Raw genomic sequence first — 116,035 nt, 5'->3', positions numbered from 1 at the left:
TGTACCCCTTACATATGCATTGCTAATTTAAAAACCAATTTATGGGTATACCATGTACTTACGGAATATGGTGACTAATAAGCCTAATTTAAGAGGCAGATATTAAATGTTGATCTTGAACATGTCTTCGAGTTTCACAAGAGAATTATACCAGACTAAGTAAAATGTATATTGATATTGCAGCTAAATCAAACGAAGTACTAAAGCTCATCCGTGTATTAATTTTGAGCTTTTTACTGGAAAAAGACCTTTTTACATGTTAACTAATCCAACATTTGGTCTCATACTTTTCATGTTGGGCTGAAGCTTTACTGCAATCACACTGGCAGACTCTGCAAGCATATGGCTGCCACTAGTGATGTTACATTCGCAACAGATCTGAGTCTTTTGAACGGCTCTTTGGTACAAAGGGATCAGTCGTATTTGAGAGCTGTTCATTTTATCACGCCCAAATTTCACTGTGTGCCCTAAGTTTAGTTAGTATGGTGGTTATGGAGCAGGAATTGTAAGTAATGGGTTGCTGGTTCGATCCCTGCAGAGAGAGATTTTTTTCGCCTTCTGATTGTTTAATGGTGGTTACGTTGTAAAGCACAAATACACAAGGACATTAGGTCTGGCAATACAAGTATCATTATTTCGCAGATAAACCTAGTAATCCCCACCCCTTAAAAGAACGATGAACGGCTCTCGGAAAGGAACGGAGCCATGAGATCCGGCTCCCTTCAAAGAGCCGTTATTCCCATCACTAGTTAACACTACTCACTATAAGGCTAGTTCAATGAGATGGGCTTGGCTTGTAACTGGTAGAGAAGGCTCCTGTTCAAAGGATTGCACAAACCCAGCTGTACCTTCAGCAATCAGAAAGAAGGGTGGTATAACCACCAGCAGGTGAATCTCTTAGCTCCAGAGTCAGACCTATTGGGTTGAAAAAACGTAGCATTTCCAGACACTGCAGATGTACTTTCCTAACACTAGCTGCAAAAATACTAGGTTAATTCTTTATCATTGAAAGGCTCTATTCACCGAAACTACAACTATATAAAAGGGCAACTGGTTATTGAAAATAACTAGCCCTGAATGCAGGTTGAATCTTTTCTAAACATGGATCACAGATATGAGTCTTGTAAAAGAGGTATTAAGGGTAGATGGGGACTTAAATGTTACATGATATAAAAGTGCATGGGATTGACACAGTGAAAACTAATGTACGTAATTTCTCTTCAGGTCCAGTAGAATGGCTTTTGCACTAAATTCTCCAGTACTGAATTGTTCAGCTTCCAGGACCTCATTTGCAAAATGCAATATCATGGAGAAATGCCACCAGTACACTTTCTGTTCCAATGGCAGTAATAAAGTGCGAGGTATAATTAATAGAATCCAGTTCCATCACAGGAAGCTACCATCTGCCATCAACAAATAAAAAGGTTTTGTTTTTTTTTTACAATATAAAAACTTTAATTGATGGAATGGTAGGGGAGAACTCCTGATTCCTGACAGCAGAACTAACACACACAAATTGGAGCAAGTGTGGGAATGATAGGGAAATCAAGGTTTACATCTAAGTCCAGTTATTTCTCACAATTAAATATGTAAAAAAGGAATGGCAACTCCATTCATAAGCATATCCAAAACCATGTAAAATATTGATCTTTGTGCATAATTTTACATGAAACAGGTGAGAACTCATGTCCTACCCCTCCTTGACTGCCTCTGATAAATTCTGGATGAAATAAATACTCACTAAACTACAATTGCACTCGTTCTCATCATGAACAATCCATGTAGGCCAAGCTTACACATCTACACAAACTGTAAATCAGACCATACCTTGCCAAGTATTGAAATGTATTTTAAAAAAGTGAAATAAAACAGTGGAAAGTTAACCCTACAGTATGCTGCCAAACCCTTACATTACAACTACAGGACAAATCACATCCTACTTAAAGATTAGTTCATTTTCAATACTTGGTGAAGTGAGCTTTCAAAAATGTTGAGATGGTTTACAATATATATATATATATGTATATATATAGACAATGACCTTAAAATGCCTAGACCTACAGGGAGCATTCACATAGTAATACACTGTCTCTTGTTAATACAATAAAGATATATCTAACATAAATTCTTCTCCCTGCACTGCTAAACAAAACACATGGACTAATGAGGCACAGTAAGAGTGTGGTTCATGTTAATACCTTAGTCATTCGCTGCTGACAGCTCTAGAAGAAAAGAACGAAATAAACAAAATAAAATTCTGATACATCACAAAGGTTTATAAGGTCTTGAACCTTGAGCAGGAGACCACATACTGTGATTGGTCATTTCAGCATCCATCCTTTGCGCGTGTCCATATTAACCTTGAAGATCCCAGCAGGGGGGTCAAAAGGACTGATCCTAGAGTGTGAGAGCTTGACGGTTCAGGAGGTGTCAGCATCCCAGGCCTTCATCCGCCTAATCAGTAGGGACCGCGGTGAGGTGTACCATGAAGAGTCCCAACACACATGGGCTCCCCCTCCACCCCCATGAGATACTATTAGCTTCCTTGGGTTATTCTCCCAGTTTGACAGCAAAAAAGTCCGTATTTCAAAACATTTGAAAATCAAATCACGTAGATACCAAAGAGAAAAGCACCACTACAGCTACCAATGTGAGGGATGAGATTACAAAGAAAGCTTTGCATGTTTCATCTGGTATAGCAGAGGTTTGAGAGTGCAACTGCCACATAACTGCAGGATTGACACACCCCTTGACAGTTTCTGGTTCTGGAAGGTCACCTGTCAGGAGATCTGATGTCTGGACTGGTGCCACTGGATAATGTATGCAACACCACCAGTAAGCAAGCAAGGAATCCATTTAATGAATATATATTTCATCCTTGGACATGCATTTGTAATAAACCCTGTAATATTAAAATACATCCCCACTGGCTTTGCTGTTGTATTGCCTTTTCAGCCCACTATGCCCCCACAAGGACAGTAACGAAGACTAATTAAGCAATCTTTTCCTCATGTATCTTATTCCCATTCTCCTGATGTTACAATGTCTCCTGGAATACAAGGTGGAGGTAATATCAACAGTTCAGCTAATATGGATAGAATTTCAACAAGACTGGTTTAGATTCAGTCAAAAGGAGGGGTGGGGGGCATGTATACACACACACGCATGTACACAAATACATGTATTCCTATGTGCACAAATGTGTACATGTATACACATATGTACATACATACATATATACTTACAGTAACAGCATAGGCAGATGTTATGTAAGTGCTCAATTTCGAGGATAGCTACAGCAAACCCAGTAAGGCGTGCCAGGCTCCAAGACTATTGCAATACTGGTACAGGCAGGATAACACTGTTTATTTACATCTGTCCTTCAGCAAGAAGGTGAGATGAGCCCATGTGGGGTTGTTTGCTTTGTTTTGTTTCTGGTTGTAACAGCAGCTATATACAGAGGTGGCACCCTCATTAATGCGTGAGGCCAGGGGGGGGTCAGAGTTTGTGCAATAGGAAAGGCCCTCCACAGTCAGTCAGACAGAATGTGCACAAAGGACATGGGGAACACCCCTTTCCTCTCTGGCTGCCCTTCAATGTGCCCGATCTGCAACAGAAAAGAAAGTGCTTAGGGAAACGGGCTTGGAAGTCCCCAGGTGCAAATCCTAAGTGCTGTATTGCTGTTGTATTCAGAACCTCTTCAGTGAATATAAGCAACTCTACAAACAGGCAACATCTAAAATTTTATGAATGCTATGTCAGATAATGCACATCAATGATGTTACAGTCAAGAGCCATTCAATGATTACGGTTCCATCTGTACTTGGCAATGCAGTAAAGGTGGTTTTGTACTTTTAAAGTACTTCTTCCTCAAAAATATCTGAAAATAAAATGTACAACGTACTTGCTTTGTTATTACAAGAAAAAAATATTCTGAAGAAAAACCATATAATATAAGATATCACTGAATTGAGGGGGAAAAACCTTTCTTTCAGTGTAGAATTCATGGGTTTGCACAACTCACTGTTGGAAGAAAACAATCACATACTGTGTGTACAATAAAGACCCACAAAGGGTCCTTCAACAACAGAATTCTGTATAAAACAACTGCATTTTCATCATGACTCCATCCCCTTAATCATTTGCTTCCTTTATGGAATAAACAGTCAAGATATCTCCAGGAAACAAAATCCCTCGGAAAATTCCAAGCCATGGAGTGACTGATGGTAGTCACAGAAACAGTTGCCATGGAGACATACTCACCCACCACTCCTGGTCTTCCTCTCCCGTGACAATGATCACCTCTCCCTCTGCGAAAGTGAGCTCGTCGTCATTGTCTGCCTGGCAGTCATAGATGGTTTTCACCCGCCTCGCTTTGCTCTTCCCCTTGGAGAACACACAACAGCCCAGCTCATTCGCTGCAACCACTTCACCCATCATTATATGACATTAGACCAGATGCACCCTGCTGACAAATGGAAAATGCTAATTCTTACCCATCCAATAAGTCCTGTAAAATACCATTGAACCCTAATGGCCGTTAAAAGAAAACTACTTGTCAGACCATTAGTAATTGTGTATGCACTCCCAGGACCTACCAATAAGGGTCAGGCTAACCATTCTCTCAAATAGAGGTCGACCGATATGGGTTTTCCTCTGGCCGATGCCGATCTTTAGAAATCAGGGCAGCCGATGACCGATATATGATGCCGATTTTTTTGGCCGATATGTTTGGCCGATTTTCTTTTTTTTTCCTTCATCTGATAAAATATGACAGTTAAGTAATAAGAAGTGATACAGAAAATTGTTTAAATTAAACATTTATTGAACAACACTTATGGTCTGCCTCTCCAGTCTGCATTTTGCTTTGCAGTGCACTTGTATATTTTAAATAATGTATACGTTAAATATGTTGAAGGTCGGAGACCCCTGGCCTAGAACAATAATGGATTCAATCATTGAAAGCTATTTTAGACGTGGATTCACAAATCATGAAATTCTAGGGCTTTTAGATGACATACATAGTATGAAAATAAGCCTCTGACCCTAGAACGCTACAAGATCCACTGACATGGTAGTCACACTGATATTGTTGTGACAATAGTCAATGTACTGTATGTCATCTCGCTATTTCAGTGTTCGGAGAGACTATAAATGATATTGACAGCTACGTTTTATTCAAACGGAATCTCTGGATAGCTATGTGTCTCGCACCCTTCTCTGCTGTTTACTGTAGGCGGCACCAGAGATCAGACACAGTAAGGGCCTGGCATTCACACTAAACTCTGTTGCACGTAGCCTAACCCCAGACGATGAGATAGTATCTTAAAATAAGGAGATAGTATGTTGAAACATTGAGATAATATGTCAAAATAATGAGATACTATCTCAATATTTCGAGATAATATCTCTAAATAACAACATACTATCTCAAAATGAGATACTATCTGTAAATAACGAGATGATATCTCTAAATAAAGATTTGTGGTCTGATTTTTTTTTTTCTTTTAAGTGGCGGAAACGGGCTTCCATACAGTAGGCTACAATGTAATCACGCTTTCGAAACGGTCCGTTTTTCCCCACCATCATTACTAAGAGCAGAAGCTCTGTGTAACGACTCAGACAAGGACTCAGTCGCAGACCACAGGAGCTTCGGGTTCCAGGCGGGTTTATTGTAAACGGTGAACAAAGTCGTAGTACAAAGACAGACAGGGTTGAGACCAGGAAGGCAGGCTATCAGGCAATCGGGCAAGGCAGCAGGCAGGGACTTGGTCGGGGGTCAGACAAGGTCGGAAACCAGGAATCGCACAGAGAGAGAAGAAAACGGCGGGGACGAAACAGGCGAAAAACACTGTGAGGAATTAGCAAGCAGGACAGAAATAGGGCTGGGCTGATGAGGGGACTGGAAACAGGTGTGCGGGCAGGCAGGTGGAACTGATCAGGTGGGCGGAGACAGGGCGGAGAGCAGGGCAGGGCTGGAACACAAGGAAAAACAACAAACAAAAGCACATGGACAGGGAAAAAAACAAAAACACCACAGCTAGGGAGGCGGAGTACTGACACTCTGTGTCTGAACAAGGCACTGCTGCAGCGTGTGAGAGCTGCTCCGCCTCACACGCAGCCTCCGAGGGAGAGAAATTCTCCGGTACAAAAACAGAATTGATAATGTCGGAGCTCATCTATACAATGCAGGCTACTTTAATAATTTAGCCGCAGGGCTCATTACCAGGTTTTGGTACTCGTGCCTACCTGTAAACTACAGCTGGTTGAAGGCTCGCTATCAATACAGTTCCAAAGTAGCCTAATGTTATTCGCATTCTCTCTCCAAAAGTAACATATCATATTTAACCAATAAAATATATAAGGCTAGATTAAGAACGAAAGATAAGAATTTAAGTCTTACCATTTTCTTAGGAAGTTACCAGGTAGTTCTCTTCAAAAAGTTAGCATGTAGAGGGAAACATCACAGGGGTATGCTGGTAGAATGGCAATCTGATTGCCGGAAGAGGCAGCGTCTCATGTGTTCCACAACAACAACGCTTAGCTGCCCGCAGATGCGCCTGCCTATTCATCGGCTTAATATGCAGCACGATCGGCCGATACCGATTATTTAAAAAATGCCCAAAAATCGGCCCGATTAATCGGCCAGCTGATCAATCAGTCGACCTCTACTCTCAAACATAAAAAAACAGCATAAAACATTTTTACAGCAAAGGATAAGGGAGGGATACAATGCTCTACTGATGAGGGAGATACAGTGATGAGATAATGTCTACTGATGAGGGAGATACAGTGATGAGACAATGTCTACTGATGAGGAAGATACAGTGCCAAACGATGAGGGAGACACAGTGCCAACCAATAAGACACTGTCTACTGATGAGATACACAGCATCTACTGATGAGAAATACAGTGTCTATTGATGAGACAATGCCTACTGATGAGGGGCGTGCAGTGCCTACTGACGAGAGAGGAATACGGTGTCTACTGACACTGCTGCTGAACTTATAGGTTTTCCATCCAAGCACTCAGCATAATTTTGAAACAGCTTCTTTGTCTTCTCTGTGAGTAGTACAAGTTTGGAGAGGGTTAGGAAACTTTGTTCAGACTGCAGCTCCTTCAGGACTTAAAAACCCAAGTGTACATTTTATCTTAGCAGCACAGACTTCCTAGAGACAGGTGATAGGGCACGGGCAACTACTCACCGTATTTATTTTTCTGGGCAGTGGGACGGGCATCTCAGTGACACAAAGTGGGGTGCCATTGGTTTCCTCCCTAGCCTGTTGTGGCACCTGCTCATCCTGCTGGCTCGAGGCCGATGTGTCAGAGGGCTGTGGTTTTGGTGTCACTTCACCGGTGAACAGTTTGGATTCAGCCACTGGTGGCTTTGGGGAGATATCTGAGAGCTGAGGCTTAGGGGGGAGGTCTTTGATTTGAGGTTTTGGGGGGAGGTCCCCAAGGTGGGGTTTGGGAGGAAGGTCAGACAGCTGTGGTTTGGGGGGCAGTTCTCCTGGCTTAGGGGGCAAGTCTGAAATGTGGGGCTTGGGAGGCAGATCTCCCAGCTGCAGCTTTTCTGGCAGTGGGGCTTTCTGTGGAGTCTCAGCAGTCTGGGGGGGCTTCTGCAGCAACTCTGGGAGGTGGCTGGGTTTGTCTATGGAGGGGTGATGGATGGTGTCGATTTTGCGTAGTGCCACTGAAAAAAAGAACATCACCATCACATTTTTGTTTTTTACAGCTATGACACATGAAGGATTTAGCCCAAGATCAGCATACTTCCTTCTTATTTCCTGTGGTCTCAGATGTCGTAGGAAGTGGCAGTCCTACACCAGGTTAACACCAGCCCCCTACTGTTTGGATTCCACATGACTGCTCTCTTAAACTTAGAGCTGGCTAAGACCTACCTTTCTGAGGTAGTTTGGGGAGAACCCTTGGACCAAGTGTAGATTTCGTGGTACTAGAAGTAGTGCTGAAAACACACCAAGTAGGCAAAAATCAAGAATAGAAAAAATGCACAACACATTAAAAATAAATAAATAATCAGATCAATTTCCAGTAGGAGTAGCTGCTCCAAGACCAACTTTCTTTGAGCTATCTGCACTGCACTAAAAACACTTTGCAGGATTAAAGATGTCATGTGACATATGAACTCTGAGGCTGGGACAGGGAGGCCATTTGTACCTTTGCTGCTGTGGAATGCCTTCAAACTTGTTAGCTGCAGGTGATGCCTTATTCATTACAGGCGGTGTGGAGTCGCTTCCTGTAAGCATCAGATGAATATAAGGGATGAATCCTGGCTGCAATAGGCTGCATTAGCTTAGCAGAGTCCATACAGGCTGAGTATATATGCAGGTACTGTATCAGAGTTGGCTCCAAATGGAAAGCTTGCGTAGGATTAGTGAACAAACAATGCTTGTGTGTTTTAGAAAACAGCTTTAGACATAGACAATAACATATCTATGTCTAATAGACAATAACAACACTTATATCTTCAATGTGATTAACATAACTTCATTAAACCAGGGATGGCCAATTCCAGTCCGTGAGGGTTAGAGCTCTGCACAGTTGCCTTTTAGTAAGGATCTGATAGACAACTTGAGTAAAATTGCTTTAATTAAATCATTAAGATTTAGACGAGGATGAGGAATGAAAACCAGAGGACACTCTGAACTTTCACGGATGGAATGATCATGATCCTTGCAACAAAGAGTCCTCGAATTCATTATGCACAACGTATAACATAAAAATAAGCATCTACTTTTTCACTCATTTTCTCATTTTCACTTGATTTCTGTTAGCAACAAATGCACCAAAGATAGGCTATCCTTGTATTAGTAATAGAATGGATCTCTAGTAATCTTGAGATAAGTTCCATGCACACTGAACAGGTAATGGATGGGAGGGAATGTGAAGCTGAGCATTCCGTTATCTGCATCCAGGCCTGCAGTCTTGTCAGCTCTGGGTACTTTCTCTGGGTACGTCTCTGGGTACTTTCTGCCTCCAAAAACCAGTCCAAAGGTGAGTCCAAAAATGAGTTTACTAAGCCCACAGCCTAACAATCACATGGTGGGACTCTGAAGCTGCTCCAAGCTCAGTGCCTGAGGTCCAAGTGGTTCTGCTGGAACGGTCACACGCGTATGCCGTTGCTCAGTATGATAACATGGTGGTTATTTGATCATCAATTGATTATCTAAACTGAATTGAGACACTGGACATAACTGATGCCTACTTTTTAGTGTTTTAAAAAGATGACAAACATTGGGGTTGCTGGGTGTTGGAGAAAAACCAGGAATCAACTATGTATAACTATATTATTTAGTAGTATGTAGTTGGCAAGCACCTTTATCAAAGTTGTACCACATCATTATGCTGGATTTTTAACAGAGTACTTCAGGCTCTCTGACCCTACTTCTCTGTATTACGCATACACAAGCACTAGACTCCAGGGCAGTTTAAATGCTCAGGAGATTTTAATTTCATTTTTTAATTTATCTGATTTTCACTGTCATTACACTCTACAAGCTATAATATAAACTGTGTTTGTACATCAACTCTGTTCTACAGCCATTTTAGGCTAATGATAGAAGACACGACCCAGAGTCAATATGGGACATTTGGTAATCTCCTTGCACTCCCTCAGTTATATATTAACATTATATTGCCATTTTGAGATGCGCATAGAAGAACAAAGCAGGGGGCAAAAACACGAAAAAAAAACCCACCCAGACCAACATTCATCTTTAAAAATATCAGGTGACCATAAAATTTGCCATACAATGGCCAAAAGATCCAAATGCATGTGAGGAAAAAGAAAACATTTAGTTTTAATTACATGAACTGCTTTCTCACACATGTGGAATGCAAGCATATTGTACTGGTCAAATGAAAGATTAAATTAGATTTTCCCTATCTGCTGTTTTACTGTGCAATTTTTATCCACACATTTAGGGATTGGGTCAAAAAATGGATGGATTATTTGACAACTGTTATGGCAACGTCCCCCAGCAATATCAATAGAAAAGAAGAGGGATTAAAAAACAACAATAAAAGGTGGTTTTGTTGGGCAGTATGTCCCACACATTCAGGAGACAACCATTCAGAATGATATGTTTTGGCCATTACAGTCAGGTTTACAGTCCAAAGAAAAAAAATCAGAGCCAATAAAACTCTGGCACTCTGGTGCTTCAAGATGGAAACAGTGCACCACTGTAGTCATGGCAACAGCCTGAACAGCCCACAAGAAGAAGCACAAGCTTTCTCACTGTTTGTTTATTTGTATGCTCTTTAATTTTTTGTGTTTTTTTTTCCTGCCTGACTCACCCCAAGTTATCCCTCCTTTACTCTGTGGGCCATGAGGTAGAGGGCTGGGCGGGTCAGACAGGGTGCGTTTGTGGCCGGGGGGAGGGGGCGGAGGCCTCTTCTTGGACAGGGTAGAGCCCCCGAGTGCTTGGGAGCCCAGAGGGAGGGTGGAGGGACCAGAGGAGGGAGCTAGAAGAGTGACAGATATAACATGCAGTGACTGACAGGCACGAGGCTCCACCCACACGCATGCCTGACAGCATGGAACGGGTGGGGTCTGTGGGCAGGGCTGCGGCACAGGCTTAAAGGGGAAGCAGAATGGGGCAGGGGTCTCTGGACATACTGTGAAGACATCATCAAAAGAACAGCATCGAAAGAAACACAGTATCACACTGGAATGCTGGGATGTGAAAATAAGAAGCACAAGATCGAGAGGTACATCTGATGACAGGGAGTGAAGACTCAATACGTGCTTTTAAATATACTGAGCAGGGCAGGGATGGGTGAATCTGTCCTTTTCTTGATTATGACACACTAAGGGTGTCCTCTCCATCATTATATCAATATACCATTTTATAAACAGTTCCTTTGATTATGTGGGCTCTGAGTTTTGAGAATTACTTAAGGTAAAATATGTGATCAGAACCATCTACAACCAAGGTAATGTTCTACGTATACATGAAATAGGACTATCTCGTTAAAAGGATGAATTGAGAAAGACCAGTTTGTGACTGCTTTGAGTTACTGTATCACTCAAGCTACTGATTACACAGTTTTCAAACTTGCTTCATCAGCAGCATAGTACTGTCCTGGAAAATCACAGAATTATACATGAGGAGAAATGGTCTTGAATGGTTTTTGAATTTCTGTCATTGCAGAAAGACTTGAGCATAGAAAGCATATATGCGCCTACAGAATTACAGCTAACCATCTTTCACTCTCTCTATTCAGGATTTGTTTCTCAGTAGCTGTATTGGTTCAGACTCTTGTTTTCAAAGTTTTCTTATATACACAGAAATGTGTCATAAAAGGCCCTGCTTGGTTGCTTAGCTATGTTTTATAGCAGTGTTTTAATCAGTGATGAACAAGAAAACAAAGGACTATGCTAAAGCTAGTAATAGGATTTTTTTGTCTGTTGAATATTCAAGATATTTGAAGTCATATAAACATGAATATCCTAGAGCTGCAGAGACCCAGCTTATTGTGGAGAATTTGGTATACTTAAATCCCATGAATACTAATTGACTGTGAAGGGTCCTGGGTGAGAGCATTCAAGGCCGAAACGCATTTGTTCGTTTCTGTCTTGCCTCCAAACCTCTTTGCCTTAGCAACCTGAGGAACTAAGACAATACTGTACAACTACTGAAATACGCAGCCACATCCTCACTAATCACAACAATAGCAGAGGGATTTGAACAGCTGTACATGGAACATGAGGAAAATCCTGTTCTATCCCTGTAACCATATTTTTGGGGCAGAACAATAAACAAAAGAACTGAGCACGAAGCAAGACCAGCAGACTCAAAATCACGCCTTCATTAAATCTATCACAGAGGGATGGAATTTACCTACAGCTTTGCATGAAAGTGGTAATCCAAAAGCCTAGGAGCAGCACTGCCTCTGTACATGTTGGACTCAGTGTTTGCTGATGCAGGTAACAGAGAGCTCAGCCAGGTGGGAAAGGGTCGACTGCACAACCACAGTGTACTGGGTGTGGAGGGAGGAGAAGGTGAGAAATATAGAATATGCCAATATTCACGGAGAAATGGTCGGGTGCCCGCCACAGTGGCATAGTGTGACGTCTGAGATCCGGTAAAAGTCAGAATTGGTACTGTGAGAGAAAAAAACAGACAAAAAGCAAGAGGGAGAAAGAGAGAAAGCATGTGAGGCAGAAGGAGAGAGGGAGAGAGCAGAGTCTCTGAATGAGTGCTAGCTTCAGATGTGGACTTCAGCCCTCAGTGAGGAACCAAATGAAGCAAACCAAAAAATGTGGAAGCACATGAGAAGCCATCACAGCAGCACCCTCTGTGATTGACAGAGGAAGGGGGGACTGAGGGCCTCACATTAACACTCGAGCCAGTCCATCAATTCCTGGCTCTGCACTAACTAAGCTCTGTCATTAGACCAGGCCAATTTAAAAGATGGTGTTAATGACCAGGAAGTCATCAGGGTTTCCTTGACATAGCATTTGCTCTATAAGAGGGGCATCTGCTGTAATGCTGCCTTCACTTTTACTCGTCTGCAGCCATCCATTCTGAGGAACACCTTGTGTGTGCAGCTGCTATGAAGCCTTCCTCTTGCCCTCTGGTTAATTCTCACAAAACAGATCATTCAGTTGTGTGTGTACGACTCTCAAATTGCATACACAGATTTCATAATAGCAACAGGCTTTTGTTTTTACACTGACAGAATAAACTACTGCTCTACACCATTTAAGTTCTCCAATATACTTCAAACCAATGTCAGTTGAAAGAATATGGTGAGCTCATTTCAACTATTTCACTACTGTAACCATTACAAAAATGTCATACTCAGCTAACATATTTCCAATATGTTCCTGAAATATTGTGGCAATAACATGCTGCTACAGAATCAGGGCAAAGTTACATTTTAACTAGGTGCAGGACAGGCCAGTTGATTTTGAAATAAAAATTCAGGCCACATCCCCAAGAATGCAGGCACAAGGATTTGAACAAAGGCTTTAACCTCCTCTGGCAGAGAGGGCTAGCGACCATGCCTCCCATCCAGGACTGCTTCCTACCTTTGCCAACGTTCCTGGGGGGTAGAGGTGGGGCATCTATGACAGGCGAGGTGGCTGAGTCAGTGGAGACGCTGTACATCTGGTTGGTGAAGGCGCTGTAGGAGAGGCGCTGTCTGTCGCGGTACCCGATGAACCCAGGCAGTGACAGCTTATCCTGGGAGGAGAGGCTGAAGGAGTGGCAGAAGCTCTGGGGCCGTGGGGAGCGCTCCTTCTTAATGGGACTGGGCTGCGGAGGGGAGGGGCAAAGAGAGAGGGTTTTCTGTCAGAACTTCCCCTTTTTTGGTGGCCTTGTTATGCCTTGTTTATAAGAGGAAAGAATTAGCTGATTAAAACAGCTGACTGGTTGCTGTTAATTGACTGCGTCTCAAACTCCATAAACCCACAACAAAGTACAAAAGAGGTTAAAGATTCTCAATTATATTAAACTTGACAGATTAAAAAAAAAACCTAAACACATAAAAAGTATAATGAAAGGCTGCAAACAGTTGACAGTTACAGACAACATGCATGGACTGTAGAGGCTCTTTGATTGTTCTAGATAAGGGCATGTGGTTTAACTGGGCTTGTGCATGTATCTGTGATGTGTCTGGACTCTGAGTACTTTCTCTCCCCATCAAGTGATCCAAGATCATATTACCCATACCATTTAAGGTATAATGGTATGATGGTACTCCTACCATTATGTGAAACAGTAACTTAAACTAACCCCAGTTCAGGTCTTGGGCGCTTACTATACCTCAGGTAATGTCAGGGCTATACACGGTACACTTCAGCTCTTGACTGGATGCAAGGGGGGTGACGTTTCCTCACCTTGTCATCCAGGTCGTCATCACTCTCATCCATCTCCTCGGGCCGCAGATTCCACTCATACTCCACATGCACGTGAGGGTTCAACCTCCCAGCTGCCGCCTGCACCAACTGGGTGCACACATCAGACACACCGACAGGTTAGTGTCAGGAATTATTACTGGTCTAAGATATACGACAGTCCGCAGTTATGATCTTCCCAGGATCACTTTTGAGTAAGAAAAAATTATTTATTTTAATTATTTTAATTTTTCCACTAAAAATGTGCCTTGCGTTTGTTGGTCTTTTTGGTGTTTCTTTCTCTAGTTTTAGTGTACTGGTTTTCCAAAGAGCATCAGTTAGTGCTTTTTTTTTTTAACTGGGACATCATTTTAAAAACGCAATGGAGCACTCCTTTATTTTCTCTTTTGAAACATTTAACTTACCATGAGCTCTGTATTTAAAAATACATAATACAGCTTAGTTGAAGCATTTATGCAACGCACACAATTAATATGATTTTAACCAGTGAGTGAACAATGATTTTCTTCACCAGCCGACACATATTTTCCCAATGCTGCCATTTTATGTTCAGGCAGACTCCCTTGGAGCTAGTGGGGAGTGAAAGAAAATACCAGAAAAACAGGCAAGCTCTGGTGTTGGGGTTCACTGACAGAAAATCGCATTATTTAGAAACACGGGTGCAGAGGAGCAGTATCTGTTTCATTGTCTCATGGCAGAACAGAAAGCTGGGAATTGCAGAACAGATCACAGCACACAGTGTCTGTCATAAGCACTATGATCAAAACAGCACTACCTAAGCTGTGATGCTGCACAACACCTTGTTATTATTTGAACCCTGCATGAATCTAATCACCAAGCTGTTCAGGTCTCACATGCAGAACGGCCCACCCAGCTGTTCACTACTGCCGGACAAGATGACACAGATTTAGCAACATGAAAGGGTGTCCGTTTACAGATAATGGGTTGACACATTCAATAATACTGAAAATATTTTAGTTGCTGCCACCTGATGGTCACAAATTGTAAAGGCCCCCAGATGGCTGTCAATGTGATCTTAACAGTTTTTTCCAGCACAGATTATGTATTCTTCATGAAACAAATATATCAAGTCTATATCTCCATGGATACCTTTAAGCATTTTAAGTATTTTCCAGTCAAATGACAAAACATTATTTCCTTTACTAGCAACACAATAGACTTACTGGTTCTTCACACTGTGTGTTCCTTAGCCTCTTGGCGACATCCAGTGCAGTCTCTCCATTTAGATTGGCTGAAATTTCACAAAGTAACACAACCAAACCATACTTACAGCCCAGTATGGGTACACCAAACATAAAATCTGCATTTAACTGCTGGCAGAATCTGTCATGGCCTGACAAAATTCCACACAACCAGGATTACATATGTCACTATGAACCCATGGCCATGTCATCATCAGAAAACATGCAATGAACGCATATATGTATTTATTTATATCGTCCTCTTCACTATGGTACTTGTGCGTGACAGAATAGTAACATAACCTTGTTTTATACAGTGGCACTGTTTCTATTGTGCAATGGACAATTTTATACAACTGTTTTTCTCACTTTATTATACTCAATAATGTAATAGTCACTCAGGGTAAGACCACCAGCTAAATGTTAACGCAACAGCACCAACACTTATGTCCTGAGATTCAGGTGAGGCGCAACCAGTGAGACTAGCACCGTTTGCTTCCCCAGAAGCCCCTGATGGTCTGAACAATGGGGGGGGTACTCACTGATGTCTGTCGCAGGCTTGCCCCTCAGGAGCAGTTTGAGACACTCGTACTTCTCATACATGCAGCAGTAGTGCAGTGCCGTGTTCCCCTTCTCTGTCTGCTTGTCCAGATTGCCGCTGCAGAGACACACGCACAGAGGGAGAAAGAGAGAGAGGCGTTCAGGCCGCAGTGCTGGCCCGCAACATGGCATCATGCAGTCAGGTCACCAGACCTGCCAATGGCCGTGGCTTCACTGCTGTCTGCTCCTAGAGCTACACAAAGCCTGTCTGAACTGTTTAAGTTACAGCAAATGGAGAGTTGATGCTTCACAAACCCTATAATGGGTGGAGCAAATGTACAACATGCACCTGCTGATTTCTCATTTGATTTGGGGGGCCTCGTGGTGTAGTGGTCAAAGAATCAGGCTTTGTAATTGATGGACTGTGGGACCGTTATTGTGCCCCTGAGTATGGTACCTGACCGCAGCTGCACTGTTTCATAAATGGCCAGCATACAAAAAAAGTCAGCATTGTCTGTGGCCCTGGATGAAGGCATCTGCTACCAATGAATGGAGAGAGGTTGTGACTGATTCAGAAACCAGGATGATGCTTACACTGACAGCAATACAAGTCCTATATAGAATAACATCTGCTCAGCACATAAGCTCTGTTATGTGAGGTATTCAGTATAGCACAGAAAACCTGAAAAGGGGGAAATGTGCTGGTGACTGGCATGTTCAGTCCAGTTATTATGAGAGGCAGGTCTAGATCCTCTATGTACCTAACTTTAGTAAATTAGGGAACTATGGAATTATGGAACTCATTTTATGCAAATTTAATGTGTGTACAAACAGCACAGATTGTATTGATGCAGGTCTGAGGTATTATCTTTGCATGTTGTTACAGATTGGAACAAAGGTAAATAAAATCTATTCTATTTTCACAGAGCTGGTTGTAGTTTTGCCTTTCAATGAGAAACTGAATACTGAGAAAAAATTCTAAGAGGACTCAAAAAATTACCTAGAAGGCAAACTTACTATGAGAGTGTATTCATAATAATACTGAGAGTAACTTACCGAAGTCTGGCAACTATAAAGACTTGAGTGTGTTTTACATGGTTCCAAAGATAGCCATGTGACATTCATACACACACATTTAAAGATTAATTAAAAAATCATTTGCAAAGGGTGGCCATATTCTTTCTTCTGAATACAGTCAAACAATGTTTTTAATCACCACAGAAAAATAATTACCTGCCTACGAGAGATGTTGTTGTGGACAGTATAGAAGAAGGTTTGCTATTTTGTAGCATCTATACCTGCTATACCTGCTAGCACTCTTTCTGGACCCATTTTTCTTAATACATTTTTGCGAATTGTACATTTACCATAAAACTTGACATCACTGCTACTGCTGACATGGTGGCAGATTAATAACTAGCTAATAATATAATGCTAATATAATGCTACTATAATATTGATTTCAAAATACAAGCGTGACCCAATTTACAGTAATGCTATTCAGAAGAGCATGAATTATGTAAGCATCAATATGTGTAACTAATGTGTTCAATATGATGTTCAATGAGCAATGCTTTATCCAGAGAAAATTGCTCATTTCCAGCTGTTCAATAGTTTGTCAGTATAGTGAGCATGTTTTTGATATATAACTTAGTTTACAGTACATGGTGTTGAATATCTGCCTATTAATCTCACCATTTGATGGAATTTTATACTGGGGGAGATGAGTCGAATCATCTGAATGAAAGTTCCAGTAATGATGTGAGATAATTTATCAGGAAGAACTGCTGTCGCCGTGATGGACGTCAGTGTTTAAGAATGCAAAATTAATTGAACAGAGGAACAATGTTTGCAGCTGACTGAGTCAGTGGGGGGAACGGAAATGTGAGGCTGAGGTTTGGCTAAGGGTAAAAAAGGAATGAGACTAACAAACACTTTGTAAGATGACACTTTGCATATGCATAGTTTGCCCTGCCATTAGTGAGAGAGGAGGATTAGAAATAGTGAGTCACTGGCACAAGAACAGGGTATTTTTTAAAAACATGATGCCCAAAAAGCTCTCCAAAAAATATAACAATGAGTCTGATGATGCATATATTTATGTTTATATGTATATTACAGCAACTGGATGTGAAATTTATTTAAGAATTAAGTCCCATTTCATCACTTGTTGCAGTTCGTTGCTCTTTTCAAATGTCTGTCTGTTTTAGGGGTATGCTATACTAAACTTTATGAATCAATTTTAGCTGGATTCTGTAGCTTAATTAAAACTGCCATTACTCTTAGTATGTCACACATGTAAATAGTATGTTCAATGCATACTTTTTTAAGGTCCATGACTTTAGCATCTCTTGAAACACCACCCTAGAAGGGGGAGTAATTTCTTTAGAAACCTTTTACAAAAAACAAACACAAAAACATACACCTGAATTTACTATATAAGCACCATAATATATGTAAGATAATATATGCCTTGCTGTTTTGGTTACTTGAATCATTCCTTCTGGTATATTACCTCTTGTGCCAGTAATAAAATCTGCAGTCTATAAAGCATCATAAAACCAACTTGGGATGAACCAAGTTAGTTATATACAGCTCAGTTTGTCCTAGCTGTGGGAGTGCATGGCTGAGTTTCTATATTCCACATCCCCTGCACATCTGGCAAAACAGCTGGAGAGTTGTTTGATCTTCTCCCCTAGCTGCCAGGCAAGCAATCTACTTCTGCAACCCCGGTTCCCTGCCATTACAGTAACCCACTCTCCCTCCAGTAAGCAGCAGCTCACAAACAACTGTACCAGCAAGTGCCCTGCTCCAAATACCTATTTTTAGGATTCAGCACATGGTATGATGAAGTGAGTATACCCAAAAGGCTTAGATTTTGTTACAAATCAGTTCAGGCCAAACAGAAGAGACTGTTGTGTTATGAACACCATCATCGTGTGGGCACGGCTTTTCTGGGATAAGTCCATTAATCAACATGGAACTTCCTTTTCCTGTGACCAATTAAGCCCTGTCTGTATTTGGGTCAGCTGTTGAGCAAGCCCTTGAAAAGAAAGGAATAAATTAAGGTTGAAAAACAAACGCTTGACCCAATTCCGCTTGTCTTTTGTGAGATGCAGCCAATGTCTTTTACTGACTGCTTTCTTTCCAGCGTACAATATTGTGTGTGCTTTAGTAAGTTATGTGTGTTTTTTGTCATTTATGTGAATTGCTGCTGTAATAGTGAAAGCTCTGTTAACTTGTGGTAAACCCATGCTACATCTGACTGCCCATCTCAGCTGCACACCTGTTCTGCACAAGGAAGTCGACTAGGTGCAGTGAGGTCGGGTCTGCAGTCCGCACCGCATAGTGGAGTGCTGTCTCTCCTGGCTCCTGTAGGGGGCAATCACACAAGGAGACATGGATAATTCAGTGTCAATGAATGGAAAGTAGTATCTATGTTACATTCTTCATCACAATCCAAAGAGGCTGCACCGAACAGAATTTTCCCTCATGTGCTTCCATACACACAGATTTGATAACATTTTGCTTTGGTAACAAAAGGTTATAATTAAAGAACCATGCAGCCCCTTCACATGGACTACATAAAAATTCACAAGTAAATGCGAACACTTAAAACAAATTACTCTGCAATACTGTACATTGTTTCAAAGTCTTCATATTCCAAGTTGCGTGCATGGTTGTTAAAAGGAGTTTTCCCATGTACAGCAGAGTCATTGGCCATTGATTGGCCATTTTAAAAAGTAACACTTTATTGGAGTTAAAATAAATAACTAAATAATAATAGATAACACTAGATAATAACTGGATAATTGCTAAAATTCAGACAGGGGAGTTAACACACACGTGTTATGTGTGTGTTACAGGTACCAATTAATCACTTTACAGTTTAATAATGAGGTCCAGCCCACGTTCTGATTAAGCACACAATGATGTGTATGAAACTTTGTATTCATAATAAAACATAAAGCTCCACAATAAATTGTATGCAAAACTTGGACCATCCGATTCAAAGCTGAATCGCAGCAAAACACTTGTGTTGTCAACTAATAAATGTATTTATGTCTTTACAAAGTTGCTATGCAGTTCTTCAAAAGAACCCTTCACACAAGTGTCTCAAAACCTTTTCCCAGAACTTGCAGGGACTGATATTTCCCCATTGGCAAGAAGTATAGTGGAGAGTGGCTCTTATGAAATAATATAAATTTACAAATCCAAGTTAAAAGCCTTTATTTGGCAATATAACATATATGTATTTAAATGCAATTTTCCAAGGCCCAATTTAATCTCACTGAATTTGTCCTGTGACAATATGACATATATCGAGACAGAGGTGACCTTTGATGCCCTAGTATGGCACAATGTTTACTTTGGGTCGACCGATTATTGGCCTGGCCGATTATCGGATCCGATACTGAGCATTTTTACGATTATCGGAATCGTTGTTTTTTTAATCCGATTGCCGATAAAATAAATTAATTTAAAAATGGGCTACTTTGGCTCTGATGCAGCTGCCTCTCTCTGTCTCTAGTCACCACTCTGTGGTCTTGAGCAAACACCACAATCTTATGATCTATTTCTGTGATGACAAGCATGCCCAGTTTCCCAGTTACACTGAAAATGTCCGAATAATGCACTTTGTTGCAGTGATATACAGTTAACTACAACGAGATAATAGAGTTTATTAACGTAGCGATAGTTAGTCTTTGATTAACGTTGGTGCCAGTGCAACTGGAACTTATTTTACCTAACATATTGCGAACGTAACATTACTCGCCCATATGAGTTGGTGTTTCTACATGTTACAGGTAGCTGATGGTGATAATAACGTAAGCTAATGTTGAGTCTCGCAGAGCTAACTTGAATGCGATAGCGAACGTCAACAAGTTCATTTGTTGATCCATGATTTAGCCAGCTGACTGGCTGAGCATGCTGAGCAACTCTGCTTTCTGCACCCCAATCTGGTGCTGCTGAATTGGGAATTTATTTATTTTTACTTTACTTTCATGATATGAAATACTAGGATAGAAACAATTCCTTGTTTTTTCAATGGCTAAGACTGTCCAGATTCGTGTACAACATAATCCTAAATGTCAATCCTGAACCATGAGAACCATTTTATTGTGGGGTGACAATCTTGACAATTGCATTGTGCCTCTCTATTCTTATGCCTCTACCCACACTTCATACACCCAAGCCCTTATTTATACACAGCTCTGCCACTGTCAGCTCAGGGCCAGGAAAAGGGCGAGGCCTCACCTGGACTGGCTCGGGCAGCGGCTCCATCAGCTCCACCCCCTCGGCATAGACCTGGATTAGTGCAAGTAGATCCCTAGACTTCACAGCTTCATACAGCTCGCTCATCTTGGCAAATGCCGAAGTGCAGGTCTTGCGGGCAAATTTGTGGTCCACATACTTGGCATTGATGAACTCCTTCCTTGCCGTCCTGTGGGGTGAGGGAGAAGCAGTGCCTCATGGGCAATGGTGTGGTTGCTACGTACAATTTATGTGTATCACCATTACACCTGAGCAAATCTCAATTTAGGTCATAAAAGTCCATCAAAATACACGTGTAATACACTCACACCCACAAAAGAATTCACTTGCAAGCCATTCCTGTTTCGGAGTCCCAGGCGTAGACCAATTAATCAAAACAGCTTCATTACAATAGCTTCCAATACAATAATATCCAAAACGATGGAAGTAACAAAGACAAAATATAAGTTGATTTACAAGTGTATTAAAAATAATGCCTCAGTTTGCTACTCACAGCATATCATCAATCACCAAGAAAGACAGGATTCACGTTTCTGCCAATCCATTACTACTTATTAAATCATTACTTCAAAAAAAAAAGCTTGCCTGACTCCCAAATGACATATTCTTGCTACTATTCTCTGAGCCCTTATGAGCTCACAACCTTTCAAAACTGATTGATACTTGAATTAAACCTGAATTAAACCTGACATAAGTTTGTCATTAACCATTTAATTTGTTAATTTTTTTACAAAACAGTGGCAATCCATTTAAATGATGAAAAGCCATTTATCCCTGTTTGAAGAAGCAGAAACATGGAATTCAGGTAATATGGAAAAGGCATTTCACTTACACAGGAGAAGCAATTTAATGGAACATTTCCTGCCCACCCTGCTTTGCCCTCTCAGTTGAATCCTGTCTGTTCTCTGCTGTTGTCTCATTCCAACCTATTAATGTTTCACTAAAATGTGCTTTCTCTCCTCTTCCTCCACCTCCAAAATGTTTAATTTGTTTTTTGTTTTTGTTTTTTTTTTTTGAGGGGGAGGGGGCATTCCAGGTTTATATGGTAAGCTTAGCAAGATGACTTACACTGGTCCTTAGAATGCTGTATGTTATGTAATGACCCTATCCGTTGCAACAACTCTGCTCTCAGCCTCTTAACTTTTCTACATGCATTTTTTAATTGTTCTGAATAATGGTGTCTGCTCAATGTATAAAATGTAAATGTAAATGTCAACCATAGGATAGTGAGCGGAGAGGTGACATGGCGCAGAAAGGGTGAAAGTGAATTGTAACATCTCATTGAATCACAAAACAATCACATTATTTCACATTTGCTGGTCAAGGGGAAAATATATCGTTTCCCTCCTCTATGTCTATGTCTACTCTACAACAGGAGAAGCACTACCCTATGAGGAAACTCACTCCTCTTATGCCCTTGAGTGTAGATGATATAATACACAACTTACATGTCACTTGACGGAACGGGCTTTGGTGAAGGACAAGGAAGGTTCCCTTCCATAATTTCATTAAAACTACTGTTTCCTACATTCTTGGCCAGCTGCAAGGGACAGACAAACAGAAAAAAAAAACCTACATAAAATAGCAGGTACACAGGTAACTGGGCCAAAACTGTCCAATTAATGCAAACGATTTAAAAAACAGATATTAATTGTTAGTGGCCCCTTCAGTGGTTCATATTGCTTTAAAGAAGCTCAGTGCTGTCTTCTGAAAAATGCCAATTGTTTACTTTACCATCACCACTTAAAATGAATGTTCTATTGGAGCTTGAAAATAATGTTAAAAAATCACATTTCCATATAAATAAAAAATAAATGAAATATTTAATATAAATAAATTCAATATAATGATTTTAAAAAAACAATAAGTATGTGAAAATGAACCCAGGAAAGAAAATAGAAAATGAGTGTCTTAAATATTTAGTAACTATTCAACCAAACACTTTCCCTGAACATTCTTATAATACAGGTGCCTTCAACATTCATACAGCTGAACATCATACTAGTAAAATGTACTATTGGTACATATTTATTTTTGCAAAAATCTACACAGAGCAAACATTCTAAATTAAGAAGCTTCCCATTTTCATGACAAATAACACGTGTACATTTCATGGGTTGAAAATACTTGAAATTGGCTAATACGATTTGGACTCACCAAGAGTTCAGAAGTTCCCAATTTATCTAGCTCCATGGACTGGATTCGTGAAATATGTACTCCCATCTCCCTGTGGATGCCTGAACACTCAATGCATGTCAAAATACCCAGGTTTGTGGACAACCATTTGGGGTCTGCAAAAACAGGAAAACACAATGTGAGTACACACTTTAAAACTCAACACAGCACTCATCATCATTCTGTTACATACCCTGGATACTTAAAACATCTGGATACTTAAACATTTAATGTTTAACTGCAGGTATGATTTTCAGACACGAGGGGGCATAGCAACCTTCTTTCTTTATCACCTGAAACCTTAGAAAGGTTTATTTAAATTTAAACTTGCAAGCGGGGGTTTTAGTAATTTTCTTTCTACTGAGCTGTGACTGAGCTCTTGGAAGTGGTGAAACATTAAGAGATCAAAATGGACAGTCTATGTCACCCACTGAATCTAGGCACTGCCATTAGTGCAGGGAATATTGATTTTACAACTGAAATAATAGAGATAAATATATTAAGTACAGACCTAACACTCAAATAATGTCAAATTAAATTTTAGATTCTGGTTGCTGGTCTTCACACATTGATATTGATTTGCATTTGTTAAATGAGTTGGATATATTTCTTGTCTAACTGGGACAATTAAAGCACACAATTCCCAGGGTCAAATGCATTAATGTTCGACCTGCATGTTTCCCTTAAAATACAATTTATGGCATCTTTCAAGCGTGAAATTTACTCTGCATGAAGGCAATGAGCTGCATCACTAGGGGGCCTCAGTGATTTGAAGACACAACAACTCCTGGCTGAAACTGCTCACAAGCGGCAAACATGGCATCACGCTGTGCCTCTTCCTGGCTGCATTCACCACAGTGCATGAGACACTGCTGAAAACAGAATCATGCATCTGAGCAGGCTGAGCACTTTGTATCGCAGCAGAGTACAGCACACAGTGAGAGCTCCGCCTGTGTGATACCACTTAGAGGTCTTTGCAGAAGTTGAATCTTCAGAGGTCAAGCACTGGAAGCATTACGGATTTAACTGAACGTGCCCTGTGGACACGGCTGGAGCTCGCAGTTATTTTGGTGTCCTACAGCCAACTTGATTGGACAAACGTGAGTCATCAGTTGAGAAGCAGCAAAGCTCATGAATCACAAACAAAACAGCATGTGACCTGTGCACAGATGAGTGGGCAAAGTACACCCTGCAAATCAGCCCAAAACAGCTTAATATAGGCACAGAGGTGAGGACAAGGAGCATTCCTTCTGTCCTGTAGCGTATGAAAACTGAGAATCAAATCTTGGATAAGAATCTCTACTCATGAAAGTATTCAACTTCAGCCATCCCAGCTGATTAAGCCCGGAACATGCTGTAACTACATATATGCAAAGCAAATAAATAAATAAAGTGGTGATGTAATGTTTCTTCTCTTACTGCTCATCCTCTGGGTACTGCTTTTCTGCTGACAGAGGGCTATTCAGTTATTATCTGAGGGGGCTGGGTGAGGTGGAGGCTTTGTGGGAGGTGCGTGTGGTGCTGACTCAATTTTTCAGTTAGGAGGATCAGGTGAAATGCATGCTGGGAAAAGAGTGACTGAATGCGGCAGAGACAGGACCTGGGTGTGTCTGTTTGACTTCACACGGCTGGTTGTCAAAGGAGGAGGGCAGAGATGTAGCTAATACAGATATGTGAACAGACTGTACTCAGGCACTGTGATTAAATTTGTTGGTCACTGACTAGTCAAAGATTTTGAGCCTGACGGCAAAGAAATTCACAGAAATTATGGACTCAATAGATGTTGATTGTAAGACTGTTTCTCTACACAGTATCAGATAAAAACAGGTTATGCCTAAGAATTCTGCTAAAGAAAACAAAAAAAGCTGACACAACAGTACATGACACAGGCAAGCACACACACACAGAAAAACACGTGTTCCCAAAGACATAAAAGCACACACAAAAATACATGCAACCTTACACACACACACACACACACACAGATTAGACTCAGGTGCACAGACAGGACGCATGCAGCGTACCTGGGGCCCCACAGTCGCAGCACATGTCATTGCCGGGCATGCGCAGCACGTCATCAGTGATGGCCTTGGTGAGGTCCTCCAGGCTGTCCTCCCCAGGAGTCTGCTCCCCGCGGAAGGCCATATTCAGGGCCTCTTCCTTACTGTTAGTCAGCACTGAGATCCAGCTACAAATGCAAACAGTCATAAGCATTACACACGTCAGTAATACTAAGAGTGGTTTGGGCACTGTTGACTTGGATGCCTCCAGAAGCCTGCAAAAGGCTTGAAACTGCATCTAGGCCTTTGCTACTGTGCCGATGAATGGTGCTCTTGAAAGAGGAGCATTGTACTAGTAAATAGAGATACTGCGTAAGTTATGCAAAGTGCAAGTCATCTTGGGAAACTGCACATAATGAGCTAACGAATCCTGCAAATGGAACAGTATATGGTGGATGTTTAGGCATGCTAGGTTAGAGCCCTCATGATTTTTCAAAGTTGCTGAATCACAATAGCCAGCACTGGGTCTGCATTCTTCAGAAATGTTCAGAAAGGCTTGGTTCCTTTGGTTATCAAGTGGCTTAATCCTCCCAGTACTGTTGTTGAAATCCTACCACTTTGTTGTTAACTCGAAATGAAGAAAGCGTACTCCCCAGCCAGTACAATTCTTCCAGCAGCAAAAAGGATGCAGTAACCATCGACAATGAGTTTAGTCTCCCAAGACTTGAGAAAAACACAGTGCTGGCTGATTAATATGGCGACATCCCAGCCTGCCACAAAAGCCCACTCCAGCCAGCCACGAGTCATCACATGTTCGATTATGGCAAAAATCATAATCACGATTATTTTGGTCAATATTGAGATCACGATTATTTAACACGATTACTCATTGACTTTGGAAACATCATGCATTTTTTGAACTTGTTTAAAAAAACTTGTCTTTTTAAACCTTTCACACGTAACTTATTTTTTATGATATGTAGCGTGCGTGTTACATTACATGGTTTGTTATGTTTTCATTAGTGTTATTAAGCTCCTCATAGTTTTCAGTTAGCATCTGCTATATTTTTTAATGTTAAATCGCTGTTTCCTCAAAGCTAAAATTAGCTAGAATTTTTCCAAACTAGTGTTCTAATCGCACCGGTTTTAGCATACGCACTAAATGGCTAATCACACCGGTGTGACTGTACGAACTTTAAATATAATTCAACTGAAAAACAAATTTAAAAATAAATGTAAAAAAATTAAATAAATAAAATAATAAATTATATATATATATATATATATATATATATATATATATATATATATATATATATATATAATTTCAATAAATGATGCAGCACAATAATTGTTTTATCTCGATTGTCTTGTTTTCATAATCGTTGGAAGCCAAAATCATAATTGAAAATAAAATTCGATTAATCGGCCAGCCCTAATCACACGGCCATGCAAGTCACTCCGGAAACAACCAGTGCACAATCTCTAGGTGTGTCCCCCCTTGCGGTTTACCAGCTTTGATGGATTAAAATGTCACAGTCATCAGAAAAGAACAGAAATGCATCCAGTGGAGAGCTGACCTTAAATAGATAGTGTTCATTCACGGAGAGACAACTGCTAAAAGCAATTTGAGGTCATGAAAGATCTAAGTTAATGTACCCATTAACGTGTGAGAATAACTCAAATTTCAGTGTCCTTCCTTTGGGCATGTGAAAGAGCAGAAAGTGGTTTCACTGACCTGAATACCTGGCAGAAACCTGCACCGTATGCAGTTGCAGCTCACTCTCAGATCAAATTGAGGTTCAATCTCTTAACAAAAGGGACCACATTCAAACCCACTGTTTCTTCACTTCATACTACTTGCTGATGTAAATATATGCTAAAAATATGTATTCACAACATAATGTATACAATCCCCTCCTCTCTGTTTATATACAGTGTACACATTTATACCTATTTACATATTTCATAAAAGACAAAGAGAGACATAGGTATAAATGTGTGTTTTGAAAACAGGAAAACAGCAGCTTTACCAACTGCAATGACACAGCAAGAAATATGTCTATTTGTTGTCTTGTTTTTGTCATGATAAATACAGGCCAATGTTCCATTGCATACTTCTGTAACTTGGCTTATCTAATAAGATCTGTTTTTTTTGTTGTGATCCCATTTTGCTCGTGCCTTTGTTACACATCAGTTTGCAGCTTTGAAGAAATGATCGATCCCTGGCTCCACAGGCTGGCTGAAGTCTGCACTTACTGTGTTGGAATCCGCCAAAATCACTTGGTCTCACCTGAGACCAAACCGCCACCGAGCAGCAAAGCCCCAATGCCTTTCACATGTGTCGGACCAAGACCAATGTTTGCATGCAGACATTGGATCAGAAAGAGGTCTTCTCTTAAATAATACATCAATAATCTCTAGTTATGAGCTCACCGCCCACCCACCTACCCACATGTATACACATGCACACATACAGACACAGGCACATACACAAACTTACATCACAAACTCCTGCTCATCCTCAGCCTGGAAATGGTATGTTCGATTATCTGCTGAGAGAACAGAAATGGAATGAGCGCAGACACGACAGGGGTAAGCATTATCTCGGCTTGTCCCATTTTCAAAAGCAGTAGGCTGAAAGGCATTCTCTGGCAGCCTAACACCAAGCAGCCTGCAAGAAAGGTCCTTGCTTTCAGGCAGCGTCGACTTTATTTGTGGGCTTGTGGGCTCACAATGCTGCCCTTTTAGCAGTCAGGATAGAGAGGGCACATCGGCAAGGGAAGCGGACGTCTGGCAAACAACGACACCTCTTCTTTAATGTGGAGCACTCACACACACTCTGCCTCAGTGTGGCACAACCCATTGCTGGGTAAGTGGGCACAGAGGGTATACTCACGGGAAATGAGGTCGAAGCACTTTTTGTCCTCTCCGCTTGGCTTCACCTGGCAGGTGAGCAGATTGAGTTTAACTGGCTGCCTGTTGGACTGAAGATGGGGGGGGGGGGAGAGTTCACTTCAGAGTCTTTTAAAATGAACAGCAGCAAGGCAGGTCTCACTGATGGAAATGAAACATGGTTTGTCATTCTACACTGACAATACAATTAGTAATATAGACATATTATCAATAATGTAATATAATATAAATTAAAACAATTTCATTTAGTTTAGTCCCGAGGAGCAGACATATTCTCAGCTGCCGCAATATCAAAGTTCACAATCAGTTTGTAACCACTTAATACACAGTAAGTCATAAAAGTGACATAAGCACAACACATTTGGGAAAGAAGTACTTTGCTGAAGATAAAAATGAGACAGAAATCTCTCTGCCATGTTTCAGCTTGCTCCAAAAATTCTGGATGTGTATATTTGAGAGGATTATTTCATCTTCCCTTTCAAAATGATGCCCCCCTCAGTTAAGCTTAATTGGTCCTTCAATTTATTCAGCTACAACAGCCAATTGACAGGCTAATCAGTCTTAATCAATTTGAATAATCTTCAACACCAGTTGCACCAAAACAGACAAATTCAGCTGCAGAAACAGCTTCATTAATTTTTATACACACTTCCAACAACACATTTCTGTCAGTAAGGATTTCAAACAGATACACTGCAAAAAATAGCCCTTCAAAAATAAGAAATAAAATAATTAATACAAGGTGTTTTTTGCTAGTAATAAGTGAAAAAATCTGCCAATGGAACTAGTGGAAATACACTTGTTAAGATTTCTTGAAATAAGGTGTTATAGTTAAGCATTTTTAAGATAAGGGATCTTAAAATTAGGTGGAAAAAACTAATTTTGATCCATTTTTAACTGGTATTAGGACGTGTTTTTGTGTCATGCAGTTTAAAAACCTTCTGACTTGTCAAAAAGGCTTGCTTAATTTGATATACCACTCAAAGTAAGACGTTTTCAAGACAGTTTCACCAAACAAGATATTCAAGATGCACCGTCTAAAAACAAGTCCTTGTAGCTCAAGGACATTTTGCTTGTTTGATGACTGTGTCTTATATTAAGAGTAAAGAGATATTTTGACTTGAAAAGAGACAAATATGCTTGGTGAGATTTGGATTTTTTGCAGTGTAACTGTGAAAGAGATGTCAAATTCAGGATTCTACCTATCTATCTATATTCAATTAACGCCTCTGGCAAACTGAAGGGCCTGAGCTTAGCCAAGCCCAAGCTGAGCATCCCAGGGAACTATACTCGGAAACACCACACTTGAGCTCCAAATCACAGAGAAGCATGTGATGGCAGCAGAAAAAATGCGTCGTCCCACATGTGGTCACTCAACAATAATAATGGAAAGAGAAACAATGGCAATTAGACCATAGAATAAATGTCCGGTATAGATTCTCCACTTCAGAGCAGTAAGCTTATGATTACAGCCAGAGCCAGCGGAAGAGACATGTGACAGACCACACCCAATACGAACAAGCGACATTATGTTTTCCCCTACGCACACGGCCCTGTAATCTGGCAGGGCATTGGACAAAACGCTGTAGTAACAGACAATTCTACGGTTTGCGCTCAGCTGGCACCATCATCTGCAAGCCAGCCGCTCTATTATGACAGTGCCGTGAAGGGGAGAAATGAGATGTTTATCAGCCGCAAATTAATGATGATCAGCCTCAGGGTCTGCAGCCAAGCTGGCACGGGCCCAGAGGCAGGGTCACTCAGAGTGCGTCTGCCTCTGCAATGAATGGAAGGCAGGGGACACAGACTATGTTCCAGAGCCCGCCTCCAGGAAGTGACCTCTCTACACATGGCTGCCACAGGGCCTTGTGTTGCTGATCCCCTTCTCCACCCCCCCCCAGATTTAACCAGGAAACAACACCCCCTCTGCCAATCTGCCAAATCCGGCCAATCAGACTTACTGTGGCGTGTGATATGGTGAGGATCCCGTTCTTCACCGAACACTTCCTCCGCTGCCACACCTTCCGCAATCTGGCAGGAGGAGAAACAGGACGCAATGCAAATCATTACACCTGCTACACACATTCCACGTGAGGTGTGTAGGAGAATATCTGCCGATATGAAAAGCACACAATAGGACTGTCATACCTGCAAAACACTGAATAAATATCAAGTGAAAGTAATGCAGAGTAATGAAAATTTGTAGAGCAGGGAAGTAAGTAGGGTACCAATATGTTAACACTGAGCTGACAGACAACTTTGTTTCATAATGTTCAGGCATGGACCACTGCTAATGCAGAATTAACAAAGAATTAGAAAGGGAACTAATGGGCTGCAATGTGGCTGTGTCATGCTGCATTTGGACTTTGTGACAGGAAAATTAAATTTCATGAATCATCTCTCAATTTCCATGCATATTTTGCCATGCCATAGACTGTAAACTGCTTTTACAATGAAACCATAGAACCATGGAAGGATCGCAGGACAACGTAAAAACATAATTTTCATTTCAACTAAAATAATAATAATAATATTATTATGGAGTAGCAATCTGAAGAGACATAAAAGAGCAATGATACATTTTTAGCTATATTGTTTGTAATAGGCGTGTTTGTCACTACAACACTGCTTTAATAAGTGTAAACCTCCAAAACATCAATAAAGTATACTATATTAATAAAATATAGTTGTGTCACCTTAGCGTGGCCAAGGAACAATGGAGATTGCAACTGCATCTTTATTTTACAATATGATAGAATCTTGTTCTATCACATCTTGTAATCTCAATAAGGCAACAAGTAAATACCTGATGTGCATACAGTGATATGCATGCACACAGTTAAACGAAGATCACTACATTCCATTTTTAAGCAATCTTATACACCCTGCTTATTAGGCGGGCAATTCCTCAGACATTCATATTGATTCCTTAGAAGGCAGGGATTAACTACGAGTCAGCATGGTGTTGGCCATAACGTATCAGCCCCCACACTCACGTGCTTGCATGCACACACACAGTTACACACAAACACACACACACTCAAAACCAGAAACACTGTCCTCACCCCAGGCCTCTCAGTCCTTAGGGAAATGAAAGCAGGTTCTGGGTACAGAGTCTGGGTGATCAATATTGTGGCAGAATCCGTCACCGGGCCGTTGTCTTTCCAAAAATTCTCCAATAACACCCTGGGTAAGTCTGTCCTGTCCTGTCAGTCATGTGCAGTTTGCATTTCACTTATCACTGTGGTGTTTTCAATAAGGCTTTCATATCACTCCCTCCTCCATCACAGGAGTTCACAGAGAGGGCTAAACTGTCAAAGCCAGTTTTCAAGGATTCAGAATAGAAGTTAACCTGAAATACATTCTGTGAGCTGGGACTTGCAAGCTGAGAACTGAAGAAAAGATCTGTCTGCAGTGCTTCCTGGATCAACTTTGGAGAGAAGGCTGCTGGGAGGAGCATGCGACAGCCTGCCCATCCTCAGTGTTCTGAGCACTTGTACATGTGTGGATATGCAGGTGCAAGTATGTATACATGTAGGTGTATGCTTATATGTGTGCAGGTGCATGTCTATATGTGTACACAGCACCTACCCATCGCTTTTCTTCATCAGGTAGCCTTTTTTCTCACTGCCAAACTCTTTGTTGCCCTGGAGCTGGTGCATGCTGTATCCACCCTGCTTGCTCTGAGAGTCCTGCAGAAACACAGGCAGCACATGTCAATAAAGCAAACTTTCACAACAACCACATACACCACATATATCCCCACAGACAAAACCTGCTATAAATGTGCACTTCTTACACAAACAAGGATTGTAGGCTATGAGCAGCAACAGTCATGACCGATTTCATTTTGTATTGATTGTGGGAGAGTATACAATATTCTGGGATTGTCATTCACACTTTCCACATCTATGCTGGCAAAGAAAACTTTAAATATACAGTTTGGGCTTTTTCATTCTTAAAATGACCTATAGGGGTACACTGGTACAGAAATACAAACAAATGAAGAGTATTAATATGTCTACAACTGTCAACTTAGATGACAGAATTAACTTCAATCAATATAGTTCACAGGAACAAACCACAGATATGCAAGTTATTCCACTGAGAGGCACAGAAGGTCTTTTCTGCCTGCATCCATCAAACTATACAACTCTTCCCCTCTCTGCTGCAACATAGGATTGACTGGCACTTGATGCCCTGTGCTGCCCCCCCCCCCCCACACACACACACACACACACACACACACACACATACACAATCTTTGCACATGGGACAATAACTGTTCAATTGCCATCTGGTCAGGATTTGCACTATACAGTTATCATTGTTTTGCATATTGTACAACAATAACTGTTTTTCTACTGCACTTCATACTGTATAATAGCAATAACCTTACCCTTGTTTATTCTTGTTTCATAATTCATTTTATACTATGTATATAATCATAGCACAAGCATGATAACTTCTCCATCTCACTATTCTCATTTATTTATTATATGACAGCTACAGAAGTACTGCACAACGCATAATTGCATAAACATTCTTTTGTTGTTATTGATGTGTGCCGGACGGTGCAGTTGTGACACTCAAATTTCCTTCAGGATTAATAAAGTATTTCTTATTCTTATTCTTATTCTTATTATGGCAATACTGTTCATTTCCCCTTATTGGTGTTGTCCAGAGCAGCTCAGATTTGATGCATTTAACAATTCTGTGAAGCATACAACTACACAGGCACAGAGTATACAAAAGACGTTAAGAACTTACTCTCCTTGACTTCATTCCAGAAAGGCAGCGAGAGAGAGAAAATAGAGAGTGTAAAAGACACGAAGAAGCAGCAGAGTTATGGCCATTGGTGCTCAGCGCAGGGGCAGAGCTGACGGCTCATTGCAGAGGGGGCGAGGACCTGTAGTGGGCCCTTACAGCTTATTATAGGCTGGAGATGCAAGACAGATCCAAGGGGAAACTTACGGAGACGGAAGGGCGGAATGGAGAGAAACACGGATTACAATGAGGTGTGCTATTTCAGCACACCTCATTGCGTGAGACCATTTTTAAATACCGCGACTCCGTCAGCAGTGACGGTGATGGGAAATAAAACAAGACAGCCGGTCACCTAGTTCCTATACTTTGGGACTTGAACAGAGGGTGTAATTTTTCCCATCACTTACACAAGGATACTGGACAGTGAATAAAGTTTTCTGTAACTCTATTGTGTCTCTGCTCATTCCAAATAAATATTGTGGCGAGAAACTTAGCTATTTTTTGCTGCAATCAATACACACAAACAAACTTACTATTTAAACTTAGTATATTAAAAATATTCAACTAAACAACAAAAATGCATGTTCAGTCAGGCAGATTGGGCCCAAGGTGGGCCCCTTTGTAACTGGAAGAACCGTGGGCCCGGGGCAGCTGCACCCTCTGCCCCCCGCTCGCTCCGCTACAGGCTCAGCGTTATAATCCACACTTTTAACAGGGCCACAAACACACAGCAATGTCACACACAAGCACTGGCAGATCTGGGAGCTGCTTCAATTCATCTCAAACAACCAGTGGCTCAGTAGGGTTGATCACTTAGTCATGAACAGCCATTTAAAGAACATTGATCTGCCCCTCACAATAAACACTGCATCGCTAACACTGACATTATGGCAGTCAGAAAGGATTGCTCATCACATACAGAAATGTGCACCTACACTGAGCAATGATTTTAACCTGAATCGCGCAAATGATTTGAAGCCTCTCCTGAGATTAGTGTAGGCAGATTTTATAGGCAAAGGACAGCAGGATGTGCCAATGTGAAAGTGGGTTTTGAGGGTGCGAGAAGGGTCATGATTTCACTTTCAAAGTCAGTTGACTTAAATTATGTTTACAAACTTTAGGACTTAACTGTAACCAAGGCCAATGAGCAGAGCCCTGGGAACCAGCAAGAGTTCTGGACTGCTGTGAACACCTCATGGGATGTGCTACTGCAGGAATACTTCCAAGCATTTTTCAAAAGCATGTCAAAGAGGTATGAACTCATAATTAAACACAGAGAGGAACACACAGGACAGAAAACTACTGACTGGTGTCATTAAATGCTTTTCAAACTCAAGTAATTACCTCTCAGGTGAGAGATAAACTGCTCCTATGTACTAATGTCAAAACATAAAAGTAAAAGGATTCTTAATATTTACGATATATCACATATTATAAAACTTGCATTGATGGTCATATGTGTAATTGTTGGCATAGATTGTGGAATATATTGCAATTTCACAACAATGTACAGATTATAATAAGCAATGTTTCAACATATTCACCTGTAGCATAAATAGGTAATGTCAAACTGAAGTTATTCACACCCAACCTAAGTGTATAAACACTGGTAAGTATGTAAACACAACAGTAAGAGTCCCATCTGTAGAGTCAGTATTGCCAAAACTGACTGTGGATTAGACAGTGAGTGGCATTCCACTGAGTAGTCAATGTGGCACAACACTGGTTACCAGCAAGACCTATATCACACTGGCTACCAGTATGGTACAGCACTGGCCACTCCCTCAGCGAAACAGGGGCTCACTTCTTTGGATTATGCATACTGACTTGGTTCACTATTCTTCTCATTTTGTAGAGTATGTCTCTACAAAGAAGGCCTTGATGCTCATTGATTAAACTGTGGTACATTGACTTGTTTATGCTTTAAAACAAATCAAATCACAAATGCAGGCAAAGCTAAACTCACTTGAGCTTGGGAAACTAGAGTATGCCCTGGCTTGGTCTTAGACTTCTAAACAAAGCGCTTATTTTTTCATTGCTGGGTATCTCACACAACTGCCACAGTTGATCAGAGTGCATTTTTCACACTTGGAGAACTCTGTTAAGGGCTGAGGTGGTTCCTACTCATGGGGAATGAGTCTTGTGCATACAGTACTTGTGCATTCTAAAATATGTGGGCGTTCAGTGTGGGTGAACTGTGCTACCAACACTAGGGATGTCATTATCCCTCTGGCAGCAAACACAATTAGATAAAGAGAAAAAAATTGCTGAAAAACTGGTCAGGAGGACATTAAAAGGGGCAGGAGATACCACATGTAGTACTGATAGATATTAACAAATGCAGATTCTACATGTGTTTGTTTTCTAAACAAAGCTTATGTATATATACAGTTGTTCAGTGAAAGAGATGGTATTAATCTCAGTCCTGACAGCACAAATATAAAAACAAAAATTCTCTCCTGTGTAAGATTATAGTAATTTCTGACCAGACATGGTTCAGAATCAGAGAACTGTTGAACCTGATGGCCTTATTATCATAGTTACAAAGGAAGCTCCACACCTCTGGCGCCACATTACAGTTGGAGCCAAGAGCACTTGATTAAGGCAGGCAACAGCCATCAATTGTATAATACACCCAGGAGTGGGCAATTGGCAACCACCACAGACAAAGGGGTCTTTAGTATCAAAAGATCCTGATTTGCATTGGGAGCATAGGTTGATGTTGCAACATTGTAAGCCTATTGTCTGTTGCCATTTGTTTCATGGTATAAAAGGCCGATCACGGTAACAGTTCTCTGAGTTAAAGCTTCGCAGGCAGAGATGCTGCCAGATTCCATCTCCACCAAATAAAGCTTTTTCCCCAAGCGTGCTTTTGGTCCGGTTCGTTTACTTTTAAAATTACAAGAAAATCCAACACCTGCTATAGATGAAAGTTCCAGTCTCAGTCAGACCTGATGAGGTTGTAGCTGCAGGTTTACAGTTTCTCACATATCACCTCTTGTATATTAAAATATGGAGGCCCCAGCACTAGTCACTCACGCACCCCGCTCTGTTTGCCTACCTCCTTCTGGTCCAACTGTAGAGAGGACTTGATCAGATCCCGCAGGGCGGTCAGCTGCTTCTTCTCTTCATCCTGTGTCTGCTTTATCTACACGCAAATATACAGAGAGCATTTCATATTTAATCAGAACACCAGTGCCTCGGCTGTCCTGTGAGGAACCCCTCAGGCTTTTGATATCTACCACTCAAAGAGGAGAACATCCTGATGTTTAAGTGAACATGACAGCAACTCATGACTTGAATTTAGAGCATGGGTGAGCGCCTACCTTACCCCTCTTTCCAATCCAACTTACTGAAGTCCGATTTCAATACGTTTATTCATTATCAAGTGCCTGAGTAGAGTTATCATGCTCTGCTGAAATATTTCTTGCAATAAAAAGAGAAGGCATTTTGAGAAAAAGCACAAGTCATTCAGTAAACTGGTACTTACATTGTACAAATCAGCAGCCAGCTTCTCTATATACTGCTTTAGCTTATCTGCAGTTTTCAAGCCATCCTGGAAAAAGCTGAGAGAAAATCACAACAACAAAGCATTATTGTCAGGACCTCCGCCTGAGGTCCTCCTGTTCTGTATTTTTCCCTGTCTGTCTTTGTGGGTGTGTCTTTGTTTTTGTTGTTGTCTTGCATGTGCTTTTGTTTACAGACGCCATCATGTGCTCCATCATCCTGCCTCCTGTCCTGCTGGTCTGCCCTGCTGCCACACCCACCACCTGAAGCTCATTCTACCCACCTGTCTGCTGTTTTGTCATTATTCATCCGTGTATTTAAACCTTCCTGTTTTCCCAGTTATTTGTCAGATTGACAGGTGTATTTGCCCGTTTTGTTCCAGCCTTTGTAAATTTGTATCTGGGTGCCTTTTGGATTTCCCTTTTGCCTGCCGATTTGGATTATTCTCTGCCAGATTGTTGCTGACCATTCTGCCTGTGCTGCTTGTTCCTGTCTGCCTATCTGATCCCCTGCTGACGAACTCTGCCTGTATTAGGATTCTGATTTCGCTTTGTGCTTTTTGTATTGGTTGTGTGTGTTCCGACCCTCTTGGCTTTTTGACCTTGGAGTGTTTTGCGACTTCAGTTTTGGCTCTAACCTGTCAATAAATATAAACAGAATTTTCACTAGTCTGGTCTGCGTCTGGATCCTTCTCATATTCCTGACAACTATTCAATCACTTCTAATTGGGTACTTCTTGTATGATACTGTCATAGTTTTCTGCAATCCTGAGAACTGAGAAAAAATGTCATTATTGAATAATATCTCCCTGCAATAGTATTTCACTATCTGGTCCTCATATGCAAAGAAAAGTACCAAGATTATTAAATTCAGCTAAAGGCCCTATGTACCATATGCTCCTAAAATCATTATTTCCTTACTCTGGCACAATATAATGCAACTTTAAGTGATTTCCTCATTAAAATGCAAATACTTACAAGTGCCTCAATTCATCATGTCTGTAATATACACTAAACACTGTGTGTTAAATCTGAGTCAAGTTGCAAACAGACACATGTTCTGATAGTGTATGTAGGCTTCAAGCGAGAAGCAATCAGAATTAAAACCAGATTGCCTCTAGGGCTTCATGTGCTGTTTATTCATCCATGGGCCCCTGGCTGTTGAATTGCAACTCACAAAGCAGGAAACCTAATATACTATATATAGTAGCCAAAAGTATTTTTAAATTTATTTTTAAAGAAATTCATACATAGGCATCAAATTCACTACATTTATCTAAGAAACGAATTTCAAACATTTAAGTGTAAGTCTTTAGATCAAAATGTCTTTGAATACATGTTTCCCATTATCTTAATCAGGTGTGTCCAAACTTTGGACTGGTACTGTATTGATATTTGGACATGTTCATACCTGAAGAAATCGGGAGAGTTCTTTATTTATTGCTTCCATTGAAACTGCCATTAGGATGTATGAAACATGCTGATGTAGAGACTGTTCTCTACACAGCATATGTGAAAATATTTTAAGTATTTTAAGTGCTTTTGGAAGTATGTCATTCCCCATTAGAGTACAAGAACGCTCTGAGCAGGTCCTATGTGCAGAGACAGTGAAGGTACAGATAGCATAAGAAGGTAAATTAGGAGGAAAAAAAATAATCTGCATGATTTTCAATCTCAAGTGAATGAAGCCTCAAATGATAAAGCAAGCATTCTTACACTACAGAGCAAAGAGCCCATTTATGTGAACCTCTTGAAGCCTGCCTTGATCCCAGAGGGTTATAGTAACAGTAAGAGTGGCTGAGGGAAAGCCAGAGGAAATGATGACCATCCATTTATCATTTATTTAATGATTGCGAAAATGTATCCTGCTGCCCAACATAACAGGCTGGAGCTGCTTCTACTGCTCTTGACAGGGGAAAGAAATACAGCAAAATTGAACTGGCATAATTCTTTCTTCTCATACAACACAAATGCAGAGCCCAAATTGTTGCCTTATTTATCACAAGAATATGTGCCCTAAATCCTTTGCAAAGACAAGAGAGGGCTTCACATGGTTGCAGCTGAATTGTTCATCACAGTTTGCATCAAAAGAAAATGCCCCTCTTCCTCAGCAATTGCTCCTTACATATGCCACACAGATACCAGAGATAAGAGACCAGTTGAAGGTCCCTTTGAAGCAAGCATGTGTATGTGAGCACCACCTATAAGGGATCAGCAATACAAAGCTGAGTCTGAGAGTCCTGCTCAATCTGTGCTAGACTATGATGAACACTGTCACTGTAAAGACAGTGGTTGAAAGGATAAGGGCAGCAGGGAAAACAGCACAGTGTCCTAACTTCCCCAACTGAACTGATGTCAGTGTCTGGACTGATTTCTGTCAAATTACAGACCAACATCTAAATGACAGGTACTTACTTGCATTGTGCGTGGTAATACTTTATTAGGTTCTGAAGAAGATCCACCCCCTTCTTGGTTTTGATCTCATTGACTTTGATTAGGTACTGTGAGAGAAATAATGACAACAAAACCTTTGAGACATACATGTTATGCTGTTGGTGCCACTTTAACCATGCTAATGATACAACTAGAACAAGAAAACAAAACCCTAATTTTACTATATTCCCATCCACCAAAGACACAGACACTCTCACTATCCTAATGCTTGCGTGCATGTTACACTTTAGTCACATGTGGTTTATCAATTGAGGGGGACCATGGAGAGAAGCTACTGTCAGACAAAGTCGTATTTGAGCGAGAAGTTATTTGGCAATAAGACCGAAATTGTCTGGGGAGAGAGGGGAGAGAATTATCATCTTAGAGTGTCTTCACAGAGGAGTCCCGGCAGCGGCGGGAGCGTCAAAATTCGCTCTGGCTGCCCTGCCAACGACACTGTCGAAGAAGTGGACGCTCTGATGTAGATGGCTACATGTTCTTTCAGAATGCTTGGTCTTGCAAACGTTATTTAAAGGGGCTGCAAAGCAAACAAACATGTCAATCGGTAACTTTGTGCCGACTGACCACAAGTCGTCACAACCTTATTAAATCTTTTAAATGTGAAGGTAAGAAATCAATGGATGAAGGAAAGAAATGAACAATTGTAATTACATGTTTGGTAACGAAATTAAATAAAAGCCATTTGTGTTGATGCTAACTGTGAAGTCAAATTTCAACATGCAGTTTATAGGACACGTTTACTAGCCTTGGTCTTTCATTAATATTAACGTTAATTTGTGTGTAGCCTACGTTAAAGTAAATAATGGGAAAACCCGCCACGGCAATTATAAACCTCTGCTCCATTGTGCTTGGGCACTAATGTTTGGTGGGAACAAAAGTTTACATGGTTGTGTTCTCTAGAATTGTCTAGAGCGGAGCACAACCAATTCCGATTGGTTGCCGCTGAACCGCGTCATAGCTCATAAAGTTGCCCGGACTTCAATTTTATTCTGACGCCCACACCGCCCAAGACACGCCGGTCATGCTGCTGCTTGCTGCCAAGAGACGCTGCCTGATATAGAAAATGAATGACTTCTGGTCGCTTTGATGCCCTTGCTGCTCCCGGTGTGAACGTACGGTAAAGGTCTGGAGGGAAGGGCCAATGTCTGCCATGCTATCAAAGGTACAGAATACAGAACATGTGTGGTTGTCCTCTCTTTTCAAGAGCTCCACCTGCTGACTCCTGCTTCCTCTTCCATTCTTCCCTGCTATGTCATTCTCACAGCACTGCTGTATGAATATCCACAGTGCTAGGCTCAATGCCCACCCAGATCCAGAAGCATATTGATTCTCTCATGAGCTTCAGAGACCAAAAAGCCAATGATGCTTTATTTCAGGGATAAAACTGCTCTCCACTTCAAACCTTTCTGTCCAACCCCAAATTTCCAGAGCACTTACTGTTGCTCGACAGTTTAATCCTCACTAAATGCCAAATAAGTGCAAGAATGATCCTTTGATCTGGATTCCCAAAAGCCCCTGGATTTTAAAGGAGAGAGAAAACTGAAGTGCTGCCACACTGGTCAGTTTTGATGTACTGGCCAAACTGTACTCAGTCAAAACAAACCTTAGATTGTTTGACATAAAATGACATAAGGGCTGGAGATATACGCTTTCATGACAGGAGCAGCTGTTAGAATAAACCTTTGAATTTGAAACAAGACAAGAATGCAAGAATTTTTTAAACCTCTTATTTGATTTTGTCATCAGCTACAGGCGGGGCTTATTCGGGAAACAACAACACAGCACTTGAACTTAAATTATTCCATCCAAAAACAGAGCACAAATAATCAGATTTTCTTTTTTGCTATGCAAATCCAGAACAGCTTCTGAAATGTTACTCAAATAGACAATTTTTTGCCAGCATTAATATGTTTGGTATATCCCAGGATTCCTGTCTGTTATGATCCTTGTCTCCACAGAGGTCTTCCTTGTTTAAACAAGTTTAGTGTTTTCCATACATACATATTTTGTTGGTGTCTTCAATGAATACTCCCAGAGCCACCCTTTTGTTACTTCTGAGATCAATAATCCGGCCCCTGACTTAATTTTCAAAAATACCTTGGGTCCTGATACAAAGAGTGGGATGACAGGGAGAGCACAGTCCCCAATCCATTTATATAAAGCAAATTAAAGGAGAGAAGATGCTAATGTGTTGAGAAAACTGCCAAAGCTCTGGTTAGCCTGTGATTTCACCTGACAGTGGACACCTGTCCGCATTTCCATACGGAACACAAAAGTTTTATAGTATCACCGTGAGCTTGGAGGGCTTACTTCAGCAACACCTGAGGCAATATCAACTACTAAGAGTCCTGTACACTGCCACTAATATTGTAAATATCAGAAATCCAAAAACACATATTCAGTCAATTTCTGAGATGCAATACCTAACAGTGTGTGGGGGCTTTGCATCTATGCTGTGCAATTAATTTTTTTTCTTACACATCTCTATGAAGATAAACAATGAGGTAGGTAGGAAATCAAATGTTGGCCTTCGGGATCTCAGAAACTAAATTTATCCATTGTAATCCCAAGTGGGATCCCAGCTGTTGCCATTCTGAGCAAGGCTATGAAATTGCTCTAATTAAAGTTAAAGTAATATGTAAAATGTAAGTAATGTCTCATGATCAAAGAAGCCCTACATAATGTAATGAAGGATAACATCTGTTTCTAATCTCACAGAAATATGAACAGTTAAATCCGTCAATGCCAGTTTTCTCTGAGCCTTCTGACTGAGAGTCTGACACGGTTATTGTTCCATTCTATCAGTACCCCAGGGACTCCTTCAAAATCTGCCTCAAGGAAAGACCCAGATTCTTCTTCCCCTGCTCCATCTTTTCCTTGATCCCCACCACTGAAGTCACTTCACTGAAGTTCACCTTTCTTTTATTTTAATGTTTCTGAAATTTGACAAAGAAGGTCTCCAACTCTTGATAGAGGCTATGAGTTTGCAGATGCTATAGCTTTTTATTTGATGGGCAAAGCTGACTTGGATTAAAGTACAAACTACTGTTACATTTTATGAGGATTCCAATTGGCATGTCATAGTCAATTTTAGTCCAATTTTAGTTGATGGGATACTTGTAATTTTTGCACTTGGGGCGGCAGTGTGGCATAGTGGTTAAGGAGCAGAACTCATAACCAAAAGGTTGTTGGTTCAATTCCCTGCTGGAACACTGCTGCTGTACCATTGGGCAAGGTACTTAAACAACATGCCTATATAAATGGATAACTGTTTAAAAATGGATAATTGTTTAAAAAAAAAAAACTAACCAATTAAAGTCACTCTCGATAAGTGTCCACTACATGCCAATAATGTAATGTACATTCTTGTTATTGATTTTGAGGGCTGCAAATTCAGCCTGTGAAGTCTGGTCCCATCTGCCCACTGACCTCGCACATCTGCAGCTGGAAAAGCCGCCGCTCCTTCTCCATCTCCTCAGCGATCTCGGCTCCAGTGATCTCTGTGCGGATCATCCCATGCTGCTTGGCGTGCTCTCGCTTCTCTTTTTCAATCTTTGTACTGAGAAACAAACATGACAATTTGGGGCTGCAGTGGAGATCTGCGAAGGTCTTCTCAAAAGTACAGTCTAATCAAAACAATAACTGACTGTTGGCATCATTGCCCATTGTGTGATGTAAAACTAACCAAACAACCCTCATACATAATCCTTACACATCTCTGTATTTCAGGGTGATTATTAGAAAGTCATTGTACCATTTAAATAAGTGAAGACACCTACGTTAGTCCATGTGGGATTCATTGGAGTCTGATCTTTGTTTTTCTTGAGCTCTCAGTTACTTACTTGAAGCCCAGTGACCAGAAAGGACACCACTGTTAACTTTATATTATAAGTTTATAATATCAATTGTTTGGTGTCCAGGAAAAATATGTAGTTGTTCACTGGAGATAATGGACAGAACAACAATTTAGAAGCATAAAATAAGTACACATTTCAATCTACCCCGACATAATCCCCTATGTCAATGTATTCAATGTAATCCACGATCATGTAAAAATACTACATGTTCAGCAAAATACGCATATTGACTAAGTGTTTGAACCATTTGACCATTCCCAGAGAAGAAAGACTGATGGCTACACTCATATGAGGATAAAAAGCTTATTAATGCCTCATTAATTTAAATCCATTTCTAAAGGAAAGCGGAATTCTTATTTGCAGTTTAACAACAGGAACAATGATGAATAATGCCACAGATACCAGACCTGCAGCCATCAGTCTTTTCATCTGCCCACAAATAACTTATGGGCAAGACGTTTTACAAAATAATGACAAACAGGGACTAGATCACTGAAGATAAGAACTTTCTCCTTTCCTTAACTCAGTCCCAGCTGCTAAACACTGCATTACATTACATTATTGTCATTTTAAACAAACAGTATTATTCTATCCCTTTTTCTGACAGCTGACACTGCCTAAAGCCCTCCAGATCTGTGCATCAGCAGGTGAAACAGGACTAGAGGTGCAACCCCCAGACTGAAGCAAAAGTTGGTGAATTTTAATCAAAGCACCACCATCTCTGAACTTTCCTAAAGCCTGCTGTAATGGTGTCACTGTCTCATCAGCTGGGACAGCTTTTGGTGTACAAGCGATACAGGGGAGCAGTGGGGGCCCAAAGGAAGTGACTCATGCACACATTCTCAGCCCCTCCGTCCCCCTGACACCTCTGTGAGCTTTACAATGAGGGAATCTCTGCTCCCTTCTCTTATCCATGCCATCAGTCCTCAAGCTCGGTGATCAATACCCTGAGCGCATAACTTGTTGTGGCACGCTGGTAAATGAACATCGGGAACAAGCGGCTAAAGAGTTCTGCCTGGCAGCCCTTTGCCTCTTCCAGTCAGAGCAGAGCCTGAGCGCGAGCTCAGGAGAGGACATTCAAAGCAGGGTACGCAGCTGGCCTTGATTTTCCACTTAGTGCCTGAAGAGCTCATTCCACAGTAAATGAATTGAATGGGCACTGAGCCTGCAGAGGAGATGGCTACACACGGGTCTCAATGATACACTCTGAAACGAGCATAATGGCTTATTTCCTCATTATACAGTATCAGTCTATGTGGTAACACGCTACAGTGAGGAGAAATAATACAAAAAACATAACAGAAATAACTTCACATCAACCAGCAACAAGAGGAATACCCCTTCTGCTACTAGCACCACGAATACAAATAGTACCACTGTCTCAGCCGGTTGGACATTATCCTTATTTTGGTGGCATGAGGAAAGTCCACCTCTTGAACATGATGGTAGGGCCACCACTTTCACTTCACCTATTGTGTGGAGGGACAAGCAGAGAGGCAGTGGGTACCACTTTTAAGTTTTTGCTTTTATTTGGTAAAGAACTGAATCCCCACACCCGCTAGGATAATGTCAGACACTCTACCTCAAGCTCCTGAATTTACCACTGCCAAGAAACCGTGTACAAGATACATACACTGCATTACTGTATGTCTCCAGATCCAGCACATATTATCAATATGCACCCCCCCACCCCCACAAAAACAGACACATATGCAGACACACACACACACACACACACACACACACACACTTACAACTTGGCCTCATAATCCTTCCATGCCTTGTCAAAAGGTTTCTTTATATCCTGAAAAAAAAAACAGAAATGGGCAAAATATTGAGAACCAAAGTCAAGAGTATGTCATATACACATTTAACTTAAGAAAATAACAAGCAAGTAATGCACACAAGACATTTGTGTTTTATAATTTCTTCCTTTCACAGCAATATAATGCACACCAATGATAAATCAGGTATCAGTGTGTTACACTGTGTTGTGTGCACACCAAAGTAAATGAACGTTAGGAACCCGAACACAGACAACAGCAAGTAACACAGCTAAAGACCTCCTGTAAGCCCTGTCCTGAGAATAACACTAATAAAGCCATTTAACTGATGTTTTTTTGATCGTGGAAAAAGATGGAGCAGCATAATTTCATTTTATAGAGATGGAGTATAACATATCCCTAGAGCATCCCTTCCCCTTCTACATCCATGCCCACAATGAAGGCATTGGAGACAGTCACTGTTAATAAGGGAGGCCAGATGAGCGGAAGACAGCGTGTCTTTGGCACTGCTGAGTCAAGAGTTGGGAGCAGACAGGAAGAGGAGCTGACAAGGCATCAGACTCCCATCACAGAACAATGGCATGGAGGTCTGGACATGTGGTGTACAACAACGCACACATTTTCTTTAGAACAATAAAACAAAGAGTGAAAAGCAGCATACAGAAAATAAATGTAAAACACTCCTATTACTGCTACCACAGCTAGAATTCATAATAATTATTATTACTACATAAAAATAGTGCTAACATCATTATTGCCATGTTGCCTTGTTAATACCATTGTCTTTTTTCATTTTTTTTTTCCTTTGTTTTACTGATGCCCTCATCAAACCACCTGGAACTGAGAGATTATGTTCAGTTTTAGTTATTCTGAATCAACACTGCTTTTACAGGCCACTGTGCTTTTCATGCCAAAAAGTAATGCCTGAGTGACTCCAGGCTCACGAGAAGGGTAAAAAGTGGTCAAACTGGCACTGAGATTCATGAGACCGGATCATCCGCAAGCACACTTACATTTACATTTATTCATTTGGCAGACGCTTTTATCCAAAGCGACTTACATAGGTTACAGCTCTTTACAATGTTATCCATTTATACAGCTGGATATTTACGGAGGCAACTGTGGGTTAAGTACCTTGCCCAAGGGTACAGCAGCAGTGTCCCAGCGGGGATTGAACCGGCAACCTTTCGGTTACGAGTCCTGCTCCTTAACCACTACGCTACACTGCCACCCACTTCAGAGGGTGTGTCACTTAGGGTGTTACACACAGAGCGGGAAGCTGTAGAAATTTATGAGCTCAGACAGCACAACAAGGCCTGTTTTGGGAGGCCAAGACCACTAAATGAAAAAAGGGTCCATCTATTCGGAAACAAGTCCATCAAAGCGGAACTGAGGGGTCTGGTGTTTGCTTCTCCCAGATTTACAGTATGTGCTCAACAATGTTGGAGACACTCTTAACAGACTGTTCCCTCCCACCACTGCCAATGAAGTGAGGGGGGGATAAATATCAATTTCAGCAGGCAGACAGGCACCTGTCTGTTTAGGCAGGGAAGGAGCCCCTAAATCTTACCCCTTTGACACCTTTCAGGTCCCCCTTCAGGAGGGAGTCCAGGGTGAAGATCACATTGTGGTTCAGGCTCTGGAGCTGTGGGGACAGAAAAGGGAGACAGCAGGACCAAACTGAGTCATTACTGCTACGCCGACAGCCCAATATTACACAGGACATGGTGACAAGGTCATCAGGTGACACAGGGGACCCCCAGCCAAAAAACAGGACACAACGCTGTACGTTTCACCAAGGCAGTGTGGACGACAGATTGATGGGTTTTCATCTCTGGTTCAGTGGAGTCTCCAGAGAAACAGAGAAGACTGCTTGAAAGAAGAGGCGCACTACTCAAGGCGGGTAACACATTGCCTCACTCCTCACTTCGGTTGGTCAGAGGGTGTAAAATTCTGACCGGTTTAACTGCCCCGCACCACTTCTCTCTCTTTGACACTGGCAGAAATCTGCTCCTTCCCCATAACCTCCCTCTTCCTTCTACCCACCTTTTGTGCGTTTGAAAGATTGTGAAACTTGGGGTACCCCAGCTAGACACAGCTACAATTATGACCTGGCCTTATTGAACCACACATGGCTGTCTGGAATTTGGCGACTACAGTTCACAAAGGTCAGAACAGTTCCAGTATTGCAGGCACAGTGTCTTTATATGGGCCTCCACTACAGGCAATGGCTTACCTAAATAAAGACTGAAAACAGCCACCAGTGAGCCCCTGATAGAAAAATCTTGATTGTAATCTGAATTTATCTGAACCCAGTGGTTGCTTTGATTGAAAACAATATACAGTGTCCTGCAGTGCTGATCTCCTGTGTCTGTTTTGATAGAACCAACCACTGTTTGTGAAACTGGGGTTTCAGTGCGCTGAGGTGTAACTGTTGAGGTGCTCTAATGTCAGTAAATGCAACATCAGTTCCTGCTCTTACAGACTGAGCTTGGCAGAGCTACAGTGAGGTGGAAGGTACAGAGAGGGTGTGTGCTAACATACTATTTTGAATGGCCATGCTTTACATGCCTGCTCCTCAGCTCCTGTCTGTAATTGAATCCAGACTTGCTTCCCGGTTGAATGCTTTGTGTGCCAGGTGCAGTCAGGGCCAAGACAAACCAGGCCAGTGTTACATCACGATCATCAGCCTCTGCCCTGCCAGACAGCTACCTGGGGCACTGTGTGATCAGTAACACTCGATTCCAAATGCCACTCATAAACACTGCAAACTGCTTTAGAGGTGAAGACAGTTAATAAACTTTCATAATTCAAAACCATTATTTTACAACAAACTGAAGTAAATAGCACTTTGTTGCCACTCCCCAGCATGCTCTATGTCAGTCCATGCTGGTTGTAATAAATGAATGGCTTTATATAAGACTTAAGAGCAGGGGCCAGTATATGGCACTCATGAATGGCCATTAAAATAAAATGTTAGTATCTCCTCTTTTCATCTTAAAATAGCAGCACTTCAGAGTGCAGGTCATCTCACCTCCAGTGACGCATAGCCATCAGCCTCCCACACTCTACAGCACATAGGTACACTGCTTTATCAGTGCATTCCCTCATACAGAAATGATCATTTTCTACTCTCTACGCAGTGCTGGCAGATTAGATTACATGACATTATGTAATTAATTCTCTTAGCAGAGACCCTCATCTAGGGTGAACTGCACAGCTTACACCTCACATTTATGCAGGCAATGTCAGGTTAAGTGGCATCCCCAAAAAGAAAACTGCAAGCATCCAAACTGAAATTCAAGTCTGTTTATAACCAACAACCAAGTTGTCAAACAACTACACCACATTCTCATCCTAGAGGGAGAGCAGAAAAGCACTGGCATTTATATTTGTCTTTGGGCAACAGGTTGAGACAAAAATTTTGCAGACCTGACTGGAAAATTTACAGGAAAATGACCAAAAAGCAATGGCAAGAGAGCAGAATGTGAAAATAAAGTGTGTTCTGACTCTCCCACCATTTCCATGGCTCTGCCATATCTTCAGGACTTCCTGTTTACCAGAGTGGTCAACAGTATGTCAGTGCTTTCCTGACCTGCCTGGTACAAAAGCGCTGCCCTCATTCTGATTTCACCGCAGCCATAAATGCATTCACATCTCATCATTTACCCTCTGCACTACTCTTTTCCTCCAGTGGAAGAAGCAAATAAGGCTTACAGTCTTTGATACATTCACCATTGCAAGCAAGGTGAAGTGGCACAAATTTGGCCCCAGCATGATGTGGATGTAGACAGATTCTCTCCCCATGCACTGATCCTGGGTGATAAAACATACACATCATGAGCATTGCAGCCTCTGCCACAAGCTGCTGCTGCTACAACATGCCCTGGCTGGCAAGTCTGATGATAAAAATCACACTTGAAAATAGGCGCCCTTGGGAGCTGAGCCGGTAATCTTTAAAGTGTGAGGTTGAATTTCCTGTGCTGCATTTCAGGAATTCAGGGCAGAGTGGCTGTATATGTATATTTGCTGTATATGGAGCTGGTTATAATTTCACAGGGATTGATCTGTAAACTGCTGTGAAGGCTTTCACAAGGGCATCATGGAGCCAGGGCCCACACTACACAGTATAAATATGTTTGCTGTAGGCTTCATCAGTTGCTTGACAGGCTCAAATCAAGCTCTTATCACAGTCCCGGAGGACAACAATTAAGTTGTTTAAACCACTAATACCGTTAGTATTACGCCCTCCAGGCCCAGGGCATGACAATATATCACTAATTAACTCAGGAAGACACAAGACTCCTATCACCTGGCAGATCCAGATGTTCAATCTGGCCCTAATTGGGTATGTCCTAAAATGGTTTGGCTCCTATCTTGCTGGCAGACAGCTCTGTTTCTGGTGGCAATTATGTCTTCCTAAGCCACTTCTACCTGTGGAGGTCCACTGGGTTCAATCTTGGGACAAGTTTTATTTTCTATTTACATTGTATTACATTTAATCATTTGGCAGACACTTTTATCCAAAGGTACTTACAAGTAAGGTAGAGTACAACACAAGCAAAAACCTTAAGACATTACATGGACTTGTACTTGGGAGCTGGCATGGTAGAGGGAATTAAAACAAAGCGTTACTTCCCTGTAAAAACGTCATGGTTATGGAACTATTTTCAGGAATACATCAGGGTTGCCAAGGTGACATGATGGGGTGACATTAATTAATTTTTTTTTTTACTTTGAGTTTCTCATTTCTTTGTTCCCATTGGAAATCACTTTGAATCTGATATATGAAAACGTCTTTAAAAATAAAGTTATTTTTATTTCCATAAGGATGGGCTGAACTGATATAAGGACAAGAACAGGGCTTGGGAACCAGAACTCACTTGCTTAGATGTGATTGTCTCTGACTGTGAATTAAAAAACAGAAGGAAACGTTATCAAATATGTTTTGTCTTTTACCTGCAGCTGGATTAACAGTTTGATTCAACGACGGGCACTCATTAAATGGCAAGTACCCGACAGACACTGAGGCACCGTGTCTTTACCTTGCAGATGGACCTTGCTTCTGCTCCACAGAGATGAAATGAATGGGTCTGGTTTCATACTTATTATTAGCCATTGAGGTGAGAACGTTCAGATGCAGCCAGGGTTAGTACTTGCTTGGAGATATACTGTGTCTGTTCAATGCAATTATACCATAATGTAATAGGCTTTCTTACTGCTGCGCCTGCAAGCGCGTCTCTGGAAAATCAATCTCCTGTTGGCTTTTGCTGAATGTTTGCTGTACCTCCACACTAAATATAACCTGAGGTAGTGCTGGCATCTCTGTCTTTCTCTGCCTTTTATTGTTTGAGGTGCCGTTCCTGGGATACACTGGCCCGCACTGAACTACTGTATCCTACAAGGGAGGCATTCTCATTCTCCAAAACCAAGCCTTTTCAAACACAATTGTATACCACAGGTAGGTGCCAACATAAAAAAAACACTTATATAGAACTGATGAGGAGCAGAGCACTTGCAGCAATCTGAGTGCAATATATGGCAAGAGACCACCATGTGCTATCTACACATCACCATGCACCATGGCACCCTCAACCTCAAAAAATCACCTCAACAATTATAATAAGTCACTTTACAAAATGTCTATATATTATTTCAGCATTAAAATTCCTCCCTGACCGAAAATTAGAATTTAAAAATTGAGAGAGCATAAGCAAGAGAGGGGAAAAAAGAGAGAGAAAAATACTTTCTATTTACAGTTAGGATTTACTATAAACTTTCACCTAAAAACCTGGTCCAGTAAACCCCATTCCTCAGATCATTGTGACTGAACAAATTAAACCCTCTCTCCCACAAGATTCTTCGGATTTTAAAGAGAGCTGAACTCCAGGACTGAAGTCGAGCAGACATCCTTTAATCCATCAGCTGTTAACAGAGCTTTTACATCTGATGTCTTCTGTAGTGCCTGGAAAGGCAAAAGGGTCAGAGAACAAACTGACATTACAAAAGGTCAGGAAAGAGAAAGTGATTTCCCATTAGCAGGATGGGCCAACAAATGGATGATTTAGAAGCAGCTTAGAGAAGCATGGGGACAGGCTCATGCTGCATCTGTGACTTAGCTACAGTAGTCTTATTCCACTGTCTCTGCCAAGAGCCAAAGCACTTGGGAGAAAAGAAGAACAGACAAAATCACAATTGCACGATTCACAGAGGACCAGACTATTTCCATGAAGGGCACGTGCCAGAATTCAAGCTCCCTTGCTAAATCAACCCAAAAGGAAAAAAAAAAGAAAAAGATGACACAGACATATGAAATCCTTCACACTTCACACTAGAAGCCAGGCTTGTACGGAAGAGCGTTCACGGATCCAGCATAAAAATACTTCATCGACATCACAAGTGAGGAACTCTTGATAATTCTATGCTTGTATGTTTGTCTATGATTAAAGTTTTTTGGAGGGGGTGGAGTCATATCATTTCAGGATAAGAAACAAAGGGCTGGATTTCAACCGACCAAACCTTTTCAAGATGAACATAAACACACATGCACACAGAAATGTTGTTTAAGATAAATGACCATCAATTGAATTTTCCCTTGCAGACCAATGGACTGATATTCACATGAAGTTGTCTGAACAGGCTCAGTTCTCTCACAATGGATTGCTTTTTTTATGTGCAAATAAAAGCGTACTGTTTTTGGTTACACCTGCCAAGAACTCATAAATCTGCCCTGCAAGAGCCATTCACTTGGTAGCACTGGGATGTGTCACAAAATACTTATTGACTTTACTGACTTATTGTATTATTGACCTCTATATACAGGTGTGAATGTATGCATATTCATTTCTTTTTTATGTGAACAGCCTAAGCATCTGCGAGTGAAGCAAAGTGGGTGGTGCACTGACATAGATGGCCCTTCCAGAGAGCCTGACTTTAGGGCCATCAGGGGCTCTCACCAGGTTCTTGAGCAGGGCAGATAGCTCCTTGGTGAGGGTGGAGAACTTGACAAAGGCTGTGCCCAGATCAGGGTTGTCCCGGCTGATGAAGTTACTGCCGAACTTGTCGAGCGCTTGAGCGTAGTTCTCTTCATTCTGCACATGATCTGTGGGCAAGGATGAAAGATGAACATTAATGTGACGAAATATATACAGCAGGAAGAGCCAATGTACACTTTTACTAATTTAGTTCAGCAACTGAATTGCTCTCGGCATCATCGAAGACTTGTGAAATCTGACGCTAACCTGTCACCCTGTCAATCATCTCCAAGTACTGTCAACGCATCCCGAATGGCAACACCAATAACCAAAAAGGTAAAACACTAGTTCTCTAATGATGCCTCATCCTCCCTGAAAACCTGACTTCCGTAATTCCCATTTGACTTGATAGATTTCTCCCTTTGCAGGCAATACAAAGCACTTGGATTGTGGCTCTCCAAGACAAGCTAAGCAATAGGCACCTATGCAGGACATGACCTGTAAAGGACTCTCCACTGACAAACTAGGGGTGACTGAACTTAAGCGATGGCGTTATATCTGCAACTGGACAGCAAAAATCACCAATAATAACAATAACTCAGAGTGAGCTCTTGGGGACCCATTCCATACTCCTTGTCCAGTCCATCTGCTTTTCCACATTGCACATGGAATTAGAATGAGCTGGCCATAGGCTAACACACCCAGATAATACCACAACCCCGCTAAATTAATCTGAATGAAACAGAAGGTAAAGGGTTAATCCCACCTCTCTCACATCAAAGCTTCAAAAGAACCCATCGTATGAAGCAAAGCAGAGAGGGAGCCTCTTCCGTAAAGGTCACAAAGATGCAGTTTCACACAGATGACAGCAATATCAGTGACCACAATGAGGTTAAGAATCAATGCATAATTGAACAATGAAGCTGGCACTACCAAAGGGAGAGGGGACTACAGAGAGAACACCCATGTGTTTATAATTACAATGCCCAATACAACCGCAAGTCGCCTGCCCCGTCTTTTCCATCATATAACTTTGTTGGACGACAAGGCCCAGGCAAAGGAATTCGGATATCATCCTCTGCTGATATCCAGGGCTCATCTGGGTTTTACTCTCCCATTTCTGTTGGGGCTAGTCCCTAGCAGAGTGACATCAGGTCATTTGTCTTAACAAAAGAAAAAACACCCAAACAACCAAATACAGAGTACCAATTCTGACCAGCAGGTGGCTAATTCCTGCAGTGTATCAACACCGGACTGTCTTTGCTGAGGCCAAAGCTTGTGTTCAAAATGTTAAATGAATAACAACACACAAATAATCCCTGGATGAGAAAACAAAATCACTTAAAGTTATAAGTGATAACTCAATGAGATGCCGTATCTGCAGAAGCGAAGACCGCTTAGGACGTCTGTCTATCAGTGCTTCACACTGAATTTGCATGAAAAAGCTTGTTTAGTCCCTAAGGTTGACTTAATCAATTTGTCTCTGTTATTGTATGTGTGAACACTCACCCAAAGCTGTGAGCCACAGCCTTAAAGGCAATCCATAGACAATGCCAAACCTGATACCTGCATAACACAGATCTTCATGCAATTGTAACACAGACCAACACCACACAAGCCAACATTTATCAGAAAGGAATGATATTCAACCATAACACAGTCCAACAAAACAATCCCAGAGCAGACTGATTCCTGTAGCAGCTCGATGCTATTAGGAAGGACTAACATGTATTGACCCTACTTCACAATACCTGTACACAACAATCACGGACAACAACCCAGCTAAAGAACTGTCAGGCATAGCAGCACCGGGCAGGAGGGGAGAGGACACAGGCTGCAAGGAGTCCAAGTTTGGCCGCCCACTCAAGAAAGCCTGTAATCCTAAATGGAAAGTGGAGAGGCCAATGGCAAGAAGCCAGGCCTCCCCCTGCACATCCCCACATGGATCCATATGCCAGCACCACTTTGACCACCACATGTTTAGAGGCAAGGGACAGAGGTCTGCCTCAGCAGAGGGCATCTCCTCCCATTATAATTCCTGTGTGTCCAGAAAGCTTGATGGTGTGGCTAATTTATGTCATCCCCTGTTCACACAGGCAGGAGTGGGGAAGAGCCTCACGCTCTGGAACTAGCCTGCGTGCTCACCTCTGCGCCCTGAGCATTTCTGAACATGTTAGAGAATTACTCCTGCATCAGCCAAGTGCAATAAATTTTTTAAACCTTACTCTTCCTAGGATGTACATGTATAAGTAAATTGTAACACATGCAGTCCTTTTTAGTACAAAGGTAACTGAGCTTTTTATTCTTCAGGAGGGAGGTTCAGTGAGACTGAGACCTCAAAGACCTTAGTCCTGTTAAACAAGTGACTGGTTTCATAATTAGCGGTTAACAAGTGGGTCCCTAAACGTATCTTCTAACCGCTTCCTTTGATCACGTTTTGAAAAAAACAAACACCATACTGAAACAATAACTTCAGGATGAACCCTAGGTGTTGAAAAGTTTTGAAGTCATGCCCGCATCAAGTCATCAGTGCTTACATGGCTGGTTTACTGCTGAGATCAAATCATCTTCCTGAGCATCCCTAATTATTCTCAGAGGGCAAAGTTACTGATGCCAAACCATCACCCACTTTAAGAAGAGCAGTGAACTGTATTGTCTCTTATGAAACACTATACACTGCAATGAAGAACCATGTGCATTCCTCATCAGGGGAGCGCAAATGTACACAGAACAACAACGGCTATCATGACTTGGTACCGGAATGGCTGACTTCAACCAGCTCAGACTCCTTCACTATATTGTATGATTTAATTGCCACTATCTGAAAGACCCGCTTGCCCTGCATGTACAGAGAGAGGACACATGCGGAGGAGCCCGCCCCTGGCTGTGGCCAAACAGTGCCTCTGCGGTCAGATGTCTGGATGTTCTCAGAGCCGTGCGAACAGCCCCGATGGCACTGGGGCAATGCAATGAAGACAAAAAGGCACTCTCCAACATTCATAGTAGTAAGAACCCTTAAAGGACCCGAATATAAACACAGCATGTGTGAGGGACATAGGAACAGCAATGTGGTATAGTACTAAGGAGCAAGGCTTGTACTCAAAAGGTTGGTGGTTTGATTCCCCACTGGGCCAGTGCTGTTTTACCCTTGGGTAAGGTACGTCACTCACAATTGCCTTAGTAAAACTCCAGTTGTATAATTGGTTAAAGTTGTAACCTATTTATGTCACTCTGGATAACAGAGTCTGCTAAATGACAATAATGTAATCTAACTCTTAATATGACTGGTTGACCACATTTCAGTCAGAGAGAGATTTGGGGTATTTAACTCATAAACAAGGGGACTAGTTCCAGTCCTAATTTGGAACACAGTTGTTTTAACCTTGGCCAGGATATTTTATCTGAATACCTCTAGACTAGGGCTATGCGATATGACCAAAATCTCAAATCCCGATATAGGTCATTTCATATCCTGATAACGATACATATCACGATATAGCACATTTTCCATAAATTCAATGAACAAATAGTTTATATAAAATGACCACATGGAAAGGCCTATTTCTTATTACATTTTGAATTATATACTCGACAAATAAAAGGTACTTATTTTTCTCCTTTTATTTAAAACCTTTGTGCAAATCTTGAATTAACCCTTTTGCGCATACAGTCATACCGGTGTGATTAGCTGTTTAGCATGTATGCTAAAACCGGTGTGATTAAAACACTAGATTGGAAAAAATTCTAGCTAATTTTAGCTTTGACGAAACAGTGATTTAATGTTAAAAAATAGCAAACACTAACTGAAAACTATAAGAGCTTAATAATGCTAATGAAAACATAGTGAACCATGTAACGTAACACATAGCATAAAAATAAGTTACGTGCGAAAGGGTTAAGCATGTAACAAAATATACAATATTAATGTATAAAATATAAAGAAGTAAACAAAAAACACTTTTCATCTGTAGTTTTGTTCACTCTCCTCCATGTTTGTTTGTGTTGGCTGTCATTACCCGATCCGGCTGCCTGATCCGTTCTGCACATGCGTACTCGTGCACATTTCCTGCCTGCATCCGTGCCGTGTGGAAGAACGCAAAGCGTCGTCCAAATGACAAAAAATATTGCTGTAAAGCGTGTGATTTGCGACACAATGAAATAAACGGTAGTGCATGATATGAAACGATAGACGTTTTTCAATCGTCACACAATATGCATCGTCATATCGCACAGCCCTACTCTAGACTACAGCCAGCTGTATAAACAAGCTTCTAGAATATGAATATTGCATAGAATGTAAGTCATGCAATATGGCTGCAGAACAGACAATCCCAACTCACCAGGACATGACAAGAGAAGGGGGAGGCCAACAGGCGTGTAGGAGAGCACTCTCTTACCTTGCCCTGAACTGAAGATTGCTTTGACGGACTTCTTCACCTTCTGCAGTGCTGTCCGGTCTTGATCCAAAGCCTGAGGACAAAGCACGACAGAGAGGGTTAAAAGAGGATTAACACATTAGCATGACAGGGAAAGTCAAACAGCAGTTTAGGCTGGTTCTTATATACTGCTGTTGTCAACTACCTGACAGTCCCAAATCATGAGTTCAGTGTTCACAGCTGGTTTCCTTTTTTGACAGCTCAGAATGAATTAACTATGCTTAGTAGGTCCTTGATTTGCAACTTCATGCCTAAGGGTGGACGGTATAAATGGTATAGAAAGTACACCAGTATGAATTTGCCCTATGGTATGGATTTTGACTATACTGTGTCGAGCAGTAGAGCCCTCACAGATCTTAGTGTAACTTCATCGAAAAGACAAAATACTAAGCTTTATCTACATACAAAATTTTTGCTGACCTGACAGTGAATAATCTTTTCTGGCACATTAAAATATTGTTGTGCGCACCCATTCTCTCTCGCTCTCACACACACAAAGCAGTAGCCTAACCTCACAAAATGTAGCCTGCACACAACGATGTGACAAAACCCCTATGTGCCACCCATTAAAAGTCTATCTGCATGTTATTTTCTTTTAATAACAACGTGTTATTCTCTTTCCATTACTCTTGAATTATGCTATGCATTGTGTGTGCTATCAGTTGATTATATTGTATAATGAAGACGGATAGGACGTCCTCACAAGCCAAGTGCTAGGGATGAGGGGAAGTTAGTGTGCACGTGCAGGTGAACACAGCGTTCGGGCTCATCTAATTGCAAACTGTTACGATTCTTAGCTGCTGGAATAAACTTTCCTTGTGGATTATCCTTGGTCGGAAGATGTGGGTGGTTGCAAAGGATTGCTTTCTTCTCATTCGTCAGAGTGGTGAGATTGCAGGTTGCAATCCCTTTTTGAACTGCGGCTTCTTGCTCCTTCTTCTTCACAAACTTTGACTTTGATTGCAATCTTGATTAACTTTATTCGTATTTGAACTATTTCTATTGCTTGCTGGACATTTAGACTCTTGTCAAGTTTATAAATGTATATTTTGTTAATCTAACGTTGGCTTGGGCGTGTAGAGTAAAGTTGAATGTGTGCGTGTCCGCTGAGACGTGATTAATTGATTAGCCTACTTCAGTGTTTCTCAATCCTACTCCTGGAGCCCCCCTGTCCTGCATCTCTTCAGTCTATCCTTGCTCCAAACACACCTGATTGAAATAATTAACATGCTCTTTATTAAATCAGGTGTGCTCACCTAATCAAAAAGTGCCACTGATGAGTTCAGTCAGGTAGGCAGAGCAGGGAAAGATGGAAAACGTGCAGAGCAGGGGGGCCCCAGGAGCAGGATTGAGAATCAGTGGCCTACTTCAATACACTGTGGGGCTTTAATAATTATCTTCTCCAGATGTTATATTATATTTTATGTATATATATATATATATATATATATATATATATATATATATATAACCAACATCCAAGTAGATTGTATGCCTATACAAATAAGCTACCTATCACCTGGTAGCGTGATTCCTAAGTCACGTAACACCCCCCTCCCCTCTCTATCTATCTACACTGATCTCATACATGGCCTCTCTGGAATCCAATTGAAGGAAATCCATCATAGCGATGGAGAACTTTAATCCCTGAGTCAGTTTTTATTTTCATTTTGTGCAGCTTGATTTTTATCATGAAAAAGTGTTTTTCAGAGATGGAAGTTACTTGAGAAAAGGGTTTGCATTTTTTTCCATTAATTATTGCAGTTTTGCACAATAAATGTTCTTAAAATACCTCTTTACTATGTGAAATATGTCCTAGTAATACAGTTAAGAGTACAGTAATAGCTGCCATGCAGTTGCCATACCAGTGCTTTACCCCTTCAGAAGTATTTATATGGAAATTTAAGAAAAACGAATATACCATGATATATACCGTTACTGCCTGTGCTTCAAATTATACCGTGATATAAATGTTAGGCCATACCACCCAGCCCTATTCATGCCCATCTGTTTCTGGCATGAGCAAGATGCCCTTAATCCTAAAGCCAAACATAAATAGCAAGACAAATAAAACCACCTGTTCTGACAGTATTGTTATTATTATGAAACTGTGCACTCAATACCCCTGACTTGCAAAATAAGGCATGAGAAGTAGTTGTGAAACAAAAGCAGACTGGCAAGATGAAGCACTGTATGTGAATTGCTATTGCGGAAACTCCTCCCCCCCACCATCCTCACACTGTAAGAACACCAGGACAGCCTTGAACCTTGAGTTACACACTTAAATCACCAAACCACCCTGCAATACAGGGGCTTTAAGGTATCAGAATTTACTAAATCAATCCCGCCATTTCGGCTACAGTAAGTCTCGTGGAGAGGGAGAGAAAGAGAGAAGAGAAAAGAAATCGAGTTGTCCTCCAGTACAAATATGTAATTACACAGGTATATAATTAATAAAAGGTAAATTGCTAAATTGCTGAAAATTAACCTGCTTCATCATTAGTACTTTCACAGTGAATAAAAGCACTTTGCACATAGCTCTGTTTCCAGATCTTTTTCTCACTGGTTGTCAGTTATTATTATTTAAGCAAAAGCATTTGGTGATTTTTTTTTTTTGCAATAATGCTCCTCCAGCTGCAGGAATATTAATATAAAAAAGTTTTTGGTTTCCTTGCTCTGTATGTTTGGCTATTTGGGTCTACGTTTTGGGAGCTCAGTCATATCAAACAGAACTGCCGATAAGAGGAGAAATTTTCACCTTGTTTTTTCACAGCCCAGGACACTGCTATGCAATCCCTCAAGAGCATGCCAAATGAAACACCATGCTTCTTTAAAAATAATGTCAAATATTATCACGTACATTAAAATCTTCTTCAGTATGAAAGTCACAGGTACCACTGCATCTTGTAGTCTCAACCAGACTTCTCTGCACTTATGACCTAACTAACAAAAGTAGCTTCCTTATTCTGTTTAAGTGTGGTCTCACTCTCTCCTCCTTTAGCAAATACCATGTGTACGTCATGCTTCAGTTTTAAGAGGGCTCACTCTGAAAACCACTGCTGTTTCCATGACAACAAAGGGTCCAATTGAAGTGGACTTCCCTTGCCTCCGGTAGTCAGGGAAACCAGTTATGTGTAGTGGCTGTGGGATGCATGAACAGAGATGTGACAGTTTTTTTTTTTTCCCCACAGGCCTGGGCCCAGACCTCAATGATAAAGTCAGCGGCCGTACTGTGAAGCGAGTGCTAATGGGGAACAGAGACCGGAGGACCTCATGGCCCCTTCAAGCCAGCCAAAGGCTGTGTCTGCCTGTACAGGACAGGTAAAATCTGACTACAGCACACCCAGCCGACTGCATGCCAGAGTCATCAGGACCAGGAAAACAGCCTTGGATGCTCACAAGGGGACACGAGCGTTCCTGTTGTGGACGGCTAAAAAGTTCAAACAGGATGCCAGTAACAAAGGATGGCACCTTTAGCATGACTAGGTGGCACACTCACTCCCCACAAACATAGAGACAACCTGGTTTGGACTGTTTCTCTCCTTTTTTTCTTTTCACTTCATTTTTTGGCTCTGCTTTAAGTTACGAGGCTCTTGAAAAAATTAAAACTTCCAAGAATGCTGAGAGCATATCGGGTTAATAGGGCTGGGTATTGGCACAGATGCCCCGATTCGATTCGATTCTGATTCACAAGCTAATGATTTGATTCAATCCGATTCGATTAGATTCCGATTCGATAAGAATGAGATATGAAATACTATATAGCAGCTTTCCATACTTGGAGAGATGTTTAAAAAGCTCTAAAGGGAACACAAATTTACAAATGCAGAGTCACTGGAAATTGTGAAAATCACTAAAGAAAAGGCCAAAGGCTTGTACAGTCATGTGCCGCTTAACGTGCATTCGGACAACGTCTGTTCGCATATACATCCGTAGTCCCATAAGATTATAATAAAGTTTAAAAATCCCGATCGCAGAACGGGACGTAGTGGACGTAACTGGACATAGTGAAGGCAGTGTTTCCCGCACGCAACACGTGTATCTCATGTCTCATGGAAATAAAGTGATTGTGCTGCCAGGTGTATAATGGTACAGTACATAATAAACGCCTGTGCTAATGTCTTATGTAGCCTATGTACTGTACTTTCTATTGTTGTTTTAATGTGAACTTTGCATACTTACAATTAAAAAGTTTGCCATATAACAGTGTATGTTTCGACTCGTAAGCAGCAGCATCCAATCCCGTGCCTATTCCATATAGGTTTGCTAAGTATATAGTATGGTGTTTGCACAACGTCCAAATCACATAACGTCCTATTTCACAGAACGTATCGTGGACGTTAAGCGACGCATGACTGTATACCAAAGTCTTTTTATTTGAGGAACATATGGGTATAGTTCCTTAAAAACAAAAACAACTACGTTTTTCTTGAATTGCGCTAAATTACATTGCATTCGTTAGCAAGTGTTGCGGTTCAGTTTAGCTAGCTAGCTAGTTAGGTATTAAAGTTAAAGCTAAAAAGCTGTGACTGCAGTACACGTATATATGAATATGTATACCAGGCATCTCCATGATTTCGGACATCCTTCTCCATTCATGTTTTTTATTTAGGCTATATCTCTGTACGTATCAAGAGACAAACGGTATAGAGTATATAGAGTATGGGCAAACCCGACACTGCCACGATAAGCGTCTCTTCCATGTTTGACTGGAACCAAAATGTTGGATCATTTGTTTCAGCAACGTGTGTCATGCTGCCTTCGCCGTGTTGCATCGCTAAGTATTTGCATAAACCAGACCTCAAGTCTAGTCTATTTAAGCCCCACCTAGTTGGCTTTGCAACAGCCACTTGTCTCTTGTCGCTGTAAATCGCCAACTCTCATTGAAAATGAATGGCAGCCGGTCGCTTTGTCTCTCTCCTGTGAACACTGAGAGGTCGTATCATAGTAAAAAAAATTGATGTAACAGGTTTTCCTCTATGCGTTCGCAGGTCGTTAAACGTTCAAAGTTAAACGAGAGAGCGACATCTAATTGGGGGGGCACTAGTAATTGCCTTTAATCTGACAGTTAGGCTATGCCAGAGCCCATCTATTTAATTCTTTGGCTATGTTTAACCATTTCGGAAATGAACCTAGAAAACCGGAAAAAATGCATATTAGCCTAAAAGATTGATCCATAAATTTTACAGATCGATATCGAATCGGACGAATTTTAAAAAAACGATTAATCGGGAAAAAAAAACGATATTTTTGCACACCCCTACGGGTTAATTACAGTCTTGGGGAAGCAAGCTGAGGATCTGCCGAACAGTGATGCCAAGCAGCTCTGCCTGGATTCACATGGTGTTTCAGATGGTGTTCCTTCTGATCCACTCAAAGGTCCCCCACTCTACTGCTGCTGTAATTTTCATGACAGCAAATGCACAGGGGAAATCAGTGGGAGGGATGCCTCCGCTCACTGACTGAGGAGACAACTTTCCACTACAAAATCTGAGGTGTTTTTTAGTCCCACGGCAACAGCCACCCTAGCCTCAGGAGCTCATTCAGCAAACAGCTCTAGATGCTGGTCTAGATGACCACTAATGGTCCTTACTTACCTGCAGTACATGTTTCTACTTCATTAAGGAACTGTACAGCAAGGGGTTGGCATGGGGGCCCTGCAAACAACCCCAATCAGAACGTCACTGCTGGCTGCAGCCAAATGCTGTCAATCACTTTTACTAACGTCACAAAACTGCTCATCATCGACACAGGCACAGTGATGTGCAAGACACATGCAAGCCACTGTTAAGGATGGATCACCTGGAAAAAGGGAACAAGTAGACTTTAGCCTTCCCTGTGAACCTGAAATGCAGGTAACACTAGCTACCCCTGCCTTCAGATTTGCCGTATATGTCCTCATATTTGCAAACAATGACGAAACAACAGGTCAACAGCTGTTCTGCAGGTAGCAGTCCTTAACCAGCAATCTGTAATTAGCCTTTGCAGGGCAGCTGAGATCAGCCAGGCATCGATTTAGCATCACCATGACCTGAGTATTTCTGCCTCATTCCTGGACTATGAGGGTCAACAGGGCAGGTGAGTCTTTCAGGGGCACGGCAGCAGCGAGAGACAAGCGGATAACTCAGCCACTTTTCCCTGTGCTTTCTTCCCCTGCCTCCTTCCACAGTAATGATGTAAACATCCTCATATACGCCCTCGGGCCATTCTTTCAGTGGGTCCTGGCCATACACGAGCTGCTCCCTCCCAACTCGAAACCACAGCGCTGGCACACACCCAGAAGTGTTTTTTTTCAACAGTTAAGATTTTTTTCCCTATGCAGGCTCGGCCGGTGGATCCTGGTGGAGGCGGCAGATCCATTTTCTGTTTAATGAGAGGGGTTTTTGTTGTATTTTTCACAGAGAGATGTAGAGGTGGCTCATGAGGTGTTTACAACTGCTGGATGCTGATGACAGGGAGTCTGGAGAACAGTCAGTTCCTATCTGTGCTCAACATTCACTGTAGTCTTTGGCTGAGAGCTGGAGGAAACACTCCCTCAATGTAATCATACCATCACAAAAACAAGAGACTTTGCATAATTACACAGTTGGTATACATATGGCATTTGCCCTAAAATAATGCAATAGCCACCACTGACTCATGACATATTTCCATGTTAGAATGGACTTGTATTGCAAGAATTATACCAGAACAAGCATGGTTTTATTACTTACGCATGGAACATGCAATTAAAAGAAGGCTGATATCTTTATTACCACAGACAACAAAGCCATTCAGTAAATGGCGTGCAATTCACAGAGCACTGCCTACTTGGAAATCTGTTTGCTTTATTGCAAACGTTCTGTGCAATGTCTTACAAACTAACGAACATTCATTCCCTCCTCTCTATGCATATGTGTCATCAAGACATCTGAAAATAACCACTGCCAAACAGGAACAGATCTCACACATAAATTTTTTACTGATTTCCCAGGAGTCCAGTTCTGATAATTATAATGACAGGTTGGGTTTAAAGACTCAGACAGTGGTCTTCTTGGTTATTAGATACAGTATATTCAGTCCCAGTTCTGCTGCCCACCATACTGCATCCACTCTAATCTGTTCATTACAGAGCAATAGCAGTCACACTGTGCAGAAGTGGCCCTTTCCAACCCAAAGAAGCTTCCCTAACTAGCCCTTAATTAATGTGTATCACTGGCAGTTATCAGCTAGGCCTCACTGCTATAGGAGCACAAAAAAGCAGTGGCTTTTACATTAGCCTGCTGGTTATACTTTTGAAGGTTGAGAACTGAAATATTCTGAGTACTGAAAGCACTGAAGTACTGAGTACTGAAAGTGTCTTGACTGGAGTAGAAACACAGTTGGCATCTCAGTGGAAGATGTTCTCCTCCTCCTCAGGCGAGTTGCCGACAGCGAGTTCCCATGATTCAAAAATTTGAAAATTAGTACAAACTCCAAGCCACTGGAAACCCTGCAACTTCAATATGAGAAAACAGCACTGGGGAACAGAGCTACTTAAACAAGCAAGGAACAGGCCTACAATATTTACCATTGAACACCTTTTATATGTGGGTTTTGGTAGTTAGAACAATGTGCAAATGGTGGGAAAAACACTGTCACACACATACAGTGTTTGTGTTAAAAACCATAAATAAATCATCAAAAACAATAAAATCAATAAAATAAATAAATCAATAAAAAAAAACAAAAAGAAAAAAATACTATTCCACACACTTCAGGGACAATGCATGCAGAGACGACTGCAGCATGACTGTGGTAGATGTGTTAAACATGTGAACAGAGACATAATGATGAGGTACACTTACACTACGCAACAAGGTTTACTAGAGTGGGGATGGACCCTCTCTCTTATCATATTGTATCATGAATGTTGGTGCCAGTTCAACACTTTTTCACATCAACACTGCATGAATACACCCTGAACCTTGACGATGCTAGCATGACTGACTCCTCTTTCATCATATGCTCCCTGAGTAATCATATCCGTAGCTGAACTTGGGGATGGACGCAGCACCTGGAGGTTACTTAAGGTTAACCCTTTCCCTTCCACTGGACCCACTCTTCAGTAGCATTAGCAGTTAAAAATGAGGAGGCCCTGAAGCCACTAATGCCATTTCAGCTTTATGCCAAGATGTTACACCTTGGAAAAAACACACAGTGACTATGTGTTCACCCAGCGGCCCTGTACATGCTGCAACACACAAAGTGCTATAATTACGGCTCGGAGCACAGCCCTGGCAATCCAGTGAGTCACTGCATCACAGAGCACAGCTCTAAGCCACACAATCGCACCCCACCGACTGGCAGCACAGCGCCATCCTAACCACGGGTAAAAGGACTGATCGATGGCACTCGGCGTAAATGAGATTAGATAGAGAATACTATTAACCTCAAAGTGATTACAACAACATTTAGGATTATTTGGGAGGAGGGTAAATGTGGACAGGTTTATATCAGTGGATCAGTAAAGCCTCCAATCTTCTGAGGAGCTCGGGAAGGTCTGTGGCCTGAACTGATCTGATGGCTGTGTACAAAATTTCACCAGTTTTTTTTTTTTGCATCCTTAAAAAAGGAGAACATGTGGACTGGGAAATTTGTTCATACTCAGAGAATAAGAGAACCAGAGAACCAAGAGAACAGAGTACAGAGAACAAGAGAACCATTAATTTTGTTATATGACCTGTGCATCTACTTTTATTTTTATAAAACACAAGCTGTCATGAAAACTACAGCAGCAGTAATTGTACCAAATAATTGTTCCATGATCAGTTGATCAAACTATTTGTTCCCTAATCATAGCCCCTCCACATACACACGCACACACACATGCACACATGCATACACACACGCACACGCACACACAAAACTGCATGAAAGAGCTGGACTGAATTCATGGTTAATGCTTTGAGCAGGATATTTCTCCACATAATTCATCAACGTCTCCCCTTCTTCTCCACACAGACAAGCGACATAACCGCACAAAGAAAATGACTCTGCTGATTTCCAAAGATGACAATCAAGATATTCCCAAAGACAACACTGCCACGTCCGCTTATGGAAATGATAAACCCCAAATAAATAAATTAGGCTGGGTTCCAATGGTTGAAGAGAAATGCTTAGAACTTGGGGCTCATAAAATCCCATAACCTAATTTAGCAACCAAATGTTTCCCTAGGATAGATCTTCTCCAAGGTTAAGTCACTTTGATCTCTTTCTGAGAAAATTATGGGGATACCCCTACACAGATGTAGAATTACTGGACTGGACAGAAACTCTGTTTAATCTGCATAAAATGGAAGTTCATGTACAGAGGCCTTTTATGGCCAATGTTCCAAACATGGCAAACGCTACCACCACAGAGGACGAATTACACTGAGATCCAAACACAAGTTCAAATTGAATCTGTTGTGGTTCCTCAGCTATTGTGTAAATTTGTGTACCCCTCAATGAAAAGAGCCATTCAAGCAACTGTCTATAAATCCATGGTCTCCGAGTGAGAAGTTCCCTGCAGTGAACAGATCCCAGAAATAAAGGTAGAATCCCAACCCCAAACACTCATCCTCTCCCCTCTCACCACTGTCTAACATGCACCATAATTACTATTCCTCTTTAGTATTTATCTATTTTTACACAAGCAGACAAAACATTATTTCCTACAACTGTCTTTGCATTTCAGCACTAGGTGATCTGGTATCCTATTTAACAGCCAGCTTTCATGTCTGAGGAGCAAGTTCCATTTTAACAAAAAAAAAAAAAACAAAAAAAAAACCATTATGCCTTCATAAAAAGAGCTGGAAGTTTACTGGACATGGCTTTTATGAAAGGCCATGATAGGAAAGTGAAGAAAACCCCACAAGGGATGGCGCGACCATCAGTCATCAGTCTGTCTGAACAAGCTGAGTCAATCACAGCAAAACACAACAATAGGTTTAAATCAATGAGTTGCTAAAAGCATGTCTGCTCTACCCACTTGGTGGAGAGCCTCACTGTCCAGTACCAAACCATAGTGAGTCCAATCCACTGACCTCAACCAATTTTATCACAATTGGAAGGTATTTTCAAAAACTCAAAATATTTTCAATGCCTCACACATTAGTGTCCATAAGTGCTTAGAGTCATTTCTAAGAAAGAAAATAGCTGTTGCTATATCAACATTTCATCATGAATTACTGCATGTTCCTGGAGATTCTGATGTTCGAGACATCATTAACAGGAGGTAAAACATTCAGTTTACAGAGCTTCAGAGCCTGAAGATTGGCTGACAGAGGCATTTGTTGCATCATATTATATTTGACACTTCCAGATTTTTCCAGTGAATAGCCCCTAGCTAACAGTATAACATGAGGTGGCCTGTTGTCTTCATGAGTTTGAAAAATGTCCATCCCTTCCAGGTTAGAAAAGACAGTACCAGACTGCAGACCACTTACATTCAAGGGGCATGCTAAAGAGCATTTTTTTTTCAAGTGGCTCAAGGGTGTGACTCAAGTGACAAAAGGGTCAATTGTGCTACCGCCAAATGGTGTCACCCTCATTTCTACTCCACACCAGTTAAAAGGACATAGAGAATCTCAGCCAAATCAAAAAATGGAGGAAGATCTCCACGCTGAAACACAGCTCAGAAATGGCAGAGGCAGTACAGAACTCCTCTGTCCTGCCAAGAACGCCTCCATGACCTGGTTTATTTCATTTCTTCTGACATTTTCTGAGCTTGACAACTGGATTAGGCTGAGGGACATTCACTCTTATGGCAAAAATGGCAGTGATGCAGAAAAGCAATGTTCCTAACAAAAACATAGAAAAATAGAAAAACTGATTTGACATCTGATTGCTTTCCACCTCAGAGATACCCCTTTTCGTAACTTTATGAGGATGATGCTAAAAGCCTCTTCCCCTGCTAGAAGACTGGACTTCTCATCAGTTTTCTCTATCAGAAAATACTGGATCTTTCTCAGTTCCAATGTGCATCTATCAGAAACCTATTCATGCTCTTTCTTGCCAAAACACAAAAGCCATACTGTGGTTTAGTTATCTCAGAGGGCGAGTTTACAAACCAAACCAAATAAAGACTACAGAGGAATGTATTAGTGCTGGTTGTAAAAGGTGGCCTGTAAGGACAGGTTTCTTCATAATTTATCTCCAGCCAGATATAATCTGAAACTCCAGGACTGTGGAAAGCATCTCTGGATGTAGCTGGCAGCCAAGAAGTGAAGACTACCTCCCAAAGTTGATCTGATGGCCAAATGCCTGAAGTATTTGATGCAAGCAAGAGCTTTCAGCTCCTCCTCTTACTTAGTGCAACCTTAGTCCTACATTAATTTATTCATCTGGCAGACACCCTTATACAGAGTGACTTACAGCATGTGCATTCAATGGTGTTAGGCATGTAGTCAAATTCTGAATGCCTTAGACATTTAGTGTCACATGAGTGGAAGAAGCTCAGCTCTGTGTACAAATAAGTCAAATAAGGCAAACTACTAGTGATACCGATTAAGTCATTTTCATTTTCATTTCCCCTATTCCAGTGATTCTCATGAAACCAACCTAAGCTATGTCTGTGAAAATTTTAGGGACATACTCATGAAACCCGAAATAATTAACTTTTATTTGAAAGTACACTATGTCTATTATGCGGCACAGTTCATTGTTTGGTACCAAAACAGTATTTTACATGTTTTTAACTGACTTTTGAGTCACAAATTCATTACCGTAATGCGTCCAGAGGAAAAATTTTAAACTATATAATTTAACAGATTATAATCAGATATAATGGTTTCCAAAAATGTATAAAATGTATAAAAAAATTAGAGGAAAATGGAGTGTCCGAACATGCAGCTTTACCATTGCACTGTGTTCACGGTCCTGTCTTAATCACAGCGTTTTTTTGACCCATAATGCACCACAAATAAGAGGAGACAAAATATGGCTACAAGGTAAGATTGTTTGTCATATTTTGATGCTAATTGTGAAGTTTATCCTTACACATCTGTATTTCCACACAATAGGTGAACATTACCGTAATGTGTAATATTTCATGTTCTTGAAAAGTCCTCAGTTAGACAGTTTACTATAAAGAAGGTATTAAGGAGGCCAGCTGTTGGTGAAAATATTTTTGCTGAGTCATCACAGCTTCTGCCATTTTATGCGAGCTTAGCTAAATGTCATTCATTACCATTCATGCCCAGCTTTCATTACCATGTAATATAGAGGCCTGTTGTGGTAATGAACGGTAATATTACCGTGATGTGAAGGAACAGTTTCTTTTTTGAAAATAGCACAAGTTTATATCACATATTGTTATATAGATATCATTAATGCTAACTTATATTCCTTAATATGAGCTAAGGTACAGAAACATAGAGAGAGGAGTTACAACAACCCAGAACTTCTTCAGGAGTATAGGAGAAAGGAAAGAGAAAGGTAGGCCTAAATAAGGGAAGAGAAGAGCAGACTCTTTTTCATAAGATAAGGATTCCTAACCCTCCACAACACACACACACAGCAGATACATAGTGTAGTTCATGGAATGAGTACAGAGACCCCTTCACCTTTATGATTTTTTAAAAATGTTGAACTTTAAAAACAACATGGCTGCCATATGAATTTGTGGGTGGGGCCTATTTGATAAAAAATGTGTGTGATCATAACCAAACTTGGTATACATGTTCAGTGGGCAACTTCGGGGTATCATGCAAAATTTGGCAGTATTTCGCCACTGGTGATGCTATTACAATGTTATTACAATGTTGTTAAACTCCAACTGAAACTGCAAACTGCAAGTGAAAAAAATTAACGCAACCTCTGCAGGGTGAAAAGTAACCATGACATATTTCTGCATATTTCAAAGTACAATTACAATGTATTTGTACTGAATTTAACATATTTAAAAAAAAAACTAAAACAATGAATGTGGCACGTGCAAAAATTTTGGCACCCTGTCTGTCAGTGCTTGGTAACACCTCCTTTGGCAGCAGTCACAGATTCCAAATGTGCCCTGTAGTCAGCTAAGAGTCTTTCTGTTCTTGCTTTACGAATTTTTTCCCACTCTATCTTGCAGACTTGTTGTAGCTCAGGAAAACTCCTAGGTCATCTTGAATGCACTGCATTGTTCATTATTCATGAATTGCATTGTTCATTATTGTGTAGTTATTGAAGTGTTCAGTACCGAAACATTGTTATTCATTACCAATATGCTTTTTTCATTACCGCAATGAAGCTATTATTTGATGATTTATTGAAATTACATGAATAAATTACCCTTAATGTTTAATCTCTTAATAAAATGTGTCAGACCCTTTATACTGTGTTTGAACTGTTTTTTGTTTGCTTTAAAACAAAATAACAATGAAAATTGATGTGAAAAACTGTTTACATGTTACAGTGATGAAATAAGTGTTTGCATTAAAATATGTGTATATGTTAATAATACAGATTTTGGGTGATACCAACTACCCTTGAGCATATTGAAGTGAAGTGTGTTATGGTAATGTATTTCCTCACAGTGTCTCTAAAAATGTCTGAAAATACCTCAAAAATGTGCACATGGATTATAATTTCAAATTGAATAGTGCAATTAGATCCTATTTGATATAAAGGGAAAAAATATGTGTATGCAATGGTCTTTGATTTTTGCTGTGAGTTGTACCATGTTCATGAGAATCACCCATTCCCTGCATTACTGCATAAGCTACTAACACACGTTACACTGCTGAAGAGAAAGCCAATAAATAACTGGTGCAGAATATGTGTATGAAAGAACATACCACCAAGAGATATCACTCTCTTGTTGCCAGCCACTCAAGGGTTAAATTTATAATCCGGGACAATTAGCAAAAATCCCATCTGAGGAAATGGGCAGCCTTTTATCAGACATGCACACCAGCTAATCTCTTCTACCCAGGTGATCCATGACAATACTAACAATTATGCATTCACGAGTGATAAAGAAAATAAAGAATGGACAACATTGCAGCATGGCTATAACACCCTCCCCTCCTAAAATGGTAATAATAGTAATATAGTAATAATAATAATAGCATATGCAAGACATACATACTCATATCCATTTTGACATAGACATGCCTACATACTGTATCACGCTTTTTATGCTACTTGTAGTGGTATTTGTTGGCTTTGCTAAGCATTTATTGGTGGGCACTGCTTTTGCTTTTGCTTTTGCCCACCAATATTACAAACTTAAACAATGTTTCCTGCAATCATTGCAAGGTTGTTTTTATTCAACATATAATTTCTCAACAACAACCCTTATTTAACACATAGTAAGTGCATTCTTGTTACTCAAGCTTACATACATTTTACAGGCTTTGTTGATATGTAACTTATTTGTCTGTCCTGTTAGTCACATATGCAACAAAATGGTAATGTTATTTTAACCTCCATTACTTTTCAACCTCTATTTCTCAGCCAATTTACACTGAATTGCAAAAATAGGACCGTTTATGGTTGCACCTATCCAACTACCCACATTTTAGTCCAATATCAGTCTTAATTACAAATCCCCATTATCATAACTGTAACTTAAAATCAACTACCAGCGTAAGCTACTAGTTAGATCATGGCTAGCCCTACTCTGCAGTAAGCGCCTATAATTTCTTAGCCTGATTGTTATCGTAAAGGTGTATCTGCAAATTGTAGTAATGTTTTGAGTAACGTTAACAGATTGATAACAATTGTTCGTTTTGAGTTCAAGTACAAAAATCTAACAGTTAATGGATTTCAAACTGCTAAATGTTAACTTGAACACTGACAGCTGTAGTTACACCACATTAGCTAAACACTCATATGTAACTTAGGACACTGCACTGTATATGTGTGGCATGTATTACTAGTGTAACCAGGCCATTCAATATGGGAGCTAGCCTCCGCCACCCTCGGTTAACAGGTGAAGGCCCTCAAAGTGGATAACCTGCACTAGGTTTGAAACACCTCAGTGACAGTGCACAGATGACAGACCGAGACTGAAATTTAAAAAGTTTATTTAAAACATCAAGGGTACAAACTTTGAGAGGAATAGCCTGGACTGGTCCACAATACTGAGATGTCCTGCAGTTTCTGCCAGTGTATTGAAATTTAAGTGGAATTATTTCCACACAAAAAGTGACAACCAGAAAGACAATGTGCATCACACTGGAAGTATGTACAAAAGAAGCTTTGCACTATATTCAGTGCTACGCTATTAGCAGCCACCGCAGCCCACAACAAGCATATCACCCTAAATAGTCAGCAATACAAAAGGCAGACGCCACCACACCATTCAGCCAGACCAGACCTCCCCAAGACAAGCTAAAAAGTAATAAATATAAGGTAAAAACAAGTATGCCACTAACCCAGTCAAGCAGTGCTGTCTGCACAACACAGAATAGAGAAGCCGCCAATGCGGTAGAAAATTAGCGTTTTTATAAACTTTTAGGTAATCGACGGCGAAAACGTTGCTGATCAAAATGAAATTTCAAATCTCAATCTGCAAGATTCAATGCTGTAACGCTGAATACCATACCGTACCATACCATACCATACCATACCATACCATACCATACGAACGCACGATGTATGACCGCAACCCGCTTGCTCTGGAGCTGATTCTACCTCATTCATTTTCTGATCCCTTTTTAAAAGGACGCCCAGTTCAGTTTCCTGTGGTATTAACTAATCTGTAACAGGTGTGAAAATCACGTCAACACTCCACTTAAAACAGGAAGAGGAACAACCTGACAAGATGCAAATCCACGATACAGCCGCATCCGACAGATACATTTTAATACACACATGATTTAAAATATTTAAAAATGACGCTGCCCACTACTACCCTGCTACACTAGCACAGATGTAAACATAATGTTCGGTTAAATTGGGAACCGATCTCTCTTATCCGATTAACTGTCTGTTATGGGGCCAGATTGCTAATTTGCATCTACACAGCGACTCAACTTTCGTAAAAGTTGTTCAGGAAACCCAAACCCGATGCTAAATCTTACAATATACTTAATAGTACTTTCGCCTCAGGTCTGACTGCCACCATAAAATTTCATTCATTATTACTGGCAGTTTGATGCTGATCGACATCTCATTTCACCTCTTATTGAAATCAGTGTTTATTTTGACATTCGGCAGCGCCTTTTTCAAATCGAGGAAGAGAGAATATTTCCACAGCTCATGGGTGAAATGAGATGTTAATCAGCATCACACTGCCAGTGAGAGCGAATGAAATAATTTTAGGGTGGCACTCGGGGTGGCCAATCAGATATCAGGGGTATCCAGTGGCTCCGCCACTGCCTGGTAGCACAATTCCTAAGTCCCGTAACACCCCCCTCCCCTTGCTTTTTTCCCCCTTTGGATCTACACTGAGCTCATACATGGCCTCTCTGGAATCCAACTGATGGAAATGCGTCGTAGTGACGGAGAACTTTGATCCCTGAGCCAGTTTTTATTTTCACTTTGTGTAGCTGATTTTATTGTATTTCATGAAAAAGTGTTTTTCAGAGATGGAAGTTACTTGAGAAAAGGTTTTGTATTTTTTCCATTTATTATTGCAGTTTTGCACAATAAAGCCGTTTTCACATATGAACTCCGGACAAAGTGGGGAGGATCAGGTCTGGAAATTGGCCGGAATTGCCCTTTCACACATGTAGCACACAACAGGAGATTGTCCGTGACAGACGCGTTCTCACCCACAGGAAATACTCCGGTTGGTTTCGGTGAGGGGCGGCGCCTGGGTAGAGCGTGCAGAAGGCAGGACATGACGCAAAAAGTACGCTGCAGAAATCGCAGTGGCTGTATTCGAAATCGCCTACTGCATACTACACAAGTATATACTGTATACTGCATTCTATTTTTCAGTGTAGTATCCAGTATGCGACCATTAATAATTACATTTGTAGTATGTCACATTGTCGCTTGAAATCATTGCGAGTTTAGAAACGTCCAGATTTCCTCGTTGGTATTTTCCAGTTAGACGCTACTTGCATTCTCACGAGTGAAAAGTATTGATGAGATCACCTAAAGTATTCGCGAGTTGAAGTATTTTCAGTTTTTTTCTTTTCAATGTCTTACCTTTCGGTGGTACGGGTACATAATGTGGCACGGAGGAGGAGAAGGCGAACATAGCTATTGTACTTTTGGGTAGCCGATAAAAAAAATCACACATAGCCATCCAAATGGTGCTACAAGTACACATAATTTATTATTAATTATACAGTTATAACAATAAGGTAAGTTTTTGTTGTTCGCTATGTAATGTTAGGTCACCAGTTCACCTATCTCACTATGCCTATCACTATTACTTAGCTACAGCTTAGCTAGCTACTAACCAGATAAACTACTAACCAACGTTATTAATCATCGTAAGAGATAAGTTTGGGCAGTATAGTTATAGCTAACAATCCCTTTAATGATCATTGGACTCAAAATAGCATGTATATGGACATATCCGCAATGTCAACGAAACAGTGGAAAGCAATGTACAGGCACGCGGAAGAGAGTATGAGACAGATGTTTGTATTCTTCCGGTTTCGCGTCAGTCGCATGACAGAAACGTCATCAACACGCCCAGTCACTCGCGGTGGATTCCCCGGAACATTGACTGCTGTATTCACACACGGGCTCACTCCGACATGAGGCGGACTTTGTACTAGGGAGCTGGCAGAACGAAGTCCGTCACATGTCCGGTCCGACTGATTCGGACATTTGCATTCTCACATACAGCTCCTCCGGCTAAGGGCCGGATACGTTCCGGCGTCCAGTGCATGTGTGAAAGGGGCTTAAATGTCCTTAAAATACCTCTGTACTGTGTGAAATATGTCTTAGTAATACAGTTAAGAGTACAGTAATAGCTGCCATGCAGTTTCAATATAAATGCCTTCAGAAGCATTTATATTGAAATTTTAAGAAAAACGAATATACCGTGATATATACCGTTACCGTTCGTGCTTCAAATTATACCATGATATAAATTTTAGGCCATACCGCCCAGCCTTACAAGAAGCCCGACTTATATCTACACCTTGAGATAATAGGAAGTTAAAAATCAGACAGAAGTTTTTTTTTTTTTCCGTGGAATTAAGAATGCTTACAGTGTCAAGCGTCTGTTCCACGACCCTACTTACACCACTGGCAGTCCGCTGTTGCTGTTGACTGACACGTGGAAAGTGACCTGGGTATTTCAGAAAAACAGTTTCCCCTCTTCCTGGATGGGAGCCCAGGGAGCGTGATGGAACCGGAGACCAGTTCCACCATTACGATTCAACAGATAGAAGCGAAGGCCCTCATCAGAGCAAACGGTCGTATCAGTGGAAGAGGGAAGCAGTGAAAAGGTCTCAGCATTTTTAACTCCACCATGAAATTCCACAGGAAAGAGGGAAAGAAGGAAAGTCTGACCTTCAGTGTAACGTCTGAGGACAGAGGCTCTGGTTTGTGGGGCTGTGAATCAGTCACAGGGCCCACCCAACACTATGACTCACATTTCGCACTCATGTCACCAACTGCAGTTATGAGAGGCTTTCGGGAGGAAAAATACCATCTGTTTGCATGTGCAGAAAATGTCAGCTCTTCCAGCTTAACTACATTCAGATTCTTTAAAGAGTGATATTGCTTCTGTATCGAGGCAGAACAGCAGGTCACTGAGCTTCAGCAAAAAGGATATACAAAGATATATATTATTTATGGTCAGAGTAGCATAACCAAAGTGCTGTACCACTGAAGTGTACCAAAGTAAGGCGGATACAAAAAAGGGAACTAAGACTAATTATGTACTAACAGCTGGTAATCACATACTACGCAATGTTTAGCATGGCCATAGGATTAAGGTGTCTGCAACTGATTAATTCGATCTTAGGTTCTTCACGGCAATTCTTGATGTACCCTGGTCTCCCAAGATGCGCATAGGCAACATAGGGCATGTGTACAGAGGCTGTAGCATCAGGGAGGCTTAGCTGTGCTCTTCTCCACAGAGAGAAGCATTACACTTACATACTGCTGACACAGCACCAAGTGGGACATTCATGAAAAGAAACTTGCTTCATCTCTGTACATTAATATGAACAATTACTTAGACTTCTGTAAGCAAGTATCAGGTGTCGAGAAGAAAGAGAAAATGGCTGAAGTGATCTTCCTTCAGTAACCATGGCGGTTCAAAGCAACTGTCGTTACGCATAATATACTATGTGAGTGTTACTTTCCATTTTTGCATAAAAGGCATTTGGTTTTACCTCAGAGACAGTGGTAGCGGTAGACTACTAAACAGCACACATTCCACATACACTAAAAGTACATATTCTGAGTAGTGTGTCAATAACTGTTCCACCTCCTTCTGTGTGAGGAAAGTAAGAATGAGGAAGGTTGAGGAGAAAGAAAGGATTTTTCTTTGTTCTGAGCTGTGAACTCAGAAACACTAACAGTGAAATTCTTCCTGTGATTGAACAGACAATAGGGGAAAAAAGGGATACAGGGATAGGCTGGGTCTGTCAAGGCTGCTGGCACGATTGTTCAGGACCCTCTGAGAAGAGCTATCTCTAAATTCCTGCTACCCCTTCCTGCACATTATCCTGTCCTTACAAACCTGTGACTCCCCCCCAGTGTCCCCTGCCACAGGAAATAGGAAGGAATAGTCAGGCCTGAATCTCAGGGGTGACGGCACACTCTGCAACAACTGTAACTCGTTAACAGCTCAGTCTTAAATTCAACAAAAAATAATGTGACCCGCATGTGTTCAGCATGCTTTTTTCTCATTTGGCTTCTTTCTTTACAACTTGTTTTTCACCCTCGCATCCATCTGCTTCCCAACTTTCCTCCCCATTCAGCTCTCCTCACTCCCACGTCCAGATCACACTGACTACAGTTACCAAGGCAACAAGCACCAAACACTGCACCCTCACGCCCAGCATTTCTCAGCACGGCCTTCATACTGCTGCACACAAGGGTGGGATTTTTCCATGCCGTGGATTCTGGGGAGTTTTCTTAGCCCCATTCCTCTCTGCCAGCAACATGCAAGGCCCCGTTTCTCAGCAAATGTCAGGTCGCAATCTGTGATGTCCCTGCTTCTGTTTCCAGACAGCAATCTGCCATCAGCCCCATTGTAAAACTGTGCATCCTACCTCTGCTAATTCAGCAAAACAGAAAACATTCCAACTGGGGAAAAACCTTTCAGTCCCCAATTTGGCTAGAAAACAAACAAGCAAATGGACTTCTAGAGCTCTTCTTTGGAGGCCATAATTTCTGCAAACCCCCATGTTTGCAATGTGTTTGAAAAGACATGGGTGAGGAGAACGCACATCAGACGGCTTTTGGGAGGTCAGGCAGGGTTTGAGGAAAATGTTTACACAGATCGAACTGTACATCACAACATGTGTAGTGTGTCAGTGAGGGGAACGCTGTTTTCACTAGCGAGCACTAGGTGCTCCCGTTGGCAGGAAATGCAAATGCTACACAGATAACACGCCTCTCCGCCCTTCGGCTGGTGTAAAGTCAAAACTTTATACACACTTTGCAAGTAGGAGGAAAGAGTGAGAACAGAGCCAGGGGCATCTCTTCAAGAAAAGTAGCTGATGTCAGAGTGCCATGCACAGCATGAATAAGCGCTTCAGTGAAAAGGTCACCCACAGCTTTGGGTGAACTCAGTCTTGTGGAAGGCATAGAAAGGGGTCATGTCATGGTCACATGCTAAAGCACAGGAGGTTATGCCAGCAGGGGAAAGACAAAGGTTTCCAAAAATTTTTTGTTATTTCAATTCTCTTTTCCACCACAACTACTCAAAAAGACCGGTTTTTCTAAAACCTCTTCTCATCTTGAGAAAGCGTACTGTCACTCAAGTACGAATTTATCTCTTGTTACAAGACAACAATATTCTATGTTGCACCCCAAGTGACCAAGTGAGTAGTCCAAGTGTTGCACTGAAGCGCTGATCAGATATTAGAAGGAATTGAGGGAGAGGTCTGGGATAGCCACATGCATTTAAAGAGAGACAGTTTGCAGTCCCCTGTCCTGCCATGTGTCAGCTGCTGGCCCTAGCAGTTGCAGTCTGAGGGAGGGGCATGCGCTGAGGGGTGGTTAGTCCTTCCCGATGCCTGCACACCCCGGCCTTGGAAGGAACCATGCCTGCTTCTTCAGCTGAGAGGAGGGATGTCTCTTGAAAGAATGTTATGACAGATGTGTACACACCCAGAGCCTGGCGTTGCCCCCCTGTCTCTGCCTGGTTCTCTCTCTCTCTCTCTCACACACACACACACACACACAAGACGTATGACCAAAGACAAGACCTGTCCAGGGACTTACGGCCATGGTATAATCTAGTTTGCAGTAGTGGGTATACTGTAATGATTCCCCCACCCCCTCCATCCATGCACACACACACCCCAGCGCAACACCCAACAATTCAATTCAATTCAATTTTATTTGTATAGCGCTTTTTACAACACAAGTTGTCACAAAGCAGCTTTACATTGTTCCCAGGCCAGAGACCCCCTGAGAGCAAGCCTAAGGCAACAGTGGCAAGGAAAAACTCCCCAATTAACAGGAAGAAACCTTGAGCAGAACCCAGCTCAGAGGGGGAGCCCATCTGCTTCTGGCGGGCACTGGGCAGATAGAATTACAGAGAATGTTTAAAATTGCACAATGTACTTTAAGACATTTGAGTTTTGATAGACAGTAGTAAATAACAGAGTAATTGTAAAATGTATCCTAGAGAATGTCCGGTTCTTGGCTTGCAGTTGGCTTGATAGGCAGGGCAGCGAAGTAGCAGGACTGGAGATCGGGCTGTGATGGTTGGACTACAGCTCCAGGCAGGAGCCCGGAGCAGGGACAGCAAACAAATAGAGAACAATGATTAGTGGATGGTAAGAATGACAGGAATGTACAGCAGAGAGGCAGGAGAGGAGGGGCAGGGAAAAAGGTGCCAGTGTGCAACAAGGAAAAACCCCAGCAGGCTAACATTATGGCAGCATAACTAGGGGACAGGAGGCAAGGAACCGGCATAGTCATGAGGGCGACCCTAAGGCAGTCAACACCAGGTCACGGCACAGAGTCCATGTCATGACAGCAATGACCACTTAGTCCACCAGAGACTCTATGATCCATGCCAGCACCAGGCCATGTCCCTCAGCTGAAGGATTTACTGTATAGATATGTTTTGAGCCTAGACTTAAAGGTGGAGAGAGAGTCTGCTCCCCGAACCTCGGTAGGTAAGCTGTTCCACAAGAGAGGGGCTCGATAGGAAAAGGCTCTACCACCTATAGTAGTTTTGCCCACTCTTGGAATGATGAGAAGCCCGGCATTTTGGAAACGAAGGGCTCTTTGTGGAAGGTATGGGTGAAGAAGGTCCTTAAAATAGGGAGGGGCAAGCCCATATAAAGCCTTAAATGTGAGTTAGAGTATTTTAAAATCGATCTGGTATTTATAATGGGTAGCCAATGGAGAGAAGCTAGAACTAGGGTAATGTGCTCAAAACGTTTAGTTCTAGTTAAGATTCGAGCAGCTGTATTTTGTACCAGCTGAAGGGGTTTTAGTGAGACATTTGCACATCCTGACAAGAGGGCATTGCAGTAGTCTAATCTGTATGTTACAAACACGTGGATTAATTTTTCAGTATCATTAATTGATACAATTTTCCTGATTTTGGCTATATTTCTCAAATGAAAGAAGGCTGTCCTAGAGGTGTTAGTTATGTGAGTTTCAAAAGAGAGCTCAGGATCAATAATGACACCAAGATCTTTGATAGCTGCACTTGAGGTGAGGGAGACACCATCAAGGTCCAGTGTAAAGTGAGTGAATTTGCTCCTGATTGAATTTTGGCCAATGACCAATATTTCGGTTTTGTCTGAGTTACGGAGGAGAAAATTTCGGGCCATCCAATTTTTTACATCTGTTAGGCAGGCCTTCATGTTTGAGATATTCAGAGGGACATCAGGTTTGACTGATATGTATAACTGAGTGTCATCCGCATAACAGTGGAAGCTAATGTCATGTTTACGGATGATTTCGCCAAGAGGCAACATGTATAATGAGAAGAGCAGAGGCCCAAGCACAGATCCTTGTGGTATACCATATCTTACTCTGGAACGAGCAGAAGATTCATTGTTAATGGAGACAAACTGATAGCGTTCTGATAGATAGGACCTAAATCAGAATAGAGCCTGTCCACTTATGTCAACCAGGTTTTCGAGGCGGTTGAGGAGGATACAGTGAACGATGGCATCAAGGCTGCACTCAGGTCTAGTAGCACAAGAAGAGAGATACAGCCGTTGTCGCAGGAGAGTAGAAGATCATTGATCACTTTCACGAGAGCGGTTTCCATACTATGATGAGGTCTAAACCCAGACTGAAAGACTTCCAAAATGTTGTTAGAGTGTAAAAATGCACAAAGTTGCTTTGATACTGCTTTTTCCAGGATTTTTGAGAGGAATGGAAGATTCGAGATGGGCCTGTAGTTTGACAGGTCATTGGGATCTAGATTGGGCTTTTTCAGAATAGGCTTGATAACTGCTGCTTTGAAGGACTGAAGTACGTGTCCAGACGTAAGGGAGGCATTGATAAGATTTAATAGCGGTGTGCCAATTGCAGGCAGTAGCTGTTTTAGGAAGCTGGTTGGTATGGGGTCTAGTTGGCTGGTAAAGTTTTTAGATGAATTGATAAAAGAAAGAAAGTTGCTAAGTTCAATGGGTATAAAAGAGTCATAGCGTGAGGCAGGCCTGATAGACGTACTTATGTTGTCTGGGATGGGACTGGCCAGGCAGGAGGCAGAAGTCGATGAAAATTTTTGTATTGTGTCTCTTATCTTTAAGATTTTACTATCAAAGAAGTTCATGAAGTCATTGCTATTATAAATAGCTGGCATACTAGGGTTAACTGATGCAGGACTCTTAGTTAATATGGCGATAGTGTTAAACAGATACCTAGGATTGTCCTTATTTTTCTCAATAAGGGTAGAGACATATTTGGATCTGGCAGCTATGAGGGCATGCTTGTAGGTTAGGAGACTTTCCTTCCACGCCAGGAAAAAAACTTGTAATTTGGTGGGGCACCATTCTCATTTGAGTTTTCGCGTTTGAGAGTACACGTATGGTCATTGTACCAGGGTGCTAGCTTTTTGTCTATGATTTTCTTCCTTTTCAGAGGAGCAATGGTGTCCAGAGTTTTACGCAAAGTAGAGTCAATACTGTCTGCAAGTATATTTACTTCAGTTAAGCTAGGGTTTCAACATAGACTAGAAGAGATTTCATTGTACAGGTTGTATGATTTAGGGAGCTCGTCGATAAAGGCATTAGCTGTAAAAGCAGAAAACGTGCACCTAGAAGAAGATTTGGGCTCCAAGTATGTGAAGCATGTTAGTGGTAAATTGAAAGAGATGAGATAGTGGTCTGATAACACAGGATTGTGTGATAGTATATCTTATGTCTATATCTATGTATGATAAACAAAAATGCTGTTCTGAATGGGTCATGTTCATTATCCATATACACATTATAGGGGTCATGTTCATTATCCATATGCACATTAAAGTCGCCTACTATCACAGCCTTTTCTGTATTAACAACCAGGTCAGATAAAAAGTTGGCAAATTCTGATAAGAAAACACTCTAAGGGCTCGGTGGCCTGTAAACTATTACAAGGGTAAATAGCTGAAATGCAGTCCTGTCAGGATGTGCAAAGCTAAGTACTAACAGTTCAAACGAATGAAAGCTATAGCCAGGTTTCAAAGTGGTGCGGAGTCTGGAGCTGTGTACAGCCACCTCTGCCAGTAGGTCGAGGGACCTGGTGATTACTGTAATTGGGAGGAATTGATTCATTAAGAGCGATAAAGTTATTAGGTTTAAGCCAAGTTTCAGTCAGGCATAAGATATCAAATTGGTGATCAGTAATCAATTTGTTTACTCACGTAGCTTTAGGTTGTAACGATCTAATATTTATTAACCATTTGACTACAAGTACTATTGTCAGGTTTGTCAAATTTAATTTTTATCAAATTATCAGCACAAATGCTCCTACTACATGTTTTTAAGAGTTTGGGACCGGGAGTCGGGGAACAGACACTGTCTCTATGGCATTGAGTTTAAGTGGTGGTTCAAGGGAAAAAGCAGACATCTGTGTAGGACAGAAAGTCTGCTGCCTGGCCTTGGCCCTAATAAGTCAAGGTTTAGATGAATTCAGACCATGATCCAGGTTTCTAGAGATGATTTCTGCATCCTTCCCTGAGGGGTGGATGCCATCTCTTTTTAAAAGACCAGGCCTCCCCCAAAACTTGTGTCAATTATCTATAAAACCCACGTTATTAGAGGGCACCACTCAGACAAGCAACAATTAAGTGATATTAATCTGCTATAGATCTCGTCACCGTGCCGCATGGGGATGGGGCCAGAGAAAATGACTGACTCTGACATTTGTTTTGCAATCCTGCACACCGATTTAATAGTTAGCTTTGTTATTTCTGATTGTCTCATGCGGACATTGTTAGCGCCGACATGAATAACAATTTTAGAGTATTTACTTTTTTTTTAAACACATATTTTTATTGGTTTCATACATTATACAATACAGAAGTATAAGAACAAAACAAGTGCATAACCGCTGCACAAACATTGCAGTAACTACACCCTTCCCCCATTTAAACAGCTTGGGAAGACAGTTAAATAATAAATACAATAAATACATTAAAGTAAAAGGTTAAATAGCACATTATAAATTGTTGCATTGAATAATTGATGATACAACCATATCAGCTCAGGGTTCTAATGCTTCATCAATGTTTTCATTTCTTACAAAATCCCAAAACATCTCCCATATTTTGTAAAATTCAGATAGTTTACCCTTCACTAATAAGTAGGTTTTTCAAGGGCCAAGTTACATGATAGTTCTTTCAGCCACTGACTAAGGGAGGGGGGGGGGGGGGCAGTATTCTTCCAACATGTGGCAATCAAGCGTCTAGTCTGCAGTAAGCAGAGGTCAACCATTTTTTTTCCATTTTAGAAACAGAAAAAGGTTAGATGGACAAAGGCCCAAAATGCATAATTTAGGATTCAGTGGTATTGGAGAAGATGTGAGATGTGAGATATACCGTACTATTGAGTTCCAAAACTTTTTAATCTCATCACATTCCCACATACAATGGTATAAAGTACCTAAGTGAGACTTATAGCACTGGTCTGGGATATTAGGATAAAATTTGTTCAACTTTTCAGGAGAAATATAAGTTCTCATTATCCAGTTATATTGTATTAATCGAAGTCGAGTATTAATCGTTCCAAAGTTGGTAATCAGCTCCAAGAGGGAAGGTATTGATTTTTCAAGCTCTGTAAGGAAAAAGATATAGCGCAATGCGATGTTCTAACTCCCCCACCTTAATACCTGTAATAGAAGAGTGAATTCTAGTAGCTATTGCAAGAGGTTCTATAGCAATTACAAAAAGTAAAAGCGAAATTGGCGTACCCTGCCTAGTTCCCCGTGAAAGCCTAATCATCTGACATATTAGATTATTTGTGCAGACCTCTGCTGAGGAATCAGCAAACAAGATTTCAATCCATTTACAAAAGTAATTACCAAACCCAAAATGTTTAAGCACCTCCATTAAATAGGACCACTCAACTCTGCCAAATGCCTTCTTGGCATCAAGGGACAGGATTGCTGTATCTGGAGTTCTTTCATGTATATGGATTAGACTGAATACCCTCCTAATGTTATGGAACCCATAGCGATTCTTAACAAAACCACTCTGATCATCATGGATTACAGTAGGCAAAACAGTCTCCAATCTCATTTTAGCATCAGTGTTCATCAACGAAATCGGTGTATGGGAACTGCATTCAACTGGTGATTTATCTGGCTTCAGAATAAGTGTTATTAGGGCACTCTGCAGTGAAGGGGGGAGAAGACCTTCATTAAATGATTCCACATACATATCCAACAGAGGTCTTATTAGTTTTTCTTTAAAAATTTTATAGATATCTATTGGAAGTCCATCCGGACCAGGTGTTTTACCCCCCTTCATGCTAAGAATAGCATTGGAAATTTCCTGTAATTCCAATTCCTTATCTAATTCATATTTTGCGTGTTCAGAGATATGGGGGATGACTAGGTTATCTAGAAAATTCCTCTGGGTTAATGTGTTCTCTGGGTAATCTGACTGATATAAGGCCTTATAATATGAAACAAAAGTCTGATTAATTTCTAATGGGTCTGTAGTTATTTCCCCTTGTTCATTCCTAATTGAATTGATTGCTCTTTCTTAATTATGTTTTTTTTAATTCTCCAGGCCAGTAATTTACCTGGTTTTTCACCCTGGTCATAGAAATTTTGCTTCAGTCTTATTAAACTCAGCTTTTGAAGTGGAGAGTCCCTCATACTCCGCTTTAAGAGCAAACAGTTCCGGATTTAACAGCACTGAGTTATCTGAGCTATCCTTTTGCTCCAGTTTTCTAATTTTCAAGTCTAATGAGTTCATTTTCTGTTTAAATTTATTAGCTCTATAACTAGTGAACCTAATTATTTGTCCTCTTAAATATGCTTTGATAGCTTCCCATTTAATCGAGGCTGATATTTGAGTAGTATTCATCGAAAAAAATATATATTTGCTCACCCAGGAATGCGATAAAGTCTGGATTCTTTAGCCATTTAGGATGTAAGTGCCATCTATTGGAACCTCTAATTAACTGCCCATCATTGTATAGTAGTGATGCAGGGGAATGATCTGACAAAATGATGCTATCACATAGACACTTAGTTATATTGGGAAGTAAAGACATGGAAATTAAGAAATAATCAATACGGGAGAAGGATTTAAAAGATGCCGAATAACATGAATATTCCTTCTTATTTGGATTTTGTATCCTCCATGGATCACATAAATTTAATTCTTTAATAAACTGTTGTATTTTCTTTCTACTTTTGGAATGCAAATTATCTGTGCCTGAGGAGCAATCAAGTTCTGGATGAGGTGCGCAGGTAGAATCTCCAGCCATCTTTACCTTTCCTGGAAGGGAGGATATTAGTAAAAATAATTTCTCAAAGAATGATGGATTGTCCTCATTTGGACCATATACGTTAATTAGATGAATGTTTTCTTTTAGAAGTGTTCCCTGTATCACCAAGTATCTACCAGCTGTGTCTGATATAATGTTATTCACTTGGAATGGAACAGACTAGAATCCGCGTGTTCGTCTTCATCGGCAGTAAAAGCGTCTACTTTATTCTTGCTTTTTGATTTTTTTCACCGACATAACTATGAATTTTCACTCTGTAGTTGTATAACTGATGTATTGGTTCTTCTTCTGTATAATTTAGAAGATTGTACAGGATTTTGACCGAAGTCTGCCAGGAGCTCACAGAAACACGTGTTGTTAGTTCAGCGCCATAACCTGGAATATTTACTTTTACTTTTAGCTTTAGCCAGCACTTTCAAATTGGCTTCTATGTCAGTCGCTCTGGCTCCAGGAATGCAACTGACTATGGTCGTTGGCATCTCTACATTCATGTTTCTAAGAATGGAATCGTCAATAATCAGGCTTCTCAGCAGGTGCATTACTGAGGGGGGAGAACCTGTTTGAAACACGAACCGAGGGTTGGTGGTGCACCGGGGGCTCACACTTGTGTCTATTTTCCCAAACCGTAACCCACTCGCCTTGCTGCGAAGGCTCTGCCGGGGTTGAGCTAGGGGATAGGCTAACTGACGCAGTACTGAGAAAGACTCAATAAACTTTTCACTAGCTTTAATCTCATATAAGGTGCGGATGCGTGCTTCTAGCTCTGCTACTTTCTCCCTCAACCTAGTGTTTAGCTCACATTTAGCATAAGTAAAGTTAGCAGTACTGGCAGAGAAGGAGTAACTAAACATGTTGCACACTGAGCAGGGCAGACAGTGAGAGGGAGGAGAACTAAGGATAGGAGAAACGGAGCTGCGAGAAGCCATCGTAGATAATTTAGCTGGCTACTTACGTTTGTAGTCTTTACTTTGTGAAGATGTTGGAATCCGCAAATACTCCAGGTTTTAGTCCTGGCTGGGTCCTAGCCAATCAGAGTCTGCCGTTCAGGAAGTGCGAAGCAGGAAACAGGTGACAAGCAGCAGGTAGCGAGCAGGTAGCCTAACAACCCCATAACCACCACCATAATCACCAACACATACCGTACATGCATTCACGCACAATTGAGGCCATTCCAAAGGACTGGGTATGTATTTTCAGAGGATGAAATCTAATTATTTCAAGCAACATTACATGTTTAAGTAGCATAGTGTCCGTGGGCGTGGGGTAAGGGGGAATATCCAGACTACAAAGCCTTCCAGATGCATATGTACTCTGGCATCTTCACTTTGCTTTGCCTCCTTGCATCCATGGTAGAGTGATGGCAGAACTGTGTAGGAACACCAGAGTTTTTTGAGCGCACATAGGCCTACAGAACAGACAGCTAGAGGGCCGTGAGGAGAAATTCACTGAATTTAACAAAAAGTGTATTGGATTAGAATCGAGGCGTGCACCTGTAAAGTCTGCATTTCACCACCTGAGCACTAACATTCACAGTTCAAAGGCTTGTGCATTGAATGCCTCCTAACAATAAAAAATCATAGCTATATCAAAAACTAACAATCATACTTAGTGGCTACTTTAACTTAACTACACCTTGAAATTAAGTAGCCTACTTTTGCATTTACCAGCATACAGTGTATATCTGCGTAGTTATACTTTCACTAAAACAAAGTTCCCTACTTCATCCATCCACCCGTATCAATATCACGTGTAACACTGATGTTAGCCAGGCATGCCAAAGCTTTTCATCTCTGAGCACCGTCATTTGATTATTTATCTTTCTAGCTATGTTTTCTTATGGTGATGTTTAGTAGCCCAAAAGAGGAAGGCTGGGCAAACAAGGGGGAAGAAGAGGGAGATACTGCAACTGTGCTAACTTAGCTACTTGTTGGGTAGCTAGCCAGCTAGATTTTGTGCTAATCAGATAATCTTAATCTGTATGAGATTTTCACTTAGGCCCAACCAGTTGTAATGTTATCAGGCTCCTTCTCTGCAATCTCAGGTGCCAGTCTGCCAGGATCAGAAACTTCAGCTTCTGGCTTTTGATAATGTGTTTTCATAAGTTTCAAGAGAGTGTTACTTGTTTTTGTTTCATTTTGTTTTATTTATTTCATTTAACTTTATTTCAATATCCAAATTTTATTTTAAAATCTCGAAATCACACAGCTGCAGCGGTCGCATGTGTACGCACTCTAGCTTCTGAAATGTGCTTGTTGGTGTTCAGGGTGAGTGAGGTGGGGGGATGGGGGGGGGCTGTCTGATTGGATGTTATGAAAGTTTTATACATATATATATATATATATATCTATATGTATATTCGGTGATGTTTGCAGTTTGCTGTCTCCCAATCCAGTGTTTGTGAAAACAATTAGCTCATATAAAAAGTCTGTCACAAAACTATGCTGATACGTATCCTTGCACATTTTTAAGTGTGGGTATACCTTGCCCAATGTATAGTATAAGTACCTTGCCCAATGTATGATCAAAGCCTGGGTTTCTCCAAGCCACAGCAAAAGCCAGAAACTGGGCAGGACAAGGAGGGCCTGAAAAGGGTCAAGAGCTGGAGTACTAATCTGCCTTCAGGTTCCTATACACTGCTACTGCAAGAGTGAGTCCAGATGACATTCCTATGCAAATTTACAAACTTTACAACTAGAAACCAAAGCCTCTGGAGTTTCATATGAGTTATACCCACTCCCGACAAAGATAAAAACGAAACAAAAAGGGGAATCAAACCTGATTACAAACCAGGCAGTGCGTAATCTCTGAATGCACGTCTATGTTATTGGTTTTTACCATATTTCTTTTTCTGTATTTAATTACAGCTCAGCAAACAGTACCCCTCACACACAAGGCTGGGCCTGATCCACAATCCAGGTAGCAAGGAAGTGATGGATAGGTGAACTTCAAATCACTGTTTGCTTTGGCCTGTCCCTGTTAAGGCCTGGCTCTTTGAAAGAAAGGATAAAGATCCATTATAATTGAAGGGCTTTTCACCCAGAAAAGGACCTCTCACTTTGGCCTGATAAGAAGCCGCTGAGTCTTCAACTGTACAGTACACTTAATTACCTGTTTTCCCAGCTCGACAGCAGAGATACTCCTTCAAACCTCAGAGGGCACCATTCTGAACTCTCCGTTGTTCTCCTGAACCCACAACACTTGACACTTCAGAAAAGGTACACAGTCATCCCACACACACCCATCTTGTTCAATATAATTTAAATAGCCTAAAAGACCAGCATTTAGAGAAACAGAGTTTGACATTTGCGCTTGGGGGGCAAACATTTTTTAACTGACGTCAGTACACAGTCCAACTATTGCGTGGCGTGTTACACATATACATACAGTAACAGAAAACAATAGTGCCAAGTTTGCCATAAAGCCAAACAACACAGCGCATCAAATCAGTTTCTGACCACTTTGTACTATATCACACAGAGGCTTACGTAGGGTATTTGTCTTTCACACATGAGCGCACACAACTGAAGTGCACTAACCATAAATATAACCATATTATACTGTTAGGCTTTTATTTTCCATGTACCCTTTTAAAACATTTAGTGTATACATGAACTAATTTCGTGTTAAATTGAAAACTATGAAATATGCATACTCACTTATTCCAACTTATAGCATCCACACACGCACACAATTAGAAAATGCTCAGCAACAGTGTCGCCTGTTGTTACAGTAGGCTTGTAAAATATATATATTAAATAACCAGTGTCCTACCTAGTGTAGAAGTAAACGCCTTTTTTGCACCCTGCATATATGTCCACTATCTTCTCAGGTGATAGGTTTGCTGTTATGCCAAGTGCTGTTATACTGAATATCAGCATGGCTGTGATTCGGTGGTAGGTAAGAGGCTGCAAGCTGAGTGCCGAAGATAATCACAGCCTTGCTGATATTCAGTATAACAGCATGACCTTGAGTGTGAGATTGCTTTTATACAACAGTTCTACAAACAAGGCTGTTTATCAAGCAATGATAACTTGAGACGACAAATTATGTTTTTTTGTTGTTTATTAGGCTCTGCCGACAAAAATAGTTCCTTCAGGATTACATTTACACGTGTTATCAAGCAACACAGCAAAACAGTTTCTTGACTGCAGGTTAGTAAGCTAGCTAGCTTCCTGCTTTTTATCATACACGAAAAGGCTAGCTAGCTATTTTTTTTCATACAGCAGGCTTGCCAGCTACTTTTTATCATACACATAAAGGCTAGCTATACGGTAGGCAAGCAAGCCACTTTTAATAATAGCCCACTACAGGCTAGCGAGCTACTTTTTAGCATACGTGGACAAGCTAGATATATGGTAGGCTTGCTAGCTAGCTATTGTTTACCAAACCCAACTGCAGGCTAGCTAAGAATATTTTTAAATGCTGCTCACGGCAAATATTGATATATGCAATTCATTTAGATGAATTAATCACAAAGCATGTAATTAATTACATTAATTTTGGACCTATTTTAGACTCAATGTAGTGACATATTCCAGCCACTTTGGGGGAGCCAGCAATGCCCCCTGCCTCCCCGCAAACTCCGCCTATGAACAGCAAGGTCAGGTAACAACTAGAGGAGCAACACGATAAACATGTCCTGAGGAAAAAACAAGCAAGACGAGACACTAATACTGAATTGGGCATTACTCCTGCTTTGCAATATAAATGACATTGTGCAAAAACTGTCTCTGCACCTTGTCTGTGACTGAGCCTTGCACCAACACAACAACTGCTCTATCAGGCACAAAGGAACAGTCCCAGCACTTTCACAACAGCGCTATGGGCTCTGACCTGGACATCTGTCTTTTCTTTATTTTCGATTTTTACCCCTATCCTAGTAACCTATCAGTAGAAGCGCCTGACAAGTCATTAGGAGGCGCTGATATGGCGGCGGCTGAGATAAAGCGGCCAATTTCGGCCTACTCCTCTAGAAGAAGCCAAATGTGCCCTGATGTTGTGGACTCCCTGTCATATTTAACTAATAAGATTGCCCATGCTGTAATTAATGACATTTGGACTACGGGGTACAGCTTACTTCCATTTGTCAATGCAAAAGTCTGATCCTGTTTACATCTACTGCTCAGGCTCAAACACATTCAAACACAAGAGCTTCCTCCTCTTTTTCCACAAATAAATCCCTCCTCTGTAAATAAAAACTGGATGTTTCAGAATCCCAGAGCTCCCCTCTGATAGTGCAGACTTGTTCTTTTATTTCTTCCCACCCATTTTCATTTTTCATCTCTCTGGCAGCGAGTTTTAAGTCTCAGATGAATCGTTCCTCTTTCCTTAGGCAAAGAAGGCTCTTGTGGCATTTTACAACAGACTGAGCCCCCACAGCAGGCTGGAAAACTTTCATTGTTTGAGTTTCTTGTTTACATCAGGGGTATAGCAACAGGCAACTAAAAAAGCTGATATTTCGCATTATAATGATAAGGGGTAGAAAGATGAGAGCTGTTCCATTAACACCAGCTGTGAGTGGAATGACCCATTTATCCAACACAACAGTCTTATCCTTGTAAACCTGGTGACAAAGGTGACAAATTGTGAAGTTTCTTTGGTTTTTTGTAATTACCGTCAAGCACCTGAATCTCCCAGGAAATACAAGAAAGAAGTGCACTGTTGGGTTGATCTTCAGTTATTCCAATACCAATTCCAATACTCCAATTCATAAGACTTTAATGACACTTTTTTCATTTAGGGGCATTCAATGTTCAGTACTGAAAGGATGAGACTATAAAACAAGTGAATGAAATCTGGTACAACCCTGAGTGTTGAGTCATGAGGAGCAACATAAAAATCCCGTAAACTACTACATCTGTCAGGTGGTCCAAATTTTCAATATATGATGCAAACACCAAAGAAATGCATTGCTATTTCTTGAAATGCATTGCTTTTTCTTGAAACCAGCAACCCTAAAGCTGACATGGCCTTATTTTATTACAGCAACATCAACCAATCAGTAATATGAGATACAACTGATACATGAATTTCCCCTGTCACATGAGTGTCACAAGAGTTTGTTTGATATATTGTTAAATAGTCCAAGCAAACTTCAACAGACAGTCCTGGCGCTTGTTTGGCAAGTGGTATTTTTTAATGGAAGCCTAAAAAAAGACAGAATCGGTGAAAAGCATAGGCATTAAATTGTAAACTGTGTTATCAATGAGCCTCAGTGACAATCCCCCATTGCTCTTATCTCACCTCTGACCGGTTGGCATATTTGCTGCCTTGAATTCCCTCTCAGAACAGCTGAGCTACAAAACAGAGGCACCTAGTCATGTGGGCTGGAGGAAGGACTTGATTGTATCAAAGGGCTGGAGTAAAAGACTTGCCTGTATCAAAAGAGAAGAAAAAAAAAATACGAACACTCTAACTGCTCAGCAGAACCAAAGCCACGCTTCAGGACTCTCAAGTCTACTGCCAGATTCACAGCTTGAAACCAAGCTCGGATTCTGTGCCGCACAGCATTCTTGGCATAGCTTTAATGGATAAATCTCAAATTTCAAGTTTTATGAGATGATTAGTTCTGAGTCAGAACAGCAATTGACTGTCTTTCCAAAACAGCGCATACATCCTGTGATGGACTGTTTAACCAATGGAAAATATCCAGTAGCAAGGTGCTGTCTTTTAATGTCTTGACTCATTACTTCCTTCCTCTTTTACAGTCAAGTCCTTGGAACGTCAGTGCAAGCAAACTTTTACTCTTCTTCATGTCACATCACTCTTATAGCACAGAGATTAGCAAGATATCCATCTGTTCCCTTTACCAGCTCACCAGCTCACCTTTACCCCATAAGGAGTTTGCTGAGATGAGGAGACTCAGCAAAAACACACATGCCCCTTTTCCACCAACGCATTTCGAGGGCCGGTTCGGAGCCGGTACCTAATCTTCAACCAGTTCTTCGCGTTTCGACAGCCAAGAACCGGCTCTTGGCCAGGAAGACTGGTTCGAGAGCGGCACCAACTCTTTGCTGGTCTAGAACAAAGAACCGCTATGTCAGGGGCTGGGGGTGGGGATCGTGACCAAAAAGTCCAACTAAAACTTTGTGACCTCCATTTTTAAAAAACCAGAGCTAGTGTAGCGTCTAGTCTGCCTAAAAAGAAGAAAAAGAAAAACCAAAGTTTTATTTTTCAAACGTTTCACCTTGTTGCCAGCCAGCTATGTATTTCTTAGCTGTTTAGTGAGCTACTAATTTATCACATTAATGTTTCGAACGTAACATTGATGGCTAGCTAGCTAGCTGTTGGTCAGCTAACATTAGACAAGCAAGCATAGCTACTAAGTTCTCACATCAATGTTACGTTCGACGTTAGTAAGGTTTGCTGCAGTTGAAGCAACTCCGAACTGGCACTAGCACCAGCCCAGAACTAGCACGTAGTTCACGTTGGTGGAAAAGGGGTATCAGTGGCGTGGTTTGCACTCTGAGCAGAGGCCTCCTCCTCTTCCATCAAACCACAGTTTTGAACACACAGTCTTCAATCTAGCTCTGGGTTATTTCTGACTAAAACCGGCAACAGCAGTGAAAAAGTAAAAATCTCAACCAGTTCTGGTTATTTGAATCAAATGCTGATGTCTATCAGCACAGATCCTGGCAAAAAGAAAAGACAGAGAGATCTGATACTGTTGCCATGGCATCCAAAGTGTGTGTTCAATGCCAAAAGCCGTTTTCTGCACTGGTTTTAAGGTTCTACAGAGTTGTACACCAATGCCTGGTGACCACAGTCTAGCTGGTGTAACACCGCAGCTAGGCCAAGCAGTAGCCCCCTTCCAAACTAATATCAGTTTGCTATCAGCTATCTAGTGCCCAGTAAATGGTTCAGACAACATCTTCTGTCTGCTTTGTGACAACAACTTGAAGGGTGTTAGTATCAGTGGCAACCCTTTGGCCCCTGGTACAGGAGTACCACTTAGGTAAATTCACCATATAAGCTGCCCTGCTGAAGCAGGACTGACCTCTGACTTGTTCCTGCTGGTCCCTAAGCAATCCTCCCACCCTCTTTTAACTTGGCTGCTGTGGCTGCAGAAAAAGCATGCAAGGTAAGCCGCCAAATAGCCTTGTTTTTTTCCTTTGGCTGCGTCTGATTGGCTAACATCAGCATGAAAAACACTTCTAATGAAAGCTCTTTGTTTTCTGCTATCCGTGGTCAGAAAACAAATTCTGTGGTTCTTCTTCAAGGACCGATGTGTTTGGTTCCAAAACTTGTTTTCTCAGACGTTTTTCATCTGCATACTACACTGTCCAAGGCCAAAGCAGAAAAGGATGAATGAAACTAATAACATTTAAACAGAGATGAAGTGAGTGGCTTCAACTCATTTCCTTAAATAAGGGAATGGTTTCAATTCTTATTCACAAAAAGAGTTGTGGTCATACCATGCTATTAATAACAGCAGCACTGTGCCTTAGAGGGAAGCTGGAACACTGGGGACAGCAGAAATCATATCTGATCCAGGGACCAAATGTGGCCTGTACTGACATTTTCTACCATCTTTGAATGATTTCTGAAGGCTCACATTTATTTGCATGAGACCTGGACCAGAAAATGTGTGTATTTTATTAAGTCCATTTCATATGATTCTTACAAAGTAGGATCTGTCATCATACCACACTTTCATTATTTCAAATGTTTGTTTTCAGCCCCATTCAAAGCAATCCCCTGCCAATGGTCCTCCTTCAGTTCTCTTTTATTTTTAAATGGGCTTTTATTTATTTGTCTACCAGACAGTGGCTGTGCTGTTGCCCTTACACAAAAAATACAACTCAGCATGAATTACTATCCCTTGCCAGACTGGAAATACTCTATATGAGATAGCTCCTAGTGGGCCAGCAGTAACCCATCAGTTTGAATAATACAGAAAAGGAATTAGAACTATAAAATTTAGAGAAGTATGTATAAGCACCTAAATAATATGATACAGAAAAATGGAACTTGTAATTATGGTACCCAAATGTTGAGGTGGACTACATTTACTGTGCAGGACTGCATGATGAAGATGTATGCTTATTAGCTGAGGAAGAAGTCTAACTATACAGCCTATACGGTCTAACTATAAAAGGTCTGTGATGGAAATACTGACCTAGGTCTCTAGGTCTCTGTGACCTTTAGTCTTTTGCTCCCTTTCACTATATAGTGCATATATATACATTTTATACCTGATTGTTGGACTTAACTGCCAGCTAGCTAGCAAACATTGTTTCAACTAATTTGAACAGATGAAGCTGGGTGCTAGTTCTTTCATTAAGTTAGCTAGTGATAGCTAGATAGGTAGCGATATTATCTAGCTAGCAGGTTAATGTCAGTTGCAACTAGCTAGTCACTTAGCTAGCTAGCTGGCACAGTTAGACACAACGGTGTTCATACAAATGTTTGAATAAACTTGCAAACATAAAACTATATCCAGAAAATTATTAATTTATTGTATGACTGTGAACAGTGAGTTAGTGAAGGAGTGAGCGATTTTGGACACAGCCTTCATCTTCACAACGCTTCTACTAAGGTTGCTGGTTTTTAAAATGGCACTTGTATCTTTTCACTGCAACTCTGCCTCAAGATTTAGGGAATTATTACTTTAAAAAGTAACAGTTGCAGTAAAATTGTAAAATTGTAATCATCATAAGAGACAAGTTTTGGCAGTATAGCTATAGCTAACTATCTCTTTAACGATCGTTGGACTCAAAATAACATGTATTTGGATGTATCCGCAATATCAACAAAAGAGTGGAAAGCAATATACAGGCAAGCAGAAATGAGTATGAAGCAAATGTCTGTATTCTTCCGGTTTCGCGCCAGTCGCATGATAGAAACGACATCAACACGCTCACTCGCACGCTGTGGATTCTCCGGAACATGACCTGCTCTATTCACACATGGACTCAATCCGACATTAGACAGACTTTGTACTAGGCAGCTGGCAGAGTGAAGTCCGTCTCATGTCAAGTCCGACTGATGCAGACATTTGCGTTCTCACATACAGCTTCTCCGGGTAATGGCTAGATAAGTTCTAGTTTTCAGTGCATGTCTGAAAGGGGCTTGTGCCTCCTCTTCTCCACTGTTTTTTGGATAATTTTAAATTTAATGAGTTTATTAGCTCAGTATGTGCAGCCTGAATAGCAAAAATACTTAGGGGTTTAATAAGCAACTAGCAAGCAACGCTGCTAGAAAGTTGCTGAAGAGAGGGGGCGTGGCTTTTGCAGACTGGAGTAGCTCCGGTGAGCGGGCAGAGTTCTGTTTTGAAGGTAAGGCAGCAGATATTGCCAAAGTTGCAATAAACATCACAATCCTCTGTGCTGAAGTTGCAAAAACGCCACAATCTTATGATCTATTGCTATGATGACAAGCATGCCCAGTTTCCCAGTTACACTGAAAATGCCCGAATAATGCACTTTATTGCAGTGATATACAGTTAACTATAACAGGATGATAGTTTATTTATGTAGTAATAGCGATATCTTTGAGTAACGCTGGTGCCAGTGCAACTGGAACTTATTTTAGCTACCATACTGCGTACGTAACATTACTCGCCCGTATGAGTTGGTGTTTTAACATGTTACAGGTAGCTGATGGTCATAATAATGTAAGCTAATGTTGAGTCTCGCAGAGCTAACTTGAATGCGATAGCGAACGTCAAAAAGTTCATTTGTTGTAATTTAGTCAGCTGACTAGCAAAAAAATTGATAGGCTATAACGTTATTTCTTGCAAGTCACTCACCAGGGCCGGTCATACTCTCACTCACAACCCACGACTACTAGTAACATTACTGAAGTGTGTCCTGAAGTTGTCTCTGGCTCTGTTTCTTGTTGAGAGGTGCAGGATATTGATGTTAGAGACTTCAGACGTAATGGAACTGCATCTAAGGCCTGTGTTAATCCATACATGGACTGCACAGATGGCGTACAGTTGTCAGAGTTGAATAGTCAGCTATTTTATTTATTTATTTATTTACTTACTGTAAATTTAAAGTTGACTTTATAAAAAAATGCTGCTGGGAGCTCCCTGCACTTTTTGTTTTAAGATAATGTTGAAAAGTTACCTTTTAATTAAACATATGCTTAAAGGCATTTCAACAAAGTTTTGTGTTGGGAGTTTGTGTTATTCTAAATTTTGACAATAAGATTTTCATTTTTACTGCAAATGTATATCGGTTCCAAGTATCGGTTATCAGTAGGGGCGCAACGGATCACAAACTCATGGTTCGGTTTGGATCATGGTTTTTGAGTCATGGATTGGATCATTTTTCGGATTAGCAAAAAAAAGGGAAACAAATACAATTTTGTTTTCCATTTATTACTTAAAGAACTTAAAGAACACTTAAAGTAAGGAACTTTTGCCCATAGTCTTAAATGAAACAACATTCAAGATGTCCAATGTTTAAATAAAACCTTAAAATAAAACATTCAATTCTCAATTGTCAAATTAAAGTGCAATATGAGCGCTTGTTCTGTTGTTCTTCGGCTGTGGCCGAAATCACTCCCTATTCACTATATAGTGCATATACGCTATATGGACAAAAGTATTTGGACGCCTGCCGATTACATTGTAATGACATTGTAATCAAATACATATACTTTAATATGGAGTTGGTCCTCCTTTTTCAGCTATAGCAGCTTCCATTCTTCTTGGAAGGCTTTCCACAAAAGTTTGGAGTGTTTCTGTGGGAATTTGTGCCCATTCATTCGGTAGAGCATTTATGAGGTCAGGCACTGATGTTGGACGGGAAGGCCTGTCTCGCAATCTCCGTTCCAGTTCATCCCAAAGGTGTTCGATGGGGTTGAGGTCAGGGCTCTGTGTGGGCCAGTCAAGTTCTTCCACACCGAACTCAAGGTCTTGCAACTTTGGGATTTCACACCACCCCTCTGGTTTAACCCTTTCGCACATAACTTTTATGTTATGTAGCGCGCGTGTTATGTTACATGGTTCATTATGTTTTCAGTAGCGTTATTGAGCTTCTCATAGTTTTCAGTTAGCATTTGCTATATTTTTTAGAGTTAAAGCAATGCTTCCTCAAAGCTAAAATCAGCTAGAATTTCTCCAATCTAGTGTTCTAATCACACTAGTTTTAGCATATGCGCGAAACGGCTAATCGCAACGGTGTGACCGCATGCGCGAAAGGGTTAATAATTTCCAATGCACCAACTGTAACTACAGACATGCGAGTCGCAAATATATTTACCATTGTTTCATTTAGGCAGAATAAGTTAAATGCTATAGTTTAACCGCTCAATAACATTGAGCGGTCTTCCCCTGATAAACATGGCATTAGCTAGCTTTGTGGGTAACCTAATTTAGCAATGGACAGTTATAAGCTGCTGTAAGTGACAAGGGAGAAATGATAGGACCGTTGTTTGTTTACTCGTTAGAACTGCCACACTGTTTCATAAACAAACCTACAATCAAGTTTGTCAACAGCTTAGCCTACACCACTCAACTACCATAACATTAAACGCAATTTTGATGTTTGACTGACAGTACCGGCTTTCACGTTACTGCAGCAAAACCAGGCATGGCTAGCATGAATGTTGTCAGGCATATTTATGCTAAGAGGAGAAGTGATGGGGGATATTTATTATTATTTAAGTAATGTATTTCATGTGACAGTTATCAATTTACCATGAACGCAGATGATCTCCGTCGCGGGCTACTCTGCACGACTCTGCTTGGGTCAGCTGATTGTTGTGATTTGTGGCGTTCCAAACATGTCTGTTTCCAACAGTGGAGTTGTAGTGTGCCCTCTGGTGGACAAACTACACAACGACAACACTCATACCATGGTTGAAGGATCCATTTTCCATCTCTCCGTTTCTTTTTTAATTGTCATTTATCGGCCGTTATAAACACCAATACCGATTTATCTGCAATTAGCTCATATTGGCCGATATATGTGTGTAATTTCACAAAATACCAAAAAAATAACACTTATTCATTAGATTAAATATTTCATGTTTTTCATGACTGAAATGATATCAATTCATCAACCTCACAAATGTCCATCACTCCTCATCCCAAACTCTCACTTATGTTTCAACAGGGTGGAAGGAGCAGATGGAAGAACTTCAAATCAGTGCAATAAATGGTCATGACTGAGCTGCTCTCAAAGCACCTGAGTGCTGAGATGACCTCATTAATTTTTCAAAAGACAGTCACATATCATTGTCACTACACTGCTATTAACTGACTTTCAGTCAGAAAGTTACTTTCAGTCTTGTCAGGTGTAAGGTTGACTCAGTCTTTCTCTGTGTAATGAGAAGAAATGGAGGTATGACAGGCTAATGACTATATGTTTTCATACCTTGTTCTTTAACGTGAGGGCTCACTTGAGCCAACAGCGCTTGGGTGTTCAGACACATGAACAGATGTACAGCCCATTCTCTCACACTCGCACAGAAAATGTGATATCTATAGGGCACGGCGATGACAGGGGGAGTGAGACTCCCGCTGGAGCTTGACTATTGTCAGTGTGACTACAGGGAGCTGGAGGCGGACAGTGAGGGATGGAAAGCAGGCAAAGACAACACCGGCAGTGCGTGTAGGCAGAGACTGTTATTCCTAACAGGCGTGCAGTTTTCTACACTACAGTTTTCTGCTTGCCACATATCACCAACCAGAACCCAGTTCTCCACCTGCAAGCTAGGTCCTAGGAAACCAGAGCTAAACTCTGAGATGCCTGTGACCCTCTATAACCCACAACTTGATCTCATAAAATTTCACCTAACCTGTGAATGTCCTCATGTCTCAAGGAGCAGGAGAGGGGTTTGATCCACACTATGTGGGTATTAGAGTGAAATACCCTCCCCCAGACCGCCTGCTTCTTTCAGTCATGACCCTTTTTGAACTGATCTCAGTACAACAGTACAAAAAGAACACCAAGCTGCCACGCAACGTTTCCTCAATGTTACATAAATGCTGGCAGACAAGTTCCAGCTTGACCGCTGTGAGGTGGGGCTCTATTTGCCAGCACACAACAGTATAAGCCCCTCTGATCGAAGCACAATAAAGTGGCTGGAAAACAGAGAGGCAATGTACTCTGGGCACAGAGCCAAGCCATTCAGAGCCGTTATATCACTCTTCTGGCCCTCTAAGCCAAGCAGACACAGTTCGGCGAATGCCATTCTGATAACAGGGACAGTGGCAGCTGATGCTTAACTGAGAAGCACTTCAGACAAAGTGAAATGGTGGCATCACTGCAATAGTGGACGGAGAGAACGTGACAGGAGAGGACTGCAAGGGCAAGTGGGGGAATCGAGGGTCAGTGGAGAGGGGGTGACATCAGAAAAGCAGGTGGCACACATGTCCCCCTCTTTTTAATGTGCTGAGCATGGTCTCTACAGCACTCCCCCCCCTAGTCATATCACAGGTTCTCTTATGCCAGTGTGTTCACAGCAACAACTGCAAAAAATTAAACCAGATACTCGGGGGAGGACTCATGAAATATACATAATGTGCAGTACAGCACAATGTGTGTGTTCCTTTCAGTAACAGGAGAGACAGCCTCTGTTATGCAAATGATCATAAAAGAAAAAAAATATTTTAAATAGAATGGTTTACTGTGCATAATACACCCAGAGAAAACAGTGTCTTCTTTGGCAGGTTCTTCAACATTGGATTTAAATGCTCTAACCATAGTGAAAACCTAGGTAAATCACTTCTAACCCACAAATGAATTTCATCTGGAGAAGGCAATCACCAGGAAATCTCCTATACAACTAACTACCATTTCACAAGGGAATTTTAAGGGATCTCAAGCTATGAGACAGAGAGATATGACTTTCCTGATGAATCCAGCTCAACTTATACTGTTCAGATCCCATCCAAGGACATCTTTGAATAAAAGATGTCTTTTCTCATGTCTGATCAACACTGATGCACTGTTTCCATCTCTACTGTATGCGTCTTCTGAGGTTTGTGAAGCTGGGCCACCACAATGCTACGAGGTCCAGGTTATGGGCTACTGAACTACTAAGTCATTGCTCAACGACGAGTGGCATTCGGAGGCCAGCGGAATGGATCACTTTCTCAAATGCAATGGGAAAAACGGTCACTCTGCCCCCATCCTCAGTCATCATGACACATTTTCTCTTTGGTGTACACATCCTTGCCAGGACCACCGCTAGCTGAATGCGATGCACCCTGTGGTAAGTGTATCCTTGGTGATGGGATAGTGATGTGCATTCGGGGCTCCCTACCTCTGCAGACTGGCTACAGATTTGCAGAACAGTGTTGGGTGAGCCCGGTAGGGCAGTGCAGGGCATCTCAGTGAGATGGGCTCAAAACTGCAAAGCAGCCTGAGTGGTGCTCACACTATATTTACAAATGAAGCATCAAGTCACTGTACAACCTGTAATACAACAAACAATATTAAGGAGAGGAATACAGAGCCCATTTGTGAAAACAGTGGTTGACGGAGGACAGGGACAGACAAGGAATGATGCACATAAAAACAACTTTTGTCATCGTGTAATGGAAAATATGTGGTACACTTCATGCCTAGGTATTAAGCCTGATTTACACATCTGCGTCGAATCGACGGCGTACCCCCGCAGAGCCCTCTGCGTCACTGCGTACCCCTCCGCCGTCGCCTGACGTGCACCTCCAAAAAAATGTAACTTCGCATCAAGGCGACGCAGACCGCAAGGGCTGTGATTGGTCCGCTCAGTACATCATTTCCGGCATTTAGCTTTTCCGGTTTCTCCCTCCCGCTATACCGCCATTTTAAAGTGCTCGTATCGGAGTTGTTTTCCACGCGATAACCATAGATCAAGTTGAGGAGCGTTTAACCGAAGAAGTACAAAATAAATAAATAAATACATTTGTTGTTCTACATCAATCATCTCCAGCTCCTACAACACTCTTTCCCTTTCGGTCACCATTGTTCACTGTGAGAGGAAAAACGAAGCGGGAAGCTAAACAATCGAGTTTCGCGATTGACCCTTCAGAAACCACACATCCCCTAGCGTTATGGCGGTGAATTGCACAGCGACGCAGAGCAACGCATTCAACCCCAACGCAGAACTTCGAAAGGTTCACAAAGGCATCGAAGCGACGGCGGGGGTACGACGCAGAAGCATAAACCAAGCTTTAGTTACTCCTTGACAAACTCAGGAAAACACCAAAGGAACAGCTTGCTGTGTCAATACCTGCCTCAGCACCACCCCCATTTTGATTATGCCAGAAGTCAGATCTGAGGTGAAGATTTCACTGCAGTCAGGCTCCCATGTAAGCAGAAATATCTGTGCTCCACACAGCATGACAGCTGGTGTCACTAGCCAGTATCCCCCCCACATGAGGCACCACTGTGCCCAATGGCAGCTGGCTGGCTGGGAGCAAGTACTTGTGTGATTAACACCTTGGAGTGCATGGAAACCAGGGGCCTCCTTTATCAATCATGGATAGAATCAGTACTAGATTTGTTCAAGTGGGAGAACTGTTTGCATGCAAAAATAAAGCAGCATTTATCATACCAGTATGCACATACATACAGGGATTTTCCATACTCAACTATAAAACATCACACATAAAACACCTCCAATTAACCATATATGGTGAATGAATGCCTTGGCGATCTGTTTGTTTTTTTTTTTTTCGTTAAAACTGATACGGAATAGTGTCTAAGACATCAGCTATGAGAGCAGTTTCATTGGGCTATTTTAGCAGTGGTATGACAAGCAAGGGCTTTGCGCAAAATTCAGATGCTCTTGTTTCAGCATCATCAGGATCACTGACGCACAGTTGAAAAAAAACGGTTAAATCTAAAATTGGACATAAGACAAAAAAACACTGAAAAGACTGCATCTTCTGAGAAATTGGATGCCCTCTTAACGATGTCAGTGACATACCACCTACTGACCCACTGATGCAGGCTTTAACTGTTAAAGGTAAATAAATAAAAATAAGTAAATAAGTAAAAAGTCTACATTTCACATAGACTTGAGGACCACTGCCTTGTATTAATGTTCATGGTAATCAGCAGCGTATTTTGTGCCAAAATATGTTCATGCTAAATTTAGGAGCAGGTTCTTATACTTTCATTTACATGAATAAACAATGCAAATGAGCAATGCGCATATTCTGCATATTAGTAAATATGTATATATACTAATTATATTTGAAGAGATACATTTCTAGTCAAACAAGCACTGCACTGTATGTACTGTATGTACCATGATGCTTACTGTAAAAATGCTAAACACAGCCTAATAGCAGACAGCCTGATAGCATGTGTCTGAAATCCATGCACATGTTTTCACATGTGTTCACTTCAAAACCTTTATATGCAAATTTATGCACTGATAATTTACACAATTTGCACAAAAATGCAGTTTAGTGTGTTATACATGCTTTATAAATGTGACCCCAATCCTCTACTGCACAGTTTCTGAAAGGACCTGTATTCATATGCTCCCATCCCAACACCTCTACTCCCTCAAACCATGACATTTAGATTACATAATGCACCGCAGAAAGAAAATACTGCATTTATGAGTCAAGGCCTAAAAGGAAAAATGCTTAGGTTTGTGGATGCTGCTTCAATTTTTGATGGATGTGTGTGTGTGTGTGTGTGTGTGTGTGTGTGTGTGTGTGTGTGTGTACATGTGTGTGTGCAAGCATGCAAGTGCATATGAGCCCTTGGGCTCCTGTGTGTAGCACAGTGTTACTGTGCTGTAATTAAAATATAATCCTCCTCACAGGATGCCCCTTCCTCACTAAAGACGTATTATAATGATTGGGTCAGTGATTTTGAAAGGTTTGTTATGCAATATCCGAGGGCATATAAAAAAGAACTCCCAAATAAATCCCAAATAAAAACAAGAGAATATACATAGCATTGGAACTCCACCTATTCCATGTCCCACCTTAAGAACAGGCCAATCACATCAATGATGTCATGAAGGCATGCTCTCACATCGTCAACACCTGCACTTTTACATGCAACCCATTGCCGTAAATCAGCTCTGATTTTACAGAAATACTCCAGCAGGATTCCTCAGATTTAGCCTGATGCATGAAGAAAAGCAGGTGAGCAAGTGACAAGATCTAAAGCTGAATGAAATTTCAAACATGCAAATTCAGAGGTAAAAATTAAACAAAACTGTAGGCAAGTGGTTAATATCTAACACATTGTGGGTTTTTATTATTAGCCCTTAACCCTAACCCTGTGGTCTGGCCCAAAAGTAGGTTAATCCTGTCTTCTTTCTTTATGATTTCTGCTCCAGTAAGACTTCAGATTCCTGTTATGTAAGGAGGCATGCTGGCTCTTCTGAGCAGTCACAAATCTGAACTCTTGAGCAGGTAAGTCTTGTACTAGCTGGCTCTTTCTGTTACCATTCCAAACTTAATTTAAACAGCACTAAACAGCAGGACTGTAGCGCTACAAACCACAGCCTAACAGAAAAGTGAACATGGGGCGGCAGTGTAGCATAGTGGATAAGGAGCAGGACTCGTAACCGAAAGGTTGCTGGTTCGATCCCCCCTGGGACACTGCTGCTGTACCCTTGGGCAAGGTACTTAACCCACAATTGCCTCAGTAAATATCCAGCTGTATAAATGGATAACATTGTAAAGAACTATAACCTATGTAAGTCGCTTTGGATAAAAGCGTCTGCCAAATGAATAAATGTAAACATTTCCCTTTCGTCTCCCAGCAGACGAAACCTTTTCATGCAGAGAGTTATTGCCTCCTGAGCAACACCATGGACAGAGAAATGCAGCACTTTGATGAGGGAACCCAAACTCTTGAGGTATGTGGCAAATAGGTCTCAATGTCCACAGCTGACCTCATCTCCCCTTAGATTTCACCATTAAAAATTCACTCTGTACCCCTGAATAATTCACTGCATCAGTAGACGACGGAAGCAATAGACTGTCAAGGATGATGTGGGGCATGCAGGTCAGACCTCCCCACTTCATAGCTTTTAAAAACGGCAGCACCCAGTCTGCCTTCAGGAGCGAGAGCAAGGCCTTTCGTCTGCTCGTGCACCAGCTGTGTGTGGGCCACAGAGCAGCAACACAGCAAATGTCTGTCTCTTGCCACCAGCACGGTCTCCATGGGAGTTATTTCCATGGTGTCAGAAAGGACATCACATGAGGCCCTCCTTGGATGGCCTCAGTTAAACTCTGGCCAAGACACCAAAGCGTGACAGCAGATGAAAATCGAAGGAGCAAAACCTAGTTGCAGGAGGAACAAGTAGCTAAAGAGGACGTTTTGTGCTAAGGCTACAGCGAAACTGGTGGCAGATGAATCTCTCATAGTACACCCATTATGGCCTTAAGAAGCTATGCAGCTTCTCTTTATGTACATCCAGATAGCGGAGATTTGAGGCGTGTCATTTTCGTATGTAACCACTGCATAGAAATAAACAGGCCATAAAATCTGGAGGTGACAAAATCTATCAAACAGTGTCAGACAACTGTCCATCAACTCACCCCACTGTATCACTGTACATAAGCTGCTTCATTAGTTAAATGATTTAACCTACCAAATGAATGCCATCACTGGAATATTTCATACATCGTACTCAAATAAGTTTGATGATAAGACCATGAGCTCCTCAGCTGGTCTTGTAAAACTCAGTGCTGCAGGTTTTAGAGATACTTTTCAACTAGCTGATTAATGCTAGGCATAACAGATGATTCAGTTTCACACGCAATCAACACCTCCAATGAATATGTCACAGCCCTAGGTTGTAAAAGCAGAATAGCAAGAATTAGTGGAGGCTTCTCCACACCACTGGTTGCAACCACTTTTTGAAGAGACATGTACCCACACATACTGTCCATAACAGTAAACAAGCGTATCCTGAACACTTGTGCTCACAGGTTTCAGACCATCCTTCCACACGTTTATGCACCTACAGACATGATACGGCCATGTTGCTCAGTAACCCTCAGCTTTGACCTTAAAAACAGTAGAGGATATGAAAAAAAAAACACAAAATCAGCCAGATGGGCTTCTTCCTCCTTTATCATGAGTAAACCTGTTTGCAATAATATAGGACCTGCCCCATCACTTTCCAGAGGCCAGTATGCACGTCATTCGATAGACAATAGCAGTCTAGCAGAGTACTAGCAGAGGGGTGACGAAAGTTTCATTACAGATCAAGGGCCCTGGGAAGCAGCAGGGAGCTGCGGCTGTTAAAATTCGCAGGCTTCTTAAATCAAACCCAGTGGCGCAGCTTATTGGAGCACTGAGAGAGTGAGGAATTTACAATCTGCATTAAGGACACAAGCACACTAGACTACCCATAATGACCTATGAGATAAGTGCACTCATCAGGAACCCCTCAATGGGAAACTGTTAAAACTTTGAAAACTTTCAGAGCTCCCTCATGGCTCAGTCACGTAAGGGATTCATTTGAGTCTTACAGCTCAGTCTTGGGTTCCGGTCTGAGCCAGGTCATTTGCTGACAAGGATATGGAGTCCACAGCAGTGAAAATCCAGTTGGCTTTGTTCTGAGGTGGGGCAGCTTATTACTAGCAGCTTATTACTAGGGCTGCCCCCTAATCGTTGACCAAACGTTAGTTAATGAGAAGAGTCTTAGTCGACCAAGTTTTCATTGGTCGGTTAGTAGCAGAAAAAAAAACGCCTCAAACTCCATTCGGGAGCTGCGCCTTGCCGTTTAAGAGTTATTAGACTACGTCGGACAGGAAATCATCCAAAGTGTGTGATCATTTCAAGCATGTAAAGGACAACCCCAAGAAGGTGACATGCAAACTCTGCATGCAAAGATTCGCCTACCATTTGTCGACCTCAAATATGACTTATTATCTGAAACATGTAGGGGAGAGCCGGTACGAAAGTAACATGGGACAAAAGTAACACGCCAATTTTCTCCGAGCCTGATATGCCTGACTGCGTCAGCATGTACAGCATGCAACACTTACCAGAACCCCGACAAATCGCGTGGATACATCATACTTTCGCGGAGTTATACCCGAGAAGCTGTTTTCGATCACGGAAAGTAAATTCACTCAAGCGGTGATTTTTTTGAATGACAAGTTGTGTCTATTGTTTCATGTGTCATAGTCATGATTATTTGACAGATTAATCAAAGTTGTGGTGATGAAAACTCAAAATTATCCAATAACGTGAACAGACTGAGATGCCAGTGAGTTCAGAATTGAATGGCCCAATATACCCCATAAGACCCCAGCCAAAGCTACTAAAACTGAGCAGCTCTTTTTTAGGAGTTGATAAAAAAATGTCACACTTTAGAAGCAATGACTCATTCCATGTCAGACTTTCCTCTCATTAGACAATGCGAGGCATCAAGCCTCGCAGCTGGACCTTAACAAACACAGTATTAATTACAAAAAGCACCTAATTACATGGCAGAGAATTCCTTTAAGTTACAGCACCATGACCACTTCATGGTATAATGTAGAAACTGGCAGTGCCTGAACATACACACTACATTTCGCTAATCCTGTTGTGTTCTCATCTGTATTTCACTGACATTTGAACAGAGAAAGTTAAAATGCTTTCATACTTAGAATTACTCCTGAACCAGTTACTCACTTCATATACTCTACAGCACAATGCAAATTTAGATTATTTTGCAAGATCATTATAGCATATAAAATCTTGAATTTCAAGATAGTTTTGTATTAAGGTGGACTTTAATCAATATTGCACCGTATTATACGATTGACAAAATTGTATCCCAGTGGTTACATTAAGTTTCTTCAAAGGCAGCACAATGATTACGGGAGTTTTACTCACTCCAACTAAACCCAAGTACAGTCCAAAGTGAACTAGGCACAGTATGGCGGTCATGTCTGGGGTTAGGTTTTGCAAAATAGAAGAAAGGATCCCAAAGTAAGCAAGGAAAATGTGGTGAAAAGCACTTAAGCACAAATGCACAAATTAACTTTTTGTAGCAGTAAAATTTCTTCCATAAAAATTCTGTCAAACATTTCTTCCCAATGCTATATTGTCCTTTTGCTCTCAGTAATGTAACATTAGCCAACAGTGCACAAAATGTATGGTGTGACTCCTCTTCTTGGATTTTGAATAAACAGTTCTATTATAAATTCATTCTAAGTATTCAATACTTTCTCACTCAGTGCATAGCTAGTACCATTATCAATGTACTGTTTTAACAAACATACACTTGTTCAACAACCAATTCATTTCTTAGTCATGATTCTGACAAACATTAGGCCTATTCAAACACCTCTTCCCTTGAGGCTAAAATTATCACTAAGGCAAGTAAATTCTTATGTAATCCACTAAAAATAGAAAGGAAGGTGGGTGTTGTAATGTAAAAGAAAAAGATGTGTGTTAAGAGAATATTGATAACCTGTGCAAGGTGACTTTAAAAGAACTGCTTGGACGATTTCAATTTGCACTTCATATTTCAAAATCGGATGTTATTATTATAATGAAAAACACAGAAATTAATAAAAAGGTTCCAAATGATGCTTTACGTCACTGCTTTTTTCAGTTAATGTATTTTATTCACCTTTCTGGTATGCCATTGCCTATGAACGACACATTTTAGCAAGAACTATCTTTATCACCTAGACAGCAATTTTCATCAATTTCAGTGACAGACAATTTTGTAATACTGTGAAAGTAGCAATTTTGTAATACTGTGTGATTTTCTAAAAACGTGACTCTAAACTCAGGATTAGATACGTCTTGTCTTGATAACCACTGATCGCTGTGCAAAAAGGCCCAATTAGGTATCACAGTTCGCTGCCAAAAAGGATCATTGTCCTCTCTGTATCTCGTCTCTTTTCTCCAATAAGCAAGGAATAAAGTAACAGTTTTTTTCCAGGATATCTTTCCAGGTCCTGGCATTTAATAGTCTACACACAGCAGATTTTCTTTCATGCTCATGGGCACGAAAAGTCACAAATCAAGAGATATACCCTATCTATCTGTGGGGTATATGCAGAACCCATAGATATGCCCCTTAACAAGTCCTGATGGTTCAAAAGGCATGATTTTGGAGTGTTTCTTGTGCTGCCAAAAAACAGATTTGATTTTGCTGTTCTCCTGGCATAATGGAAAAAATCATGTGATTCACTCTGCTAGAATTACAAAACAGCTACTGCAGCCTTGCACGAATGGCACCCTTCCAACAGATGTTTTCCATTTATGCCACAGTCTTTGAATCTGAAACAGAAATCCAGATAGGTGATTCGTGACATGAACCTTTCCTCATTACTCTAAGGGGAAAAAAATGGAGCCTGCTTTCAGAATAAACAAACCACTCTGCCTGAATCCTCCAAATACTAATAACAATGCCTGTTGTAAAATATGGTTTCACAAAATAAGTGTATTTACTGTAAATGTACTTAATTGTACACAATGTTAAACCTAAGAAAGAAGAGGATGACAACCTTACTAACACAGAAACAAATTTAACAGAAGGACAAAGGTAACACAAAGATAACAGTTAACAAGTTAACACTAATATCTGAGTTTACATACTACCTGAGGTACAGGGGGACACAAAGCTACTATCCCTATAAGAAATTAATAGACATGCACCTATAAATAAACATGACAGAAAAAAACTGTGCCGGCGAAATCATTCATTTGTCTATTCTAATTTACATTCACATGCACTTAATATAATTACTCCTCTGGATCTCATTTAAAGTCACAATGCCAAAGTCAACATGATTATTACACAACTACAGAGTATAGTAACATGCAAAAAAGTTGTAAGTAACCTTATGTCCTTTTTGAGCACTGGCTGCCAAAAGAAATAGCATAAAGTTAGATGACTTTGGCAGAAGGACAGACAGACCACAACAAGCTTGCTGGAGTAGAAAAATCTGAGCTACAGAGTCCAAGGATATTGCCTCCCATTTTACACAAGATCCTACTTGTTGTCTATTGCTCCCAAACCCTCAGTCTGATGTAACTTTCCTACCAGTTGCATCAATAGGGAGTTATGGACTGAATTACCCCCATAACTCTTGGGGATCTGTGTGTGACTGCCTTCCCATGTCATTGAGCCAAGGATGAAATAAATAACCAAAGGTTTGCATACATTATCGTTTGCTAAGCATCTGATAATTGCAAGATTAATGTCAATTCAACTGCACAGTAAACCTGTTGCATTATCCTTTCTAGAACATCTGAAGAGTTGTCTATCAGTCAGGATCTCTCATTAAATGCATAACAATATGTTACTACCCCCTCTTTTGTTGATATTGAAAATGTATTGATCGATCATATATTGCACATCCACACAAGTTAATGTATGCAAAGTCTTTAGACAGGGGATAAAATGCTGAAGTTCTTCAAAACAAAATCAAGAAACAAACAAGAAAATTATGTGTAGCTAGTTAGATTTGTTAGATCATAAACTTGCTTAGGTGTGATTAAAACATACCTTCCGTGAGCAAGCAGAGCAATGACTGGGGTCTCAGCAGCAAAGTAGCCTTCACGCAGCGGATTGGTCATACGTACAAGGAGAAAACAAGCGGTATCAACCCATCCCTGCTTTCCCTTTTCAAAACAAGCAGCATGACATCGTATTTCAAATCATTTGATCAATCAGTCTCAGTCTCACACATACCTGCTGCCTGCCCTGAGATAGGCCACACCCACCTGCTGCCTACTCTGGGGGGAGGCCACACAATTTGTAGTGCATATCTGAAGTCATATTTCCTTTTAGGATATGTAAACACACAAAAATGATGTCAACTGAATAAAACATTCAGATTATACCCAAGTGTCTAAAATGGTGTTTTTTCAAACTTGTACAAATATCTCAAAAGTATCATTTTTCATATTTCATATTTGCTAGATGCCAATCTGGTTTATTTCATAACTAGCCCAAGAACTGGTCTACCTCAGGCAGCTTGTCCAAGCCCCGGACATAACTGGCTAATCATGCCATGTGCTTCTGAAGGACTAGGAAAACCCATGAAAGGTGCCTGATGTTTTATTGGAACTGCGGATCCTGAGGCCCTCTGGATAAGAAGCCTGTCACGGACATGGATATTACTGGCATTTTAAGCATATATGAAAGAGCAGGTTGGTCGTCACTTCTAAGACAATATCTCAGTGATAAAACAATTTCTGGACCTGATTGTACAGGTAAAACACAAGTTATATTTCTAGCAAAGACTTTGGCTAGTTGAGTTCCTTTTTGAGAAAGAGCAGTAATCATCTCATATTAGCTGCCCATAATGAAGCACCCGTTATTCACGCAGGTTTATTCTTAAGTAACTGGTGTCAAACTGCAAGTGCAGATCTGGTTAAGGATCACCTTGTGTGTACGGACAGACCCTTTCATTCACACGAATGTCTTCCTTTCATTTGTTACAGGAAATGTTGACTGTTAACAGCACCCACCAAGAGCTGCTTTTAATTTATTTGTGGTTGTTGAAAAAGCCATTCACACCGTCATCGAATTTCAGCTTCCTAGCCACATGCTTTTGCTTAGTGTGGCAGAGGTTCAGTGCAAATGGGAGATTTTCTCTGGGTTTGAATAAAAAAAATGCATTACACTACGACGAGCAGTATTTTCCACACAGCTCCTGTTGCTGCCATGCAATTTCCTCCCTCTATGCAATCCCCCACCATGGTTTGATTACTGCCACATCTCTTGGAAGAGATAAATATTAATAGTTCTGGACCAACCCATAGACGCCACCAAAATCGCTGGTGTTTACATGATTCTGGTATGGAAACTACAGTAGATGCAACAGCCTATACTATGATAAATACGCCGACACTGGTGACCTGTTTTTGGGAGTTGTGTTAACCAAAAAAAAGCTCTTATCTCAGCTGATCAGATAAGTGCGTGGTGGGGGGTAAGATATGAAAATCTCACCACAAGGGGCACAGTATTGAAAAGATTACAGTGATGACTTATTCAAAAGCATTCCAAGTGTTCCCTATTAAATTACTATGGCAATTCTCCAATCATGGCCTTGACATGCCATGGCCATACTTGATGACTAATTAACTTACTGACTGAGCTAAATGAAAACCACTTCACCGAACACTTTCACAGTAATTTTGCTGACTGCTAAAACACTGCACTGGTTCTCGGTATAACAGTAATTATTTCTAATCAAAGCAACTCATATCTTATATATTATCATCCAAAAACAAGTCGAAACCTGCATGACAGTAACAGTCTGACTGGGACAAAAAAGAATGTTTTCTTTCCTTGATTGACGCCCATCTTCATTGTCATTATCACCATTATCGCCTTCCTCGTGTGACAATCAAACAATCGAATATGTTAATCATGTGAAGAGATGTGCCACTGAAATATCTCTGCCTGTCTGCTCTAGTTAGTTTCCACCTCATGGGTATGAACCACCCTGTACAAGGTGTGAAAACGCCACAAAAATATATGCATTAACATAAATGGCACATTAGCCCTTTCAGAAAGACTGGTCTCACTCTACATGTGGCAAACCATTCTAAATCTGGATCCAGCAGCTGTAACAATGCCATTGGCTGGAGGCTCTGCACCAGGCCCCCACCCTGCCTGCAGATTGCCAGCTCTCAGCTCAGCACTGCCAACTTTGTGTTAGAGCTGCGAGTTATGTAACAGAGATCACATCACTACAGACCTCAATGGGCCCTCCCCTTCCCTGCAATACCAGCTGATTACAATGTGTGCAAAATCCTAAATTCAGAACATACTGACCAATGTCATTGACACATATCACTAGACCATAAAGGTACCACATCAATATTATATCTGGAAAGGCTAGGTTTCCATTGACATCAGAGGATAAAACAAAAGACATGCTATGCACATAAATGTATAGCTCTGTATCTAGTTCATGGCAGGGAGCATGGCAGAATTCCACTGTTAATGTCCTAACAATACAATACAATACTCACTGTGTAATGGGCTTATAAGACAGGCCTGCTTCAACAGACTGCACTACAGGAATGAAATCATTAAAAAAGACGTCTTTTGAATGTCCTCTTTCTTTTATGGCAGTGATATCATGCATGTTTCCTCTATTTTTAATTCTTTAAGCATATGATGGGCACTACGTACCTGCATGTGGCCACATTTCGTAAAAGCTTTAAAAAAGGGTTTTGCTTGACAACTTCAGAACTGACCCACAAATTCCAGACAGTGGTATTTACCAGCCACCAGCAGAGACTAGACGGGGGGCTGACAGGTTCATTGGGATATTACCCAAGCAAACAGAAGTCACTACCTTCGACTCTCCAGCAGCAGGACAGCCCCAGTATCGCAACCCACCAATGATCACATTCTGTAATAAGGGCACCTATCATAACACACTTAAAAGAAATTCATATCACCGACAACTTTTTTAAACATGACATGCACACAACTGACAGAAATTTCACACAAGCAAATTACAGCTTTATGTGCTTTAGTAACACATAAGTCAGCCTTTGGACGTGATAATATGTCATTTAACAGCTTCAGAAGGCTTTGTTTGGATAGGAGAAAAGGCCGTATGAACTGTCATTAAAAGCGTTTCCTGAACAGGGACTGTGACCTCACAGTTCTGTGGGATGAGCAGCCCACAGGCTGCAGGCCTGTTTTTTCCCCAACACAATGCTGAGAAGATATTTTCATGAGTCATACTGCTCACATGCAGACAGACCAACTCACAATTCAAGCATTTTGGGTAGCTCCTGACAGATGTTTCATAACTCAAATAAGAATAGCCTAGAATAATACATTGTGCTATTTCCATTCCTGCCCATTTACACTCACTCAGGTTTTTTATTTTTTCCTTTTAATAGCACAATCACAGAGTTGCTCTTTGACAGATATGCTGGACTATATTCAAAAACACAATAAAACAACAATGATGTGATGCTTTTTGTTGAAAAATTATTTCCAATACACGAACACATAAAGAACATATCAGACTTCAATAACATTAAAAGGGATTACAGCATGGTCTAGTTTCGATAGAAAGCAGTGTTTCTATAAATTCTGTTAGGTATTGCCTTAATGTATCAGACCACAGAACACATTCTGCTGTGGGTCTAAATCACACCTGTTTGATGAGAATATTTCAATCACTTTTCAGATACGGGAAGCTGACATAACATAGGTTGTGAGCCATTGGTCATTGTTAATACTGATTTAGTACTGATCTTTAATACTGATCTATTTTGCCTCTCATCTACACCTGCATTCTTGTCTGTAAATACTCAAACTTAACTGTCCTTTTAAAGATTTTAAAGTTGACAGATAAAGTAGGCTTGGGCACTTATTCTCAACGTAAGTGTCAGTGAAAAGATTTCCTTGCAGACAAGACTTCGGAGGGGCCTGAAATAAATGCAGGTTTTCCAGTGGCTTATGAGCCTCGGTTATGTGTCTGATTTTCAAAAAACAAAGGCAACCCCAGTAAAGTGTAAATATAAAATGTGCTACAATGGAATACAATGGTGACACAAATCCTGCATGGGCATTTAAAACTGCCTACATTAATTTCACCCTCACTAAACCTTTGCATACCTAGAAGGCACTGCAAAATCACAATATTTTTAAATATCATCAATGTCACCCTGTTTTGAAGGCATCAAGGATGTTGATTTAGACTACATTTTTATGTTGACGCACGTCAGAAGATAAGAAAATGGTAAAAAGAAAACGGTGTCAACAAGCGTGTCCATGTGGCATGTCAAATCCCTACATCCCATCCCACCCCGTCCTTCTGCAGCCATCCTCAGAGAAAACTCTGATGCCAGCAGGGGGGTGTGGGGGCGAGTGAAGAGCCATGCCGAAACTACCTACTTACATAACATCTGAATGTGTTCAAAAATGTGGGATGAGGGGGGGTCACAAACCTTTGTACAAACAATTACTTTAAAATACGACAGGTCACGAAGCAGTCACGCTGTCTCCTACTATAACTTCAAAGAGATACACAATTAAATATGAAAATTCAGACTTTCTTGTCATTAAGCAAGGCATCATGTCAGAATACGATTAACATATCACTCTTTCTTTAACGATTATAATCTTTCCCAGTTTAAAAAAAAATGGGTGTATCAACAATACAGCAACCTCCACAAAACAATACTACAAATCATCACCCATTCACCACCACAAAACTGTAATCCATAGCAAATGTCTACAAACAAAATAAAGGTCCAGCTTATATAAAACCGACTTCATCCTGGCAAGATGTAATGAATTACACTATAATAATCACGATCGGTTTATAACGGGCTTATCTAAAGACAGTTAATTCATTCTGCTCATCTTTTATTATATAATATCTTGCAACTAAATACTGGCATGCCCTGGCGCCTGTGGCTTTGTTTACTGAAAATACCAGCCACTCTTACGAGGTATAGGCGATAGCCTAATAATAAAATTCATCGACCCATATATCCGTTATTAGATTGTCTACCAAAACAGCTTACACACAAGCTAAGTTTTGGCATAGCGCCAATGCAAGGACATAACTGTATTATTATCCTTGAATGCAAATACTAACAAGTTCAAAAACAGTTGCAAACAGTGCCCCCAAAAATGTAAAGCTGTTAACTGTCAACCTTTAATGGGAACCTGCATGTCACAGGCCACCTAATTTTATGGCAAACGGACAGAAAGATTCACCCTCTCTGCAAGACAATCCTAAACTAAATACAAGTACCTATTGCTTGGTTCTGTGTGGTGCAGAAATGTGGAGATGCACCGTTAGCTAATATACAGCAGCTACCACTCTCGTTGAAACCTCTCGCCACCCCGAGCAAAATTACTGGGCCTTACCTCTTCCAGCACGTTAACGGTATTCCTACAGCTCTGCAGCCGGGTAGTGAAGCTGGACGTCGTGGGGGAGTTGTAATCCTCCGTAGTCTCCGCGAGGAACTCGGACACCGAGATCTGATCTGGCATCCTTCAGCACGGAATCGCCAGGAAAAGAAGGGATTTTTTTTCCAAAAATCCTAAATCATTAAAAATAACTTGTGATGTGAAAAGTATTTATCTGGCTTTGAAATGATAGGTATGTTCTGAATAACAACACCAAGAACAAAAGTATGTGTTACAACTAGCTATCTTAAAAATGAACTCCTTGAATTACTGAGTTGCTCCTCCTCCAACTTCACCGTCCCCTTGATGATGGGGACAATTTTGCCGCTCTCCCCTTGTCTTCTCTTGCCTAGTAGGTTGAATTGCACTCTTTCGACAAAGACATTGGTTTAATTATTTCTCCTTGCGCCTCAAAAGCTGTATAGCGGGTGAACAGATGTCCTCATTACTTTCCCAATGTTTCACGCAACTGTTGTTTCTTTGGTTCCGATAAGCAATCCCTGGAATCAAATTATTTCCAAAATAGACGGCCCCTGGAGTCTCCGTTAACCCGCTTTTTCTTTTTCCTTCCTTGGTTTCTATTTCTGACGATCTCTGCTTTTTTGACATGCACGCACACACACACACTCACTCCCTCTCGCTCCTGCTCACTCTCTCACCCAACCACCGCGAATCACGGGGACAAACAAGGAAGAACTCTGCGCATGCTTCACATCACAAACAATACAGGCCGCGAGAGACGCCCAGTGTTGAAATAAAATCTTCAATTTAATCATTGAAACAAGTTTTTTTTTCTCCCATTTAATCATTGTGTAAATCATATGTTAAAATGGTTGGGCAAAATCTGAAGCTATATTTGGGAGAAATTTAGGCAGTCGTCTAGATAGGAGCATTACTGCATCTTGGCAGTAAGGACTCACTTTCCAACGAACAATTCTGCTGTAAAGTCGTGGGCTGTTCTGTGGTTGCTAGCATGTGCCTATTGTAGCTACCACTGACAAAGCGGCATGCTCGCTGCTCGCATTTCTAAATGTTTTATATGGGGGAGGTAGGTCTTCCTCTACTGAAAATACCGCAGTGGTCTACAGCACTCTTACCTCAATCCTAGTCATTTCCCGACAAGGGTGTCTGTTAAACATCTTCTCTGCATACGCGAAAATATAACCTAATGAAGGTGTAATATGCTCCCTTGGTGTACGAGAACTTCACCACCACCCACTAGGCACATCCACTGACCTCCCCTCCAAAGAAAGTAATAATTTCAAATTATCTAACATGACTACTGTCATATTTATAACCTACATTATTTTCTTAAATTTGACATTACATGGGCCCTTTTCTCAAATGAAAAGTAACGACAATGCCATTCCTTGTGTACGACTTTAATTGCTCATAGCTTTAATGAAGCCAGTGATGTCCTAACGCTTTATGATGAGACGAAAGTGACTATATCCCCATGTATATCTCCATCTGTAAAGTGACGTATTTTCATTAATTGGCGCCATACACTCGATGTACAACTGGATTAAACGTTGCAAGTGCGTCTCCTACAGGCGAGGTTTAGTAGCACACGCTGTCTAACAATTCGCAACAGAACGTACTTGAAACTGCTGTCTAAAGAAGAAATGCATGGTCAAAGACAAATTCAGGCGGTAGTCAGTGTAATTACATCGTTCTGAATATTTTACAGTAATAGGCTATACCTGTCGTGCATTTATAATAAATTTAATTAGGCCTATGATCAATTTGAATGCATTTTGAATCCACGAATTTGACCACAATTTTGTGTAAATCCTAAAACCTATGGTTATTTGACTAACTGCAGCTACAGGAAAAGAAAACCATGTCCGTGGCTACCAATACTATTCACCTTTAAAAAAGGTCGTACCGGCTCCATACAGAATCCTTTGATGAAAAACTTGACAAACGCGAAGATGAGGATCTCATGACTTTGTCACCTTAACAAAATAACCTAAATTAAATAAATACAATTCATCTGAGACATGTTTAGATCTGATTTCTCACGCAGTCTTTTGAGTCAGTTTTTCAGTTGCTTAGCAAAGCTCATCCAAACATTTAATAAACCAAGCAGTAGGTTTCCTATAGAGAGATCTGAATCAATGAGAGATTAATTAGCAACTGTTTGTACGATTCAAAAGAATAATCGAGTCGAGCTAAGAGGGGTTTTTTGCCCTAATGCGATCAGACAATATTGACTCAGATTATCACTCATATATATATCATTTTATATTTATATTTTTGATATAAAAAGTTCTTTCACAGATCAATTACGGAATTTACGACAGTCATGACACATCCATGTAGCCTACTATCTATGCCGCGCCTGAAAAACTTACCGAGAATTGCCGCTGCGATTTCGCGAAGACGTGATATTCATTTCATGTTGCATGTGTTCCTTTATCCTGTAAAAGAAGTTGGGGAATCACATTACTTCACTGTCAAAGGTGGTCGAAGAAAC

At 41.0% G+C, this 116,035-nt stretch overlaps 1 protein-coding gene across 5 annotated transcripts; it reads right to left on the bottom strand.

Moving 5' to 3' along the window:
- Positions 1-3,179: 3,179 nt before the first annotated feature.
- On the bottom strand, positions 3,180-114,173 carry asap1b (ArfGAP with SH3 domain, ankyrin repeat and PH domain 1b). 5 transcript variants are annotated; one of them, XM_036521346.1, is made up of 30 exons: positions 113,515-114,173; positions 55,736-55,808; positions 51,321-51,466; positions 45,935-46,009; positions 44,335-44,384; positions 42,153-42,282; positions 38,685-38,770; positions 36,254-36,329; positions 35,825-35,911; positions 32,767-32,775; positions 31,588-31,688; positions 29,958-30,027; positions 27,980-28,067; positions 27,584-27,632; positions 25,105-25,268; positions 23,063-23,196; positions 22,354-22,445; positions 20,888-21,074; positions 18,915-19,000; positions 15,631-15,746; positions 15,071-15,138; positions 13,869-13,976; positions 13,059-13,284; positions 12,057-12,128; positions 10,319-10,486; positions 8,180-8,258; positions 7,903-7,967; positions 7,207-7,694; positions 4,264-4,386; positions 3,180-3,607 (listed from the first exon to the last, which is right to left on the bottom strand). In XM_036521346.1, the coding sequence occupies exons 1-30, from the start codon at positions 113,638-113,640 to the stop codon at positions 3,533-3,535; spliced, it is 3,417 nt and encodes a 1,138-aa protein (XP_036377239.1). In that variant the 5' UTR covers positions 113,641-114,173; the 3' UTR covers positions 3,180-3,532. The 5 variants fall into 5 exon arrangements, with proteins under 5 accessions (XP_036377239.1, XP_036377237.1, XP_036377234.1 ...); XM_036521344.1 differs by lacking the exon at positions 10,319-10,486; XM_036521341.1 differs by lacking the exon at positions 12,057-12,128.
- Between the last annotated feature and the right edge of the window lie 1,862 nt (positions 114,174-116,035).

The sequence above is a fragment of the Megalops cyprinoides genome, chromosome 2 (assembly GCF_013368585.1).
Source record: "Megalops cyprinoides isolate fMegCyp1 chromosome 2, fMegCyp1.pri, whole genome shotgun sequence".
NCBI lineage: Eukaryota > Metazoa > Chordata > Actinopteri > Elopiformes > Megalopidae > Megalops > Megalops cyprinoides.
This window is presented reverse-complemented; position numbering and strand designations above follow the sequence as displayed.

Coding starts and splice junctions, on each gene's coding strand:
- asap1b (XM_036521346.1), bottom strand. CDS start 113,640: ATGCCAGATCAGATCTCGGTGTCCGAGTTCCTCGCGGAGACTACGGAG. Junction 51,467..55,735: donor AATCTTCAGTTCAGGGCAAG/GTAAGAGAGTGC, acceptor CCTTGCCCACAG/ATCATGTGCAGAATGAAGAG. Junction 38,771..42,152: donor TCCAGCTGCAGATGTGCGAG/GTCAGTGGGCAG, acceptor TTTCTCTCACAG/TACCTAATCAAAGTCAATGA.